The 133,485-nt window shown below is 40.3% G+C and overlaps 10 protein-coding genes across 12 annotated transcripts; 8 read left to right on the top strand and 2 right to left on the bottom strand.

Moving 5' to 3' along the window:
• Nucleotides 1-32,214: 32,214 nt before the first annotated feature.
• On the top strand, nt 32,215-42,920 carry kcnj12a (potassium inwardly rectifying channel subfamily J member 12a). The gene is made up of 2 exons (XM_086303196.1): nt 32,215-32,759; nt 37,497-42,920. Exon 2 carries the CDS (start codon nt 37,656-37,658, stop codon nt 38,955-38,957), a length of 1,302 nt encoding a protein of 433 aa, XP_086159322.1. The 5' UTR covers nt 32,215-32,759; nt 37,497-37,655; the 3' UTR covers nt 38,958-42,920.
• An 8,704-nt stretch (nt 42,921-51,624) lies between these two features.
• On the top strand, nt 51,625-64,168 carry med24 (mediator complex subunit 24). Of its 2 annotated transcripts, none has more exons than XM_086303194.1 (26): nt 51,625-51,859; nt 52,087-52,217; nt 52,296-52,378; nt 52,505-52,543; nt 52,633-52,706; nt 52,959-53,182; nt 53,533-53,644; nt 53,748-53,898; nt 54,073-54,186; nt 54,463-54,516; nt 54,636-54,718; nt 55,196-55,282; nt 55,509-55,608; nt 55,873-56,015; nt 56,141-56,178; nt 56,289-56,371; nt 57,185-57,363; nt 57,682-57,781; nt 58,273-58,448; nt 58,599-58,863; nt 59,384-59,565; nt 59,654-59,747; nt 59,870-59,969; nt 60,841-60,921; nt 62,950-63,098; nt 63,843-64,168. In XM_086303194.1, the coding sequence occupies exons 2-26, from the start codon at nt 52,088-52,090 to the stop codon at nt 63,957-63,959; spliced, it is 2,958 nt and encodes a 985-aa protein (XP_086159320.1). In that variant the 5' UTR covers nt 51,625-51,859; nt 52,087; the 3' UTR covers nt 63,960-64,168. The 2 variants fall into 2 exon arrangements, with proteins under 2 accessions (XP_086159320.1, XP_086159319.1); XM_086303193.1 differs by having other exon boundaries at nt 55,497-55,608.
• Nucleotides 64,169-64,175: 7 nt separating this feature from the next.
• csf3a (colony stimulating factor 3 (granulocyte) a) lies at nt 64,176-66,923 on the bottom strand. Its single transcript, XM_086303197.1, has 5 exons — nt 66,759-66,923; nt 66,059-66,231; nt 65,445-65,552; nt 65,203-65,349; nt 64,176-65,112 (listed from the first exon to the last, which is right to left on the bottom strand). Exons 1-5 carry the CDS (start codon nt 66,772-66,774, stop codon nt 64,921-64,923), a joined length of 636 nt encoding a protein of 211 aa, XP_086159323.1. The 5' UTR covers nt 66,775-66,923; the 3' UTR covers nt 64,176-64,920.
• Nucleotides 66,924-77,801: 10,878 nt separating this feature from the next.
• Nucleotides 77,802-83,695, bottom strand: lrrc3ca (leucine rich repeat containing 3Ca). The gene is made up of 2 exons (XM_086304750.1): nt 83,023-83,695; nt 77,802-79,105 (listed from the first exon to the last, which is right to left on the bottom strand). Exon 2 carries the CDS (start codon nt 79,018-79,020, stop codon nt 78,226-78,228), a length of 795 nt encoding a protein of 264 aa, XP_086160876.1. The 5' UTR covers nt 79,021-79,105; nt 83,023-83,695; the 3' UTR covers nt 77,802-78,225.
• Nucleotides 83,696-91,404: 7,709 nt separating this feature from the next.
• Nucleotides 91,405-105,227, top strand: top2a (DNA topoisomerase II alpha). Of its 2 annotated transcripts, none has more exons than XM_086303192.1 (35): nt 91,405-91,610; nt 92,303-92,449; nt 92,593-92,683; nt 92,800-92,863; nt 92,978-93,123; nt 93,325-93,422; nt 93,515-93,727; nt 94,042-94,215; nt 94,495-94,596; nt 94,709-94,846; nt 94,938-95,076; nt 95,164-95,321; nt 95,411-95,536; nt 96,221-96,331; nt 98,128-98,233; nt 98,380-98,489; nt 98,635-98,727; nt 98,806-98,920; nt 99,133-99,254; nt 99,615-99,763; nt 100,055-100,286; nt 100,365-100,499; nt 100,621-100,821; nt 100,960-101,155; nt 101,335-101,426; nt 101,514-101,666; nt 101,766-101,849; nt 102,027-102,227; nt 102,339-102,459; nt 102,932-103,090; nt 103,426-103,609; nt 103,691-103,746; nt 103,844-103,963; nt 104,092-104,330; nt 104,683-105,227. In XM_086303192.1, the coding sequence occupies exons 1-35, from the start codon at nt 91,593-91,595 to the stop codon at nt 104,830-104,832; spliced, it is 4,743 nt and encodes a 1,580-aa protein (XP_086159318.1). In that variant the 5' UTR covers nt 91,405-91,592; the 3' UTR covers nt 104,833-105,227. The 2 variants fall into 2 exon arrangements, with proteins under 2 accessions (XP_086159318.1, XP_086159317.1); XM_086303191.1 differs by having other exon boundaries at nt 91,406-91,610; nt 102,929-103,090.
• Nucleotides 105,228-106,278: 1,051 nt separating this feature from the next.
• LOC147323068 (gap junction delta-3 protein-like) lies at nt 106,279-109,026 on the top strand. The gene has a single exon (XM_086303189.1). The coding sequence runs from the start codon at nt 106,350-106,352 to the stop codon at nt 107,208-107,210; it is 861 nt and encodes a 286-aa protein (XP_086159315.1). The 5' UTR covers nt 106,279-106,349; the 3' UTR covers nt 107,211-109,026.
• A 270-nt stretch (nt 109,027-109,296) lies between these two features.
• Nucleotides 109,297-111,125, top strand: LOC147323067 (gap junction delta-3 protein-like). Its single transcript, XM_086304749.1, has one exon. It carries the CDS (start codon nt 109,505-109,507, stop codon nt 110,348-110,350), a length of 846 nt encoding a protein of 281 aa, XP_086160875.1. The 5' UTR covers nt 109,297-109,504; the 3' UTR covers nt 110,351-111,125.
• A 2,304-nt stretch (nt 111,126-113,429) lies between these two features.
• On the top strand, nt 113,430-115,279 carry LOC147323066 (gap junction delta-3 protein-like). The gene has a single exon (XM_086303190.1). The coding sequence runs from the start codon at nt 113,756-113,758 to the stop codon at nt 114,599-114,601; it is 846 nt and encodes a 281-aa protein (XP_086159316.1). The 5' UTR covers nt 113,430-113,755; the 3' UTR covers nt 114,602-115,279.
• A 1,998-nt stretch (nt 115,280-117,277) lies between these two features.
• LOC147323065 (gap junction delta-3 protein-like) lies at nt 117,278-119,174 on the top strand. Its single transcript, XM_086304748.1, has 2 exons — nt 117,278-117,397; nt 118,145-119,174. The coding sequence occupies exon 2, from the start codon at nt 118,202-118,204 to the stop codon at nt 119,048-119,050; it is 849 nt and encodes a 282-aa protein (XP_086160874.1). The 5' UTR covers nt 117,278-117,397; nt 118,145-118,201; the 3' UTR covers nt 119,051-119,174.
• Nucleotides 119,175-123,714: 4,540 nt separating this feature from the next.
• On the top strand, nt 123,715-126,588 carry LOC147323064 (gap junction delta-3 protein-like). Its single transcript, XM_086304747.1, has 2 exons — nt 123,715-123,845; nt 124,279-126,588. Exon 2 carries the CDS (start codon nt 124,492-124,494, stop codon nt 125,341-125,343), a length of 852 nt encoding a protein of 283 aa, XP_086160873.1. The 5' UTR covers nt 123,715-123,845; nt 124,279-124,491; the 3' UTR covers nt 125,344-126,588.
• Nucleotides 126,589-133,485: the final 6,897 nt, after the last annotated feature.

The raw sequence follows: 133,485 nt of genomic DNA, 5'->3' as shown, positions 1-133,485 counted from the left end.
GTGGCAGTGAAACCGAACTCAACTTTGCAAAATATGTAGTTAATCACAGTTAACCAATGTTTTTACAAGGTGGAGTCAATCCCATTTTCACACAGGGCCATGGAAGTTTTGATTTTTTCTCCTCCTTAACAATGAACACGTTTATTTAGAAACTGCATTTTGTGTTTAGTTGTGTTATTTTTGTCTAATATTTAAATTTCTTTGATGATGTAAAACATTTAAGTGTAACGAGCATATAAAAATAGGAAATCAGGAAGGAGGCAAACACTTTTTCACACCACTGTAAATATAGGGTCATTAAGTTCTATGACTGATGAGCCTCTACAGTAACTTGGTACACTTCAGTGTGCTGGCTGGAGCCCAAAAGTACTTGAAAAGCCCTCTGTAGCTGATCTATTCTGTGGGGACCAGAGTACATTTTTATGTTTTGCCCCACTTTCCTGAAGGAAGTGTAAGAAAAAAAAATCAAAAAATGTAGATCAGCAAACATGCCCTCTGGTAATCTCAGTGGGGCATGCACTTACAGTTCAGTATTTTTCTCAGGTGATACCATGCTGTGTGACATTGAGCTGTATCATATTTTATCAGGTCCTTTTCAGTCACCCTGTGGACTGGGTCACCTTGACTATAAAATGCCTGTTCTCTTTTAAGACAGTTAGAGGTCATTCTGCTTATCCTCTAGTGTCACATTAGCCCGCATGCAGCCACAGGATGGAGCTCAGTGAACACCAAATTAAGGGAAGTGTGCAAGTGCTTTTGGGTGACGTCAGTTGAGCGGCTGACACATGAGGGTACAACCTCAGGCTGTGGCGTTGGCGTATTTAGAAGTGAACAGAGCCCTTGTAGGTTTAAATAGCTTTGGTTCAAACATAGAGGTACATAGCCCCGTCCCCAAACCCTTGGGGAAAGAAAAAGAGTGGGTTTCAGTCACATGGACCCAGTTTGTGACGCACGCGGAAAATAAGGTTTGTAAAGGAAACCTCAAGGGAGATCGCCTGTAAAGTAATCTCTTAAATAATGGGGGTCAGACAAGGAGACAGTGGTAAGATGAGCCTGTAACAACATCACAATTAACGAAACAAGGCTCTCTACAAAAAGTCAAACCTGCCAATAAGTGTGGGCGTTAAAATGTGATCATGATTGTGTGGATGACTGATGGGTGATTTAGGAAACAACAGAAGTGAATTAAAGCGAACCATATTCAAATGAAGAAATTGTAAATATTTCAAGCTCATTACATACAATATTTTTTGAAACCACGAGAAAGGGCGCACCGAGATGACTCTCCCCCCTTAACAAATTTAATAGAAGAGACACTGTGCAAAGTGAAATTAAACTCCAAACTAGGAAAGCACCGAAACTGATCTCTTTATCCACCAGGGGTCAGCCACACTTAATCCTTAATTCTTGTGCAGCTCAGCGAGTTCATTCATAAGAAATGTGACCTAGCTTTACCTGATTTAGTGGACCACAGTCAAGGTACAAGTGCCAGAATTGTTCAGGTAACACAAACTCTGTGATCTTTATACAAAAATCAGCTTGGTTATGATTAAATTCAGTCCGACTCACAAATAAAACATTTCACAAGAACCTGCAAACAGATGCTCTCTGATGAGGAATTCATTACCACTTCAGACTGAAATAAGACTGATGCATTTGTTTAATTTGTGTTTAAATTGCTTCTTTTTTCAAACAGTGTTACCTGAGTGACAAAGCACTGTCCCTGTAATCCTTTTCTGCATGGCTTTATCAGTCTCTCACATAATTGGGATGTAATTTTGGCCCACTCGTCTTTACAATATTGCTTCAGTTCATTGAGGTTTGGGAACTTTAATTCATACACAGCTGTCTTAACTGGAGGTCTGGACTTTGGCTGCTCCATTACAACACCTTGATTCTTTTCGTTTTCAGCCATTCAGCTGTACGTTTGCTGCTGTGATTGCATCACAGACCCAGATGTATGACCCGGATTTGGCCAAGCTTTAGCTGCCGGACAGATGGCCTCACATTTGATTCTGGAATATTTTGGTATACAGAGGATTTCATGGTCAACTCGATGACAGCAAGGTGCTGTTGCTGCAAAACAAGCTCAAATAATTAGCTCTCCACTACCGTGCGGACATTTAGTGGGAGGTGTTTTGTGCCGATGTGCTATTTTTAGACTTTGCCTTTGACTTAGACTCCCCCCCCCCCATGGGGATCCTTAGAGTTTCATTTTATCTAATGAGTAGACTTTATGTAGACAAACAGTTACTTTCAGGGTGCTGAGAACTTTTTCTCAGGGGCATTTTTTCACTTTCCCACTAGTTACTACAGACAATCAATAAGCATTCTGATGAGGGTCTAAAACAACACCAGCTAACTATCAGGCACTAAAACAGGGAAGGAATAGAACTGAATGTAAACCATAAGCAAGTAAATTAAGTGATAATGCCGTAGAGTATCTACAGACTGGTTTTCAGCAAAAATGTTAAATCAGAAATAAACATTGTAACCAACATAAGAAAACCTTCAACCTAAAAATCCCAAACCTGTTGTACGACCCATTTTAGCAGTGATACTAAAAAGTGGAACAAAGAAAAAAAGTGGTTCTTATTAAAGGTTGTCTGGTGTAAATATAGATATTTAGAGATTCACCTGAGAACGGTGTCATTGCTTCAGTACCAGAAGAATACATGAGCTCCAGAAAGAGGCAAGTGATCCATCACAGAACCCCTTTCAGCCCTTCAGTCGGCGTGCATTATTTAGGGGTTTCAGAGAGACCCTGGGGGAAATATGGTGCGAGAAACAGTGGGAGCAGGAAAAGGGGAAATGATAGGGTAAAGAATAATGCAGGAGGTGGAGATCTAATGTTGTATTTAAGGGCCTACGATAAAGGTAATTAGATGCTTGTAAATGGGGAAATCTATCTCCTCGTCTTACTTTGTTAACCTGTCTTGATGCTCTGGTGCGGATCACATTATCTGCCGTCCCGACAACACTTGAACCGTCATTAAATAAATATCAAGCTTGTTTTCACTTTACAAACGTAGTCAAAACACACGAGTTAAGGTGAATTCAGCTGCGCCACTTTAATGGCAGGTCATCTCTTCTGAGGTTTATAAGGAGAGACACTACTGAGCTTAACATGCTGACTTACTGAGCGCTATTTAACTGACTTCTTTTATATAACGCTTCAGCATTTGCTGCTCAGCTGCAACTGCTTTTGTCGCTTTTGTCGCGGTGGTCTCTGAATCAAAAAGTAGATTTGCGGATGTCGTTGTGCATTTGATTTGATTTAAGTCATTCTGCGCATCACAAATGTGCAGCTTGATAAACCTACAGAGACTGTGTGATGCTTTCATGTCATGGGTTTCTCTTCCTCAATAATATTCTACACTCTGTTTATCAAATATTAGAAATGATAAGACAACATCTACATACTTATACCCATATATATGGTGCAGAGAGTGCAGTAGTTTATGGCTAAATTAAAGTAATTTCCTCAAAGTTTTACATATGCACGCCACGTCTTATGGCTTTTTTTTTGCATGTAATCATTATTAGCTTCCATTTGAAACATTAACAATGGAGAACTTTCTGCAGATAATGAGATCTTAGCTTTGTCACGGCATATCAAAGTGTTTTAAAATGTATCATTAAAGTCATCTTTGAATTTAACAGACAGTGTGGGGGGAAAAAAGCCTGAGGTAAACCTTCAATGAAGACCATTTATCAGTGAGAGGTGTCAGTCTGGTACAGACTTGGTATTTTCATTTAACGTCTTACAGAGCGACACAATATGTACAATAAAGAGATGAGATGTTCTGTCATGACGAAGCACTTAATTGGCTTTTCATGTTGTCACAGACTTTTGTCTCATTTCCAGCTCTCTTGCTCACTCCCGTCCCACTCGCTCTTTGTGTTTCTCTTGGCTTTTGTTTGGACGATACGTTTCATATTGTCTCTGCTCATTGGGTAGCTACTTTGCGATCAGAGGAGGCGGAATGAGGTGTGTGTGGGTTGACTCGAGTAGTGTAGTGAGTATTGCTGAATGCCTGCAGCGCGGCGAGTGCAGACGATGCTCGTTTAGACCATCTATGAGCACGCCTTGAGAAGGGTGTGTGAGGGGAACGCGACTGCAAGTAAAGGTGGAAATAGGGGTGAGTGGGTGATGATTGGATATTGAAGAAATTGGTGAATATAAACACCTCATATATTGTGGCAGAACATCTCATCATGGATAAGCTAAGTGCACTGAGGACCACTGCTTGCTGAGGGCCATGATTGTGTCCATGACTACAATAACAGAGAGCAGAGCACAAACCTGAGAGTGCTTTATATTATTTGCTAACCAGTCATGTGCCCACAAATGTCAACCAGTGCCCTGTAGAGGTGTTTAACAATGACTGTATGTGCCAGGATCCAACTTTAGTGTTGGGTCACAGGCTGACTGGCTCTGAGTAACTTGAAGAAGCCATCAAATATTTAGCTGGCACCCTTTTCATGATCATGGGTATGTAAACAAACATATTATCTGTGTGATTGACAGACGATCTGTTGGCCTGGAACCATAACGAAAACCTAGATCGGCCCTTTTAGTGCAAAAGCAAAAGAGGGTCACAGAGAAGGATTAACTCTCAAATTAATTTTCACAAGATTTGATCAGACCACTGGGAATGTCACGGGGACACTCGGAAGGGCACGTTTTTGTTAAGTGATCAAACTCCTGACTGAACATAATTAGTTCTGAGAGATAAATAAGAATATGAAAGACAAATCTGCTTCACTTCTGCACGTTGCTGCTGACGCTGTTTTTGTTAGGGCACCCTATCTGCCCAAAAATGTACGCTCATTTTGCATTCTTTGGCCCATTATGCCATTCTGCCACGCTCCATTCATGCTGCTTTACACAAAAGACCACTTACTGCAGCATAACACGTTGATAAAGTTCAATTAAAGTGATTGAACACAATAATTTTAATTGTGGGAAATGCATGAAGGTGGATGGAAAACTCATTAAAGGCGGTGGATGAATAATGGAGGAGGGTGTGTTGGTGTTGTGCTAGCTTAGTTTACATCTTTGCTGGATGGAGCACTGTTGTAGCTCCTCGGGAGGGGGTGGTGTTGCGTGGGTGTGTGTGTTTTGGATGTGGTGGTCAGACACAAAGCAATGGGGGCAAGAGAAGGAGGAGGAGGAAGAGGCTTGAGGGGCAGCGTGCCAGAGTGTCTCAGCACTGTGCGGCGAAAGTGAGGAGACGGTTTCATTGAAAGGCTCAGCCAGCACCAGCTTCATCAGGCAAAAATGGAAAAAGGTTTGCCAGCCAGACAGCTCGCTGCAGGGATGCAAGGCAACCATGACCACTGGGAGCCATGACAGGAAACTCAACCTCCTCAATGTAGCTGGTGGAAAAACAAATGAATGGGAAGTGCTAAGCGCAACATGATAGCCTGCTTGATTAGGACACGTTTAATGCACATTTCTTTTTATAACATGCTGTATTTTAATGCAGTCTTTCATGATTCGCGGAATTCATTTTTTATTCTGGCTCCTATTTTAAAACTGTCTGACTGTGAAATAATTGCCATCACCTGTTTGCACTCTTTACTGATAAGTGAGGCTTTAGGTGGTGCTTCACACCTTCTGCCAGACGAAATATATATAGGGGAGCTCACCGCACAGCTCAGTGAAAGTGACAAAAGAAGCTTGTAGGTTGGTGGCTGTAGGGCATGGGTTTCAGGTGATGGTGATGCGTGGTCAGTGTGGTAACCGGAGATGGAATCTCCTTCTGAAAAACAAGAGTCCACACGTTTGCGATCCAGATAGAGAATGAAAGGAGGAAGACACCAGTGGGGATGCAAAAGTTGTTACAGACATAAAACGTGGTGCATCAAAATTTACAGTAGTGCTTGCATGCATGCATTCCTAACTGCAGCCATGTTCAGTGCTACTGCTCCACCTAACCAGTCATACTTCCTCTTCCAAGGGACGCTTACAAATGACTAATTTGTGGCCCAAAACACAGATTTAGGGGAATGGAATGAAATGTAGAAAATTTCCAGTATCAAGTATTAATTGGATTTACATTCTTAAAGATTACTAATAGCCTCATTAACAATACTTTTAACTGGATACAAGTGTGGAGGAAACATTAGTCATTTTGACAGAACTATGCTCTCTCCCAGCCTTTATTCATCTCATTGGTCCTTTTACATGTTAAATACAAAAAACGCTTTTTATTTTGTCAGTGTGTTGTTATGGTTGTGCATTCAGAATGAAATGGGATTCTCATTTGCTGTTCATAACCTGTGGATGAATCCATTTTAAACAAAAATAAGGGCAATGGGTGCAAACTCACAGAATGACGGCGGCAGATATGAGGTTCAGCTTGGTGTTTGTGTTGGTACAGCACCAGTGCCGGGGCAGCTGGTAACCTGGTCAGAAACAATGCACTCAGAGTGGCAGATGATTCACTCTGAGTGCGATTGTAAAGCAGACAAAGAGAGCGTGGTTGAGAAAACACTCACCATGAGTAGGAAGACTAACAATTCACAGCTATGCATTTGAAACAGAATCACATTCATGCTCGCTGCAACTATGCTGTTGTTTGTAGGTTAACATTGTGGACATGCAATAATGTATTTTGATGCTTCCAAGTTGAATATTTTATATATATGTTGCATATTATCAATATAGTGCTGTAAAATTACAGTATCACAAATAACAGGAAAAAAAACAATGTTTCATAGCCTCCATAGTACCTACAATTTGATGAGAAATAGGTCAGCGTTTCACAAGGTGCAGTGCAAAACTTATTATAGAGAGGAGATCAAATAGACTAAACTGAAACTAACTGGCCATTTTGTTAAATGCATAAAGTGAACTGCTCATTAACACAAATAGCAGCAACAGAATGAGTAAGAAAAGTAACTTAAGTAACTCTGAATGTGCCATGGTTGTTGGTGGCAGACGGGCTGGTCTGAGTATTTCAGAAACTGCTGATCTGCAGAGATTTTCCTACAGAAAATAAAATGAGAAAAGTTCTCTGGGTGAAAAAAGTCAGAGAATGGCAAGACTGTGTCGTTGTGGAAGGCAGTAACTTAAATAATAACTTGCTACAAATAAAGTATGCAGAAGAGCATCTCTGATTGTATGATACAGAAAAACCTTGAAGCACATGAGCTCGAGCAGCAGAAGACCACACCGGGGACCACTCCTGTTAGCTAAAAACAGGAAACTGAGGCTACAATACTGAGGAGAAAAGATGTCCGGTCTGATGAGTCTCAATTTCTGCTGAAACATTCAGATGGTTAGGTCAGAATTTGGCCGCTCTGAAGAGAAAAAAGGGGTTCGAATCTAGTAATGGAAAGATGTACCCAAGTGTCCAGTGGGTGTATACAATTCTTCAACTCACTTGTAATGCACTCTTACTTTTAAGCAATTAGATTTTTATGATAAGTCATGGAAATCTTCTGAAAGCCAGACCATAAAAATCAAAAGCCTTCCAGTATTGCTGCAGTAATGTGCATCGCTTCCAGGGTGTCCCATTCTAACCAATTACATTGCACCTCTGAGATTTCAAACCTGTACAGAGCACAAACATAATATTGTTTATCAAAGAGGTCTGAATTTCATGTGCAGGATAATTGCTTTTGAGAAGAGACGGCTCTTTGGTGACAACCACGATGTTGACGAGTCCACAGCCCGAAAGCAGGGTGTCAGGTGGGGAGCAGGAGAACGCTCCTAATTTTTTTCAGCATTCATCAGACTGTACACTGGGAAAAGATCCTGAAACTGTCAGCATGGAATGTTACTGAAACATCCTGGGAAGGTCTGAGGGGAAGGCTGAGAGGAAATGACTAGAAATGTGGTGTATACCGCTGCCATCTTATGCTGGGAGGAAGCAATGCACTGAAAACACAACCTTCACTCTACAGATCTACTTCTCTGCCATTTCACCTAGAAAGGTGCGTTTTGAAGAATCGCCACTGCCATACTAGAGGAGATCCAGTGCCCTATGCAGAGCTAAAAGTACAGGGAGTTATAATGGGACTTCCAGTGAGAGATCTAAAAATAGCAGCTGCACTGAAAATGGACCAGAGATGCATGAGAAAATTATCTTCAATGTGAGGTTAGAAAAAAATTAAAACCATGTAAGGTTTTCTGGAGCACTTCTCACAATTTCTTTTTATCAAATCTCATATATTCTACTGGTGGATTTTCATAAAAAACAAAGTTAAGGCAAAGTTTCAAACAATACGGTCAGTATATATAGTCCCCACCAACTAATAACAGTCTAAAGAGGAGGCAGTTTTTTTTCTACTTTTGGTTCTGTACGGCTACTATGGTCATCCATAGCCCCCATAGCTCAGAGCACACAAACCCCGCCCACCTGCTGCACAAAACTTCTGTTTACACGGGGCAGCCAATCAGACGAAAGATAACTTTTGTCTCTCGAGAGGAGCTAAAAATAGCCTGTTTCAGACACAGGATGCGACACTATAAGATAAACAAGAATTATTTTGAGCTGTAAAATGTTTGAAGCTACTCTATGAGCGTCAAAGAATAAAATTATTGAGCTAGAAATCTGCAGTAATAGCTTGCCTTTAATCAAAAACAAGGTTGCCCAAATATTTGCATACAATTAATAAGTATATGATTAATAAGTTTAAAGGTGCAGACACTTATATTTTGGGGTTATTTAATAGTACAACAATGTTGCGCTCATAAACATGCATTGTTAGTGTGTAATTACACTTTCAGCCAATTGATATATTCTCATGAACTCAGAATTAAAATGGAGACACATTTTATTTTTGCAGAGAGAGAAGAATTTTAAACGTGACACTGAAGTTAGCTGCTTTCTGCTCGACAGGTAATTCAACCAAACAGTCCAAATGTAATGTTTTTGATCTCTCTTGGCTGAATGAAGCACAGTCACGGATATAATGCTACAGCTAGTTCTACTAGTAGCCTTTGAAAGGTTTATTTTATTATGACAAAAATATTTTTTAAAGCTATCCTTGTCACTTGAAGGAACAAATTAGGTTAAACTGTCATTTTGACACATGGAGTCTGAAAAGAGCTCAGAAATCTGCAATCTACTGACATCTAGTGGTGAGATTTTTCACATTGTACCTTTAAACAAATGGCAGGAAGGTCCACTAATAAATATTTGGTGCCATGTGATGCAGTCTTCGGACCACATTTATTCCAACCACAGGGATTTATTGTACCACATTATTAAGGCTTCCTGTCACTAACTTGTTGTCTTAAAGTTTGGTTTGTTTTGTGAGCACACAGCTGAGCTAGAATCTTAGTAGATAAAAAGGTAAAAGAACGTTTTTAATTTTTTTTTTTTTTTTTTTAACTGTGACATTACGAGACTGGTACTATTTCTCAGAGGAAAGTTGTTGCGCTGGATGTTTGCCTGTGTGGGCAGGTCAGTGGTGATCCCTGCTGTCATTTCACATCACTCTTAAGGCTGCCTCTCAGCTGTTTGAAAAGACGCGTCCTCTGGAAGGTCACTGCAGTATTTAAGTGGCAATAAAAATATTGTTTAGCACAAAAAGATACAACCTCATAAAAATCAAACAATGAAAGTGATTTGTGGGGATATTTGGATTCATTCTCATCCACGATTGTAGTGTTTTTGGCCAAAGCACCATCAAAATGTTGTTTCTTTCTAACAGGTTTTGTGAATTTATAACAGGCTGAATCATTAATCGTCTTTATTAATCCAAAAAAGCTGCCATTTATTCATATCAAACTAATCACACACTATTACTGTGTGTCCAGCCAGTCCAAACAGGTCATATGGACACAAGGCTGACCTAGATACTAAAAATACCATTGGCTGGAGTTAATTAGTGAAGTAATAAGATCAGATAGCTTGATTAGAAAGAAATGGACAGGAGCTGGAGCACAGGAAGACTAATCCTGCTTGGCAGCTGTGAGCTTAATCACAGATCTATACACAGCATCAATGAAGCTTTGATTCATTGACCAGAAAAAGTTGTGATCTGATAAACTACTACAACATGAAAACGGCATTTAAATATATGGACTAAAGCAACGAACAAGTTCAATGATTTCAAGTCAGATTTTAGATTTGCATTCAAGTGTCACTTCCTAATAACTTGCAGAGGGAACACATCATTACATCATTAGTATGAACTCAGCGCTACCCAGCTTCACATGCATTTTGATAATTTCTCTTTTACAAACCGCCCCTGGGCACTGGCTGGAGTAACCAACATTCATAAAAACGTAGCAGGTGTCCAAGAAGCAGATGGCAACTATTTGCGATTTTTAAGAAAAAGAAACAAGAACAAGGAAAACCTGCTAAGGCTTACCTGTGCTGTTAAACATTGGCTTGTATGCTTTAGTGTTTCTTGCGTAACACTTGAAGCTATAACTCGCTGATCTGTCTGTACACTTTTATTTATTAGAACCTTTAAATAAATACTTACTCCAGGTTGTAATTAAAACCTTTTGACAGAATAAGTGAGATCCTTAGAGCGCTTGACCCAGCTTCAGTTATGGCTAAAGAAGAAGAACGCCACTGACCCTGAAACATACTCAAAGTCCTGTCGTACTTGGGGACTCGCACTTATTTGACAGCGCGGTGGTTACTTTGCTGGACAGCCGCACACTCAGCAGTGCTGAGGTTTATAGAAGCACTTCGTCATTCCTCAGGGAGGATACAGGCACAAACACAAAGTGACACCCCATTTTGGATTTCAAAAAAAAGAAAAGAAGAGAGAGCGAGAGAGAAAAGCAGGAAGAAATTACATCTGCCTGAGTCAGTAAAGCGGAATGATTCAACAGCCCAGCAGACGCACAGCTCGGTGATACTCGATTGCTGCTAAATGAATCCAAAAAACTCCTCAAAGACTTCATTCATCCAGCGCCAGCTGACGGTGACAAACTGTTCAGTCCATTTTCACAGGTTTTCAGTTTCCATCACTGAGATGCAGATGAAGAAACACAGACAAACCAGACAGTATTACAAATAGCATTTAGTGTTTACTACTCCAAACATTAATAACATGCCGATCAGCTTTAAATATGAATAAAGTAAATTACATGTAGTGGCGCTCTAATCTCAGGGACAGGTCCTCCTGTTTTGTCAATATGCTCTTATCCAGCCAGTGTTGGTTTCATTAGGAGAAAAGCACTGCATCACTAACCTAAACGGACTGCTAGCTCGATTAATATTACATATACTGAAGTTTTCTTTAGGTCAGGTCCAGACTGACTGATAATGTGTCACTGAAGTCGCCAGTGAGGCCACATTTTATTAAAACAGATGGTTAAAAAGTCTTAAACAATTTGCAGATCAGAGTTCACCAACAATGCATCTATCACCTGACAACAGTAAGCTAACGTATGCATTTTAATGTTCTAGCAACTTTCATATTTACCTTCTCTGTGTGAATACATTTAGAAAAGGTCATATACCCTCCTAGGACCTGGCGTCCACATATGTGGACATCACATTTTGGATTATTTAGACCAAAATACTCAATTCTGCTCTACAAGGGCCTGATATCCACTTACGAGGACATTATACTGCTGCTGTTCTATCAAAAATGTAAGCTAATATCTTCATATGTGGCTCTTATTTTTCATAAAAACAAAAATAAGGTAAAAAAAAAAATCTGGTAATTCTTTGTTTTTACATTCATCGAGCCCCAATATGCCCAAATATCAAAGAGAAATTAAAAATGCATGCCGTGGAAGAGTTCGGGTCTTAGGAGGATACAGCACCACAAGCATAAAGTCACAAATATGAAGCCAGAGTGATGAAAAAAAGGAGAAAAAACACAGTGTAAAACGATTGAGTCTGTAATGACACTGCACACATTTGCACTTTTCAAATCAGTCAAGACAGAAATCATTTACAATACGCATATGAAGATGTGACGGGACAGAACACATGCTTTCACTGTGGGAACTGATAAAAACTTTATAACGCTGAAATGAAAAGACCACAAAAGTCTGGATAATTATACGCTCTCTTAAAGGTTACAAGGTGAAAAAGCGAGAAAATGTACAGCATCTTATTAGACTTCCCATCTCCCTGTGGACAGGCCGCTCTCTATTGTAGCCAAATGTGCCAGTGATGAAGTAATAATTGCTCTTGCCAGAGTGCCACGGTTCACATCGTGTGTGTTCCTGTGTGCATGTGTGTGTGATTAGTGCCGACGTTCCTCTCCTGCAGATCGTCTTAGCACAGCTCCAATTACACCGCAGTCGATTAGATTTTCCCTGAAGCAAAGGCTGTGGGGAATACAGAAGACCCAGAGAAACAAAAAAAATTGTGTCTGAATATCATAACAGCAAATAGCTTTACTGTGTTAAAAGGTCTCTGTTCAAATCCTCAGACAGGTGCCAGCCACAACACGCTGTTTATAACTGACATTCAGACTTTGTTACATTAATGTACTGCACTATAATGCAAAACTCATCTAAAGTAGAAAAATACTCCTGCCAGCCACTTTATTAACTACACATCAACAAGGCAAATCTCTAATCAATCACATGGCAACATCTCAGTATATTTAGGCATGCAGACATGGTCAACACAACCTGGTCAAGTTAAAAGTTGGAAGGTGATTTAACTGACTTTGAATGTGCCGTCATGGATGTTGATGATGTGCCAGAGTCAAAGTCTTTCTGAAACTGCTGATGTACTGGGATTTTCCACACAACCATCTGTAGGATTTACAAAGAATGATCCAGAAAAGAGAAAATATCCAGCAAGCAGCAGTTTTCTTGGAGAAAACGGTCAGAGGTCAGAGGAGAATGGTCAGAATGCTCCAAGTTGGTAAGAAAGAAACAGTAACAGAAGAGCTGCAGAAGAGCATCTTTGAACATGCAACACATTCAACCTTGAAGCATATTGGCTACAGCAGCATAAAATGGTAAATGGCCTGTGTTTGTATAGGACTTTTACTAGTCCCGCCTAGGGACCCCAAAGCGCTTTACACACCCAGTCATCCACCCATTCACACACACATTCACACACTGGTGGAGGCAAGCTACAGTTGTAGCCACAGCTGCCCTGGGGCAGACTGACAGAAGCGAGGCTGCCATATCGCGCCCCTTCTGGCCAACACCAGTAGGCGGTAGGTGAAGTGTCTTGCCCAAGGACACAACGACCGAGACTGTCCGAGCCGGGGCTCAAACCGGCAACCTTCCGGTTACAAGGCGAACTCCCAACTCTTGAGCCGCGATCGCTCCATAAAACCATACCCAATGCCTCCCCTCTCAGCTAAGAACAGGAAATTGTATCAATATTTCACACAGGCTTACTAAATCTGGACAATGCTGTCTGACTTGACAAGTCTTGATTTCTCCTACAACATTTGGACAGTAGGGTCAGAATTAATGTAAACACATGTAATTATCCTGCCTTGAATCAACATCCAGGCTAATGGTGTAAGGCAGGGGTCGGCAACCCTAGGCCCGCGTACCACCCAGGGTTAACTGATGGCACGACCATAGCTGGACTGGCCATCGGGCATACCGAGCATTTGCTCAGTGGGCGGATGGTGATTTTCCGTTTTTATGGGCCGATGATTTATTTATTTATTTTGTAACGGTATAAATAATGAAAGGTGGTGGATTGGCCAGATGCTGGCCGGTGTGTAAAAATAGCTCAGTTGTTTGGTGGTGGCTATAGATTCAGTGACATTAGCAAGTGGTGGAGGCCAGTAGGTGGATGAGGGAAAGGGGAGGCAGGAGGAGCATAGATAATAGTAGTTATTCAGTAATAGTAGTAAATCACACAGCAATAGTACATTCATGTAGTTGTAAAAAGCATGAGAATATATCGAGTAATCCAAAGTATTCAGAATACGTACTCACATTAAGTAACTTAAGGGAATACGTTAAAAACTACATTTTGGGCACGATGTATTCTGTAATCTGTAGTGGAATACATTTTAAAAGTAACCTTCCCAACACTGGGGATGCTATCATCTCAATATGGACCAAAATCGCTGAAGAATTTGGCCTTAATTCTTGCATGCCATGAAGAATTAAAAAAGATTTCAAACTGGAAATTCACAAATTAATGAAAGATTTTACAGATTTTTTTTTTATATACATTCAATGAAAATATCTGAGGATCACTCAGATTTCTTTTAAGTGAAAACACCCCAACGTTACAGTCACACACCACTTCATCCACACAAACTGTGACACTTAAGGTAAGCGCTTCAGAATGAAGAGCAGTTTGCACCACCCATGAACAGGGAAATCCACCAGAAAAAGAAAACCTCAAGACACCATGATGCAAAGCAACAAAAAGGCATTTTGTGTTTGGAAAACGGGTGTTACTCTCAGCTCTTAACAACTGCAAAATTTCTCACTTTGGAACATTTAATTGCTCTCTCTGCCTGCAGTACACATGCTGACTGCAGCTGAATGAGGCGAGTTCACACCCAGTCACTGGGTGAAAGTGGGTCATAAACGCTAGGGCCTTATACACTTTGTCAAAACATGCATGGCACTGTAATCTACTGCTCCATGCCCACTGTGAAGATGATGTAAAAAACAAGTTGATCAATAAGACGTAAACGACTTCTCCAGTGGAGAGAGCAGTCCAAGGGTGACTGTTGGGAAAAGGTTGCATGTCCTGGGATTGTCACCTCTCTGCTGGTGCTCTGCCTCGGAGACTCACTGTAGAGGCCCTGATAATAAGCTAGACTGACAGCAACGTACACTGTTGCTTCTCCTTTGCACCCCTCCTGCCTCTGTTACTTCAAAAAGTGCCTCGCCGTTAGCTCTAAGAGTCTGGAGAAATGTCTTGTTGTAAAAGACAATGGCCTCGAGTTTTTCTTTACACTTTCATTTTGGTGTCAGAAAGGGTCAGCGGTTCATCTGAATATCAAATCAGCTGAGATCAAATGGAAGTGAGAGTACTGTTATAGTTGGAGAAAAGGGGAGGCAGCTATAACAGTTTCTTTCTGCATTTATTGATCTCTGGATCTCTTCCACAGTCTATCTTTAGTCCTTTCTTTCTCCCCTAAAACCCAACAGCAGATGGCTGCCCCTTCATGAGCTTGGTTCTGCTGGAGGTTTCTTCCTGTTAAAAGGGAGTTTTTCCTTCACACTGTTGCCAAGTGCTTGATTGTTGGGTTTTCTCTGTATTATTGAGGGGGTTTTACCTTATAATATAAAGTGCCTGGAGGCGACAGTTGTTGCATTTTGGTACACTTTTGGTTTCACTTTCAAATGCCACAACACATGAACAAAATCAGTTATCAGTCCATAAAATAATCAGGTCTGCTCATACAGAAACACTTTGCTATGGGGTTGTTGGGGGTTAAGGGGTGGATATGAAATGCAGACTGGTGAAACACAATCCGAGCGGATAGAGTGGTCCTGGGTGATGAGGCAGCTGAGGTGATGATGCTCAGAGGACAGTGAGAGGCCAGTGATCAGGGTGCCACCACACCCTTTTCCTCACCAACCAATTAAAGTAATTAGAGGACTGTTTCCAGTTACTGAAAGGTTAAATGGTCAATTTTCCAGCTGCCATCACAGTTATTTCTGTATGAGCACAGAGCACCAATATGCAAAAACGTAAACGCTCATACAAAATTTAATATGGAGAAATGACATTAACAAAATAAATAAATATTAAAAGAATAAATAGACATTTTGTGGAAACCAAATGGGGAAATGACATATTAAAAACACATAATTAATAGCATCGTGTTTGTTTTTTATTTCTGATTTGTATTGTTTTGTTTATCCTATGTCCATGTTGCATTGTTCTTCCATTTGACAATCCTATCCTAATAATAATCTATTTTTGTCTTTTGGGTATTTTTAAAGAAAATATTTCATCTAAAGCTCAGTCGCTATGAAATAGACCAGGATATTACTTAAATAGGTTATTATTGATTTAATGTGTCATTCTTTACACGAACCAATAATTTCAGGAAGCACAGGCAAGACGAGTGAGCTCCATCTGTCATGCCTTAATTGCCTAGACACTGAGGTCACTGTACAGAGCCACTTGAGGTATTTTGTGTGCCCAAAAATAAGAGAAGTCCATAAAAATGAAAGCATGAAGCATCATCACTTGTGATCTTCCTGTCCTCTACTTCTGTTGCCTGGTAAAGATGTGATGCAACACAGTGAATAACACTGCAGGTGTAGGACACTTGTGCTGCAGCCAGAGTGAGCGCCCTAACACAAAATTACATTTATTTGTAGGAGGCAGTGTTTGGGCAAAACAATCTCTGTGAGCCTGAATTATTGTCAGGAATAAGGCAGCCTGATCAGTGATTTCGACACTGAACAAGGATAAAGATTATTACATTAACTGGGACTGAATTCTGAAACACACATCTTGTGAAAACAAGTGTAAAGATCAGCGTGACACTTTTGTATCAGGCCAATAGGTCATAGAAACAGCTTTTACTGAATTATAGCAAAGTGTTAACTTTGGTGAAATGTTTAGTAGGAATGAGATGGGGTTACAGGTGTGACAAACCTCAGGGGGTACTCTCAGTCCTAATCTTACTGACATATGTGTTGTCAGGTTAATAAGAAGCTCTCCCCATCAGTGTAATAGAGAAGAGTGCTGAGTGGCAGTTTGCACCTTTTCTTTCACAGTGCTGTGGGTCTGAACCTCATGGTGACAGGAGGGCTCACTCAGGAGGCGTACTGCTGTAATGAGAGCATCCCCTCCCAGTGTCTCCTGAATTGGATAATATTATGAGTGGGCAGCTTTAGGTTTTTAAAGTCACGAGATTAGACGCACTAAAACTGCAAGTGATCTAAAGAAAGCCCAAAAGGTACAACTTTACACCTAAATCCATTTGAGGAATTGTTTATGGCTGTGTGAAATGCCATCCTCCAGGGCTAAATAATGACGCTGTCGTTTAGATTGTATTAGGGCTAAAAATTGGGCTCGATTACACCGCTTTGAGTGAAAAATGGATGCTGACACAAATGACTGCAGTTGGTAGATGTCTGCGAGCTTTCACGTTTGTTTAATCAAGCCACTGAACTCAAACCCTCAACTGTGATTGTGGTGTTTTTATATTTTGGAGCATTTTAATAAGATTACATCACAAATAACATGACCCTCTGTGCAGTTATGCATTGTACTAACAACCTGTCCAAGAGGTCTGTGCTCAGGTTTTGGTCATTAAAATTCTTGTAGCAATTTTTTTTTCACACCAAACGTGTTGCGAAAAAACATCATGAAATCCTGAATTTTCTGCATCCAAACTTATCAGGTAACGCTAAATTATTGCGTTTTCACAGACAATTCGCCCTTTAAAAACACACTGTCAAAAAAGATGAAGTCAATATTCAGCCATGATGAGCTGGTCCTGACTGTTAAGAAGAAAAGTAAGAAACTGAGATTCTGGGTCCATCCAACTGTCATGAGCAGCATGGAACATTTCATGGTTTGATCCAGGAGTTGAAGCTGTATCACGGCCACTTTCGTACATATTTCAAATTGTCAGTGGGACAGTTTGAGCTCTTGTTAGGAGAGTTGGGACCACATCTGAGCAGACAGGAAAATAATTTCAGATTGAGACTACTCAAATTGAGCAGTGCCTGAGGTAAAAGAGTAATATCTTACTATTTTCATATCATTGTGCATTCAGTCCCAGCGGGCGATTTGAGTCACTAGTGCACTTGTTGCCAAATGCAGTGATTTAATTGAACTAATTATATTTTTCTGTTGTGCAAAGGTCTTAAGTAGCAACTATTTAATAGCTCAATTACACTACTGTAAATAAACGGTGGCTGTTGCAGATCAACTGCAAGTAGCAACACAATAATCTCTGGACCACCACTTTTGATTGCAAGTTAACTTTACAGGTCAGTCCGGCTGGGTCAGTCTGCACTGGTGACTGGTTGTTGTATCCTGGTAATACTCCTTTTTAAAACCAAGGCTGTCGAGCAACAATGTAATTTTGCAGTTAAATCACTACTTTGCAGCAACTTTGTCATTATTGTGGAGAAATGTTTTGAATTACTTTTTCAGATCTATGAGATTCTGGCAGGACTCTGAAACTGACTGGTTAATACAAATTTCTGTTTATGTAGGTGGCAAAAGATTTAGAACAGATTCACGATTTTTGACGATTTATTCCAGTCGATGGCCGTATAGATCGCAGATTGAAGGTAATTGCCAACTTAAACACATTCAAACACAAACTGATACCACAATGATAGCATTGACTCCATTTAATTGCCATCTTGATGCATTCAAGCCACTATGAAGGGCGTAGGGCGACCGTGGCTCAGGGGGTTGGGAATCGCATCTGTAACCGGAAGGTCGCCGGTTTGATCCCTGGGCTCTCTGTCCTGGTCGTTGTGTCCTTGGGCAAGACACTTTACCCTACTTGCCTACTGGTGTTGGCCAGAGGGGCCGATGGTGCAATATGGCAGCCTCGCTTCTGTCAGTCTGCCCCAGGGCAGCTGTGGCTACAACTGTAGCTGCCTCCACCAGTGTATGAATGTGAGAGTGAATGAATAGTGGTATTGTAAAGCGCTTTGGGTGCCTAGAAAAGCGCTATATCAATCCAATCCATTATTATGAAGATGGCAACTGGCTCCACAGATCTGGGCCTCGTTTTTGAAAGAACCATTTCAAAGATAGTAACTTGCACTTACACATGGTTGCAATATATGTGTATATATGTGTATGTGTATTATTCAGCTCCAAATATTATTCAGCATGCTGTGATTTGCTGAACAACATTAATAATATTTCAAAATGCCAGTTTTGTTTTGTTTTGATTTTTTTGCTTAAGTGCCACATTGAATACTGAGTCAGAAAAATGACATATACTCAACACAGGAACAAAAGTTCCTAAACAGTGAGAATGTTTTCTTATGGGATCAATATTTCATGAGCATAAACCTAGTCTCTAGTAATGTGTGTGTTTGTAGTTCAAAACGAGTGATTGATATGAATCAGTGTACCTGATAAATCTGTATCTCAACATTACGTGATTCCCATAACTAAAATGAGGGCTGGCTTTCACACAGCCTCGGTCTATTTCTCACTTCGATCCACACGCCCACAGTGAGAGCTGTTAAAGAGGGATAGCAACTAAAAAAGACTAATCTCTCACCAAAGCCAAAGTGAATCCCTGTGTCTTATCCCAGGTCAGTGATACGCAAATACACATTCTTATTAGTTACGTACGCTACTCTACCAGATTGTCGCTAAAGATTTAAAAGTGGTGGTGAACTTCATTCACTTCAACAATAGCAATAGCAAAAAAAAAAAAAAAGAAAATTGCTGAATATCATTCCCTTCCCTTGCCAACCCTTTAAATCCAGCCTCTCTCGAGGGAACAAAGGGAGAAATGTTTGGCCTTTGGAGCCAGTGAGCGGGGCCATTGAGCGCCTTGCTGGAGGATCGGATGCAGTGAATTAGCGTAAAGCCTCAGTGGAGAATAAAGCTGACGCAACGACACTGCCGTGGCCTAGCGATCAGCTACTGCCATGCAACGCTGAACCTAACCTGAAAAGCTCCAAAGTTGAGAACAATTGGTATTACCACACCAACCCCAAGGGATATATGGGTGTGAATATTGTTGAACTGTACTCCTGTCCTTATCTACTCTAAAACGGACAATTAGAAAGAGCAAACATTGATTTGCAAAAACAATCTGAATTCACAGAGCTGAGATAATTAAATAGTTGGTGAAAAAGTGAAAGGTGTTAATCTGTTGACTTTTCAATTAACTGAAAAGACATCTTTTGCTTCTCCACACCTGTGCAAAAAACAGCTGACTAAAACACAGCTCTATTGCTATGAGGCAGGCTTGCTAACCACTTTACCAACATGCTGCCCTGGCATGTGGGAACAATAAGCAATGCTAGCATTTAGGATTATTGTTAAATTAATCTTTACTTCAGGAGCTTAGGCTCCAGAGTCACCTGAATTGGGTAAAAGATGAATGGAGGAAACTTTGCTATCACATAATCCTGACTGCCAAACAATTTGGGAAAATAAAAGAAACAAAAGTAAAATTCAATGATCTGCAATGATCTCATATCAAATGTTCAAACTCAGAAACATTCATTATTTCATTAAAATATTGGCTCATTTTGAATTTGATCACAGCAACTCGTCTCAGCAAAGTTGGGTGGAAAAGAGGCTGGGAAGAAAGCGGCAATAAAAAGAAGGAACATTTTTCAACTAATTCATTTAATTGGCAACAGGTCAGTAACAGAGTGGCTATAAAAATGTTTTGGTGACGGGTAGAGTTTCTCCGAAGCAAAGATGGAAAGAGGTTCACAAGAACTGCATCTATTAATTGTGAACCAACTCAGAATAATGTTCCTCAACATAAAATTGCAAAGACTTTGAATACCTCATCATCTACGGTACATAATATCATCAGAAGATTCAGAGAATCCGGAGAAATTTCTGTGAGGGACTACACTAAAAACAGACATGAAAATCACCCCACGTTGTCAGGAAAACATCCGGAAATTACTATTTTTTTTTACCGTACCAGTTCACCATGCCATCCACAAATGCAGGTTAAAAATTTGTCGCACAAATAGGAAGCCAGATGTTAAGATTATTTGGAAAACATGGACACTGCATCTCCGGGACTAAAGAGGAAAGGATCATCTGTTTCCTTTAGAGTTCAAACCTCTAGGGCAGAGGATAGCTCAGTAGGTAGAGTGGTGGCCCCATGATCAGAAGGTCGGGGGTTCGATTCCCCTGAACAGCTACCCTGAGGTACCCCTGAGCAAGGTACCGTCCCTACACACTGCTCCCCGGGCGCCCAATGGCTGCCCACTGCTTCACTGAGTGAATGGGTTAAATGCAGAGAGGTATTTTCCCCACGGGGACCAATAAAGTACACTTTCTTTCTTTCTTTCTCTGTGGCTGTGTTAGTGACTATGAAATTAACAGCTCTGTCATCTATCAGAACACGAACAGGTAATTGACTGCATTCACCATTTTGAGTCTGTTTGGTGTATTTAAGGACACCATGACTTCCTAATAAATAAACTATGATGGCAGAAAGTCATCCAAGTCTGAAATTCTTGGTGTCTGCACACCAGTATCAGTCAAAATCCCCAAGGTGCAGCTGGACAAACAACATACCCCCCAAAAAAGCCTCTCTAAGTTAATGTTTTTAAAAATTAGCATAGCATAGTACATGGTCCTGGCACATCCTCTTCACTCTCAACTCTAACGTGTAAAGCTGAGCTTATGAATGGTATCTTGCAGTATTCTCCAAAAAGGCCCCGAGCTAGAGGGGCAAATGGCATCTCACCATATGCCTGCAAAAATCTACCATATGCCCCACTGGTTAATTCATTTTTCCAAGGCCACAGGCCTCTATTGCATCACCTCAACATACCAGTCAAACAACACACTTGTATATTTGTTCAACCTCCTGTTCCGCATGACATTTAAGTTGTCCAATTATATCTATAACTTCCAAAAGCTCTTTGTTATTTAGCATTAATCTACTGTCTGGTATGTCTATTCTGATGACATTACAGATGAGTGTGTAGGTGTGAAAGCACATAAGTGCTTAAGGAGCATGGTCCTCCTGAGTGTATGTTGATGGAATGAGGGAGAACGTAAAGTAGACAGTATGAGCGAGAAGGCAAAGACAAAGTCTGCAATGCTTAGTGATGAGCATCTATGACGCTGGTAGGTCAGCTGCTGGTAAATTTAGGGTAAAATTAGAGCCTCACTGGGCTCCGCTGTGTAGCATCGACAGATGGAGGGTGGGCTCCCAAGGAGCTAGACCTGCTACAAATAGCGGCATGTGCACACAGTCTCTATATGCATGTAAATGCATAAATGCAACCATTAAAGAAGCTGCACACGCAGAACAAGACAGCGGTATAAAGATCTTACCTTCATTCTCCTCTATCTCCATGGACTACATGATAGTATGAGATCTGGTTTTTGGTCTAGTATCACTTGGTTTCATTCAGTTCTGAAACCATGTCTAATTCTTTGGACCAACTCTTAACTGTCCAGTCACATCGCTGCTCCAAAAACAAGATTGGAGAAGCAAAAAATAAAAAATTGTGTGAACATTCACATTTATCTGCTGACTACTTGTTCTTAATATTAGCTAACCCACAAGAAAATGCAAGGGATTATTTGATTTTACTGTGAAGAAAGCATCTCTAATATATAAACATCACAAAGACAGAACCAAGAGCCCCTGAAGACATAATCAGTTCTGCAAAAGAGAGAGGCTGAACTTGTGTCATGTCCACATGTGTCGTAATGAATTTTGCCATCTCTTATCCAACATTACATCATTAAGTGGGAACACTGCTTTAGCTGCACTAAAGCTAAGGGTGGCTTACATAAAAAACAGTCATTAAGTGTTTTATGTGGATAAATTAAGAGTACCTGAATGGCCTTAATCCTGAAACGAATGAACAAGGAAAAATCTTGCTCTGCACTTATCTAGTTTAACGGGAATCGCATTTTTCCACAAATCAACAAACATTCCCAGCTGTCGTTGTAGATGCTTATTTACCCGAGATGCCAGGTGTTGAATGTGTCACAGCTAAAAATGCTGAATTAGTCTATTTCTTGTTATCGGTGAAGGGAAAGGGGACAACTTAGATTTGATAAAAATCATGTTTTGTGTTCAAAATTTTCAGAATCAAAATTTTCACATCTCCTTCCTCATTGCAAAATCCAGAATCTATGGCAGTGCATTCAATAAGCTGACAGCATGCTGGACACAAGATTTCTCAAAATGTCAATAGAAGATCTTTTACATTGTTCTACAGTACAATTCATTTTCAGCCATGTGATGTGACAAGTCCAATCCTTGAGCCCCCCCTCAAAAAAATCCCAAAACACTACAACATGTAAAAATGTAACTGCAGTGTAAGTCTGTCAATGCTATATCAGTGTCAAATCACTATGTTCATTATGTTCTTGTGGAGAATTCTTGCCTTTACATAACTGCAAGGATGAAATGGTAAAAAACGAAAGTATGTACAGTATTGTGCAAAAATCTTGAACCACCCCTTATTTCTTTATATTTTGTAAATATAAATGTAAATACAGTATAAAATACAGGATTTGTCCAGTTCAATTCAGTATTTGTTCTGACCACCTTTATTCTTCAACACAACCTGAACTCTGGCACTCAATACTCTTCTTTGGATGTTGGCAGCCTCTGTTCTCTGTTAAGTTAAGATGATCCCACTCTGCTTCAATAATGTTGAGGTCCAGGCTCTGAGGAGACCAATCCATGACTGATAGTGTACCAGTGCAAGTTATTAAATTCAGGTATGGCTGGTATTTGGTATGGCTTTTATTGCATTTTTAGTGTGTTTGTAAGGATTAGGATCATTGTTGTGCTGAAAAAAATCCTTGTAAATCAGGTGTTGGCACTGCATAGTGGACCAAACTTTGATAATACTTTTCTGCATTCATTATTTTTGTCAAGCTCCGACAGAACTGTACAGAAATACAGCCCCAAACCATGACAGAGCCTCCACTGTGTTTTACACAGTTTATGATGTAGGCACTCATTAGTCTACTTTTATTCTACATTACCCGACCTTCTCTGGATACACCAAAATTTTTAAAAACTGGATTCATCACTTCATCAGACCTGTTGCCACTTTCAGTCCAGTTCTTGTGTAATGTGGCATACCTCAGCCTTTTCTCCTTGTTTCCCTTCCCTAAGAATGGGACGTCTTGACATGGGAAGCCCCGCCCTTCCACTGAGACCATTTCTGATGAGGCTTCAGTGAACAGCAGAAAGATCAACTGGAGACTTAGGTACATCTTTCAGGTTCTGTGTCAGGTCTTTGTTGGGAAGTTTTTCTGTTTCTTACTGACATAACTTTCTGAGAGAGTTCATCTGCTGTAGATAGTTTTTCCAATTTAAATATTTTATGCTTGTTAAATTATGTTAGTAACAAAGTGTCTAAAATGTTTAAAACTGATTATTTTCTAAGTTGTCTAATACGCATAGACACAACACTGTTTAATCCCTTGAGTTAGGTACCTTTCTATGCTTGAATGATTCATAGGTCAGTGTTAAGTGGCTTAACAAATGAAAGTGAGTAATAAACAGCCAAAGAAAAACATTCAAAGGCCTTCAAAAGACAACTATTACTGAAGACCACTTTTAAAAAATGCCATAAAGGCTTAGCTCCCTGGAACCAAAATAGGGAGGATTTATAATTCAAATGTGATTGGATTAAAAATGTGGGAGCTAATTAGCTATGGCTACCTACTATCTTATGATCTTGTCATTAATATAATCAAACTCACTTCCAGTGACCCACCCTGGATAATCTTGGTTGCTATAAATATGGGACTACTGTGCTTGTATGATTTTAAATGTGTTGCGGTGCTATATTTCCATCTGATTGAGTCTCTTACTAAAGTTGACATACTAAAGTCTCTTCTGTTAGGAAGGAAATAGTGTAGAAAAGCACATGTACTTCAAAACGATATTAAGAGTGTTTGAGTAAACATACTCGCACCAATGCGAAAGGAGTTGAGAGCTTTCGATCACCACAGGGATGGTGTGTCACTTGGGCTAAAGCTGAGGTCAGGGTCAGCCAAGGGAGGGGTGGCTGTGGGGACACTGGATCCTGAGCTGATTAATTTCTCACCCCCAGGGTATCAGTGGAAAATCAGACAGGTGCTTTTCTTAGGTGAGGACACAGGGAACCATAGACACCCGACTTTCACCCCCAGCACTGCACATTAGATAATGAAAGTCTCGTGAAAAGCAAGCAGACAAGTTCCAGGGCTGTACACGAAGACTTTCAGCCAATCAAAGCATTTTTCTACAAGTCATTTATCAGGAGAATGACTCTGCTGTCAGCTATTAATGATAGCATTTCTAATTTTTAATGCAACATTTCAAACAGCCCAACAAACATCAGCAAATACACACCGCGCACAGTTTGTCACACAGGAAACTGTCTTCTAGCTAAAAGTAAAACTGTTCACAGGGAATTTGGTTCATATTATCATACTATAAGATGCAGTTTTGTAGAACAACTTCTTTTAAAAAAAGTTATCTACAGGGATACTTTTTACTTTTATATTTTAAATACTTTTCAGAATTTGTCCTTTTTCATTTCTATTTGAGCAACAAGGTTAAATCTGTACTTCAACTTTTAAAAGGATTTGTAACACAAAAATCTGTGTTTCTATCAAACTGACTAATCTTGCTTGATTTTTAATAATCTTAACTAAAAGTATTAGGTGCTAATCAGCTGTTAATGGGTTACTTTATTCATACTTTCCTCAATCATATATCTAAATATGCTTACATGTCACAAAAAAATTGTTATTATAAAGTCACAGATTTAAATGAAAGTCAAATAGACTTCTGTAGAAGAAAAACAGAAGAAAATTGTTCAGTGATGAACGATGGCAGGACTCTTTCACCTCCAGCCAAATAAACGCTGAAGAATATTGAAGAGGCAGCCATATCTTTATCGACATCTGCCATAAAGAAAAGAATTTATATGAGAACATAGAGAAGGTTAAAGACTAGGTGAAAAACTACTCATAACAGCAAAAGGAAGAAGGACAGATTAACAGAGCAGTTCTGAAATGTCATTCTTTTAACACATGAAAATAAGATCATAGCTGTACCAAAATAACAGGTAGGAACAAGCATGGGGAATTCTTGAAATGGTTCATGATGAAATATTAATTAAAGGTGAAAGTTTTCACTTCAATCCCATACTGATTGTTTGATTTACAATCAACTGTGGTGGTGTACAGAGGCAGAACTACAGGAGATGTTTCTTTGTCCAAAACATTATGGAGAATGCTCCAAACCCATGGCATCCAAACACGATTAATGTTTAAATGATGAGGATGATTTGTTGTTTTGTTGTGTTTTTTCAAATTCAAAGAATCCAAATGAAAAGAGGGTCAAACCAAAAAACTCCCAAATGAAACAGGATTTTTTTTTTTTCTTTTTACATAGCTTTAACAGAAAGCTAAGCCAAGAAAATCTAGATAAACAAAACAAAAGAAGCCACACATTCTGAAACCTAGAGGGGTAAACAAAGGAGCCAAAAAAACAGCAACCACTCAGTGTAACACACTTCCTCACTAGCATGAGAACCTTACAGCACTGCCAGAGCCAGCCCACTGAGGCTGCACACCTTTCTCCACAGCCTTTATACTGCAGTGTTGATTGCTGAGTGGAGCCAGCTGTACACTGGCTCCATAGGGGAAAGGGGCGGGACCCAAGTCATCGGAGAGAGTAACGCTACACACCACTACTGCGCACAACACCCTGCATAACAATATGTGTAAGTTCTCAACATTCAGTGTATTTTTTTTTTTTACTCAACTCCTTGAAATAAAGCTGAAAATCTCTAATAACATCTTGATGGTTTCTTTTTAAATCAGTTGTAGTGTTCATGTGAAGTGGAAATAAATTCTACAGCTTCAGTGAGTGTACAAACATTTCCAGTCCTAACTGCACAATTTTAATAAACGCATCCTAGACATTCAGAACTGTTGCCTGTTGTTCTTTTGTTACCTAATTACTAAGTCGAAGCAGCAGATACAGTGTATAAGTGGAGGTCAATTCTTAGCGTAGGATAAGAGGCACATTATTGAAGGTGTACTTCAGATTAAATCTCCATCATTGTTCATTTCCTGAGCTTGATGTAACACCTGCCACATGGCATGGAGAGAGAAATGTTAAGTGCAGATGAAGAAATCATTATGTAAAAGCATTAATAGTGTGTGTCCTCACATTAAATCATAGCCCTTGTGACAGTGGAGGTACTGTGGAAGACACTATTGTTGAGTTTTTGTGTCTTGGACATATGTGTGCCATAAGAGAAAAACTTTGCTTAATAGAAACGACAGGAATTTCTAACAAGATTGAATGTAACAGTGGAGATTTTAATGTATGTCATGTTTTACTTTAATTTTTGATGCTCAACTAATCTTTATATCTCAGGCTCTATATGCTCCAAATACTCACTTTTATATAGTTCCTTCTACTCTATGACATCAGTGAGGCAGGATATTCTTAATGTGGGCGTCTTAGGCACAGAGCTCTGACTGTGAGCATGTGCAGCAGCCCCACCTACCTGCTGTTTAACCCTTCTGATTATGAGATACAGCCAATCAGAAGGTCGCCTTACAGGGAAAAGAGGTAAAACAACTTGATTTAGCAGGAGGATGATTTCACCAAAGCTCAGTGTAAGGTATTGTTGGGATTCAGAGATTCTTTTATTGCTACCATATAATCTGCCTTATGAAGAATGTATTAATAACATGTTTTACAGTATCATTTATCAGTAATATTTCCTGCAGGGTTTATAAAATTGCATTGAGTATGTCTGTCATCACATTGACCTTTCTATTTTTATCAGGTTGAGTTCATTCTATACACAATGCATGAATGTGCTTGGTTAGAGTTGATGTTCCATTCTAGAAGGTTTTAAGCTTCACTGGTGAGAGTGTCCAGATGATACATGCTGAGGGGAGATGAGAACATAGCAGGTTAATTGCATGCACGCTTACGATACACATATTAATCTAGTAGCAGGTCTGAGCGAAGGCCTAAGCGTCTTCTGCTTCAGTTTGAGACTGGCTGCAAAGTACTCTACTTAGTGATTAATGACGATAAAATATAGTCTTAACTGTGAATCATGCACAGCTAGGAATGCAACAGTCACTCAAATAATAATTGGTTACAACCAAGGTATGCAGAAGAGCATCTCTGAATGTACAACTTATTCGAACCCTGAAGCAGATGCAGAGGCTACAGCAGTAAGATCACACCAAGGACCACTCCTGTCAGCGAAAATGAGTAAGTTAAGCCTACAGCTTGCATGTGCTCACCAAAATCCATCCAAAAAAAAAGTGTTTCCTGATCTGATGAATCTGGATGTGAGGGTCAGAATTTTGTGTAAACATCATAAACACTTGGTTTCATCCTGCCTTGTATCAACAATCAGGTTGGTGGTTGTAGTGGTGAAATGATGTGGGGGATTTTTTTGGGGGGGGGCTCTTAGTATGAGCTGAGTATCATTTAAACACCACATCCTATTTGAGTAGTGTTGCTGATCATGTCCATGCCTTAATAACCACTATCTTCTGATGGCTGCTACCTGCTGGATAACACACCATGTTACAAAGCTCAAATTATCTCACATGCTCTACAGAGTCACTAAATCGCAATCCCATAAAGCACATATAGACCAGATACTCTGAGAAATGTTTCCAGCACCTTAAATTTATACCATGAAGAATTAGGGCAGTTCTCAGGGCAAAATGGGGTCCACCGTTGTAATAGCAGGTTGTAAAGTGGCAGATGTGAGTCTATATGTATAAATAGCATTTTACTTCTTGAAAAACAATCCCTACCTGTAAGTGGACACCAGAAATGATGATCTACGTAAAAGCACCAATTATGTTCTGCAACAATCGCCCCAAAAATGAAAGAACGGCAAAAAGAATGCGTACGTGTAAATGTAAGACGTTATTTCCACACTGTCCAAGAGTGAATCAACCCCCAACAAGTATGCACCATCACCAACCAGCTGGGCCCAAGAACAAGAAGGACTTTTCACAACTACTGCAGCCAGTGTGAGTACAGTAATATCACATTCTTAATCCCTGCTGACAAGAAACGAAGTTGCAAAAATGAAATGAACAGGAATGGCTCCAAAGCCTGAAATAGCTGCAACAGACAGGAGTCTCAGAGAATAATGTAATTGGGCTGCTTAGTGACAAAGCTGTGGAAGAAGGAAGAGAAGGAAGGGGAGAGTTCAGAGCTGTATAAAGAAGCATTAACGATGGAAAAATTTGTTAAGATAAGGGGTAAAGAGGCATAGCAAGGTTGAATTTGTTTACGATTTTTAATAACATGCAGTAAGTGTGACAGAATGCAGGACTTTAATATTTTGTAAAAATGCATAAATAAAGCCTTAAATTATTTTTTTAAAGTAAATCAGACAAAAATAGAATTGATTTCATTAAATCCATGCATTTTACATCAATAACACTATATATTCATCTTTGTGCGTCAAAACCCTTTTGATGATATTCCTTGATTATGATGGAGAGAGATTGAGCTGTCAGCAGCAATAATTCAACAGAGCTCCTGTGCGGTGTCTGCCCTGGGCAAGTGTCATTGGAAAAAAAATGAAAATGCCACAATCACTATCACCAGAATGATTGTGAAAAGTTTATTCTTAGGGCCTGTCTGATTAATGCAAATTACACAGTGCTGCACACGCCTGGAAAAACTAGAGGGACCACGTTACCACGTTACCACGTTACCACATTACCACGAAGTCTTCACTTTCTGTGCTTAGCCATTGTTTTAATAATTAACAACCTCTCGCTTCCAGGTTTTACCGGAAATCAGTGGCACAGTGGAGTTAGACTGTTTTTATAAGGGGGACCCTCACTCTTATTATTTGCTTATGCAGGCATGACTTACATGTAGAAGTGCATTAGATGACGTCATATAAGTCATGAAAATGTTTACCTTTTTCCTGTTTTTTTAATGATTCTCACACCTATGTTTCAGATCAGCAAAGACAAATAAAACAAGGTTTTTGAGTGGCCTAGTCTGGACTTCCTATTGAGCTGCATCGGCATGACCTTAAACAAGCTGTTCATACTGGAAAATCCTCCAACATGACAACTCTGCAAAGAAGAGTTTAAAATTCCTCCATAGTCATTTTAAAGACTCATTAGATTAACTCACTTAAGGGGTGGATGATCAGTTATTGAATGTAGTCGCCAATCACCTTTTCAGATAGGGCCCGATGGGTTTATGTAGCTTTTTTCCTTGTAATAAATGAAATCATCATTTAAAAATGGCATTTTTCATTTACTCAGGTTATCGTAATCACATTTCAGTTACACTACAACTATATTTTCTACTACTGGGGTCACCAAAATTAAGATTACATTTCCTGGTGAATTTCAAAAGAAGTCCCACAAGGTTTAATTTTAGGTCCTCTTTTATTTCTTATTTTTATAGACAATAATTGTAAGAATAAGTTTACAGCTAAAGTGCACCTTTATGTCGACGAGTCAATATTCTACTGGTATTCATATCCTATAACAGAAATGAGAAAAATCACCTTACAAATACTTTGGTATGTGGGTGGATTAAATTTTCCTTTAAGCTAAACTGGAATTTTTTATTATTAAAATAGGGCCTTTTTAAATTAGCAGTCAGAGAAACGCTTGTATAGGCTACATTTGTTTATGTTCTTGTATAAGGTGGCATTATTTACGCACATGCTGGCTCTTGCACATTTCATTTTCTAGACACTGGGTATCACAGTTCTTTATGTTTTATATCATTGTATCATTTTATATCATCATTGTCCAGTACACATGAGTGTGTACTTTATGAGTGTCAGGACACAACAGTATTAGTATATGTCCAGTTTTTACACTGGACATATGCCTTTGTTATCTGCTAACTGCTATGATTTTTGCTGTTCTACATGGTTTCTCTTATGAACATGGTGGAGCAGGCTCACTCATTTTGCACCCTGGTGATGGAATAACCTTCAGGCTTTGAAAAAAAGAAGACTCATTTTTCCATAGCCAAAGCTGAAGCTTTTGTTGACTCTGCTCACGCTTCATCTCTCTTTTGCTTCGTTTCAGATCTTTTTGGTCTGATAATATTGAAAGTGTATTACACCTGTAGCCATGGAAGCACGAGTGATCCCACTCAGCGATCTCCCTGGGAGGCAAAACCCTCTCATTTAGACAGAGACATGGATATGTGAGCAGCCACCTGTGATTATGGTGCGGTTACATAACGAGGTTTACAGTCTAGATGTGTGAACTGTGTGATCTACTGTTCTCAAAGCTTGCATCGCCACGGCCTTACATTATGCAGGAACCAGTACAGTACCTGTTGCTGACACAGACTGAGAGGCCCCTTAAAAGGATTCTTTGAGCTCCATTAGTTGACGTCCTCAGCAAAACACAATAGGCTGGTGATGATCACACACAGGCTATTGCAAATCACCCTCAGAAGTCTGAAATCAGAGGCTGCCAGGGAGAAAGAATAAGAGCGTAGAGAGAGAAAGGGAAAAAAAAGAGAGAGAAAGACAGAGAGAGGGAGGGTTCCTGCACTGATGAATCATTAGTGATAAAGCTAGGGCTGAGCCAGTATGGCTGTATTTAGAAACTTCTCACTCTTTCAGCCCCCTCTCTTACTAATTGTCATCTCTTCTAGCATTTGACTGATGACAGGCTCTCTGAGAAGATGTGCGAAAAGGGGAGCAGACACACAGCTCTGAGGGTAATGTCACAGTTTTGAAGCTGTCAAGGGTAACGGTAAAGTACTCCACATTGGTGATGACTGAGAAAAAAGCTACAGCTTGTTCTCCAAAAAAACAACTTAAGGCAAAAACCAGGGACACTGGAGAGTGTTGCAGGCACGGTGACGCACCAAAACAAATAGACTTGTGAGTTAACTGCGTTTTCCTGGAGGAGGTTATTTGTAAAACGCTGTTTCAGTGAGAGGTGAGAGGAACTGGGCAATAGTGATTGTCATCTCTCTAATATTTAAAAGCTTCACACACACACACACACACACACACACACACACACACACACACACACACACACACACACACACACACACACATCCTGTGGTCAGATGTGTTTGATTAGTTGTTGGTGACAAGTGCGAAAGGCAGCTCCCTTCCCTGAGACACAGCACCCAGCAGCATGATATTTTGAACCCATGGAGCCTTTCATTCGTGGAATTGGCTACCACAGGGTCAAAAAGACACATTATCATTTTGCCCTGGTCACGTCAATATTCTCACCTGAACCTGAAGTACATAACAGAGTAACCTCAATTACTTTTTAAATATAGGATCACATTCATCTACAGAGTAAAAATTGAACAAATGGCCCTCAGAAAGGTGGTGAATTAAGAGCTATTCATCTACTTTTGATTAACTATGTCTGATGGTCTGCGTGTGTTTTCTGAATGATACGTCTGTGCATCAAGTTGCTGTCAACTGGTAGTACCATGATGTGAGAGGGAGGGAGGAAGACAACAAGAGAGAGAGAGAAAAAAAGAGAATAGGGAAGGAGAAGAGAGAGAGAGAGAGAGAGAGAGAGAGAGAGGGAGGGAGGGAGGCTGCAAATGGCAGCTTCTGTGACACCACAGGAAGGAGGGAGGGAGAGGGAGAGTGAGAAAGAAACAGTCAGAGGGAGAGAGTGTGTGCGCGAGAGAGGGAACAGCAGTCCAACCAGATCAGATTGCAAAAGATTGATAGAGAGAGCTGTTCTGTTAATAAGTAGTTTTATGGAAAATATGACAGGCAGACTAATTACAAATAAAAATTAGGGATGAACACCAGTTGAAGACAATGCCTCTGAAGATGGAGATACAAAAACCTGAATTTTCACTTGGATAGTTCTCGTTTTGCACCTGTTCTGCAAGTCCAGTGCTGACTAACGGCGGCTTGGGCCAAGGTTTCTGGTGCGATTCAGCCTCGCTTCACCTACGCTCGCAAAAGCACCTGAAAACGACAGAGAGAGAAAGAGAGAGAGAAATCAAAGAAGGATGAAGAAATTCAAAAGAAGCCTTATCCTTTTGCTGAAGACGAAGGAGTGGTTTTCTTCAGTATTAGATTAGCAACAAAGAAGGAGGAGTTGTAGTGGCAGATGGAGAGAATGCTTCAGTTTGGTTAACAGGGATACTAGGAGAGAAGATACCATCTTTTAGTTCTGCAACCTGGTGTAGGACAAGTAATCGTAAAGGTAAGATATGGAGAGAAAACTTTAACCTGAACTTGGGGCCTGAATCTATTGTCGTTCTGTGTCAAATATCATTGCTCTGTGGCAGTGGAAACGACAATTTCTACTTTTAAGAATTCCCAACAGAACCAACCAGTCATTCTGCTGAAATTCAATCAGAATAATCTGAAGTAGCTGTTAAAAATCCTTGAATTAGACTAAACCAAAGTCACGTGCATCTTTTCAAGCAAGGACATGTCCCCACGAACCCAGAACTCTCAATATGAGCAATGCCAAGCAATGATACCTGACCTGATAAGTGTAAGCACCACAAATTGAACTAGCAATTTAATTGTGTCGTGTAAAATCCACAGAGCAGGTACTGTGTTATAGAGTATAGCTTAAATTAAGCACAAATTAACATAAATATAGTATTATAGTTTGTGTGGATTTTTCCACCAGAAACCTTTCATGCATGCAGGGTTAATTAATTTAATTATGGCATCAGATTCTGGCCTTCCCTGCTGATATCACAGCAGGATATCGACAAGCTTCCAATTCGCACAGGGTTAAAACAAAAGTGATACAAATAAGCTGGCATTTTCTTTGATCCAAATCACCTATTATTATTCAGTACAATAGGAATGCAGAGCGAGAAAGCATTAAAATGAGGAATAAACATGGTTTAATCACGCACAGCAGAAACTCCGATTTACCAGTTTAGTCTACACACCAAACTGGTAAATGTGTTAACTTTGCGAGTTTCTGATCTAGGTTATTATAAATCATGCTTATATGCTATTTATTATAGCTGTGTATATTTATAAAAATGGGACAAATTAAACAGGCAATTTTCGCTTTTCACTTTCAAATATGGTTTGCATCTGGTAGCATAATTAATGGCATAAATTAAACGAATTTGTTTATTGTTTCAAAACACAAGAGGTTGTCAATCAACCGAAGCATAAATCCAGTCAACGTAAATAAATAATCTGCCTGCTTTACATTTAAATAACTCAATATTGTGGGAGTTGAGGACAGCAAGTATCAAGGGACCAGTGGGCTGTTTCAGGTGGTGCACTTTTCTGCCTGTGTATAAAGAAATCACTGATGTGCAGGTACAAAGGAGACACAGGATGAAGAGAATGAACATTATGCAATCCTGCCCGAGAGTTCAATGACCTCATCTCGCTTTTTATCTCAGCTTAGTTCAGTTTGACATAATGTACGAATAGTTTTGTATTAAAACTAATGTTGTCAGAGTTTTTTACCGTAGACTACAATTTCAAATATGAAGTGACGAGTCTGGGTTTAATATGGATGATTCAGCTTGTGAAAGTGGGCACAAACAATTAAAATAAATTGCACAAGTAAAGATCAAAAAAGCCCAGAGTGGAGCTCACATGTGGGAACGATCAATCAGTGGGAACCAGGTGTTTGAACAGTGGAATAGCTACAGGTGCAGCTGTAAAAAACCCCACTAATATTGTTCTACTTAATAAAGCAGCTGTTCTAACAATGTGTGAAGGCGACTCAGTAATTTATGTTACGTTTATCAGTCTTATAGTACAATTCAATGCACCGAGCACCTAAGATGGTTTTTCAGCACGGAGGATGACTTACATACAGAGTCCAGCCTCCGGTGTTGGTAACTGTTTATAGTTTTACTATTTCTGTCTAGCAGTTAGTCACTGGTGCACCTGAAAACTCCCAAAAAATAAGCTGTAAAGTTGTTTGCATAACATATTTCAGACAGCATCTCTCCATGTCGAGGTGGTGTCACTTTCTATAGTAAAATACTTGCGGGTCACTTGAGATGAGACGGTTCCACATGGTGAGCTATAGGAAAATACAATGACACCTGAGCCTCGGCTCTTCCTTTACAATGGCCTTGGGAGGTGGGCTGGGATCATAGTTCCTCAGCAGCTCAGTTTTCTGCGAGCTTGTCTTGAGATGAGGTGCCCTCTCCAAGTCCACTTCATTGTTACCGCCCAATCCCTTCTTTTATTTTGCACATCCAATTATTCATTCTATTCATCCTAATCAGCAGGCGAGCTTATTATCTCCCCCAGTCGCTCCTCTCAACTCCCTAAGAACAGACACGATGGGCGAGGTCACAAAAAGGTTACACAAGAATTTTATTGAATTTGGTGCAAATCACTTTCTGTGCCCTGCCTTTTAAAGGAAAGATGTGTGTTCTTTGGTCAAAGATGTTTTTCAGACTTGAAGTGCTTTAAATACAGAACAAAACAATATGCAAAAAAAATGCACTGCTAATAGCCTTCCTCTGAGATAACGTCACGCTGCAATGTTGCGTAAGATTTACATTTTAATGCTGACTTGATATAGGAATTAACAAATAATAATAAAGGTGCAATAAAGATGATCCCAATTAAACAAGCAATATGTAGAACCTGTTGCAACTTCCAGACTGACTGACATGATCCTCAGCTAATGCAATATATATATGTGTGTGTGTGTGTGTGTGTGTGTGTGTGTGTGTGTGTGTGTGTGTGTGTGTGTGTAAATAACAAACGTAAGGTTGCTATTTTTAGCTGTGCTCTTCTGGGAGTGTAATGCAACATTTGTCGAAAGCAAACATGTAAAAATAGCATATTTGTTTTCCTGACACAGAAGAATTTACCTAATTGGACAATTTAAAGACTGTGCATGATGTAATTGGGCTAGAGATCAAGAGAACTTACACCTGAAAAGAGTGTGAATGAGAGCAGCGCGTAGTGCGAGTGTTAGGCAGACGGCGGGACACCTGGGATTTTACATTGCACATGACTGAACTGTCTAGTCTTCAGGGTCCAAATCATGAAGGCAGACACACAACGGATGTGTCCAGGCAATAAAAGCTGTCTGCACCCAGAGGGACCTCAGTAAACTCCCATGGGTCAAACTTCTTAACCCTCAGGCTCGACATCCAGCTCAGTGGCCAGGTTATCTGCTGCCAAACAGTCATTTTACAGCTCTACTAATTGTGATCCATCTTATCCCACTCTGACATTTCTACACTTGCAAGGTTTAAAATATCAACTTATCATGTGTCTACCTCATCATATTGTTGTAAGCTCAAGTTCTAGCATATAATTAAGAATTATTATGCAATACCGGGCACTGTACCAGGAGAAAATCCTCTACCTACTTGTATGCTGCAGCAAGAGAAGAGAATATGAACCTGCAGCACCCTCACAACATGATTAATAACCCTGGAAATTTTACAGAATGGGGCCAAATAAATAGAGCCCGTCTTTATTAATCTCTTTATATAGCATCTGGAATTGCATGTCCATGGAATCAGTGGCACACATACCCTTAGGAGTTTAAATAAACAAGTACTACCCCATCCAGTCCCCTGGCAGAAGCAGAATGCTAAAAGGACAATGGCCTCAAAAGAAACAATGGAAGAATTATAATAATAGACTGTTTATACGACTTTGTAGGATTCCTTAGTACTTAATGGCCTCTCTTATGAGCTGTGATTCAAAAACCTGATTAAACTTTGGCCAATCTCTTATCTAAAGCATCTTCTTGTGCTACTTATATTTTTAGATCTCTTCCTGGAAGTTCTTTTCGGATCACTTAGACAGGTTTCTATGATTTGACAACAGACCTCAAAATTGTATAGAGCAAACTTAAACTTGTCTTTCATGTCAATGTCTTTCATGACGCTGGTAGTGTGTACCAGCATCCCATTTCCGGAGTCTCGTGGCTACACTGGCGAAATGTTAGTTCACAACCTGGATCAGTCACTAGATGTGGCTGCACCTTCATCAAGCCTGAAAAATTGCAGTTTTGACACACTTGTGCCGATTGTAGAAGCACCAGTTAATATGGCAACATAATGACACTTTCACTGAGAGAGCTTAAAAAACCCAGCCAACCTCAAAATTGGCTTGAGGGTCTTACGATCCGCAAAATTTAAATCAGGTGAGGCTTTTGATTTTAATGGACCTGTTCTCATAACTTTTTGAACACTGCTCATTCAACAGGCATCCTCATTATATTAAAAAGAACAATTAGGAGCAGTGACTCATACAAGAGTTAATTTGTTCATTAAGTAATAATAAACATCTGGCAGGGTAAGGCCTCCACTGTGAACCTTCTCTATAATTTGCAAGAGAAAAGCAGGGGAAATGCTAGTTGACAGAAGTGGCTGTGCTGTGAGGCCAGCTCCTCACTTACCCAGTCAACATCAAAAGACACGAGGGCCCTTGAGTGAGGACCAATTGGATTTTGAGTCGTGAGGTTTAGAGAAAGGAAGATGGATACTACTACTACAGCTTGTACTAGTAAGTACAACAGAAACAATATTGCTACAATACTGAAAGTCTTAGTTTTTTATTTATTCAGCATAGATTTGGGAGTCTACAAACTTAAAAGAAGATGGACTCTAGCAAGACTGACTGCACTGATTAAGACACGTGTGGACATAGAAACTAGTGATAACTTGAAATTTTACAGAAGGTCAGTGTAGTTTTTTTGTGTGTGTGTGTTTTTAATAAAAAATATGTATAATGCTGTGAAAGGTAATGATATGATGTCCTGAAAAAACATTGTCATTCAGATAAATATATGCAAAGAACCAAGTCGTTGTAGGCTTAAATACACATTTCACTGTCATTTTCTGGACAGAAAAGTGGTTATACATGTATCATTTAAAAGCTTTAACAATGAATATCTAATTTCAAATACACAAACAAATAAACAGAAAGATTTTCAGGCATATTCTCCTCTTCTGATTTTTTTCTGCAGGGATTGGATTAAGACACAAGGCTACCAACCATCCACCTAAATGACTCACTGACATGCAACTGAGCCAGTGATCAAGCTGTGAAGGGGCCTTGATCCCACACTGGGACTCCAGGTCTGCCCTTCTACTCTAACCCTGCAGCTGGAGGTGCCGTCAGGAACATGAGCGTGGGAAGAATCAACCGCTACAGCATTGTGTCATCTGAAGAAGAGGGTCTGCGCCTCACTACCATGCATGGTATGAATGGATTTGGCAATGGCAAGATCCACACACGCCGAAAGTGCCGCAACCGCTTTGTGAAAAAGAATGGCCAGTGTAATGTGCAGTTTGCCAATATGGACGACAAGTCGCAGCGCTACATGGCCGACATCTTCACAACGTGTGTTGATATCCGCTGGCGATGGATGCTCATAGTCTTTACTCTTGTGTTTGTTGTCTCTTGGCTGGCCTTTGGCTTAGCTTTTTGGGTTATAGCTTTGCTGCATGGAGATCTGGACAACCCAGCTGGAGATGACAACTTCACTCCATGCGTTCTACAGGTCAATGGATTTGTGGCTGCCTTTCTATTCTCCATTGAAACACAGTCTACCATAGGTTATGGCTACCGCTGTGTGACTGAAGAGTGCCCAGTAGCTGTCTTTATGGTGGTCTTTCAGTCTATAGTTGGCTGCATCATTGACTGCTTCATGATTGGCGCCATCATGGCCAAGATGGCAAGGCCTAAGAAGCGAGCACAAACGCTCTTGTTTAGCCACAATGCCGTCATTGCCATGCGGGATGGAAAGCTGTGTCTAATGTGGAGGGTAGGGAATCTGCGCAAGAGCCACATTGTTGAGGCCCACGTCAGAGCACAACTCATCAAACCTCGGATAACTGACGAGGGGGAATACATCCCTCTAGACCAGATAGACATTAATGTGGGCTTTGACAAAGGCCTGGATAGGATTTTCTTGGTTTCACCTATCACTATTCTACATGAGATAGATGAGGAGAGCCCTCTTTTTGGGATCAGCAAACAGGACTTGGAGACCGCAGACTTTGAGATTGTTGTCATCTTGGAGGGAATGGTTGAAGCAACCGCCATGACCACCCAGGCTCGCAGCTCCTACTTGGCCTCAGAGATCCTTTGGGGACACCGGTTTGAGCCTGTGTTGTTTGAGGAGAAGAACCTGTACAAGGTGGATTACTCTCACTTTCACAAAACTTATGAGGTGCCGTCCACCCCCCGCTGCAGTGCCAAGGACATGGTGGAAAACAAGTACCTAGTCCCCAGCTCTAATTCTTTCTGCTATGAAAACGAGCTGGCCTTCCTTAATCGCGATGATGAGGAAGAGGATGTAGGTGGTGGAAGCAGAGCACTGGCGAACCTCAGTCCAGATCGAAATAGCCGACCTGAATTTGAACGCATACAGACCACCAGGGTCCTGGATCAAAGGTCATATCGTAGAGAATCGGAAATATGACCTCTACACTTTGACCTGAGGGTCAAATTTCAATAACTTTATTAAGGGTAAAAATGCAGAACAATGCAAAGTGCCATAGGAAAAGCTGACTACTGTGAAAGAGTGTAAAGGTGACAGGACAACAGTAAAAGGGACTTAATTGGAAGAAATGGGTAAAAGTGGGTGTATGCAGCTTGGCAAATTGTGGTAAAGAATGTCTACAAACAAGGAAAAAGCTAGAGGGATACCTTCTTCCTTTATGGAAACTTGAATCTTTTTTCACACGGTCATTTTGAGTTTAGAGTGTTAACTGATAGAGCATCAAAAAACCTTTATGACAAAACCTTATAATCGAACCTTAGGTGTAAATACATTTATTAGATAAGTTATGTTTTGTGTGCAGTATCAGTTTCCAAAAACACTTTTAAAATTAAGAGTTGCTATTTCAAATTGTTCTTGAGATCAAAGATAATGTTGGAAGGCTTCTCTTAAGCTCTCTTCGAATTGCTGCGATTTGCTGGAATTGCATTCAGTGACACATTGAAAATTTGTGCACCGCAGCATTCAGATGCAATGAGCCACGATCAAACATCTGACCATGAGCCGCTAAGAACAACACAAGTCTACAACTTCATTCGAAACTCAAGCTAGGGACCCAGACAAGAATATAAAGGAAGGTGTTAAACAGAAATGAAACTGAATTTACTCCCTATTTATAATGACCTAATTCCTCTTACAAGCTAACAAACCATGATTTGGCTGCCTACAGATATGATGGCATTTGCAAATACGGTTCAACTAAGAAGTCAAGTAAAACAAAACTTAATCACTGATTTTAGACAATCGTGCTACAGGTGGCAATATCAAAGTTTGTACTGATCAAATTAATAAATAAACAACCCTTAAAAATGCACACTGAAGTGCTCTTTTACTTTTTCCACTTATGTGACAAGCAAAGATCAATTAAAACCTTTATGTTATCACTCTTCACTACTTTATCCTGAATTCTATCAAGACAAAACTGGTATAAACTGACTACACTTAATGTTTTTTAAAAAAAATGGATCTATGCATATTAACCTATCAGGGGACAAGCATCCTATAGAGCTAAGTGTGTGAGATAAAATTATCTAAAGGGATTAATTCAATGAATGCCCAATGCTTAAAAAAACAAACTGAAATTAAAAGGTATGGTGTCAATTTCCTGCTACTAACTGCTACTGAAGTTTATTTCACCAGAGTTAAATTAAATTTACAGTAAACTGACTGTCAAAAATTGATAAAGGAAGACTGCTTGATAGATTTATTTTGTCTGAGAGTGGGTCTATGATTAGGTTAAATCACAAATCTAAGATTTAGTTGTTTGTATCCTAAATGAACGAGCACCATAAAGTCTCCAGCATGGTTGCTTCGCTCACTGCTGCAACCTCGTCTCACAGTCTCTTGTATTTAAACCTGCTAGTATGGCGCAGGAAGCTGCTGCATTATTCTCTTGAATGATATTTGCTGCCACTGATACTATATCACCACATAAGTGCTGATATAGGAGGAGAAGAAGTCAAAACCAGAAGCCAAGACTTTGTTGAGTGTTTTTCCACAGACTCTCAAACCTTTCCTCCCTCTGTATATCTGTATGTCTCTGAGCTTCTGTGGCGGAGTATCATTAAGATGGCAGTAAAAGCCGACACGCTCATACACTCGTGTCTTCACCCAAGCTGCGAGCAGCCACGGCGTCACACGTCAGGTTACAAAAATTGAGAGGTACACAACCAGCACATGGTACATAACAGATGATGTGACATCTAAATTAGCGTGCGACACCAGCGACACAGCGAGCATAATGACCCCATTAGGCAGATGAGTGTGTGTTCAACACTTTAATGCTTTTAGATTAAGTTTAAAATACTCAAAATGTATAAACCAACTTTATAACTGCTCTGACATTTCTATTCAGTTTACATCAACAGTGGTTATATTTGACTACTGTTGTTATAATGTTACTAAGAGAGCTTATTTCAAACTATACTTGGATTGAAGATTTACATGACAACATTTTATTGATGATACAACAAACAGGTCCTTCATTTAGCTGAAAAGTCAGACGTCCAACAGTAACACACACAAAAAAAGACAGTGTTCCCTTTTTTAATACTTGACTTTTGCTTTTAAAACAGTACATACTGTAGACAGCTAAATGCAGTTTAGCAATATGCTAATAAATGAGTTAGACACTGGAGGGAGTTCAGAATAGAAGCAATAAACACTGAAGCACACTTTTTTAAAAATGCGCTTATTCATGTTCATTCACAGATAACAAGTAAAAGGTTTTGTGCAAGGATAATGACCATAGAGGTTTTTTTGTTTGTTTTTGGAGGTTTTTTGTATTTTACTTATAATAAAACTTGTAATAAAAATAATTTCTCATGATTGATACCAAAGTAGTGGAGTGTAGCCTGGACTTAACTTGTTAAGTAATTGCTCCCACCTTAATCTTCCAAAACCAGTTCAGACAGAATGGGTAAATAGGCTCTAAGAAGGAGTTTGAGTCTCCAGTTTGCATATTTAAATCATTTCTAAAACTACATCAAAACATACAGTATATATCTGTCAAATAAAAATCTAAAACCAAATCAAGTAATCTTTTATTTGTAGTTTGCTATATAGAGAGTAGGTTAAAGTAACTATATAGAATTATTAAGCATGATAGCTTTTCTCTATGGCATGGACAATAAGATTTAAAAAAGAGCCCTTATTCTATACCATGCCAATTTATCATCCAAACCTCAACATGTTCAGCATAAAGTTCAGCTTAATTATTACCTCAGTAAAATGTGTATTTCATGGTCCTATACAAAAAATTATGGCAAACAAAAGATTCTATATGTGCAAAGAAGGAGATTTAGGTCTCATTCACACAGGCCTAGAGACCAGTCGGTGGCCACTGAGCAGCCACTGGTATCTAGGAAGAAATTTGTATTTTCTAACCAGTTATTGGTAGGTGGTGAGGCTGTTGGCTGTCATTGGGTGAAATTGGTCACAAAGACGTATACGGACGGGTAGAGCACCCTCTTTATGACCGATTTCACCTGGCAATAGCTAGGAACTTCCTGCAACCCCTCAATAACTGGTTAGGAAACACCAGTTTCTCTAGCAACCAGTGGTTGCCAAGGGTCACCAGCTACTGTCTGTGCCTGTTTGGCTGAGGCCTTAACCGATTTAAAGAAATAGGAAATAGAAAAAAGGAACCATAACATGGTTATTATGCTGGTCACAATGACTAATGTTTTCAGTTAAGTTGTCATACGTGTGAGTCTAAGATACTTCTTGGCTATATGTTGCTTTTTTTGTAGGATGTAGTGAAACATAAATAGATTTTTTGGGGCTTATAAATGAAGCATCCTTTACCTACCCTGAACATTCATATGTTCATTACCTTCTGGGAAGGTTTTGCACACTGATGTGTGAAGCCTCTGCACCTACTCACGAAACTTTAGTGATAAAAAACAGGTGAAGGGTCTACAGCTTCCACGCTGCATTAAAGAGATTCATTAAATTCAATTTCTACTGAATATTTTTTTTCAAAGATTGTTTTTCATTTTCATGTTGCCCACCTGAGCCCTTAAAAAAGAAGCACACACTAAAGTTTTAGCTAAATAAAATATTTATAGTGTAAAAATGATTATAAAAATGATAATAAGGAGCAGCCAGGATGAACAACCTGCTTATTTTTATACAAAGTTGTTGGGTTGGGTTTTTTTTTCACAGAATACAACAATCAAAATTTATCTGTTTTTACCAGAGCACTACGATAAAAATCACACTGAGAGGCTAAAATGTAATTCTTGTCTTAGTTTTCAAATTTTCACTTTCTGTTGTTTCCTTTCTGCACAGAAGTTAATGATTAAACAAGTATTTCTCTTAAAGGGATGATTGGAAAAACCTTTGACCTCTGTAGAAGTCTTCCTATGTCCAGCAAAATGTCTACTGGGCTTTAATTCAAAGTCATTAAAATATTCAATTAAAAACAATGTGAATTTTTTTTCATCTCTTTTGTTTCTTCATCCCTACCAAGTGTGGTCTGTGATGTATTGAAATGTACAGTCCAATTCAAACCTAGAGTTTCCTCAAGCATGCCCTCACGTGAGGTAATACATCACCACGAGGGGCGTGTGAAGAAGAGAGATCGAGCTTCGTGTCACCACAGTCAGATAACTTCCTGGGCTTGGGCCAATTATTCAAGAAGGCTCATCAATTAACCACTGTGACACACAAACAACTATTGGGGCCAGAGGCCTTTTGGCCCTGGGGAATTGAGCAGGAGGCCTGCAGCTGACTTTTTCATATCAATATGGCAACAACACATGACTTTGCTACAAGAGAGTAAAAAGAAACCTTACGGTTTTTCACAGAAGACAAATTGATATAACACAGTAGACAAAGTACACATGTTAATAAGAAGATGGATGATAGTTTCAGCATCTTAGTTTTGTGCATGCTGACTTGTTGTCATGACTTACAGTGTGGCCTGAATAGTGCTATAAGTAATAACTCTCATTCTCTTTCTAAAATACGTTGAAGTTTTTCTTTTAAGTTTAAGGACTTCCACTGCTGATTAAAGCCCAAACAACACTGAATAAGTTTTTCGCTGCTATTTGAAAGGGAAAACTCTGAATTATCTAAAGCGATTTATTTTGTTGGGGTCCTTAAATTTTTTCCATCCATCTTCTTCCATATGCAATTCAAAGTTGGGGGCTGGAGCCATCGCAGCTGTCATTGGGTTAAAGGAAGGTACAGCCTTGACATACAAAATAACTAGGCTAAGTAACAAAGTCATTATAAGATAATATCAGCCAATGTTGTATTTTATTGTTTGTATAAAACATTTGAAATTGGGAATACAGGTTTCATAAACAATATTGTGCAACTGTTAACAGGTGCACTGCTGGTGGTTAGTGGGTTGACATAATTCTTCAGAGCTATCACAAAGATCGCCTCCTAACAAGACACACAGAGTGTGCAAAGCAGAAGTTACAAATACAATAGTGGCATACTGACAACAGCAGCTACACTGAAAGGAAACATGTATTTATCTGTAATTTGGATGAGATCTGTGGCCATAAGTTGGGGTGACTAAGTCACACACATTGAGGTCCAGTTATAGGGTTAACGTTGCTGACCGCTGGTTGTGCTGAGATCAGGCATTGGGCCTCAGCACTAACTGACACCAGGATCACAGAGGCTGTACTGAAAGCTTTTGCCAACTTTGATTATATAACATGGACTAGGGAGTGTATGCTGTGCTTTGCATTGCTTAGTATCAGAAATACATAGAAAATGTGAAACTTTACTTAAAGTGATCAACTGTAACAGGGGTCGTGGAAGCCAGTTAAACTTAACACTGAAAATGAGCCGTCTTTAGAGGACTGAGATGTCAAACTGGTGTACTTCCTCAGTAGGATTAGACATCAAGAGGTCCTGGATAATTAAGGGCATGTCAGGATAAAATGTAGCCTACTGGGACAGGGAGACTCTGACTTCAGTTTTAATTATCCCGAGCAACTGAAATCCCATTGAATTCTTGCTATGCTAAGTATTTTGTGGCCTCCGTTTATCCACCCTAACAAATTGCTCAAATTTCTCAAGTAAATTTTGCTCTCACTTATTTATATGTGTTTATATATAAACACATATGACAATGTATCATGGGACCAAAATTATTAGCTAAAAGTAATTTTCCAAATCCGTATATTAATTACAGGCAAGTCAGTCATGCTCGGTCAGTGCTGGGATGTGAGGTTTTATTTCTTCTAAGTTTGGTAAATTATGATGAAATAAAAATTGTTTTGTATTTTTATAGCTTTAACTGTAGAATATGCCACTATTAACCTAAAATCGTGGTAAAATAAAAATGCACTATCTGTTAATTCTAAAATATTCACGTAGTAGGTGTTAGCGCAGTGGTTAGCACTGATGCCTCGCAGCAAGAATGTCCCGGGTCTGACTCGACCACCCGGACAGGGCTTTTCTGTGTGGAGTTTGCATGTTCTCCCAGTGGGTATTAGGTATTGCTGCTCTCTACCACAGTCCAAAGACATGCAGTCAGTGGGGATAGGTTTATTTAACAAAAACTGAACCAAAATGCAAAAGCTATGTGTGGACAATTAAATAAACCCCATGATTCAGTAGCTTATGGAATCATCTTTAGCAGCAGTGACTTGAAGTATTTACTTTCTGCATGACTTCATCAGTCTCTCACATTATAGTGGAAGAATTTTGACCCACTCTTCTTCACAATGTTGCTTTACTTCATTGCAGCTTGTGGATATTTATCCACACACAGCTGTCTCAAATCGGGCTGACAACAGACTTTGACTGGGTCATTACAACAACCTTGTTTTTCTTTTCTTTTTCAGTCACTCTGTTATAGTATTCTGCTGAGCTTGAGATCACTGTCCTGTGGCATGACTCAGTTTCTGCCTCATATTTGACTCTAGATTACTTTGGTATACAGAGGAGTACATGGTTGACTCCTGTTGAGTCCTGTGGCTGCAAAACAAACCCAAACCATCAACTGTCCACCACCGTGCTTGACAGTTGATGTGAGGTGTTCATGTTTTTATACTGTGTTTGGTTTTGGGAACCTTAATGTTGTGCATTATGACGAAACAGGGCACTTTTTTAAAACTCTTGTGGTTTGTTCATGCAATTTTGCAAACTCAAGTTATGCTGCAGTGTTCTTGTAAGATAGATAAGGTTTTCTCTTGTCAACCACTACAAAAAAAAAATCACATTTACAGTGTAATGAATGTTAACATTTAACAACTTTAAGCTAACAGAAGCCTGTAGAGTCTAAGATGTAGCCTGTGGGTTTTTTGCAATTTCTCTGAGATTTGTACGGTCTGACCTTGGGGTGAATTTGCTGGGACGTCCACTCCTGGGAGTATTAGCAACTGTCTCAACTGTTTTCCACGACAAATAATAAATCCCACTCTAGAATGAAAAACTTCAAATGGCCATACAGTTCTTCTCAGATTGATTGGAAACAGCAGTTGCTTCTTTAAGTTCATTAATGATGTATTTCCTAGTTGGCATTTTGCTAACACAGACCTGCATGCTCCAGACCTGCAAACTGCCAAATCGTCTGCTTTTATGGAGGTGCTCACACTTCCCCATGATCAGTTAATCAAGTGCATTTGATTCTCCTCTGGAAGCAGTAAGGGTGTATTTACAAGTCCAGACTTCACTTTTGATGAAATGCTGTGGCGGGACCATAAGACAGCTGTGCATGAACAAATGCCCACGTGCGTCAATGAAATTAAACAATGTTGTAAAGAAGAGTGGGCCAAAATTCCTCCACAATGATGCAAGAGACTGATAAAGTCATTCAGAAAACAGTTACTTCAAGTTATTGCTGCTGAAGGTCTTTCTAGAAGCTATTGAAGCATATGCTGTATACTGTGCCCACATTTTGGATTAGGGTTTGTTAGACAAATAACGACACAGTGTAATATTTCATGCTTTGTAGCTCATCTTTGATTGTAATACCATCATTTTAAAACCTGCTATGGACCAGATGATTTTTTATGGAGTCCTGATGTATAAAACAATTTATTTCAAACACATCTCAACATGCATAACTTAAAAATGTAAAAAACAAAAAATACTGTAAACAGCCTATGCTTTTGTTACTATTACAATACACCGCCATTAATTGTTGTATTTTGTAGTGCAGTGGTTAGCTGTTATCAGGTCGGTACCTGCTGCCATTCTGTGTGGAGTTTATAGTCCAAAGGCATGCATGAAGGTTAGCTGTTGAGTCTAAACTGGCCGTAAGTGTTTATGTTGTCAGTGTCTGCGTGTTCAGGGTGAATCCCACCTCTCACCCAGTGATAGCACAGATAGGCTTCAGCCTACAATAGATAGCCAGATAGCTAGATAGATAGAATGACTTGAATTATGCAACAGACTTGACAACCTGGATCCCATGGGAATGTCCCCTCTGTGACTCCCAGGGAATAGACGAAGAAGCCAGCTGGGGTCTGGACAGAAACATTTACTGATATGATCTAAAAAAAATAAACTCTTACACCTACTAAAATGTAATTAAACTATATGAAAGGATGCAAGACATAGCCTGGCTAGGATCTCTGCCACCTAGCCCATATAGACTAGTTATAAATAATGCTGGAACACATTCCCTGTAGGCTGAATTGCTGATGACAGTAAAATGGGGGAAAACTGTGTTGAAGCAGCTATATAAAGCTCTTTGGTGTCAAACCACATGTGGCTCTAATCCCTCGCCAGCATTTCAATATTCAAAGTACTCTTGATTAGCTGCTGTGGTAGTATCACTCAATGAAAGATACTTCTGAAATCTGTGTTACTATGACTGAGAATATTACTAGATGGAAAGTAGTTCAAAGCTCATTGAATGCTGCAAAAAATGGTTAATATAATGTTATATAAAAACAGACAACGATTTAATATGATAGCAGCAACATAATCTAGAGACAGATATTACTATATTGAAGTGAGGTATAAATAAATATATCCTATAAAGACACGCAATGTATTTTTTACAAGCAGACACTTCACAACAGTTTGTATGCCAGAGCAGTCTCTAGTCAGACAAATGAAAATAAAACCAGTTGAAAGCGCTGCTGAGTGACAGTACAAACTGATCCTGAAGTGTGATGGGACTTTATCCAATTACTGAGATGTGTTTTGTAGTAGCCCAAATGGAAGAGACACAACAGCCTTATCCTACAACCCATCCTTGTCATCCTGTGTAAAAAGCCCACGGCTGTAAGCCGTGCCCCAGTAGACGTTAAAAGACTGCATATATTAAAAATAATAATAATAATAAAAGAATTTTGCTAGCTACAGGTATTTTGTTAGTGCTACAGTCCTCAGTTGTATGTTGTAGTTCCAAGTGTGTGTGTGTGTTTTTTCTTAAAGCGTGGGCTATTATTCCTGATATTTTGGGCTCTTTGTCTGTTCTATAAATGCGCTGTAATACAAACACTAGAAATGGCAAAATTTTGAAATTCTCTATTATATCAAATGACAAGTTTATTGTTTTATTTTAGCAAAATTATTATCCTCAACTTCACTATACACATCAGTAAGACAGATATAATATGGGTAAAAACAACTCAACACATTTAGTCTTTTCGACATTGTCAAGGCAACCTGATGAAGTCTAAGCCGAGGATCAGAATGGAGAGGAAAGGTGATTTTGGAGGTGGCATGGTTGTTAGTGCCAGACGGGCTTGTTTCAAAAACTGCTCATTTGCTTGGATTTTCCCACACAACCATCTGTAGGGCTCACAGAAAATGGTATGAAAAAGAGAACATATCCATAGAGTAAATTTCTCTGGTTGAAAATGTCTTATTTATGTTAGAGATCAGAGGATGGGCAGACTAGATGGCAACAGCAACTCAAACAATCACTTGTTAAATCCAAGGTATGCAGAACAGTACCTCTTGTACAGCAAACTGAATCTTGAAGCAGATGGGCTACAGCAGCATAAAATGATACCTGGTGCTACTCCTGTCAGCTAACTGAGGCTAAAAAAAACTGGACAATAGAGGATTGGAAAAACGTTGCAAGGAGTTTCCGTTTCTGCAGCAACATTCAAATTCTAGACTCAGAATTTGGCATAAACAGCATGAAAGCGTGAAGCCCTCCTGCCTTGTGTCAATGATTTAGTCTGGAGGTAATATAATGATGTAAGGAATACTTTTACTTTTACCAACAGAGCATCATTTAACACACCACCAGAATGTTGTTCCTGTTTGTCCATTTATGACCACAGTGTACCCATCTTCTGATGGCTGCTTGCTTCCAGCAGGATAGCATGCCATGTCACAAAGCTCAGATAATCTCAAACTGCTTTCTTGAGCATCACAATGAGTTCACTGTCCTCAAATGGACTCCACAGTCACCAGATCTCAGTATAACATAACATGAAGCTCTCATGTCAGTATGGACCAAAATCCCTGAGGAATGTTCACCTTGTTAAATCTATGCCATGAAGAATTAAGGCAGTTCTGAAGGCAAACCCACAACTAACAAGGTGTAACTAATGAAGTGGAAGGTGAATGTTTAGTGCATATAAATTTGTTATAATGTTATTTACTGCAACTGTGCTTTTCCTATGTACATTGTTTGTATTACAAGAGTGGGTCATCATATTTAGAAAGCCTCCCCATACACATGTTATTCCCAAAGTCGGTTGCCATGACTTTAACAGCTTTAACCAGATGTTCATGTCTCTCACTTTATTGTTCACCTATGTTAAAGCTGCTGTTTCTACATCACCCTCCAGAAAGACTTTCATTTTGAGTTCAAACCTGAGAGAAAGAAGCTGTATGCAACATTAAACGTACTGACACATCATGTGCTTAGCTTCTCTTGGTTACAGTAGTTGCCTCTAGTCTATCCTGATTCATGAAGCAACATCACTGGACGACCTGGGGGGACAGGAGAGGGCCACTCTCATTTCCTGCTTCTGAACCCTTGGTAATTATCTCGGTGTGCCCAGAGGCCCCAGGAGAGAATGAATGACAGTAATGTTGTGTTTAAAAAAAACAGAATAGAGAAGTATAACAGATATAAAGATCTAATAAAAACACATGCTATGAAATATCACATTTATTTAGTTCTGCTCTTTCATAGGGATCATTATCTTCTGCTTCTCTGTGCATCCCGTACAGGTGGATGATTATGGTTTATTAAGCAATGGGCCCTAATGGATTTGATAAATTGATTACACAAAACACAACGCAACACATAATCCACATTGTTTCACTGTTAATTGCTGGTGTTTGGAGATAGTAGCTTATGTTTATCTCATTATTATGTAGCTGAAAGGTATTGGTGGTGTTGAGAGAATTTTAAAAAATTTAGTTTTAAAAAATAATAAGCATCTGAAAATAATACTTTAAAAACTATGTGCCATTTTCAAAATTAGATAAGTTGTCAATACAGGGTTCTTTCATAGTGAAAGTATCTACATCCAGGTAATCCTGGGAGACTTTGAGCACCACAAACTAAACACTAGTGAGTCCCATTATAATGGGATTACTCAATAGGTTACATAGAAGAAAAATAAGAGTCAGCAAAACTGGGTCTGTCCCGGCAGTGAAGTCATGAGAACAGACACAGAGCTGTGACTTCAGTCTCTCTGGTCTCCCCAGGGGTAGACTCAAATCTCTCAGTACCCTCCACTAATGCAGCTCTCCACTATGTAGAAGGCAGAGGGGATAAGATCACTCTGCCCAAATTCACCGCTGCACACACACACCTCACAGCTTCATAATCTCTCCAACCCTCACCTACCAAGACAACGCCAGGACGCATGGATCATCTCTTGCTGGCTGGCACAGGGCCGTCCCAGGACACAGACTTCGCTCTATCAGGACACCGTCTCCAGTGTCAGGCAGAATAAGGGTCTTTGTAGTCATAAACTCAATACAGGATATTCCCTAGCAGAAGTAGTTGGGTGGTTTTGATATAGAGAACAGTATCCCTTTTAGCATGAAATACAACTGAGTTCAAAAGTTAAAAGGAGATAGAGAAACCCCTGCCTGAGTAGAATTTTTTTAAATACCAGTGCCACTTTCAGCATTGTTCTGAATATATTTTCTTCTTGAGCATGTGCTTTGTGAGTAACCAGATTGTTTATTTATTTAAATCTAAATAAAGGAGCCATTTCCACATGTGCTCATAGTTTATTCCAGCCTTGTTTCTTTCTGGCTTTCTAAGAGTGTGAACTGTTGTAAAGACACATGTCCTGTTTTGCTTCTTTTTTTTCACCTCAACATTCTGACATAATAAACAAAATCCTGCTGAAAGGGACTGGACTGGCACACACAAAAGAGGTACACCGAGGTAGTGAATCACACAGCTGAATGAGGTGGTTATGTAAGACAACAATGCATTTCACTGTATGCATGGATGAAATAATCAAACAAAATAAATGAAACTTAGTTATATCAGGTATAACTTATGTCATCATTTTACAGCTAAAAGTACAAGAAAAAATCAGTTAACGTGGAAACAAACTCTAGTTGTTACTAAGTTAAGTTTGGGTTTATTTTAGGTTTGTTATGTCATAAAAAAGCAATAATAATAACACCTACACACATGGGGCTGCTGAAATTTATAAGTAAATACATCATTGGCCTGGAAAACTGCAAGTATATCAGAAAAATTTGTTCTAAAAAATACCTAAAGCAAAAGCACTTATTAGCCATAAGGATTCATTTCAGAATATCACCAAATCAATATTGTGTAAACAAGTTTAATATGGTAGTTGTAGCTAGTTTTACTTGGTCTTCATACTGCTGAGTAAACTAAACCTAGCTAAAATCTCCAATAAATGAGGTGGTGTATAAAGTCCTGTATTTGCCTCCAAAATTTAAAGGAGTAGAAACAAAAAGTTGCATAACACAAAAAATACTAAGTCATGCCTCTGCAAGAACTATACTTTCCTTCATTTTCACTAACAAACAAAACGACACTGCAAACGGCTAACAAGACATCACAGGGGTCAGGCTAAAATAGCTGTTTATATTAGAAAATGATTCAGTTCTTTGGTTTCATGTTTTACCTTTAGCTGGAAGGCACAACAACATTTTTGCTGCCTTCATTTCCTTATGTATAGAAAGGGGTATAAATACAGTGGCCGAGCCATGATTCTTACCTTTGTAAACAGCGTCATCTGCTGCTAGTCGAGCGGAGCTCTGCCGGTATTCCCCTTCAACCAATCCGCGCGAAGAATACTGAAACGTCAGGAGATTAACCAATGAACGGGGACGTCTTTCAAAACAAAAACGTCGCTTCTTGCGTCGTGAAGCTGGGGTCCTATATAAACAAATATATTTTAGCGTAAGCTTCTAAAAACTCAAAGCGTCAGGTAGGTATCAGATTTAGCACCGCTTTAAGACTCGTTTTGGTGTTAATTTGTTGTGAAAACTGTTTGTTTTCTGTATCCGACAGGAGAAGTTTTCTTTAACTATTTCATTAGCAAATAGCATGAGCTAACGTAGCTAGGAAATAGTGTAAAATAAGCTTGAGTGTTACAGCGAAAAAACGAACAGTGACTGAATGGTGGCCATTTTTATTGATCTTTTCCCCCGCCAGGATGAAAATGGTCAATTTGAAGCAAGCCATTCTGCAGGCTTGGAAAGATCGTTGGAGTGACTACCAGTGGGCCATCAACATCAAGAAAAACTTCCCAAAGGGAGTAACATGGGACTATCTCAACCTTGCAGGTTGGTAGTAGTCTGTTTAAGTATACCGGTTCTTGTGTTTTCTAAAGTTGCTCTAACTGTTCCTTGTATATAATTCAGAGGCTTTGATGGAGCAGGCGATGATTGGACCATCCCCTAACCCACTCATCTTGTCTTATCTCAAATATGCCATAAGTTCACAGGTGAGATAAAGCACTTGTATTTTTTTTTTTTTTTTAAAAAGCAAATTAAAACGTGTGAAACTGAGAAGATTATCTAACCTTGTTGGTTGTTTCGCATGTTGTTATTTGTCTCCTCTCTTGCCATAGATGGTGTCTTATTCCAGTGTGCTTATGGCTATCAGCAAGGTAGTTTTCTGCATGACAATACTCAATGCAAAATTATTTTTACTATAAGAAAATGTGAATGATCTTAATACTTGTCTTTTCTGTGACAGTTTGATGATTTTTCCCGGGAGCTCTGTGTCAAGTCACTGTTAGAAATAATGGACATGTTCTGCCATCGCCTTAGGTATGTTAAGTGTTTCTAATGCATCTGCATGAATCTAATTCACGTCTTTTAAAATTCTGATGGATGCAGAAATGTTTTTTAGAACCAAGGTTTGCAGAAGAGTATCTCTAAATGCACAACACATCAAACAACACGACAAACCATGAAGCCGATGAGATCCAGCCCTGTACTAGCAAGGTGTACCTAATAAAGGGACCAGTGAGTGTGTATCTTGTTTAAAATGTCACTGCTTCTTGTCTCTTATTGATCCAGCTGTCACGGAAAAACAGAGGAATGCATCGGGCTTTGTCGGGCTCTGCTGGCAGTGGTAGTGTGGCTGCTGCAGGGCTGCGCGTGGTACTGTGAGAAGCTCAGAGAACTGGGTCCATCAGCCAGCACAGAGACCAGTCTTGGAGCCTGCCAGGAAAGGCTCCAGAGTCTGATGAACAGCACCAAGAACAGAGCTTTGGTCCACATTGCCAGATTGGAGGACCAAGGTATAGAAGTGTGTGTGGGTATTTGTTTACACACAGGGTTGTGCTCAGTGAAGTCTGGCTGTAATCTGCTGATGTATCAGTACAATAGTGTATAAATTACCCGAGGCTCTATTAACATGCTCTCAAAAGTTTATTGGCAGTTTATTTACCTTTTAATATTAAGTAATTCTAAGGCAAACACCTGCATATGTGTGGAATCTGGCAATTGGCAAAATTATTGGCAGTCAGCCATAGTGATTCAAAAATTTCACTTAAGCTAAAACTGTCATTTTTGGCCAAATCTTGAATGTGTGTTTTTGTGCCGAGCGTGGCATCTAAACACTGTTTCTGCTGCTGCTTTTCCTCCACAGGTTCCTGGAGCAATGTAGAGCAAGCTGTGCTTAATTTGACAGATGGTCTTAGTAGTGTGACTAACTCAAAACTGCATACTAAATTAGAGGAGAGCTTGTCACTAGTAAAAAGGTGAGGCTGACATGTTAATAATGAGCAAATGATCCTAATTTGACAATAGTTTCAAGCGTCCCATCTGACTTCTTTGTGCCGATTTCTTCACTCTCTTCTTCAGTATTCCCCTGATGCTGTCTGAGCAGAGTGACCCTCCAGTTTATGCCTCTTTTCCATCAGTTCATGCCTTCATCATGCTGGAAGGCACTATGAATTTGACAGGAGAGATACAGCCACTGGTGGAGCAGTTAATGATGATCAAAAGAATGCAGGTGAATACTAAGCTGTGGAAAAAAACTGTAAAAATTTAGACTGACAGATTTTATAAGACAAAGGAATTTCATTACACACAAAAAAGAAAATGTTCAGCTTTTGGCCAAAGTATTACGCAGCCTTTCCTGGTGAGGTTTTGTGTGATGCAAATGGAATCTTTCTATTCCCATCAGAGAATCCCTGCTCCCCTTTTTGTCCTGGAGATATGGAAAGCTTGCTTCACTGGCCTCATTGAGTCACCAGAGGGCACAGAGGAGCTTAAATGGACTGCTTTTACTTTCCTTAAGGTTAGATCCACTTCAACGAGGAAAACTTGGTCTTCTGTTGTCTTTTTGTCTGTCTTTTGCTGCTTTTACTTGTTGTTTATATCATTGCCTGCTTCCTTGACTCTGTTTGTTGTGGATTTTTATTGTAGTTTAGAGAAGGAATAGTGTGCAAAATTTTGTGCGGTGATTTTTAAATCTCCCCTCTGAGCTGTCTGCATGAAACTGATTTGGTAGTAATATTACTGTCTACCCTTCACAGAAATCAGATGAAATTAACTTGTGATTTCTTAATCTCAGATCCCACAAGTTCTACTCCGACTAAAGAAATATCCTCAGAGTGACAGAGGACAGGTAAAGTAAATGCCTGACTGATCTTTGTATTGGAAGTTAACACCTAGATATTGAGCGCTGGGTGTGTAATGTCATAAACTGTCTTTGTCACTTTCAATCGTTGCAAACGTTTTTCCCAGGATTTCATGGAGGATGTGAACATAGCATTTCAGTACTTACTTAAGCTTACGCCACTCCTGGACAAAGCAGATCAGAGATGCAAGTAAGTGTTCGTAAATGTCACTGGAGATGCCCCTGATCTCATAATAAGATTATATAGATAACACAAGCAGCTATAGCTACTAAGCCTGGTTCTGCCGTAGGTTTCTTCCTGTTAAATGGGAGTTTTTCCTTCCCAGTGTCGCCAAGTGCTTGCCCATAGGAGGTCATCTGATTGTTAGGGTTTCTCTGTATTACTGCAGGGGTCTTTACCTTATAATATAAAGCACCGTGAGGTGACTGTTTTTGTGATTTGACATTATATAATTGAGTTGAACTGAAATGGCAGTAATTAAATATCTTTTATATTCAGGTGCTGCCGTCTGTGACATTGTTAAAGCGGCTATTATTAAAATTATTACCCATCTTCCATTTACCATCTTGTATTCTAATAGTATAGCTGTTTATGTTTACCTGTATATACCAAGTTCAACGATGTTCCAATTTTTTTAATTTTTTTCCCTTTTGCTTCTTTACGTAGCTGTGATTGCCTTGGAATGCTCCTGACAGAGTGTAATAAACTCGGGCTGCTGTCGGATTCAAATACAGTTAACCTCACATCAAAGCGGTATGGGTTTCTCTGCTATCAGAAAACATGCGATTATGGATATTTTAGGACAAAGATTACCTATATTTCTTTTTAAAAATTTTAATTATATTGATGAGAAATGAGAATGGAATTTTATCCACTATATTCATGTCATTTCCCCCAACACCTCCATCCTATCCCCATCCTCTTCCCCGTCCCTTTTTATCCTTCTCCCCCTGCAAATTTGATTCAGGACCGAGGACAGGGAGTTCGCCCCCAGGCTAAAGACTGCAGAAAATGCTAACATCCAGCCTAACCCAGGCCTCATCCTGAGGGCGGAGCCCACTGTTACCAATATTCTCAAGGTAGCACCCCATAACCATGTTTGAATTGTGCATGTTTTTAATTAAATTATATCAAAATGCAGATGTAGTGTTGGCCATTGACAGAAGTGCCAAAGAAGGTTCAGAGAATCATGTATATGATTGTAAAAGTGATCCACAACCAATGAGACCTAATGTCTGAAAATATCAGAATCAATGTGTTTTAAAGGTCACAACATTACAACAGCTTAGTGTTTGTTTGTTTTTTAAAAATACGAGTATAAGTTTTCCATCTTTGTTCATTAGACAGTAGATGCAGACCACTCTAAGTCTCCTGAGGGTCTGCTCGGTGTTCTTGGCCACATGTTGTCTGGGAAGAGCCTAGATCTGCTCCTGGCTGCAGCAGCAGCCACTGGGAAACTCAAATCCTTTGCCCGGAAGTTCATTAAGTGAGTAAATTACGCTTTTGAAGACCGGCAATGTTCAAGTGTTGGGAGATTATGTGCAACGTCATCTTGAACGTGAAGTTTTCGTGTGTTACTGTGTAATGTTTCATCCCCCTGTTTTGTTCCAGGCTTAATGAGTTTCCCAAGCACATCAGCGGGGAAGGATGTGAGTTCAAATACAAGAGTGGCATGTTCCGAATAGGGAATTTCTTCTTTCATTCACACGATCTTTCAGTGGGATACTAACACTGTGGATGTTCTCCTCCTTTCCGTTAGCCAAGTCTGCGTCTGTACGGGCTCTGCTCTTCGACATCTCCTTCCTCATGCTCTGCCACGTGGTGCAGACATATGGATCTGAGGTTAGTTCAGTTTGACAAAGTTCAAGTGCACAAAAACAGCCCAGGAATGGCTTTATTGCAGCTCGCTGGACGGCTTTGGAAAATGTAACAGAAGACTTTCTGTTTTCACAAGTTTTAAAACTTTTGCTACTGATAAAGACATTGCCCATCGTCATTCATGCTGCACTGTTATAATTAGGTAATAGATGTGTATGAAATGTTTTTTTTTTTACTGCATACTATAGAAATTACTTTATTTATATATAATTTTACAGTGAATCCACTGTTTTAAAAAAACAGTTTTTGTGAATTAACGAAAGCTTTTATACTTACAGGGCAATAATTACACAGAGCTGCCAACAATTCCAATGTCATTTTACACATCTCTTACAATTTAAGCCCAAAGAGTTTTAAATTTAATTTAATTTTAGAATTTCTTTAATTTACAACTGCAACATTTCTTTATCTTGACAAAATATTTTTTTTTAAAAGAGAATTTTTCCTTTTTCTTTTATTAAGAGATCTCAGGAGTTAAATGTGTAGTTAAACTTCTTTATGCTGACAGAAAGGGGATTTCTCTGGTAGGCTGTATGTGGCCCTGCGATGTAAAAATTAGTTTTATGTCGTTGAAAATTCAAGTCTTAACTATGTTAATTGTGGACAGACTTACTTTGCATCTGTATTAAGCAACAAGGCTTTTTTGCATATTAAAATATTCTATAAAGGTCTTCGCTAGCGTTAAAAAGGGAGAAAAATGTGGTGGTCACCTCAAAATAATAAACAGTAGAGATACTGTCTTTTTGAGCAGATTGTGATCAGCTGACTTTTGTCCAGGTGATCCTATCAGACCCCAGTCCTTCAGGAGAGACGCCCTTCTTCGAAACGTGGCTGCAGACATGTATGCCTGAAGAGGGCAAGACTCTGAACCCAGAAAACCCCTGCTTCAGACCCGAGCCTGGGAAAGTGGAGAGCCTAGTGACCCTGCTGAACAACTCATCAGAGATGAAACTAGTGTGAGTGAAATCTGTAAATGAATCATTTACAGTCAGTGCAGATGTTGCCTGGCATTGCTGCGGTAATTAACTTTAGATCTTTTCTTTAGATGGTGGCATACTCAACCCCGTCATGAAGTTGCTTAACACCCTGAACTTCATTTACATGCCTGAATAACAATTATGATAGACGTAAAAGAGCACAGTTTTTTACTGTACTGTATTTTTGTTTGACATAAATGTTTCTGATTTTAACTTGCACTTATTTAGTGTTTAGAAATGTCTTAAACGTGGCCAGCAATGCTCTGAATGTGGTTTTTTTTCCTAACCTTGTGACAGGCAGGTGAAATGGCATGAGATCTGCCTTAGCATTCCAGCGGCCATACTGGAAGTCTTGAATGCATGGGAGAATGGTGTGCTTTCTGTAGAGGCGGTCCAGGTTTGTCTAGCTTCACTATTTTTCCTTCCTGTGGGTAATAAAGATTTCTTGTGGTTTCCTAAGTATCTCATGTCTGTGAAGGTTCTCAGTCATCCAGGTGATCGTAGTCAAAGGTGCTAGCAAAGAAAAGCGTCTTAAAGAAGTCCAGATGCTTTTCTTTGCAAGCTCCTTTGACTAAGTATCTCATATGATTTTCAGGTTTCAACCCTTCCCACCCTTGTATTTCGTTGAGTCATGACTTGACATTTTCCACTGAATATGTCGAGACTACTTGAGTAAAAAAAAAAAGCTGTGAAAACGCGCATCATTAGTGACGTCTAATAGGTGTAGCCAACTTGTCGCTTCTTCCCTATTCCTTTCAACTTTGTTTTCTAATGCAAAGTGGGAGGATGCCCATTTTAGTCAGAATTCGACCGTCTCTAACCCTTCCTTCTCTTCATTCTGCTAATCACATCCTTCCTCTTTCCTGGGTGCTGCCATTGCAAGCGTAGAAGATTACTGACAATATCAAGGGCAAAGTGTGCAGCATGGCCATCTGTGCGGTTGCATGGTTGGTAGCCCATGTCCGGATGCTTGGAAGAGATGAGAGGGAGAAGCCCCAGACTATGATCCGGCAGCTTGTAACGCCACTTTATGGGGAGAACACTCTGCAGTTTTACAATGAACGGTACAAACGCATAAAGAGCACATCCACACCAGCACCCACCGACTTTATATTTTACAAATTCTGAGAAATTTCCTTGTTCTGGATTCAGTTTGATTCTCCGTCTCTCATCACCCGAGTTAAAAGTAACATTTTCTTCCACAATCTCACCAGCGTGATCATAATGAGCTCCATCATGGAGCACATGTGCGCCGATGTCTTCCAACAGACGGGTGCCACCCTGCGGTCCCCAGTGGAGGGCCAGGAGCCGATCCCCTACCGCAACCTGCTGCCACCCAAAGAACCCATCCATACGGCCCTCAGCAAACAGTTCCAGGCAGTGCTGCGTAAAGGCTGGGTGGACAGCCGAGCTCTGCATCTGTTCGAGAGTCTTCTCAACATGGGAGGTGTCTTCTGGTTCACTAACAATCTGGTCAAGGTACGCGGATAAAAGGTCTGATGGTTTATGCAGTGACCATCGGCAACACTATCGATCTTTAAAGGCGAATGATTTTTATTTATTTATTTTTTAACTTGAAGATTTTCTTTATTGGCTTCCTTGATGTGTTACAATTTTACTTGAGCAACCGTTAGCCAGAAACGTAGTTAAATTTTGAAATTTAAGCAGAAAAAGTGAGAACATCGAGCCAGAGCAAAGACGTTAGTGAAACCAATGTGGTTACATTAGATAAAGAAAAGCTTTGCATGCATTAATTTCCTCATAAAATGTTGACGAATATGTGATGTATTTATGTACTTGTTTTTTACCCAAGCCTGTAGCGGTTTCTTTGCACGTCATTGACCTTAAATAGTGTTCGTAGGAGTCCGTGTTGTCGGTTGTGCAAACATTTGTGCATAAAACACTGTTGACATTATTCCGTTGCACTAATGGTCACTAATCTCATTTTATTCAAATCAATGTCCAGTTTGTGAAAACATGAAACTGTTTCTTAACACAGGAACTGTTAAAGGAGACACGGCAGGAGTGGGCCAATCGAGTGGTAGAGTTACTCTACAGCATCTTCTGCTTGGACACCCAGCAGATCACCCTCACGCTGCTAGGTACCATACTGCCCAATCTACTCACAGACTCCGCCCACTGGCGCAGCCTGGCAGACCCACCTGGAAAGGCACTGGCCAAGTAAGAGAAGCTTAATACCCTAAGGGCAGCAGTCGCTGTGGCGTTTTTGACTTCCGGTTTTGACTTTTGTCTCTGGATGTCCCCTCAGGCTGTCTGTGTGGTGCGCACTCAGCTCTTACTCCTCTCACCACAAAGGTTCTTTCTCAGCTCGCCAGCGCAAAAGGCAGAGAGAAGATATTGAGGTAAAGAAGCTCTTTAAAAATAAAAATTTTAAAACTTGGTAAAATTAGGAGAACGTGTTTTCTGTAAGAGGACGTGTTTGAGTGTAAAAATACTGACATGATTCCTTTATTATTCCCTGCAGGACTACAACAGCCTCTTTCCCTTGGATGACACTCAACCATCTAAACTCATGCGGCTGCTCAGCTCCAACGAGGATGAACCTGTAGCCCTTTCCAGTCCAGGTTAGGCCCCTTTGTGCCTGGATTTGAATACACCGTCAAATGATAAAGCCTGTGGTTTACAGATGTCTGAGCTGGGGATGATAATGGTGGTAATACCAGAGAGTTTCAGAACTGTAACAGCAAGTTACTTCTAGTAAGCACTTAAAATGCTTTGTGAACTGGTCTTCCTCCTCATTAATTATCCTTCAAGTGCATTGGCTGCCAGCAGGTTCTAACTTGAACGCTGCCATCCAGTGCTTCTTGCTTTGAACGATTGTGCAGTTAGCATACCCCTTTCACCCTGCTATTCACATGACTTAAAGTAATGAGCATTTATATTAACTGCTATGGAAATTTTCCCTTGTTTAGTTTTACACAGAAACCCCCACACAGGATGTCAAACTTCAGTGTTGCATGACTTAGGGAAAAAAATGCTTTGATGTTAAGACTGAAAGTGACACTGGTTTTCTTGCTACGTAAAGTCAATCATTTAGAAACCGTTCATCAATGCCGGATGCCTCACTTTATAGACTTTTTAAAATTTTATTATGAATAAAATACATCTTTTAGCGCAAGGAGAAAGAAACATTTATTTTCCATGTTAAGAAAAAAAATCAGAATTAATTTATTTTGTTTAAAAAAAAATCATCTTTTCATTTTTAGTATCATTGAAATGTCTTATTCCAGGAATTATGATTATGATGTAAGATTGCAGTGGAAACCAACCGTCAACGGATCCTTAACTTCCTTTTTCACATCCTCTAGATTTTTAAATGTTTTTTTTTGTTTGTTTTTTGGGGGGGGAGCATAAAATTTCCTCGAATGACTAAATTAGTAGAACGAAAATGAAACTTGTCAACTCATCCATCACATCTTCCTTGTCTTCCTGCAGGAGACCGGTCTATGAGCAGCTCTCTATCTGCCTCACAGCTCCACACTGTCAACATGAGGGACCCCCTCAACCGAGTCCTGGGTGAGAATCTTGCCAGCATCTCTTTTCTCTCATCCCCATTTCTTTCATAGAAATGTCTAAATTACGATGAACAAATTCAAGAAAAATCCTGAATTAACTAATCAGGGAAACGATTTGATGTGAAACTGGAGAGGCTGGTATGTTGCTGTGATTAAAGCCACAAGATCTCCAATTCTGAAGGCCCAATGGGACCTCATCCAGCCCTTGAATATGTTTGCAAGGCCAAACACAGAGCTAAGACACTCATTATTTTCATGTAAAGTGAATTTTAGTGTGATGTTTGTTTGTTTTTTTTCAATCAAAGTCACGCTAAAAGAAATGTCTGACATTACTGAGAATTATATTTTGCATGTTTAAAGTTAGCAAGAATGCTATATGTTATATGAATGTGACTTTTTAAAATTTGCATGATTTAAAAAAATATATATATTAGAAAGAACCTTTTTTTTGCCTCTGCAAAACAACACAATAGATTTTAGACCAAAACGTTGTAATTAAAGTGCAAAAGCTTTAAGCTTTCATTTAAGTTTAACAAAAGTATTACATCAACTGCTTAGGAATTGCAACCATTTTTATTCATAATGCCCATTTTCTGAGGCTTGGAAATAATTGGATATTTACTGAAAAGCAGATTCATGACTAGGTGAGGCCTGTTTCCTCTTTATATCATGACACACTAACAGTTTATAATATCTGTAGTTGATTCCATGCGTTGAACTTGTATTTGTCTTATCACTGGAGCTTTCACAATGAAGTCCAAAGAGATGCAAGCAGAGAAGACTTTCATTAGACTAACGGAAATCAAAATAAAACTTAGAGAGATGGTGGAAAAAAAAAAAAAAAAGCATGAAGTGGTCAACTCAGCAAAACCAAACAGTGTTAAAGACCACAGAAGAAAACAAAAGTGCGTGATCACAGAATTATTTCCTTTAAGCATATAACCACATCAAAAACACATTGAGGATGTAGGCGTAGCATTTAAAGGTCTACCATCAAGAGACACCTTCGTCAATGGAAAATTTGTTGATGGTGTGACTGCTGATGGAAGTAGCAGGATGAAGTGTTAAATGCATGGGGCTGTGCTGTCTCTCAGAATCAGCCAAAGTCTGCAAAACTGATTAGCCAGCATTTCACGATGCAAATGGATAATGACCCAAAGCATGCTGAAAAAAACAGCCCAAGAGTTTCTCGAGGCAAAGAAGCGGGATATTCTTCAGCGGCCAAGTCAGTCAACCCAAGTGAGCACTGCAGAGAGACCCACTAATAAGCGGCAATTGAAGGCGCTTGCGGCAATCAGTATAGTTAACTTTATGTTAGTTTGTCCAATTACTTTTGAGCACCTGAAAATGGGGCACCATATATTAAAATGGATGTCATTCCTAAATGTTTAATGCACTACTTGTGTTAAGCTCTTTAAATTCAAAGTGAAAGTCTTCTTTCCAGTCAAGTATTTCAGATTATTTGGCTGAAAATCCACTGTGGTGTTATTAAAAAGGCACAAAAAAGGGTTATCATCCAAACTTTCACGGGCCAAACGATAAACACGACAATGTCTGGGTTTCTGGGGTGGGACCACCTTGGGTCAACCACCTTCCGTGTATGCTCATTTAAATTAAGATCTGGGGTTCTTAGGCTTTTTGTTATTTACTCGAACCTTTGTCGAGCAGTTTCTGCAGTGTGGCAGAGTGCAGTGTGCTGCTTTGGGAAACTGCTGTCATCAGGGAGTGCCATTACAACAAATGAAAGCGCTTGATCAGCAATAACATTTAGAAAGTTGATTGGGTTAATCTGGACGTAGCCTTTTTTGTTAGATCCTCTCCTGATGAACAGATTTGCTTACCTGGATGATTAAACATGCATCAAAACATTTAGATGGGTGGTTCATGCCAAAGAATGCTAACACCCAGCCCAACAGTGCACTGCAGCTACTACTCATCTTGTCAGTGGTGTTGATATTGGGGATGATTTGATTTGGGATATAAAATAATTCAGCAGGATAGTACTTACCATCTGTTCTCTTTCTTTTAGCCAACCTTTTTCTCCTCATTTCCTCCATCCTTGGCTCAAAGATGGCTGGACCTCACACCCAGTTTGTGCAGAGCTTCATGGAGGAGTGTGTTGAGTGTCTGGAGCAGGGAAGCCGTGGGAGCATCCTGCAGTTCATGCCTTTTACAATGGTGAGTTATGAGCTGTGAGGGGAGAGGCCAGACAGGTGGAGATAAAGGAGTGAGAAGGATGACTGCTTCTTTAGATATTATCGGGAAGGGTTCAGGAATCCTGCTTACAAGTGTTCTACTGCCTTTAAAGACTGAGTGTTCTGATAAGATCAAGAGGGAGTCTGAAGGTCATAGCACAGATGCTTCTTGCATTTGCAAGAGATATTAATCACTCCTACAAGCTTCGAAATGTTAGGGTTGCCACATTTTCAAAACATGTGCAGAGTTTGAAATGGAATAAAATGCCAAGAACAAACCAGAATTGATAACAGAAAGGAGAAAAAAAGAGTAATGGACAAAAAATGGTAAATGGCCTGTATTTGTATAGCGCTTTACTAGTCCCTAAGGACCCCAAAGCGCTTTACACATTCAGTCATCCACCCATTCACACACTGGTGATGGCAAGCTACATTGTAGCCACAGCCATCCTGGGGCGCACTGACAGGCAAGACAGAGGCAACTTAGCTGATTTAGTGGAGCATCTTTTTCTAGTTCTGAGAAAAAGTATTTCTTAATTCTTTTCTTTTGTTCTAGTTACATTTTACAATAAGTGTCCCATGAAAACCAGATCAAGGGTCAGGAACACACCCACTCAAAAAAGAATGACAATTAGCCTTGAGCAACACAATAAAATTCTTACTGTTTCTTGGGAAATACCGCCTCTCAGAATAACAGTTACTTTTCTTTTTTCTTCTGCACATTTAGGTTTACGAGTTGGTGAAGCTGCCCGCTCTGGCCAAACCTAAAGTTGTGCTTGCAATCACTGACCTGACTCTGCCGCTGGGGAGACGTGTAGCTGCCAAAGCCATCTCTGCTCTGTGAGGCTCGGGTTTAAATTTACCTCCGAAATAAATCGAGGCATCGACGGATTTATCTTCTGTTGGTGGGCAACAAAAGCCCAGCGGAGGGCTAAAAACAGTTTGCAAGAGCTCTGGACTCACATTGTTTTGATATTCTTTTATATATTTTTTTTCACACTTGTAAATAATTTTGGAATAAATAAAGAAATCAGACAGAAAATCTTCTTTGCTTGCCTGTGTTTATTGGTTGCATTTGTTTTGTGAGTTTTTGTGACACATCATTGTGAAATGGCACCTCTGTGTTTTTTGAGTTTCAGTAACATGATGTGTGGCCGCTGTCGTTGTTGTCCCTTGAGTCAGAATGATCACATGCTACCCAGCCCAACACATGACACCATACACAAGGCACTGTGGGTCATCTCTTGTCACAGTCATACACCGCTTGCAACACTTCTTAAAGGACATCCGTCTGGTTCAGTAGCGGAAATAATGACAGCAAAGTCCTTATTTCACCCTTAGTTGCACTTCTCTATTAGAGTAGTAACTTCACTGGAAGTTCAGGTTTCATTTTATTGTTTTGTATAATTATGCATGTTTTTTCACAAAGAGGTACAAATGTTTTTCAGAAAATGTTTTTTTTATTAAAAAATAAGAAAATACAGACATTATTATTATAATTTAAATAAAAATAATACAAAAATATACAATTTTACTCATGTTCTGCTGTTGGTATCGATTAACGTGCCACCAACACCTTAAATCAACTGTCAAATACCTTAATGTACTGCTTTACAGAGCATTAGTCAATTGTGTTAACATTTCCTTAGTTTTAACCTGTGAAAATAAATAGTCCAGTCCAGTTCTGTTAATAAATATATAAATATGAAATGCAAATACAAAAATAAATAATGCTTTCACAGATCAATAAATACCATAACGTACATTTTGGACATGAGCCAAAAGCAAAGTGTGACACTTTTTGGTCAGGACTCTGTCTCCACCTCTGTGCTGCGGTCCAGAGTCCTGAGGAAGCGGACCAGGTCCTGAATGTAAGACTGGAGGTCCACCAGAGTCAGGTGTGCTGCCACCTGAAATTCATAATCTGCTGGTAGATTTAAGGGCGCGGAGGGTTTGGTGGGGTGTGGTGAACCTTGTGGATGGACAATTTTTAACATCTAAAAAAGCAAAACAAAGAAAATGATTTTAAGCATTAAGAAGATGCAACATGCAAAAACAATTTGTCAGACTGGCTGCAAAAATTCTACCTCTTTGATCTGAATGGCGAGGTCTCGTACATCAGCCATTAGCTCGGTGACTCTATCTTTGTTTGCCAGCCTGGGGTAGTTTTTGAGGGAGCTCAGCAAGGCCCGGTACGTCTGCAGACCCTCATAGAGCTGTCTCAAACCGTCCTCCTTATGGAAGAGAGAGAGAGAAAAACAAACTGGTCATCGTGTCTGCTTTTAGACTCTCAAAGCATGATGACAGTTCACTCTCAAAGAATGCTTACCAAAGTGACGTTTTCTGACAGGGCTTTGATATGAGGAGCAGAGGGGATGCCAAGCCTGGACCTCATGATCTCAAACTGCGCATTATCTGTGGAGTTCAGCTGCAGAGTCTACGATAAAAGAAATAACATCAAATGGTTAAGGATGTATAGCAGCGAGGAATTCCAAAGCAAACACCAGTTGGAGGGTGGGGGGCAGTGAAGGCAACAGCAGATCGTTAAATTAATGCACTAAAATGTCACATCCTAAAAACTAGACCAGAAATATTTGTCCTGTGTTCTTACAAGATGCTGAGTCATTAAGAGACTTTTATTTGTGGTTTCAGAAATACTCAAGTAAAATCCAGCTGTGTAAAAACAACGAAAAACATGCCAGATGTTGATAACTCAGTTGCCTGTCATCTAAAAACAAAAAAACATTGACAGACATGTGCTGTTTCTTTTCCAGAGACTGTTCATATCAGTCATTACAGCTACATAAACGCATTTCAGATACAAACGCCGCTGACTGCAGGCTCGACCGCGCAGGCTCCTTACGCTGACAGCACATTATCAAACACAAGTCATGACGCAGAAGCTTTAAAGAAATCAGGAAAAACTGCATTAGTGTGTCTCACCTCCGTCTTAATGCAGGATTTGTGTGTTTCGGGGATCGAGAGAAGGATCTTCTCTGTCAACTGCTTGCAGTTCTGTACAATCTTTTGAAATTCCGGACCTTCAACAAGTGCGCTTCTTTCCGGCAGAGGTGCGCTGAGGGCGAACGTGGCCATGTAGCAAGAAATAGCGAAAACTGCAAAAAGGAGAAGCAAACAAAACAAAAATTAAAAAACAAACAAACAAGGCATCAGCGGCGTAACATAGAAACAACCCCGATATTCATCCAGTATGCTGTGTGGAGGCAGAGAACAAAAGGCAGAACAAAGCCTCCTCTCAACCGGTCCTCTCTGCTGCAGATTTGGGCATGTCCCCCCTTGGGGCTAAATATGTGCAGCAGTTGAGAACAGCCCGTGTAATGTGAAGCTTGAGCCAAAAGTAACTGCAGTAGATCAGCATGGTGGAAAAGAAAGCCCGAGCAGATGTTTTAAAAAGCACCAGATGTTAACACAGAATAAAAGCCCTATTAATGAATCAAAACATCTGGTGCTTCTAAAACAAACCTGCCTTTCTATCAGTCAGAGATGTCTGCTTGTCCAAAGGCTGATCCTTTGAATTTTTCTTGTAGCTTCCTCTACAGACTCTACAGAGTGTTTTCGCTCTCTGGGGACGATCAGCAGAGAGGAGAAATCAGTATTCTGTAAGGATTGCCTCACTACTCACCAGTCAGAATGTGCATGGCCTCTGCTAGGAAATGCCTTAAAGTATTGACCTCTAGTGAACACCATCAATGATTTATGGTACGCTTATATAAAGCTGGACCGTGTGGAGGAAATTCCCCCAATTACTCATCCGATGGTGTTTCCATTAAAAATGTAAACGTTTGCACTTTAAAAAAAAAAAAAAAAAAAATTAAATACAAATTGTTGGTCCCAATAAGTGAGTAGTAATTTAATCAAGTTCACAGTAAAAAAAATGTTTTTTTAAGCATTTTTAGCATTTTAGCAATAACAATAATAACAATAATAATAACAATAATAATAATAATAAGTATTATTATTACTATTATTAATATTATTAACAATAATAATAATAATACATTTAGGAACAAAATAAAACAAGAAATAAATAAATAAAACACTTGTTTTAAAAAATATGAAAAATGTTTGAGTCACATTCAAATATAAAATAACTAAATTGAAAAACGGACACAATATGAAATAAATCTAAATAAATAAATAAATAAATAAATAATAATAACAGTAATAATTAAAAAGTAAATTCAAAAAGTCGTAATGAAATTTGTTAAATGGATGGACCTGATTTTTATTTATTTATTTATTCATTTACTTATTTATTGTAACAAAATATTTTTTTAAAAGAAAGAAAGAAGAAAGAAATTTGACAGTTAAGTCATACAATTCCAGAATTACGTTTTAATTACTTTAATTACTTAATTACTGTCGTCCTACAGATTGTGCAAAACTGTCATATAGTAAAATATAAAGGACAGAAAGAAGGAAACGGAAATGAAAAAGAAGTCAGTGAATTATTGCCTTTTGAAACACTGGATTTTTGGGCTGAAAGTGTTCTTTAGTTTTCTAACGTTGTCAGTCGTCATTTTGCCTGTTAGTCCATTGAGTCATCTGATGACGTACCTTTTAAAAAAAAAAAATCTATTAATAGACTGAAACATGTGACATCTCATCCCAGGATCAAACAGCTCCCCTGTCAATAAGGGAGCAGCCGAAAAGTAGCTGCCTAATCTGTCAAGAGATGAAGTCACACGTAGCTGCACCCCCACACTGTAAACGTTGTTTTTAGATTTTTATTTATTTATTTACTGTGGTTGCTGTTGCGGTATTTAGGATGATCAAAGTTTTTCCTCTTGTCATTCACACAGCTGCCCACTGATTTGGCGTTAGTGACATCACCGGATTTTGCCTCGTCTGCAGAGAAGAAGCGAAAAGGCTTACAACAGATACAACAGTCCCCCCTGGTGGGCTCGTCTTAGTATATGTATTGAACACTTGCCATGCATCGGTAATATATTAAAAGAAAATATCACGATTCAATACGTTCTCCACATTAAAGGCTACAGTTATGGAATTTAATGCACTTAATTCCAGTGTGTGATCTATCTAATTATAATAATCATATATATCTCATCGTTTTTTCTTCTTTTTTATTATTTATTTATTTATTTTACAAGCTATTTCAACTGTACATGTCCCTAAGTAGTGATATTTACATGATGGGGTGTGGAGGAGGAGAAGGTCCAGTAAGTGCTGGGGGTCATGTAGCATCTGGGAGTTGCAGGTGAAGAGAAGGATTTTATAGGAGACACTGGAGTTGACTGGGAGCCAGTGGAGGTGTACATGGGTGGGTTGCAGAAGTTACCAGGACTGAGAGAGGGTAAGAAGTCTGTCAGCTGAGTTCTGAACACACTACAGTCTCTCTGGGGCTTTATTAAGCAGACCTAACAACACACCAGTGCAGGAGTCGAGCCAGAAAGTGATGAAGAAAGGACTGAGGGTTTCATCTGCATAGTCTGATGGGTGTCTGGAAATGTTCCTCAGGTGGTAGAAGGCTTTTATGTGAGTGTTAATTGTATCATGTATTATTTTAGGGTTTTTTGTTTGTTTGTTTGTTTTATTGCCAACCTGTTCTGTAAATACATGTTGTTTATCCTTTATTTAAGAGTGCTAAAGGTGGATCTGGTCACCACTTCCTCTGAAGTCATCATGGCATGATGATGAAGTTCTTCTGAATTAATCATGATTACAGCATTAGGAATTCATTTCAAGTCATTACTGGCTTGGGTTTTAGTCTATTACATGTTCTGCAGACCTGACCACAAAAAAGGCGGGAACATTATTACAACTCATGAATCATTAAGATTTGATGTAGCAAGGCATGTGTGAGATAGTTCCCTCATGTACATTTCAGCTCTATCACAAGATTTTATGTTAAGTCATATTTAAAGTTATACTTCCTGTATCCTTACTGCAGACTGTTGTTTGCACAATCAGACAATAAAACGTAAAATTATTGGTCAGTTTCATTGCCTTGGTTATCAGGTGTGACTTGGAAACATGTCTAAACATCATAATCAGAGTGTAATCACCTCGCAGGTCAGTCCTGTGTCTCCTCTGTAGCCGTCGATAGGATCGGTTCTCTTCCCGCTCTAACATGAGGCACTTGATCAGTCGGTGTAGCTCTGATATGTGGCCATGCTTGATGGGTTGTGAAATAAAGCTGTCAAATCTGATCCCTGAAATCTACACTGCTCTGATCTCCAATCATTCCTCTCCGTGAAAGGAGGCATTCATTCACTGCTGTAATCTCTCTCTACGGCCCAGCAGCGACCTTGTTGGAAACATGATTTGGTTGTAACAGAGGAACAATGTGCTGGCCCTGCACTGGGCTAAGCAGAGAAGGGTTGAACAGTCGTGCCCTGCGTAGTGGAAGAGGATAGATACCTGATGCATGAGTTGATTACACTTTGTATAATATGTCAGTTGTGCCTGAAAGCCTTGTGGTATGGTGAACTTTGAATTATGTTGACAAATGCTCAGCTCTTAATGTAAACGCTGGATCCACGGATGAATCTGGACATACTGTGGCGGTTAAGATGGAATTTTAATTGGCATGTGAAGACATGAAACAGATAGTTCTACCTTAAATGCCTTGAAACCCCTCCAGAAAATGATTAAAGGGCACGATTACCATAAAATGTACAAATAGTTAAAGGAATTAAAGGAAAGGGGTTTTCTTAATATTTTAGTCTTATTCCTGGGTTCAGAAAGCTCTTCTGAATGTAATGATCCTTAAAACAGAATCATTCGCCACTGTGCTGAAAATCCTCATCTGTTTCTGTATTTGTTTTTCCACTAAAGCTAAGGCCTGTGCACTGATTTTCTATAAAGACGGTTGTGTTTAATCAGTTGTTACCGGTAACTGCTTACAAAAGCCAGTTTTAAAGATTTTCATTTCATGTGGATTGAGAAAGATGGTTTGTGGAATCTCAGCCCGTCTGGGTAGATATGCGTTGAAACTAACGAGGTAGGTTCCTCAGAAAAAAGATGTCTGAAGAGGAAAAAAATCATGGTGATGATCATCATCACCATGTCTGTGACGTGACTGACACTAAAACACTTCCCCAACATGAGTAATTCTGGCTTTGTCATGACAAAATGTGTAGCTGTCTGTACACACGAACTATGAGGATTTGGTCTATGACTTCCTGTTATTGCATAGACCACAAGTCATTTGTTAATCTCCATCCTGCAAATGAACCATTAGCTTTTCATTATGTTTTGTTGGGCAAAAAAGAGAAATAAATGTGTTACATCTAATTTGCATTTACATGTCAAACAAGAGCATTCAGAGAGCCCAACTCTCCCTGAAGGACCCGATTTCACCTCTTTAAATCAGTTCGAGCTGATAACCAACGGGATGATAAACAACAATTTATATTCGACAATTGTAATCAAAACCTGTATGAACTTCATCACTAGGACCAAGTTTGTGTCATCAACACAGATAAACCTAGTTTTTTCCATTTGGTTGTGGTTGGCCCAATCTACAAAAGGTTTTAATGAGCTAGTTTATATAGGCTAAAGTTGAAATAAAGAACATAATCCAAGGCTCTGGTAGTGGGAGAGGGGGTCATCTGCAAATCAGAAGGTTGCTGGTTTGATCCCTGGCTGTTCTAGTCTGCAGGCTAAATATCCCTGGTCAAGAAACTAACCACTGCTTGCTCTCCGATGCATCCATCAGAGTATGAATGTGTGTGAATGTTAGATAGAAAGCACTTACATAGAAAAGGCGTGTGTGAATTGGTGAATAAGGCAAGCTGTAAAAACCACTTTGAGTGCTCAGAGTGGAAAAACGCTATACAGCAGGGGTAGGCAACCTTTCAGATGGCGAGTGCCATTTAAAATTTCCTCAGAAGTCAGTGTGCCATACGATTGCATTAGCAATAAATTTAATAACGCTCTATATGAACAGTTACACAATATATAGAACCACTTTATAGAATTATATTTGTTTGCAGATGTTGGCAGCTATCAGCGAATAGCTATCAGCTATTTTGAAACAAAAAAAGACATCTTTTATTCATAACAAGAACTCCATAACAGCAAATGAACTGTACAACAGAAAATACAAATGCTATTTATGGTCTCCTCGCAACAATGATAAGAAAAATAAACTAAGCTAATATGGCATGCTTGTTAATACAGAGATACACATGTTAATGTGATCTCTGGTCTCCCACTTAGAGACACAGGTCTCCGAGTGTCCAGCATTCAGACGGCTACCTGAGGACACTCTTCATGTGAGAGAAAATCTGCTCACACAGACATGTAGAGCCAAATACTGTCAATAAGGCCTCTGCAATGTTCTGAAGACAGTTAAACTTGTCAGGTAGTGATGTCCAGCAGGTGAAAATGCAAGCTCCATGAACACACACCTCAATGGATTCCAACTGCTTCGATGTCGCATTAACTGGCATTAACTCAGCCAGACAAATCTAGCTGCTCATTAAAGATTTCTGGTTTGTTCAGAAAATAAAACATTGGTCCATACACCTGAAAGTCCCAAAAATGCATTGTGTATCGAGTCTATGGATGTATCCGTGTATTTCCATGGTGCTGATGCTGTGCTGAGCAGAAAGCTCCTGAAGCTTTTGAAGTGTTGGAATGTGGAAAGCTAACAATGTCCCTCTCACCAGTTACAAGTTATTTTTAGCCAATTACAAGTTCAATCTGGTAGTTGGGGTTGTTGGCTAAGATACTCTCATTAAGAAGAGGCACAACTAATGTGTCTATGCGAGCTGATTTGCGACGTGCACGGCTGGCGCAGCCATTTATTTTTCGATGCACCTTCTCAGATTAATTCACTGCGTGTCGTGCCCAGGGCTGGACTGGGACAAAAAAAATCGTCCCGGGCATTTTGACTAGAAACCAGCCCACCAGGTATTAAAGCCATAAAGCCTTTGAATGAAAACAAACGCTGTTGTGACAGTGATGTACAGTCTTGTTGGTATATGTATGATTTCTATATATTTTATGTCAGATAAAAACTTTGGTTGTAAGCTTCAGATAATTATTTAATAACAGCCAGACATTTTAAATGAGAATAAGAAAGTATTTCTTTGTGCCCCCCTTTCCCTGTTAATGCCCTACATGGCCCCCCTGGCAAAACTTTGCTAGACCCGCCCCTGCACAGTTACCAGCTGTCAGCTACGTAGAAAAAGGATGCTGGTGTTATTTGTCTCTCAGAAACAGTTCATAACTTCCCTTCAACTCATTCATGTCACCTAAAAGTTAAACCTGTTTCTCCATCACCTGTTCAGCTCTGATGATTCAGTAAGGACATCTCCTGGTTTCATCTTCATGTTTCCCTCTCACCTGATATACAAACCGATATCATGATCAGCAGGTTTTACAGCTGTGGCTCCAACAAACATCAGCTGATAGTAGAAATTAATATTAAATAAATTCTAACAACAGCTGATCAAGCTTAAACGTGCTGCTGTTGTTTACCGCGACATCCGGCGGTTTCTTCTTTCTGGTGCAAAGTGGTTGATAAACAAACAAGAGAGAAAAGCCGATCAGCTGATCATTGATCAGTTTCATGATTAAAGTAGCAACAGGAGAGGGAGGGGGAGAGAATGAGAGAAGAAGAAGCAGCTGTGCAGCAAAGACACAGAATAAATCCAGCTTTGTGTCTTTTTCCATCCTAGACAAACTGCGTCCCTTCTCAGCTCAACACGAAACGCGTAATAATTTCTCTGAATGCGGGAGGATTCGTCTTTTTACGGGAGTGTTGGCAACTCTACTAACTAATCTTATGAATAAAATAAAGTTCACTATCAGTAACATCATAGCACCGATCCAGCTGTATAGAAACTCTGTCATGCTAGCTAGTACGCAGTACGAGTTATTGTAACTGACTGTAAAAAGTCAGCACAACGAAAATAAACTCCAACTAAACTTGGTTTATATCTGACCCAGAGAGACTGCAGGTCATAACTTCTTACCTGAAGTTCAGTTCACCTGACACTGGGACCAGCAGCCGCCTTGGGTCTCTGCTCCTCCTGCCTCCCCTTTCCCTCATCCACCTGCTGGCCTCCACCACTTGTTAATTTTACTGAATCTGTGGAAGCTCTGCCATAGCCACCACCAAACAACTGAGTTATTTTTACACACCGGCCAGCATCTGGCCAATCCACCACCTTTCATTGTTTATACCGTTACAAAAAAAAATTAAAAAAATCATCGGGCCACCGAGCAAATGCCCGGTATGCCCGATGGCCGGTCCAGCTATGGTCGTGCCATCAGTTAACCCTTCGTGCCTAGGGTTGCTGAACCCTGGTCTACACTGTATATAGTGAAGTCTGCAAGTTTTCAAACAGCAAAATTTGTTTTGTGCCCAAATCATTTTGCAGATCATTAGAATGAAAGTTATTGGCCATGTTTGCATAGCCCTTTTTAAAATGATGCTTTCATGACATTATTGTGTGTCGGGTGGTGGTCAAGGCTATCCAGACTGACAAGTGGGACATTGAATGTCACCTCTCCGGTGGGGAGGGAGCCTGAGATTGTCTAAATTGGAGTCTGTTTTATACCAAATGCAGAAAAGAAATGTTTTAAGAAAGCAATTAAGTTTGTGTTCTAAAACATATGATCGTTTGCTTGCAGGACACCAGGAGAGATGAGTCCTCCGTCACAGATGGTGTGGTCAGTGAAGATGGTCGCCTGCAGGTTCAAGCTCATTGCATCTCCAACCCACATCCACTGCCACTGTACTTAAGGGAAGTTAAAGACTTTCTTCTGCACTTACATTTGGATCACCTCGATCCATGATAGTCATTCAGGCACTAATGCCTGGACTGGAAAGAAGCCATCCTTAAAATATTACAACATTCCAGCTCATGTGTTAGAATGAAAAACAAATGTGTTGTTTAAATTAAAGACTGCATTTGTGACAGAACAACAAATATTTTATTTTGATTATATAAGTAATGTAAGTACAAAACAAACTTGTGGTAGGCCTAAACTTAGTTTCAGAATAATTACATCTGAGACTTTGTTTCATTGTAAGATTATAATAGTGATGGCAATATAATTGTTTGTTGTTCAGCAGAACAGTGCCCAGCATGTTGGCCGTTATACTTTGTTGCATTTGAAAATAAAAGTTGGGCTGATTTTAAAATCATTACAAAAAGTGTTGTTAATTGTTTTTAATCATATTCAGGTTACCACTGAGAATTGTCATTCTTATTTTCAAATTTATTCTCATTTTGAATATTAATCCAGCAAAAAAATATTTTGAGCATTCTTCTAAGACTAGAATCTGTATATCTGTATAGATGCCCGTACATGCATGCAAAATGTAGTTTTTACTTTCCCTGAACAACACAGCCTGCAGATGGCACAACCTGTATATCTCTGCCTTAACAGAGACGCTTGGATGGTTCCCCTATACCGTCCACTGATGGACACCAGTGCCATCACAGATGTTGACTTTTAATCTGTCAACATCTGTGACAGGTTGAAAGACATTTCTTCTCTTTAGCCCAAAGAGTTTCCACGATTTCTAAAAAGAATTTCAGATTCTAATTGATCAGAAGGCAGATGTTGTATTTCTCAGAAGCACTGCCAAGCCCATGCAGTGATTTCCACCACAGAACCATCTGTTTTTAATGCAGTACTACCCAGTAGTTGTAGTTAATGGTGGTTTCTCCAGGTCCTGAAATTTTGTAGATATAACTTTGTAATTTTTTAAAGATATTTTCTTTTTTGCCCTTTTTTAGCACTGCTCAGCTACATTATTTTCTTTAAAAAAAAAAACATAACCTGATCTCTAGCAGTCACTGATAAGGTTAAAAAATGACAGTATAGGAAAATGGGTCAGGGGGAACTCGTGCAAGCCAATTTGGGTCCCGCAGGTCATTTTGCTCCCAGTATACTCTAAATAAAATGAATTTTTAGTTAGAGTATGCTATCTACTTTTGCCCTTGTTATTGTCTTTTAAATGCAATCTTCTTTGACTAATAAATTCTATTTGTAATGTATAGACATGGACATTTATTTTCCTCGTACTTACACACTTTCCACCGCAGGGGGAGCTGTGTAACACAAAATAAAGCTGGGACCTTGAAACAATGTCTCCTGAAAGTCTCTTCAGATCAGCCTCAAAGAATATTGACACTTACCCAGAGGATGTCCTTGACGGTCTCCTCAGATAAAGCCTTGAAGGTGTCACTTACCTTTTTGGCTAAAAAAGCAAATTGACAGGTGCCCACTCAGGTCCTCACTCGGGGACTATGTGATCTCAGAACCTGGAAACATTTTCACCTGCAACCCAATCCCAAACAGCGCTGTGCTCTGTGGGATTGGATGAGTCACCTTATCCCCTAGTTTGTGTCCCATTACCTAGCAGTTGTAATGCTCACACCAGTGTAACGTGTCCAAGGTAGCAGGCGGGGCAAGCTGAGCTGGCCTGAAATTTAAATTAACCTCAGCAACATTTATGTGTGCATGGGGAACAGGTGTTGCATTACCGGCACCCTCAAAACCCGCCATGCACCCGCGCCTCTGATACGAACGAATGTACACACTCACTTATATTAGCTGGAAGAGCTACTGAGACACATGTCTGCTACTAGTTTAATGCTTATCTCCCCCTGCAGTTAGGCTCCCTTTACGGTGGCTGGTTTCAAAGCCACCGTGAGAGTGTGTTATTGGAGGAAAGAGGGTAGGAGAGATCACTATTTGTGTGTGTGTGTGTGAGTGACTGTGGCAGGAAATGTCACAGGGAGGTACACCATCTATTTTTCAGTGCAGCTGAAGCTCCTGCTCATCGTGGGAGGCTGTACCTGGGTTTCTTTAAGATTAAATCCAAAGAGATGATTGTTTTCTGTAACAAATTCCTGAAACTCAGGAGCACGAAGCCTCTTCATCAGATATTGCTAACAGAAAAAGTTACTCAAGCATGTAACACCAACAACCACCTTTAAATTTGTATTTTTCCCCCAGAAACTTTCAATCTTTTCTAAGCTTTTCTTAAAGAACCGCTTCATAACTTGGGTATGAAGCGATTTTTTCCTCGCCCCTGACGTTAGCTTAGCATAGCTTAGCTTAGCATAGCATAGCATAGCCCCAGCATGACTGTCTAAAAATACATTTAGTAGCACATGTTCATTTAACCCTAGATCTTAGCCAAGAAATAATCTGGTACTTTAGCTTTTGTACAGGTAATTAATAAATCAATCGATATATAAAAGTGAAACTTATTTATTTAAGCTGTTTTTTTGGAGTATACCCCAGTTTTTGATCTCAATCCCCCATCAAGAAAGAGTATTTCCTAAATTGTCAGACTATTCCTTACAGGCACAGGGTTGCCTTTGGGAAAGTGAGTTTGAGAATGAGATGGAACTGGCTCAGAGTTTACTGCAACTTCTGTGGACCATCAATGAGCAGCCGAAGGACATTTGGAAAGTGCTTTACCCAAGCAAGAGTAAGCTGGGCTGTAGAGATGGGGGCAGATGATCCCCTGTGGCATTCTCCCTCAATTTCTCCTCAAGAACTGGGTCATAGAAGATGAAGGGTGCAGTCCCAGTCTTTCTGCTCAAGTGTTTTTATGGCCACCATAAATCATTCATTGGTCTTGCTCTGCTCTAGAGGCAATTTGTGTGTCCGACACAGGGAAGCCCTTGTTGACAAACCATTCCCCTCATCTTCAACATCAAATTTCATTATTCAGCACTGCACTGGGCTATTCTTACCTTTCTATACCAGGAAAAACAAAAAACAAAAACATGATTTCATCAAAGGAGATACAAATGCATCCTCCTATTTTCCATCCTCTGGTGAAATCGGAGATTCACTTCCCCGCCAGCTCTTTAAATGGACCCAGCAGGTCATGGCCTCATAAATGTTATTTTGAAAACCCATGCCAGTGACCGCATCAGACAATATGGTTCCCACAGGCACCATGGGAGCCTTTTAAAGGCTTGAGAGAATATGAAAAACAGTACAAAAGCAGACACTAGATAACCAGGTATCATAAAGGATTCCTCTGTGTAAAAGGATAAAAGCAATGTATGTTTGGGCTTTTCCGACCAGCTAAGAAAAAAGAAGCTTGGATATGAAATAACAAATAATTGCAAATTCTTACCTCCTGAAATCTTTTTTTTCCTGAGAATGATATATGATTAGCACATTTTCCAGAGCTTCAATGTGTTTGTGATATCATGTAGGCTATAATTGTCATGACTTTGCAAAGGTTGCTTGTTAAGAAGTAGATAAACCACCAAATCTCTCAAATCTATCCTCTTAAATCTTTAACAACCAGAAAAAGGCACGTCTTTTTATATGCAGTTATAGCCAGAGGACATTCCTACACACACACGCGCGCGCGCACACACACGCGCGTGCACACACACACACACACGTGTTGAATGCACATGTTGTTTAAGGCATAAGGTAGCAGGAGTTTTCTGTGAAGTACTCCCTACATGTAGAGCCAGGTGGACGTCGACTGTTCTCATCGATATGGTGCTCTGGTACTGTAGCTGCTATCAAACTCATCACAGAATAACTGAGTATTGCTTCATTGTGCATACATCTGCAGGGAGACATGAGAAGTGATGCATCTGCAAAAGAGTGACTTTTCCAAATGCTGTATATATTTTCAGCTCAGTTCAATATAAGAAACCCCCCAAAACAACACTTCACTTATATTATAGTGGTGAATACTGTAAGGACTTTAATGGGAAACAGATGTACAGAGTTCCATACTGTAGTGTTGCCTTGTCCTACAGTTTACATTGCTGTTTGATGCTTCCTCCTCACTTGTCTGTTTGTGAGAGAGGTACATCAATGTGCATGCACCACTGGATAAATTCTATTTGTATCCCCATGTTTGGAGTTCAAGAAAAAAGATGCCACAGCTTTTACTTCTTTAGCGCGCAGACTAAACCATCAACTCACCCAACGAAAACTCCTAATGGGCTGCTGAAACATGAATTATTCATCTGGGCTAGGTTGCCTGGTTTTCTTGTGCAGGCACATGTTTTATTGCCCAACTTGGCTCCGTGACAACAGCTGGGCAGTACCTCAGTCCTATTTGTTGTGGGATACCATTTCAGTTCCCACGCAAAGCTCCATCATCAGTCCTACACCACAGTACTAATGGTGGAAGATTCCTCTGACTTGCCCTGTCTGCTGGGCAGTGACTTGAGATACTCCAGATGTCGACGTGCGTCCTCCTGATTAGCCCTGACATAGTAGACAAGGTAGGAGATGACCATGGTGAACCAGCCAAACATAACAACCAGCATGGCCACATCTGTAGTCCTCTTCATCTCCACACAGAGGTCTATGTCCGGTGCCAACAGGAAGGCAAGTCCTTCAACTCCTATTTTCTCAGGTTCTGAAGTGTGGCACACAACGCCTGTCAGTGATGCAGGCTCCAGGTCCACACGAGGCATGGCCATCTGCAAATTGCAATTACAGTGCCACGGATTGTTTGTTAGGTTGGCGCGAGCTCGCAGCCCCTCAAAGGCATCAGGGGTCAAGTTTCCTAACTTGTTAGAAGAAAGGTCCAGGAACTGTAGCGTGGAGCCGAGGCCTCTGAACGCACCTGGTTCTAACTCACTTAGTTCATTGTGTGAAAGGTCTAATTCAACCAGTTGGGTTAAACCGGCAAAAGCATTTGTTGGAACTGTGGTGAGGAGGTTAAAATCCAGGTAGACACGTCGTGTGTCATTGGGGATATCCTGCGGGATCTCTGTGAGCTGCAGGTTGCTGCAGCGCACCGTCTTGCCGCCACTCTCGCTCTCGGTGCAGTAGCAGTTCTTGGAGCAACTCGTGGCAGCATGATGAAAGCAGAAGGTCATTAGCACCAAACTATGCAGCAGCAAACACATGACCACCGAGTGGCGTAGCAGCCAGTCTGCAAGAAGGGACATTGTGGGATACGGTGGGCATGCTCCAGGGAGGACCACCTCAGCTGAGGGCTGAAGTCCACGTCAACCTCCCCAGTAACTGTTGAACCTGTTGCATAAAAAAACAACAGAAAGTGACACAGGCTGTGGGAAGTTTACCTTCTGAAAGCAAGAAATGAAGAGCACCTTGTACAGTGAAAAACATTTCTTTTGTAAAACACTGATGATTGTAAATGTTCTTCAGAAGCGGTGATGTTATTTAAGGGAGCAACAGGAGCTTATCTAATTGCACTGTGGAGGCAGCGGGAATACTGTACGCTCATTTCAGCGTGTTGCCAAATGGCATCAACTGGTGTTTCCAAGAAACTCAAAGGATCAAAGATTCCCTTCATCCCAGCACAATAAACAAGCTAAGAAAATACTTTGCTGTCACTGTGCCTCTTTTATAATTGACATCCCTGCAGTGCAGGGCTATTTCAGTACACATAGACGGGCATTAACATAGTAGTGTGACACTAAGAGGGAAAAAAATGTTCTAAACAAAACATAACTCCACCTACATTTTAACTTTTTTTCTTTAACGTCTTTTGTCACATTTCCAGATTTTTTATTTAACATGTTCTAGTTTTACTGGGAAGTGCAAGTAACACAGAGATAAGAGCTTGTCTTTGTGTCCTGTAAATGATAAAACTTTTATATTTTGTAGGCAAGTCTTTGAAAATTGCAGGTCAACCCACCTTAACACACTTCATTAATAGCTGATAAGGGCTTACTCCTATCCTGTTACTAATCCTCTTCAGGAAAAACTCCTTAAGTCAGTGTAACGTTAGCGCTGGCCACCCAATCCTTATGCTGAGGTAAATGCTAATGCCCCCAAAACAACTAAACAGACAATGTGATGATCTGCCTTGTTTGAAGAGAAAGAAGAATTCACCAGGCTGCTTAATTTCTCCAAAATGGTCAGGGACTGAGCAAGATCCACTTACCAAGATTAAAAATGAAATCGATCTCTAAGTACCTCAAAGTATCACATGACTGGGGGGGTTGGGAGTAGTGGCACTGGTGGTGTGTACATGAGATGCAGCTAAAACCCTCAGTGCACACTAGTTAACAAATGAGTGTCAGACAACCTCAGTAATGAGCCATTTGGGGAGACTGATGCAAAGCACAGACGAAGCTTGTGCTATTAAGCACTGACTGCTGCGGTTTGCCTCCTTCAGATATGCCATTTATCCGTCTTCATCAAGGCCAGGCAAAGCAACTTTCAAAGGATTTCCCTCTGCACTCTGTGGCAGCAGGGTGTACGAGAACGTAAAACAGCACGACAGAAAAGCTTAAAACCCAAGGAAATTAAGGGTCTTGTACGGCTAGTGTTATGCTTCTGTAAAGGCAGTACTTTTCCCATCACATAGCATGCCAGCCTGGTATTTGGCTGAGAGATAATGGGGGAGCAGAAGTAAAAGGGCTGGTGACAGAGATGGGGAAAGCATGTGGGTGAGACGGGGAAATTGGACACACAAGCACAGGGTTGTGAGAGAAAGAATGATATCACAACGATTTAAGGAGAGGGGTAACATTGCAGTGACAGCACAGAGAACATTGCGTGACACTAATGAGAGATCGAGGAAAAGGGCAGATGTTAGTAAGCCAAAGAGGCAGCTGACAAAGACAGCTGGAAGAGAAAGGATAGGCAGGAGAGGGAAAATGCAAGGGACACTTGTAAATAAGATCAAGACGGTAGACATGGTGTAAGCTGGATGAGTAGCAGGGTGGGGCACAGGTCTGCAAAAATAAAAAAAAATTAAGAAAAATCTGTAATGCATTTGCAAAAGATTGCATGCATGCAAATATTCTAGGAACAGTTAGTCTTCTTAACGTAATGTGATAAATAACGATGCAGCTGGCACTGCAAATGCATTGCTTTTGCAGCCACAGGTCAATCTCTCACTTCCTAAATTCACTGCTGTCAGGCCTGCGCACACTCTGGGACCATTTTAATATGGAGCAATGACGTGGACACACACACCCAGACATCCGAGTCATTAAGATCTCATATATGTTAGTGTCTGTTGTGTGTAGTCTCACAACAGTAGCCTATTGCGGCAGCTGCGAACACCACGTGAATTTTAAATAGGGGAAAGTGGGGTGATTTGTGCCAGTGGGGAAGTTGTGCCACCCCCTGTTTCTAGGGAACCATAGAAGAAATTGGTCATGTGACCACACATTTTTGAACAGTCAGCCATTTCACTTATCCTGCAAAGAAGGGAACGACACTGCATGAGAATTAAGCACATTTAAGTTAAGAAAACAACAGTTTTTCGGTTTTCAAAGTAAAATTTCTAGGCTCAAGGTTTTTCGGTTGATTTGTCTGAGCAGTTATAGACAAGTTTGAAAACATTGCACAAATGTTTTAATGCTTTGACAAGCTACACTGTGTCCACACAGCTAGCATGATGTTAGTTCAAAACTGCTGGATGATGCATTTTTTCCAAAATAGTAGGGTTGGAGTGATTTGTGCCAAGGGGCCTGGGTTAAGCTGTGTCAGTGGCACAACTCACCCCCAATTATGAATATTTTAAATATATTATTTTATTGTAATTGTAGCTTTTATTTCTACAGTTTACCACTAAAACTATACTACAATCTTAATTTCAGACCAACAATTAATACTAGACTATCATGCCAAGGAGTTATAATGAGGAGGACAGGCAGGGTTTCCACTCCTTTAGAGGACATGGAGAAGGGGGAGTCCATTCGTCAGGTGGCAAGGAGGATGAACATATGCAGGATGACATTAAAACAATACAGTGAGAAGAGAAGAACTGGACTTGCCAATCAAGTCTTTGATGAGCATAGGAGAAAGAACTGGCAGAATATATAAAGGCACTAGAAGCAATGTTTTATGGTCTAAGTCCCATGAAATGCCTTGAACTGGCTTTTGAGTATGCACAAAGAATCTTTTATAATCAGTTGCACAATTTACCACAAGGTATTCTTTCCAAAGGCACAACTTACCCCACACCAGGGGCATGCTGTGCCACTTTTTTTTTTCCAGAAAGCTGTATTTCTTAAATACTATATTTCCGATTCAAAGTGATTGTGCCCAAGGATGCACCACATCCTAAAATATATGTACATATTTTATTTGAAAGCATTACTGTCACGGCCTCGCTTTAAAGTCACGTTAACTAAAAACTGGCACAATTCACCCCACTCTCCCCTGAGCTGACAGTTATTTGTGGCGGCCTGGGTAAACAGCAACAAGGAAAGGACAAATGAACATCCTCGATATAGCCTGTTTAACTTGGATTGGTCCTTTTAATGCAGGCCAAATATTATTTCACTGATTTCAGCTCATGAAGCCCTATTCTGGATACACTTTTCTGGCTCCGTGCAGCAAAACACTGCACTCGGTAGATTTCCATTTCCAAATAAAAATCTTTTTGACTTGACTTAGAGAGCAGTACAGTAAACAGTAATACTGCCGAGCAGCCAGCTCTTCTGATGCAATGGCTTTCACTCCGTGCTGGAGATTAGAAAACTGTGTCACTGACTCATCAGTGTATCCTCAAGATTGACTTGAATCTTCAAATCCTCAACGTAAAGTTTTACAGCCTGGTGATGCCATTAGTTTTAAACTTTAATTTATGATAATGACAACACCAGCTGACATCACAGGAGCTAAAATGAGTGGCTTAAACCGGCTACCGGGTCCTGCAGAAATACCAGTTTTCCTCACGTACAAGCATCTGGTTAAAATGAACTGAAAGCAGATAAAGGTGATACCTCGTGGAACCGATACCTTTGTTAAGTTTGTCTTTCATCCTGCTTATAGTCAGCATCATTAAGCGCCTTTTCCCAACAGCAGCTACGTTTTTAAAATCTTTGTTTAAACGGCGATTTCTTTTTTTTTTTTTTTGGTTTTTTGGGGGGGGGTTTTTGGGGGGGGGGGATTAGCTGCATAAATTATCACAAAGAACAAAAAACACATGCATCGTGGCCAGTATCACAAACACAAACACTCACGTCTTTGCCGCTTTCCCTCTTCCTTCCATGGCGCGTTTCTAGGCAAGTGTCCAAAAATAATATCTTCCACCAGATCAGTGCGCTTTCCAACAAGCGACTTGTTCGATATTTTGGTTCGCCTCCAGTAAGTCCTCCTGCAGCTCGTCAAACTTGCGGCGAAAGCCGCTCTGGAAACTACGACGCGCCAGTGGAAATGCCCCTTCACTCCAGGGCTCTCACTCAGAGCAGCCTTTTAGTTTCCACGCAACGAGAAAACTAGGCAACATTGCCCAAGCCTCAGCGAACTGGCAAGCAAACAGAGCGAGGGCATGACTTTCAGTGACGGCGGTGTCTCACTGACTTTGATCCAAATACATGGCAAAATTGATATTAATGCACAGTCTCACGGCGCATTTACGCACTGGTCGGATATTTTCTGCCACTGCTTGGAGCTGAGTGCTGGACATATATACAGAGGAAAAGTCCATGTGATGGCATGACTTAATCCATTCATTCGTTTGAATCTACTAATTGCTGGGATTGACGTGAGTTCAGTGTGCATGCATCAGGTGCCAGGAAAGTAAAAGAGTGTCCCTCCCACACCATCACACACAAACGCAGAAATGAGCACATGCACAATGCAGTGCACAAACATGGCTCGGTTGTGCTGGCAGCCTACACTGATCATGTTTGATCTGAAGCTTGTTGTTTCAAACATGCAGCCTGGCTGCCAGCGCTGTGGATCTTTGCCGGTCTCCAGTCCCCTTTCCTGCCTGCTGCCACCCGATAAGGATGTCCAATCAAATCCACTATAAAAACAGACGTGCATGGCCACTAGCCTGGGAGAGCCTGCCAAGCAGCCAGTCATAAGGTATTAATGGAATTAAAATCAATAAAATGGGATACTTCACCCAAACTCCCTCCCTGGTGCTCTGGAATAACAGAAGGCATATGATTCACTTCTTTTTTTTTTCTTTCATTGATAGTGATGAATGTGTGCTAAGGAAGAGAGTCAAGCATAAACATAAAGAATTTTTGATTATTTGAGTTGAAATACAGTATTTTATGCATCTATGAACTGCTTTTTGTATAATCCTGGAGCAGTGAGAGATAAAGAATAAAATAAAATAAAAATCACTGTTTTCCAACACATCCTTTTCCAATTCACATCCCAGTGCCTGTTTCAATTTAGAACGTATAATTTCTTTGTCTGTCCAGACATATTACTGTAAGATTATTTTAGGGACTAGTAATTGTTTGTGTTATGAGATCCAGGCTGGATAAAAGCATCATAACACATCTGTGGGTCTCAGTCCTCATGAGAGATACATGAAACATGGCGTTCCGTGCTGCTGCTCCTTCTGCAGCCCTCAGGTTATGAGACTGCTCTTGTCAATTAGACAAGGATCAGATAGGTGGAAAAGCGTATGACAGAGAAACAGCAGAAAATAGGATTACTTTCCTCATCGACAGAGGAAAGTGCACTGGCAGTCAGTCTTTCTCAGCTTAATCAGATTATTTTAAATGCTCCACGGTGGTTGGCAGCTAGATGGTGCATTAAAAACCATGCATTAGTCCTGACAGAGTACACTTCCAAGTGGATCAAAGTTTCCCTTTTTTTTCTATGTAACTGGGGGGGCTTATGTCTGCATTCCTGATCAGCTTCAAGCGTCCTCTGTATTACCCCAGTACCTGTGCAGGTGGCACACCTACAAGCTAACATTAATCCATGAAGTCAAATTGCTGAGTGGGGATTTGGCTGAGAAAATGCTAGCACCAAACTTTTTACAATGTCACCTCAAAAGGGTGGGAATGTAATTTTTTTCTATGTACTCTGACTTCTAGTGGAACAAAGGGACTCATATTAAGATAAGATAAGATAAGATAAGATAAGATAAGATAAGATAGAACTTTATTAATCCCTCGGGTGGGTTCCTCTGGGAAATTAATGAGATCCCGCTCTTTCATTCTCATTTGGTCTGCTCACACAAAGTCTTACACATGCATACATATATAGTTAAGTGCACAGGAACACGCACACGCTGTCTCCTGCTCCCAGGTTACTCCTCCTCAAGATCAAAGCCCTGCCTTGTCTTTGTGAATACAACACTAACCTTCTTTATTTATTTATTTCATCGCCTGTCTTGAGCCTTTTAATCAAAAGCTGTGAGAACAGTGTATTAAAAGGATTTCTCGCCTGCTTAGGTCACCTCACCTCATCTTCTCTGCGAGGAGTCTTGTCTTTGAAGTCTGATATTATTGACATTGAACAATAGGGTGCCGATATGAAAGTATTGCAGATATTCATTTGAGCCTTCGCCACTCACAGAGCTGCGGCTGCCAGAGCCATTTCAAAAGCTTCTAAGTGCAAACCTTGGAGTCTTAAATCTCACTAAAAGCAGGTTATGAATGGCTTTATAGCGGTATGCTGGAAAACGGTGATGTTGTTTCTGTACATAAATCTTGTTTTTGATATGCTCCAGGGCCGTGGCTCTCACTTTCAGATTTGTGGGTAGGAAACCCAAAAGTGGAGCTACGTGGTCAAAAGATGTATCAAGGATAGAAAACTGTACATGATCAAGTTTTTAGAGTTAGTCAGTTGATCACAGTTGCTGACATGTTGATCCCATAGACTGTGTACAAAAGATGGATTACCACTGTGACATTAACCAAGTGACAGAGAATTACTGGAAATTACTGTCAATGTTGGTTTACGTTTAAAAAAAAAAGATTTAAAACAACATTCTGAGCAACTAAAGCAGAATTTGCACAGATGTGTTTCCGGGTGAAGCACCCTCGCTTTTCATTTTCTTTGAATGGGGTGACATCAAGTGTTGCTGAACTGAATTTTTGATATGCCTCTTCACTTCGCTCATGCTGAAAGTTAAGGGAAAATTCAACCTCTGGAGTTGCAGCACAGGTGTCAGCATTCGTGTCATGTCAGCGCAGCCATTTGCCAATGAAATTCATGCATCCAGTCTCTAGTCTGGAGCCTATCCCTGCCTACCGTAGGGCAAGAGGTGGCAGTAGCCAATATGATGCAGGGCTAACACAGAGAGACAGACAACCATGCACGCTTACATTCACACGTACAGATATTTAGAATCACTACTTAACGTAACCCCACTAACTGCGTAAAGAAGCCGGAGTACACGGGGAGAATCCTCGCAAACACTGAAAGAACATGCAAACTCCACACAGAAAGACCCGGAATTTCTGTGGAAATAAAATCATGCTATGCAGATATGCTGAGAGAGCAACAGGATTTCATTGTACAGCTCATTTCAGTTTTATTTCAGTTTCACTAAAGGCACTTGTATTGTAAGGTAACGACCCAACAATAATAGAGAGAAAGCCCCAGCGAACAACAAACCCCTGTAAGCAAGCACTTCGCGACAGCGGGAAGGAAAAACTCCCTTTTAACAGGAAGAAACTACCAACAGAACCAGGCTAAGGGAGGAGGAGCCATCTGCTGCGACCAGTTGGGATGAGGGGAGGGAGACATAATAAAAGACTCACTGTAGAGCATTAAGTGTAAAAATGTAGCATTTCATTGTTGATTGTTGCAAATAATCAACCTGTTGCTAACAGGCAGCTAACTTGGCTACCTGCTGATTGAAGCTCCTTTTAGCTTGTCTTTTTTGAGGGTCGGTTGTTATTGCCATGACGATCACATGAGCAAATGTCAGGAACGCCCACATTTAAGAGCTGAAGCTTGTGAATCCTGCCTTGAAGTGTCTTCCCCTGCAGCAGCAGATATTTGAATTACATACAACACCTTCAGTTAAAGTGGCCACAACCTTATTTATTTAAGATCTGAATAAATAAGGTTGTGGCCACTTTAACTGTGAACATACGAGGAACTGCAGCATTTAGCGCTTACATCTTATTTTTATTTTTACTCCCAGTGGGTACAGCGTGACAATTCTTTAGCATCAGTAATGTTTTTGTATGTTTATCATTTTGATTTAGTGCTTAATAAAAGCACATGTAGAAAAAAAGACTACCGGCTTGAGCTGCTCACCATACACAAAAAGCTTTACATGACAGATCTGCAGACAGAAACATTTAGGAAATAAGGTTGTTGAATATAATAAACTACTGTTTGGGAAAACACTTCATGGTAAGATTATTTTTAACAAGTGTGATTAAATAACACTGCATCACCGATTGTTAAATTTTAAATGTTAAGTTACTATTGTTGCTCGCAGTTGCCTGCAAACACAGGATAGAGGTGGTCTGAGCTGCCCTTTCAAACTAATAATAATTCTTAGTCCCTCACTGTATTCACAATGACAGCCAGGGAGGGGTGTTCACCTTAAAGGTCATGTTGTGGACCTCCAAGGACACAGCTGGAAATGTGACGGTCAAAACATGACCCAGAAAGCAACCAGAGGAGAAAAAAATCTGTATATTAATGCTGTGAATGTTAGACGTTTGCTCTAAGATGTTATTTTCCTTCCTAAACACTGTTGTCTCTAATAAAAAGTGTTGAAGGTTTAAATATTGAGTAACACTTCCTTCTTCCTCACATGCAGCACAGCCTGAGCTACTGAGATTTTGTTTTCTACCTTAAGCCATTCACTGGCGGTCGTTTTATCTGTCACACACCTTGAAATTGACTGAGCCAAAATATCCACAGTGGACCTGAAGCTGTAATTTTGTTTTCATTTTAGTTCATTGTCATCATTATTATTTTTTTGGAGTTCTCTCTTATCCTGCTACTCGCAGGGAAAAGCCTTTGCCAGGAAATAATTACACACAGTTTGAGGGGAATTTAATCAAATATAAGTAAAATCCAACAGAAAACACTGCTGTGACACTTACTCGTCATAGAGAGTGTTTGGTAGCACTTTATATAAGGGCCTGCTAAGGGCATAATTTCCAAAATCTGAAATTATGATGTAATTATATTCACCCACAAATACTTAGGGTAGCAATTCAATTTTTTACAGAAAATAAGAAATGATTATACTATAAGTAATTTTAAGATAGTTGTTATTACAGTTTTATAATGCAGCAGATAGTTTTATGTTCAATGGTGGACAACAAAATTGATACATATACCCTATATTTGATGAACCCCCTTTCTAATAAAATAAACAAGACTTTTTAATTGTATCAAATCACATCATGATTCAGTTTTCTTTATATAGTGCCGAATCACAACAACACAACTCAACAAGTCAACTCAAGCAACTTCACATTGTAATGTAACCATTCAATAATACAGAGAAAACCCCAACAATCACGACTCCCTATGAGCAAGCACTTGGCAAAAGTAGGAAGGAAAAATCCCCTTTAACAGGAAGAAATCTCCAGCAGAACCAGGCTCAGAGAGGCCATGAATCTTCTCTGGGGTCTTCCTCTTTTCCTCCTGGTTTGCAGCTCCATATTCGGCATCCTTTGTCCAGTTTATCGACTATCCCTCCTCTGCACATGTTCAAACTGTCTCAGCTCTGCTGCTCTTATTTTCTCTCTAGTCTGTTCGACCTGAGCCGTCCCTCTGATTTACTCATTTCTAACCTGTCCATTCTGGTCACTACCAATCAAAATGATTCCAGTGCAGGGTCATTATTAACTCCAATATCTTTGGCTCATCTTTTGTGGTCTATGATAGATGCAAAGCCAAAATAAAGAAAATTATCTTTTTTTTCCACTCTTGGCTGTCACATCTTTCACAAATCCCAAAACGCTCTCCTGGACAAGCTCTGACAAGCTTGTCAAGTGCTCAGTTGGAGCAGCTCTTTACCTGTCACACTAATATCCGTAAAGGAGCCCTTTCCTTGTAAGACACTGTTCATCAAGCCACATCAAGCATCTCCTTCAGACAGCTATCAACACATCTGTGACACTCCAAGTTTCGTTTTCTCCCACCGTCCCCAGCAGTCAAGCTTCAGAAAACACAGAGCCATCAATAAATAAACAGGAAGGCAGGTGGTAGCTACTGAGAGTGTCCATCTACTTTGCAGGGTGACTATTTTTGGATGCTAAGTACTTAGCATTCCTGTTTCAAACTGCCCACTTCTGCTAGATAAGAGAAAGTCTGTGTGAGACTTACACAGTGTTTAAAAAAATCATTTGCCCTCATTAAAAGTAAAAAATGCAACAGAAATATATAAAATCAAAGGTTTATGTATTCTATTAATCATTAAAGAAAATTTTCTTTATGATAGATAGATAGATAGATAGATAGATAGATAGATAGATAGATAGATAGATAGATAGATAGATAGATAGATAGATAGATAGATAGATAGATAGATAATATCTGGAATGTAAGAAATAATAATTTTTGCATGTTGTTTTGTATGCATTGAACAAATGTGATATGTTGATCTGATCAAAATTCTGCACCCTTATTGTAAAGGTACTGCATAAACTGTCTGTTTTCTTTTTTTAAAAACAGTCTTTTTTTAAAGCTAGCATGTCCAACCCTGTGTTCATTGAAAGTGTGAGGGCAGCAGGCACATTCTTTTAGATTTCTTAAAGGAGATAACTCAGTCTTTTTGGCTGAAAATACCAAGCAAAAAAATATCAGATAAACAGTGCAAAAAGTGCTCGCTCCTTCATTCATGTGTGCAGCTGTGGGTGTATTAGTGTACTTGCAATCCACTACATCGACCGGACCGAGGCAGCTCTACTCAAGCTCCTCCGCCTTATTATTACCATGCTAAGGTCAGATGAGTGGGCAACATAGCAGAGGAAGACAGATAAGAATGGTAGAACGGTAGGATAAATCAGGTTACTGCATTTCCATTGACTGATAGCCACAAGACAAGAAATATGAAGAGAGATGGTTGCTTAGAGCTGAATAAAATTGTGCTACTGAAGTAATGCTTTCTTAGCATCACATATGAATCTTTTTATCCCAGTAAAATAGAGGATTGGGGAAAAAGTGAAGGTCTAGCTGATAAATGACTAAAAAACACAGTTTAGGGGTATCGTGTAGCTACATGGGAAGAGTCCAGGACAGGAAGGAACAATATAAAAGAAGAAATCTGATATTGAACACTAGACAGATTTTAAGCAGTTCCTGTATTTTATGCAGGTAAAAGAGAGACAAAGGAAAGAAAGTGGCAGAGGTGGTGATAAATCAAGTGAAAGATCCAGTACACTCTAGTGTAAAAAGAAAAAAGAAGTGAGCACCATGGTCCCAGAAAAACAGAACACTTTTCTTGCAAGGCAAGTTTTGTACATTTAAAAGGCCACTCATGCTTTATATCCCAAGTGACCAAAAAGTGTCAAAAATCATAACACCAGACAACAAAATCCATTTCCTTTTTCCCTTTTTCCTCACATCATGTCCTCTTTTTCTCTACAGTTGGGGAGTTGGAGGAAGGAAAGCGACATCAATCAGGCTATGGTCCCTTTGCCAGCGTCAGTGGGGGTCTGAGCCTGCTGACCCTGGATCTCAGTATTAGTGAGCTTTTGTTGCATGAGCAAGCCAGTCTACAATCAGTGCACATCCATAATGCATTTGAAAATCTTTCTTTTAGTTGAACTGGTGTGAATGTTTATCTGAAACAGCATTTTATTTCCTATGTGAGGTGAATCTCTTACCTGTAAAACTACTTGTCTGTTATGAATGCATGAGTTGTTGGAAATGTGATAAAATATGCATAGATGTTCAAGCTCCCCTCCTCAGATATGACTTCTGATTGGATTATGCAGCTGACTTTTTTTTCCGAGTTTCTCTGATCTCTGTAAATCCTGAAGGATTATAAACTAACATGTCAGCCTTCAAAGACTCTTGCCTCATCAGTGTCTTCTTTTACATCACGTTCAAACACTCATGTCTACTGAAAGATATTTTTTTGTAATTAATTTTAGTATATTTTTTAAAATAATTTTTTGCCATATAGAATGCGGTATTTTAGTTGATTTGTAATTTCTTTATAACTTCGTCTTAGTTTGTTCCTTTATTGTGTGTTTCTGGAAATTGTTATGATAGTTACTATTATTATTATCATTGTATTACAGTTGATAAAAAGTGAAGATTCACGTTTGAGACTGCTCAGTCCGCCTCTATTAAAAAACGAGAAACGTGAAATCATCAGAGAAAAAAAGCTTCGTTTGTACTTGTAGAACAAAAATTCAAAGAACATTGAAAACAAAACAGTAATAATAAAATATAGGTCGCATTTCTTCATTAGACACTATCAAAATAGAGCTGACAGGAATTTTTTTAAATCCAAATCAAGGAAACAGGCTATTTTGTTTCCCTCCTAACCCTTTTCCTGTCTGTTCTTGAATTCCCATGCACGTAGGTTACTTCTTTTTGAATGCTGATTGGCTGTGATACAAGAGATGGGTGGGCTCATGCCACTTTTACCGTCTACGATTGGTTATTTAACTGAAAAAGAACGGATTTGCTGCTCTCATTGGAGGAATTCGTCACGCGCTCAGTAGTATGATTGGTCAATATAGCTGGCGGGAGATGTTGCCACAAAATTTCGAATATTCATACTGGGACCTCAGCTCAGGCAGCCGTTATTATTATTGGGGGTAGCTGGGATTTATTTAGCTTGTTGCAAACCTAGAGTGTACTATATTTCAAACGAAGGGCTTTAACATTAAATACAAGAAGAATGGCTGAACCGTTGAAGGTAACGTTACTGTCGCTTTCATATTTGCTGCTAACGTGTTATTAGGCTTACGTGCTAACCTGCTACAACTGTAAGCTAAACTTCTAAGAAACAATTAAAGGCACTTGGCTAACGTCGTGAGCTGCTTAATGTAATAGTGCGCGATGTTTAGACGTAATAATGCACTACTTGCAGAGTGTCCCTTTTAGTAATTTAACAACTAGTCCTAACTCTTGGCACAGCAGCTTGTAAACATTAACTATAGCTAATGCTGTTAAGCCAGTTGAAATGGTGTTACCCCTGCATTCATTCTCCTCGCATTATTTATTGTGTTTGAAATAAAAACTGTCCTTAAATACTGAGCTAAACCCTGTCCTTGAGCCTCAAATGTAATCAGAGCCAAGCAACTTCAGGGGGGTGTTTTCTCTCCCCCCGTACATTTACATTGTTGTGTTTTTGTGCAGTAAAACATGCAAAACTGTCAGCAAGTAGCACTATAGATGATGTTGATCATTATATTAAGGTTTCCTGCAGTACAAAGATAAGTCCCATCTTCGTTACGGTGCAAGGCCTATAGAAGATATCAGTATATTGATATTATTTTCATTTATTTTTTGCACTGTGTGAGGTTCAGTTGCTTTCGTTATGCATGATGACAATAAAGAGTGTTGAATGATGAATCTTAAAAGATAACCTTGTGTCGTTTTCATCAGGCCTTTTTGGAGAACAAGCCGGTGGAAAAGCTGAAGAAGGATCCTAAGCGGCTGTCAGTGGAGAGAATCTATCAGAAGAAGACGCAGCTGGAGCACATTTTGCTCAGACCGGACTCCTACATAGGCTCTGTTGAGCCTGTCACTCAGGTAAGAAGTTTTAAAATTTCTTTAACAGTCATGTGTATATTTAAAGCAGTTTTTTGTTTGTTTTGTTTTTTGACTGCACAATTATGGTTCTTATTGAATGAACACATGCAAGCTCCTTGTGATTATTTAACTTTTTTCATTAGCAAATGTGGGTGTTTGATGAGGATGCTGGACTGAACTGCCGTGATGTGACCTTTGTGCCTGGGCTCTACAAGATTTTCGATGAGATCCTTGGTAAGTAAAAAGCTCTTGCAATTATAGATGTCCATGACAAACCTTTATTAAACAGTGTTTTAGCTCCAGTAAAATGTACCGGTAGTAAAAATAGATTTTACTTTCTCTTCCCATAGTAAATGCAGCTGATAACAAGCAGAGAGATAAGGGCATGTCCTGCATCAAGATCAACATTGATCCGTGAGTTGTGTATAATGGTGCACTACCAAGTTTAAGATATTAAAATACAAAGTAACTCTACTACAGCTACCAGCTGACAAATCAAGCGCTTGTGTATATTTTTGTTCCTTTTAGTGAAAACAACACCATCAGTGTATGGAATAATGGGAAGGGTATTCCTGTGGTGGAGCACAAAGTGGAGAAAGTCTATGTACCTGCTCTTATCTTTGGACAGCTCCTCACTTCAAGTAACTATGATGATGACGAGAAGAAAGTCACTGGTAAGATTGATACATTTGAGTGCTTTATATAATACTGATTGTTTTCTGTCATTCTTAATGAGAAAATATTCTGTATAATTACAAAGGCTCCCTTCAACATCATTATGTCCAACACAATTAATGCTGAAATTTTAGCGTTTTATTAGGAAAAAAGCCTAATTTAATGTTCAATCTGTTCCTAACTCTATAAATGTTCTTCAGGTGGACGAAATGGATACGGTGCCAAGCTTTGCAACATCTTCAGTACAAAGTTCACTGTCGAGACTGCTTGTAAACAGTCGAAGAAGTGCTTCAAGCAGGTATGAAGGAAGATCGACCTCATTTCCCACTTTCATTTTTATGTCTTGATTGGGGAGAATGTCATTTTCTGTTATGCCCATGTCTTCCATAGACTTGGTATGACAACATGGGCAAAGCAGGGGAGGCTAGCATCAAACCGTTTGATGGAGAGGAATACACTTGCATCACCTTCAGACCAGATCTGGCCAAGTTTAAGATGAGCATCCTTGACAAAGACACAGTGGCTCTGATGACCAGGAGAGCCTATGATATTGCTGGATCCGCTAAGGGTGTCCGGGTGTTCTTCAATAGCAAGAAGCTACCAGTAAGTTACTGTGATCTTTAACTTTTTTCCGTTAACTCTTAATGTTTTGGGAAGTAATTTTATTAAGCTTTTTAATATATTATGTGTATTTTAAATGTTGACTGAAGACTTCATTCACAAAGTTAAACCTAAAATCCAAAACTTTTTGTGGACTTGTAAAAAGTAGTCACTTACCTGACTTAAAATTATTTCTACTAACTTCATTTAATGAAATATTTGATGTCAGCAAGACAAATCTTACATGTTACGTCCTAATTTGTTCAGGCTAAAATGCATTGAAAACTGATATAAACTGTATGAACTTCACACTTAAGGTTACAGGTTTCCGTAGCTATGTGGACATGTATGTGAAAGACAAGGTGGATGAACTGGGTGGTCCTCTTACTGTCATCCATGAGACTGTCAACGAGCGCTGGGAGGTCTGCCTCACCATGAGCGAGAAAGGTTTCCAGCAAGTCAGCTTTGTCAACAGCATTGCCACAACAAAGGTAATAACTCAGTGCATTGGATTTGATCTAATGCATATATTGTGTCTATGTGTAGGCTGTTGTTAAATCAGTAATTTAAATGATTAAGTTTGTTGGAAAGCTGTCTAAATTTACATCTTTGAGCAGCTCTGAAATAGTTTAAGAATGATTGAACTAGACTGAGCTCTCTTGGCAGCCAAGCAGAAATCCGGCTGCTCTCCAGCCACTTTGTGTCACTATGATTAAGACCTACGGTGTTTATTCTCTAAGTGGATCTTGTTTTTGTCCTCTGGACTTTAGGGAGGCAGGCACATTGATTATGTGGCTGACCAGGTAGTTAGCAAGCTCATTGAAGTGGTGAAGAAGAAGAACAAAGCTGGGGTGACAGTCAAGCCTTTCCAGGTATTCATTTTATTTATTTTTTTAATGAAAATGAATATGTAAGTGTATTCCGTAAAAATGTTTGTTAACAAAATGCACAACTGAGTGCGCTTCACGTTTTTTTTCCATTTAGGTGAAGAACCATATGTGGCTGTTTGTCAACTGCCTGATTGAAAACCCCACCTTCGACTCTCAGACCAAAGAGAATATGACTCTGCAGCAGAAGAGCTTTGGCTCCAAGTGTCCCCTGAGTGACAAGTTCATTAAACAGGTGCTGATGAAAAGCCACCAGCAGTGTATTTCTCACAAGTTTAATCATTCATCGATTTCACTAACTGGTGTCCATCCTTTGTTGCACTTAGGCCACATCTTGTGGGATTGTGGAAAGTATCATGAACTGGGTGAAGTTCAAGGCTCAGTCCCAGCTCAACAAGAAGTGCTCGGCTGTTAAACACACAAAAATCAAAGGTGTGCCAAAACTGGATGATGCCAACGATGCAGGTAATGTGCGCCGCAGTCGGTACAGTCCAGCATCCCGAGAATGGAGATGACCTGCAGTCCTACTGTACTCACTATATTTTCTCACAGGTGGGAAGAACTCCATTGGCTGCACGCTGATTCTTACAGAGGGAGACTCAGCCAAGACACTTGCTGTGTCTGGGCTGGGAGTGGTCGGAAGGGACCGCTATGGCGTCTTCCCTCTCAGAGGAAAAATGCTCAATGTCCGGGAGGCTTCACATAAACAGGTTAGGCTAGCAAAAATAATGATTGCTTGAATCATCTATTTATTTAACAGCTGTAAGTAAAACTTGTTTGATTTTTTTTTTCTAATCAGATTATGGAAAACGCAGAAATCAACAACATCATCAAAATCATCGGTCTTCAGTACAAAAAGAACTACAGTGACCCAGAATCCCTCAAGAGTCTGCGCTACGGCAAGATCATGATCATGACAGATCAGGTGTTTTGGCTGATCTTTATTTTCACTCCTTTCCTATCTTCCCGTGTCTTATTTGTGTTGATAATATTCAGGATGTTCATGTTTCTGTGCCTACATATATGTAAGAATAGGTCTTTGTGACCATAATGGTTTTCTGTCCATACTGGCCCTGAAGCCTTTCATAAGGTGCTGCAGGAACAAATGGTGGTTAGAGCAGGTACAAATCCAGTGTAATGTTAACTGTGAGCCCAGTTTTAAGAGGAAACATGCACTTAACCTGAGGAAGGTATCCTTCCCCTACAGCTGTGAAGAGAGCTACTAAGTAATTTTCACTGAGCATGACTTTGAAAGCTATGACTCAATTTAGATTAGTGGGGCAGCTGAAGCTTCATATGAGCCTCAGATGGATGTTTGAGTGAATTTTTAGTTTTTCTTCATCGAGCAAGGCTTATGAATTTTGTTCATCATTTGCCAACACTGACTTTCAGATGGGAAAAATCCACATGTCCTCTCACATATATGGGGAAATAGAATCTGAATTGGTGGATGGATGCATGTTAAAGACGGACTTCAAAATCCCAGCCCACTATTAAAAACTATTTTAGTGCTACTAATGTTGTCACAGAGCACTTTACTAACCTTTTTTGTCATCACTCACACACAATTACTTTGTTGCAATATATCTGACCTGTGTTATTGTCACAGGATCAAGACGGCTCCCACATTAAGGGCTTGTTGATCAACTTCATCCACCACAACTGGCCTTCGCTGCTGCGTCACAACTTCCTGGAAGAGTTCATCACTCCCATCATCAAGGTATGTAGATGCTCTAAAAAGCCCTTTGCAGACTTGCCATGTGCAATATTGTTGGCTTCATCTGGCAGTTTACATGATGTGTTCTTTCATTCAGACATGGATCGCTTACAACTTCATACCTACAATAGCAATAGAGAGAGTTGTGATGTGCCATGTTTTGTTGTTACAACACAACCGAGTAGGGATGGGTATTGTTTAGGTTTTATCCGATACCAGTACCAAACCGGTACATTTGAAATGGTCCTCGAACCGGCGCTTAAAGAATGGAGAACACAAAATTGGTCCAAAAACCTCATTTTCAGCTGTTTTTTTTTTTTTTTGTAAAAAGATAACAATGTTAGCCTTTTCTGCAGCTATAGGGGATTTATGGCATCACTCTTGGCTGGAAGCAGTGCTTAAACAATGGAAAAAAACAAACTTTGTCCAAAAACCTCTCATGTTTAGCTGTTTTCCACTTTTTCTTTGGTCATTTTAGCCTTTTTGGCCAGGGTGAAGGGAGTATCTGCCATCAAACAAGAAGACAGCCGCATGTAACTACGACGGTGTTTGCTAGTTCACCTTACATGCATTAATGTAATAACGCGGTTAGCCTACTCAATGTAAATTACACACTAACAACATTAAGCTACTCACGCAGAGAAGAACAGCTGCTGCTGCCATCATCATCCGTCATCATTTCTGCTACACTGGCAGGGCTAGGGGCCAGGACTCTCCTCTTCGGGTTTTTGGGGGATGTTGCATAACAGGCAACCCACCCGCAGTAGATGTGCTCGGTGTGTCTGCGCTATCAAATACGGCGCAGTTCTCGGCTTTTAACAAAATGCTGTACGTCGCCAGGTGTTTCATCAGATTCGAGGTGTTACCTCCTTTGCACAGTATCACCTTAAAGCACTTGTTGCAGGCTGCTGAGTTTGCATCTTTTGCTGTGAAGTACAGCCAGACTTTGACCGCTTCGCTTTGGGCATTTTTAATCTGTAGCTCTGCTCTAAAAGAACGTACGTACCTGGGCCCGACTACTAAGCTTGCAAAGGTAAAATGATTGGCTGGAATCCAAAGTGTATGACATCTCAGGGGGAAAAAAAAAAGCTCCGAAATAAAGCAATGAAATGTGCGCTGCTTTTCGGTCTGGTTACTACCGTTAGGGTACCCATCCCTACAACCAAGTAATATGAGTTTGTTCTTCTAAGACAGGGGTGGGCAATTCCAGGCCCCGAGGGCTGGTGTCCTGCAGGTTTTAGATCTCACCTTGGGTCAACACACCTGAATCACATGATTAGTTTGTTACCAGGCCTCTGGAGAACTTCAGGACATGTTGAGGAGCTAATTTAGCCATTTAAATCAGCTGTGTTGGTTCAAGGATACATCTAAAACCTGGAGGGACACCGGCCCTGGAGGCCTGGAATTGCCCACCCCTGTTCTAAGATCTTATTGTTCTTATGAGCATTCTTCGCAACATGCACACATTTGTTTTGTTTTTCTTCCCTCAAAGACACCTGAGAGATGCACAGTTGAGCTATGGCATGTGCTTATTTGTTAATGTGACTGAGTTTTTAACCATGTTGGAAATTTGAAACGATACTGCCATCTGCTGTCAAAACCTCAGAATACTCAGAGCTTAATGGAAAGCTTGGTCCCCCCCCCCCCCCCCCCCCCCCCTTTTTTTTTTCTTTTTAATTCCAAGTTACTTTTAAATTAAAAATCCACATTTTTTCTAATAATGTTAAAATGTGAAAAGCTTTAAATGACTAGGCGTCAAGAACCATGGTGATGGACATCTTATTTCTGTGTCTCTTCAGGCGTCTTTCAAGAAAAATCAGCTGTCTTTCTACAGTATTCCTGAATTCAATGCATGGAAGGAGAGCCAGCAAAACCACAAATCTTGGAAAATAAAATACTACAAAGGTTTGTTACAAACCCCTGTGTGGTAGTAAAACGGACAAGTAAGCAACACATAATGCATATGGCCATTGTCATTGTTATAGTTTCTATATTGTTTTGTTGTAACTTGTACCATCTCTTTTTTTCTTTTGTGGCTATTGCCCATCTAGGTTTGGGAACCAGCACATCGCAGGAAGCCAAGGAGTACTTCTCTGATATGCAGAGACATCGTATCCCATTCAAGTACTCAGGACCTGAAGACGATGAAGCTATCACCCTTGTAAGATGTTAGCCATCTGTGTGGATCATTCCTTGGCCAATTTATATTTGATCTGGACTTTTTAAACATCCTGTAGGCCATGACTAACAGTTGGAGCATTAGTTCTTGGGTCTGTTTTTACAATTCTTTTTTTCTCTCTGGGAAGGCCTTTAGCAAGAAGAAAGTGGAAGAGCGAAAAGAGTGGCTTACCAACTTTATGATTAACAGACGCCAGCGCAGAGAGCACAACCTGCCTGAGGTAATGTCTGTGCAACTGGTGAACTCAATATCTTGTTTCTGTTCTGTTAAGTTTGACTGTTTTACTGTCTCTTTGCAGGAGTACCTGTACGGTCAGTCAACCAAGTCCCTGTCGTACAACGACTTCGTCAACAAGGAGCTGGTACTTTTCTCCAACTCTGATAACGAGAGGTCCATTCCCTGCCTGGTGGATGGTACGTGAAATAATGATAATTAAGAAAAAAGGAAAGATTTAAAGCCATTAACTAATTATGGAGAAATAGAAAGCTGAGAGTTGTCCAGATCCAGTTTAAAATTTAAGTCATTTGAGCATGTGTTCAGGGAAGGGTTTGCTGAGTCTTCTTGACAGGTGTAAAAGGTTGTGAACCGCTGGTCTAATGTCTGGATGCATTTGTGTTTACATCAGGACTGAAACCAGGTCAGAGGAAGGTGTTGTACTGTTGTTTCAAGAGGAACGACAAGCGAGAGGTGAAGGTGGCACAGCTGGCAGGCTCAGTGGCTGAGATGTCGGCCTATCACCATGGAGAGGTGAGGTGGCTTTAATGTGTGGGTTTTGTCAGTGTGTTTCTAATTTAGATTCTTGGTTTGACTTTTCAGTTTAACTGTATCATTTTTATGTTCAGAAAAATGTTCACTTCTTTTTAAATAGGCTTTGCTTTTGAATACTGTATGTTATTAGCCATCAAATTCTTATATCTAAGGGTAGCTGTCAATTTTGCCAGAACTTGAATTGTTACACACGGAGAAGGTTCCGGTTAAATTAAGTTTATTTAAAGGAAAGTAGAAGCAGTGATCTTTCATAGAAAGATTTAAAAAAACAATGCAAGTCATTCTGGCTGTACATAGCTGTTTCTGTTGTATTTACTCTAAACTCTTTCTTGTTTTCAGGTCTCTCTGATGATGACCATCATTGGTTTAGCCCAGAACTTTGTGGGAAGCAACAACATGAATCTCTTGCAGCCTCTGGGACAGTTTGGAACCAGATTGCACGGTGGCAAGGACTCTGCCAGCCCTCGATACATCTTCACTATGCTCAGGTACGCAGGATTTCTCATAGATTTAATAACGAAGTGCTTATGTAGGGAGCCAGCAACCGAAAAGAGGCTACTATTGGTCAGTGTTAAGAAGGCTTATTGTAGTTAAACCGCTGTCACTTCTTGCACTGCTACATCATGCATTGTGGATGAATGAGTTGTATGTAAGTGTGTAGAACTATCAGCCCATGTTCTGCACTTTTTTTCATGAATCTAACAAAATGGGGACAGTTTTTTACATGGATTAGTTACTGAGTCACTAACGAAAATTCTCCCACCAATCTTTACTTCTAGCCCCCTCGCCCGCCTTGTTTTCCCAGCAGTGGATGACAACCTGCTCAAGTATAACTATGATGACAACCAGCGCGTAGAGCCTGAATGGTACATTCCCATCATCCCCACTGTGCTTGTGAACGGAGCCGAAGGCATCGGCACAGGTTGGGCCAGCAAGATTCCAAACTACGACATTCGTGAGATCATCAGCAACATCAACCGTATGCTCGACGGCGAGGAACCTCTGCCCATGGTCAGGATGGTTTCCTGAGATCTGCCATGTTGGGTGATTTGCTGTGCAAAAACTAAGTGCTTGTTTTTCCTCCTACAGCTTCCAAATTATAAAGACTTCAGAGGCACAATTGAGCAGGTGATGGATAACCAGTACTTGAATAGTGGAGAGATCTCCATCCTTGATTCGACCACTATTGAAATCTCTGAATTGCCTGTAAAAACATGGACACAGGTTGGTCAATTAAGTCATTTCCAGAACATTTTGCCATATGTACCCATAGTGTTTATTAGATTGACTCAAATAAATACCCTCTTACCCTTTTGCTGAACTCTTCATGTACTTTCTCGTCTAGGCTTACAAGGAGAATGTGCTGGAGCCGATGCTGAATGGCACAGAGAAGGTTCCTCCTCTCATCACAGACTACAAGGACTACCACACTGACACCACGGTGCGCTTTGTGGTCAAGATGACAGAAGAGAAGCTGAGGGAGGCTGACGCTGCTGGCCTCCATAAAGTCTTCAAGCTGCAGAGCCCCCTCACCTGCAACTCGATGGTAATGATTGCCACTTATTTGCACACATTCACAGCAGGATGAATAAAGTCGTCTATTGCTTTCCTGTGAAATTTCAAACATTTATCCACATATTTCCAAACCCTGTGAAGCATCAGCATTTTTCCCTTTGTTTTCCAGGTTCTGTTTGACCACGTGGGTAGCCTGAAAAAGTATGAGTCTGTGCAGGATATCATCAGAGATTTCTTTGAGTTGAGGATGAAGTACTACGTGCTGAGAAAGGACTGGTTGGCAGGCATGCTGGGAGCAGAGAGCGCCAAGCTCAGCAACCAGGCTCGCTTCATCCTGGAGAAAATTCAGGGCACCTTGGTCATTGGTAAGTGCAAAGTTTCAAATAGATTCTGTGTTGTTGTTTGTTTGTTTGTTTGTTTGTTTGTTTGTTTTCAAGCACATTTTTCAATAACAGTGGAAAATCCTATATATCTTCTGATATAGTTATTCATAGTTAGTTTGGTTGTTCCTTGATTAGTATTAATGCTGTCCGTGTGTGTGCAGAGAACAAGCCAAAGAAGGAGCTGATCCGCATGCTCCAACAGATGGGCTACGACTCCGACCCAGTCAAGACTTGGAAACAGGCTCAGGAGAAGGTGGGACACTCTGATTCCGACAGTTCCAACAAAGTTCAGCTACAACAGAGAGGGATGTTAAATAACCATCTGTGTGAACTCTCTTAGAATGAGGAGGAGATGGAGGAGGAGGAGGAGGAGGGGGAAGGAGGAGAAAAAGACGACTCGACTGGACCGGACTACAATTATCTGCTGAGCATGCCCATGTGGTTCTTGACAAAAGAGAAAAAGGAGGAGCTGTGCAAACAGAGGGATGCTAAGGTGAGCTATGCGGCAAACTTAGTGATGCTTTAAGCTTGAAATGGTAGATTATTAGCTCCTGTGTTAAGGTCGTGTGTTTCTGTCCTAACTCTTGTACAGGTGACAGAGCTAAACACCCTAAAGAAAAAGAGTCCAGCAGACCTGTGGAGGGAGGACCTTGCTGCCTTCTCTGAGGAACTGGCGGTACTGGATCTTTTCTGTCTTCCTCTTTTCTTTTCCTTTTTCTGCTTTATATCCAATCGGTGCACTTTGTTAGTCATGTGATCAGATTGTGATAATGTTATATCTAAAGAACAACTGTGATCGGTGCTTTTGCTCCTGGTCAAACTTGTGATGTATTTTTCTTCTTCTTGTGTTTAGCGGGTTGAGGCAAAGGAAAAGGAAAATGCCACCCTTCCTGTAAAAACTGGAAAAGGCAAAGCAGTAAAGGTGAAAAAGGAGACTTTGCCCACTCCACAGGGCCGCCGCGTCATTCCACGTGTCACCAGCACCATGAAGGCTGAAGCTAACAGGAAGGCTGATCTGAAGAAAGGAGAGGGCAAGAGAGGAAAGAAAATCAAGGTATGTTTTCATATGTGATTGTGCATATAAACTGTTTTTTACATTAACACATTCAGAACAACAAACTGCCCAAAAGTAACATTTTTCTTGACCTCATTTCTGTCTCTGAAGAGTGAAGATGTTGTGATGAAGATGGAGTTTGGAGAGGATGCAGAAAATACAGAGCCGGTTGAGGAAACGGGCTTAGCTGCACGGCTGAGCAAGAAAACCAAGACCCAAGCAGCAGAAAAAGGTAGAAATGACTGTTCAGGATATCGCCTGGAAATCATTTCAACTATGATCACACACCTCTGCTTACTGGTGTAACCACGAAGCTCTTTAGTGAGATCTAGTGGCAAACCTGTAACAATACACATTTTGCAGACTTGACCTCCACAATCCTCGCTGGAGCAAAATCAAAATTAGCCTCAAGTTTTGAAAATTTCCGGCTCTCAACTAAATGATATTGTACTCCGCCAACATGGATACAAACTCCATTTTTGGGGAATTAAAGTTTAGATTATGTTTTCAACAACCTAATCCAAACTATGCAGACGTTCCTTCATGCACACAAAACTGGATTGTGTAAAATTTGGTGCTTGCTATAACATTCACTCAAAAATGTTGATAATCATAAGCAAGTTGCTATAATAAATATCAGTTTGCACTTAAATTTTACATTGTTGTTTAAGTTCATAAAGAAGTGCATTTCTCGTGTGCAGCAGCATCAAAGACGGGCAAGCAGACCACTCTTCAGTTCAAGCCTGTTACCAAGAAGCCCAAGAAAAACGCGTGGTCAGATGAGGATGTCGGCCTGTCGGACAGTGAAGTAGAGGCAGAGGAAGCGGCTGCCCCCAGAGAGCGCGTAGAACGGAAAACCAAAGGTGAATCTGCTTGATGGCCCACACTGCTTCCTCTGCTGATGGATAACTCTTTAAGTGGTGTGATTTCCTATTTATTTATGTTATGTTTGTCACACCTAAGTGTTTTAGATAATTAAAAAATGTAAATATTAGACCAAGATAATAGAGTAAACATAAAATGCTTTTTCTAAATGAAGGTGTTTATTATTAAGATTATTAAGTTATCTGGAAATGAGCCAAATTGAAGGGTTTTTGAGCAGCATTTTAACACCTCAGCTTCTCATGCTTGTTTTCTTTGACAAAGCGCAGCATTACTAAAGCTGCCTTTTCATTTTGTTCTTTTTTTACTGTTTAAGCTGCGGTGAAGTACAGCATGTCTGACAGTGAAGATGATTTTGATGACTGGGGGAAGAAGGACGCTCCAAAAAGGAAGGCTTTAATAAGTGACGATGATGATGCAAGCTTCGCCCCAGATCCCAGCACTGTGTCAGACAATGATGTGGACTCTCCAGCTCCGCCTCCCAAAGCTCCAGAACCCACGTGAGTATAAGAAAAACCTTAAAACGTATCTTTCTTTTGTTTTAATGTACCTTAAAAACAAACCTTGTCTTTTGTCTGCAGGAAGAAGGTAGCAAAAAGCAAATCGACAGTTAAAAAAACAGACACAAAGTCGAGCTGTAAGTATTTTCATTTAGGATCATAGTTTGATGAATTTGCGAAATGTGGGGCCAAGGCTCTGAGGACTGGATATTTTGTCTCTGTGGCACTTTACAGCTCTGTCAGACGATCAGGAGCCAGCATCCAAGCCTCCAACTCAACGTAAAACCAAAGAGGCCGCACCGAAGAAGCCCGCCGCTGCCAAGAAACCAGCTGCATCCAAGAAGAAGGCTGCAGGTAACACAGATGTTTGTTTGGTCTTATAAAGGTCACAGGTAGATTTGAGCACATGATCATTATAAAACAAAGAAATCAACAAATTTATCTTTGGAATGTCGTTTTTTGTTTTTTTGTTTTTTCTCTAGATGTGAAGCAGCCATCTATCTTGGATGCTCTCTCTAAACCCAAACCTGCGTCCAGGGCTCCTGCTGCCAAGAATGTCCCGTCATTCGACTCTAGCGACTCAGAGATTGAAAAGAAAGCTCCCGTCACAAAACAGAAACCTGTTCTTAAACGTAAAAAGAACCTCAGTGATGACTCTGACAGCAGCTCCTCAGATGACCTCATGTCACGACTCAAATCCAAGACGACTGCTGGCACCAAGGTCAGTTTTTATACTGAACACTCGTTTTCTATTTATGTGTTACGTCATAAGATGTGATTCAAGTATTTCAGAAGTTGGCATATTCCTGCAGTACAGTAGCCCAACCTCAGGAAGTAAAACTCTAAATATAAAATGAAATACTATAAACTCTGACCACGAAAAAGTGGCTCAACAATGAAGCTATTAAAAGAATAAAAGTAGCTTTTTAAATGGTGACATTTGAAATAAAACTACTGATTTAAGTAGAACAAATGATTCTCTGCTACACATGTTTAGATTTTAAAGGTTTCCTGTATGCATCCTGTGCTAATATAATCACTGTTAATCCTTTTAATCTCCTTTTCTGCAACAGAAGAGCAAGAAGTGGGAAGAGGATGAGAGTTTCCAGGTTTCAGACCCTGAAGAAGCCGCTCCTGTAGCTGCAGCACCACGGGATAAACCCTCACGGGCCCGGAAACCCATCACCTACAACCTGGACTCAGATTCAGATGAAGATTTTTAAATAATAGTTCTCAAATTGTTATTTCGAAAAGATGAGTCATAAATGTTGTAGTGTGCCATGCAGGTAATATTGCACTCATTTTATCTGTTGAAGTTCAGCTGCATTTACACTCACCTCATATATGGACCTTGGACCAGCAATCTGTAACCTTTAAATTTAAAAAAAGACATAAACAAAAACTCACCATTGTTTATTTAAAAAAAAAAAAAAAAATCGTATTATTTCAAAGAGAAGGGGAAAAAAAGCTGGTATACAAGTCTAGTTTTAATAGTATTTGTTCTTAGCTTCTAGGCGTATTTTGTAATCCACTTGTTTGTGTTTTGTGCTGTCCTGTAAATATTTCGTTGGCTGTTCAGTTTATACCTTTAAAAAATAAAGTTTGTTTTTATTGATTGCATGGTGTGTTTGATTTGTGTCACCGGGTTGTGTTGGGGCTCCTGTTTAATGAAAAAAGCTACTTGCTTTAATTTTGTAGAAAGATTTTAATGCAATGCAGCAGTAGGAGCATCCAAATATACACTATATTGCTAAAAGTATTCACTTATCTGCCTTCAAACACATGAATTTGAGTAAACTCCCGTTCTTAATCCGTAGGGTTTAATATTGGCTCTGCAGGCCAGTCGAGTTCTTCCACATCAGACTCATGTCTTTATGGCCCTTGCTTTGTGCACTGGTGGACTCGTCCATCAGATTGCCAGACAGGAAAGTGATTCATTGCTCCAGAGAACACGTCTCCACAGCTCTAGAGTCCAGTGGTTCCATCCCAGACTTTGTATTGAGCTCAGTGATGAAAGGCTTGTATACAGCTGCTCAGCTATGAAAAGCCACCCTACTCACTGTTCTTGAGCTAATCTAAAATATTTGTAGAAGCAGTCCGCATGCCTAAGTGCATTTGTTATACACATGTGGTCATGGAAGTGATTGGAGCACATGATCCAATGATTTGGATTGGTACCTGCTTACTTGGGAAAACAAACATGACGGTAGGTCATGAGTCTCTGCATAGTAGATTAACACTGTCGTCAGACTATTTTATCTTGGCATCTCTGGCATCTCTGAAATGTAGGAGTTGGGTTTCAACCTGTCCATTAGCAAAGTTCAAATGTATGAAATGGAACCTTGGATCAGTCTTGAGGTTGGTTACTGTACTCTACAATGTTAGCTGGTTGTATTTTATGCTAACTGAAGGAGAAAAGAACTGAAAGGATATATTACAGGCTGTTGCTACAGTTTTTTTTCCTGAAGTGTTGTGCTTTATGTACTCTCTTTGCGGGTTCTTTGCGTCATTTTTGGTTTCAGCCCACTAAGACAGCCCACTGAGCAACTAAGGTGGATAAGCCTTGAAGCAACATTTAATCAGGTTTGATGGGTTCAGTTAAACCGTGAGTCACTGATTGGAGATTACAATAACAAGAATTCTGGTTTCATTTTTAAGACAAAGGCAGCATTTGCTCTGAGACGAACAGCTGAACAAGCCTCCAGACTTCCAAGAAGACAGACCTGACAAAGCTGCAGCCATGGGTGAGTGGGGCTTCATCGGTGGATTATTTAAAGACTTCCAGACCCATTTACCGATGCTGGGTCGTTTCTGGCTCGTCCTCGTTTTGGTGTTTAGGATACTAATCCTGGGAACTGTGGCCAGTGAAATGTTTGAGGACGAGCAGGAGGAATTTACCTGTAACACCCTCCAGCCAGGATGTAAGCAGGTGTGTTACGATGAGGCTTTCCCCATCTCCCAGTACAGATTCTGGGTGTTTCATTTGATCCTCATCGCTACACCTTCTCTGCTTTACTTCGTGTATGTAACACATCAAGATCACAAGAGGGCCAACAGCTCCTCGTCGAGGAAAAGGAGCAGCAGGAAGAACAGAGAAGAAAAAACTTCCAAGGCGCTCTACATTATCACTGTGATCTTCCGCATACTGGCAGAAATCGGCTTCTTATTTGTCCAGTGGCGTCTCTATGGCTTTGAGGTGAAGGCCCATTTCCAATGTAGCCGTTCTCCCTGCCCCCTAACAGTGGAGTGCTTCACTTCCCGGCCTGCAGAGAAAACAATCTTCCTCCTCTTCTACTTTGCTGTAGGGGTAGTATCAGCATTTTCCAGCATTGTCGAGTTTCTCTACGTCTCTTGTAAGTGGTTTTGCTCAGACCAGGAGGACAGAATCTACCACTGTGACTGCGAGAATCTCCGCAGCCACAAGCAAGAGGATACAGAGGAGAAATCAGGAGGAGAGACGATGTCAGTGAGCACGGCCAGCAGTGTGAGAATGAAGAAGGGATCAGTGAGAAGCAGCTCCAGTCGACAGAGCTCCAGCATCAGTCACAAGTACAAGAATCCAAGAGGAAAATATGTGAGCGCCTCGAGGCTTACATTGTGAGAGGACACATATGCTGCAATCACAGCATCCTCCTTTTTCTATCATAAATTTGTGACTACATTTCTAATTCCCTCTACATGTTTTCCTCTTCATGTGTATTGGCGACATCATGAAGAAACTTATGGGAAAATGACAAAACGAGCACAGACGATAAGAAGGACGCATGAGAGACATCATTGACTTGTTAGTTCTGCTGAATGACGAAAGTCTGCAAGCATTTTGACAGAAACATTTCCTGGAAAACACTTGACAAACTTCCTTACAGGTGATTGGTTTTTAGTCAATGTTGCCCTTTCGTAGCTGTCAGATTCATCAAACATAGAACCTCTAACCCAGCAGGGGATTCAGGCCATACCGAGACAAAAATAAGACCCAAGAAACCTTGAAAATGAGTACTATTTTTATATTTCTTGGAGAGCCACGCCTTGGTCCTACTGGTTCGACTTGCTCTTCTATCTTTTCCTTTCTCTTCTGCTTTCTCTCTCCCCTTTGTTTGTGTGAATGTTGGCATTTGGTTTTTGTGTTTCAGAAGTCAAGCCTCAACCTTACCTGCCCACACATTTCCAGACTGTGGCTAATTACTGTGTTGACTTTGCTGATTGCTTGTTGGCTTCTTAAGGCTGAGGAGTTCCTTCAGTTGACCCCAGGCTGTTGCACCACTCAGTGTAGCTTCGTTTGCATGCTACACTACCAGTGGGCGAGGACCCTCTGCCTATGGTGAAGAGAGAGAATGGCTTCCTGAGTGTTCTAGGCTTTATTAAACTGCCTCAAATAAATATACTTATATATTTCCGGTGCTTTTAACACCACTTTTAAGTCCACTTTGCCAAACTCTTTATTGACTTTCTGGTCCAGATCTAAAAGGAGAGTGTGCTGGAGCCGATGCTAAATGGCACAAAGAAGGTTTCTCCTCTCATCACAGACTATAAGGACTACTTCAGGGCATGCTCTGGATCAGGGCATCACTGAGCTCCTGGACAAACTGAGGTGCAACCTGACAGAATCAGATGGACTGAAACAAAATGACCCACATGTCAAATGTCAGTGTTTATCGTCCTCTTCCTTGCATGAACAAGGAGATACTAGTCCTGCTGGTGGATTAAAGACCTTCTACGACCCTCTCCACCTCTGCTAGACTAAGTAACTGGCTCCTGGAATCTCCTCCATGCTTCTGATCAGATATATTAACATTGTGCATGTGTGTGTCGAGAACAACTAAAAGAAGGAAGCGATACCTGTTCTGCATAAATGGGCTACGATTCAACCCAGTCGAGGCTTCGGCAGACAAGATTTTTAGCCACAACAAACGTCAACAATCGTGTGTTGTTTATTTGTTTGTTAATTTATTTCGATCATGTAAACAATATAAGGGTACATTTAGCAAAGAAAAGAAGAGAAAAAAAATACTATACAAATAAAGTTAATTTATTTCAATATTGCTTCATCTGTTCCGATTCAGTTACACATCGAAAAGGAGTGGGAAGAAGTACACACTTATTTAATCCCACCCCTTTGCCATAAGCTATCAGTCAATATATAGTCAGCTTCCTTACTGATATAATCTGTAGTAAAAATAGCAAACAGACTTCTGATAATATATACATCACATGACATTTTCGAAATAGAGACATTCACTGAATTTCAACATTTTTCCTTTCTTTATAATTCAAGAAAATCATATCTTTATAACTCTTTTTGAGCTGCTTTATGTTTAGATGTTGCTTCCACTCCATATTCAAACTGTTCCACAGCTTCAGTCTATGCACAGAAACACAAAAGCTTTTTCTTGTAGTACGTCCCTTCACAATTTTGAAGTTACAAATCAATGTTCAACCCATTTTATCTTGCCATCACTGTCATCTCTGGAACATAGCCGAGTCAGTATATTTCCTCCAGAGTCAATTTCAAAGAGTCAAAACCACGTATATATCCTAAAATAGAAAGAAATTTGGAGCAGTTGACTCTATAATGTTAGTGGGTAAGAGTTTCTTAAAGGCTCGTAAGCTGCTGTTATTGTTTTATTTCTTTAATGATATTGTTGATAGTCTTTGCAGGTTCTTCTGTAATGTTTTATTTTTGGTTTAAGGCCGCTGGAGTATGAACTCAGTCAACACTTAGGATGGATAAGCTACCTTTGATCACTTTTATTGGGTACAGTCTCACTGTGAGTCATATATTGGAGATTATTATAACAAGAATTCTAGTTTCATTTTTAAAACAAAGGCAGCCTTTGCTCTGAGACAGACAGCTGAACAAGCCTCCAGACTTCCAAAAGGCCTGACAGAGCTGCAGCCATGGGTGAGTGGGACTTCATCGGTGGATTCTTTAAAGACCTCCAGACCGAGTCGCCGATGCTGGGTCGTTTCTGGCTCGTCCTCATGCTGGTGTTTAGGATAGTGATCCTGGGAACTGTGGCCAGTGACATGTTTGAGGACGAGCAGGAGGAATTTACCTGTAACACCCTCCAGCCAGGATGTAAGCAGGTGTGTTATGACTTAGCTTTCCCCATCTCCCAGTACAGATTCTGGGTGTTTCATATAGTCCTCATCGCTACACCTTCTCTGCTTTACCTCGTGTACGCCACACACCAGCATAACAAGAGTGCCAACCCCTCTCCATCGAAGAAAAGGAGCAGCAGGGAGAACAGAGAAGAAAAAGCTTTAAGGACACTCTACATTATCACTCTGATCTCCCGCATAGTGGCAGAAATCGGCTTCTTATTTGTCCAGTGGTATCTCTACGGCTTCAAGGTGGAGGCCCAGTTCCCATGTGACCGATTTCCCTGCCCCTACACGGTGGACTGCTTCACCTCCCGACCTGCAGAGAAGACAGTCTTCCTCCTCTTCTACTTTGCTGTAGGGGTGATATCAGCATTTTCCAGCGTTGTGGAGCTTCTCTATAGCTCTGGGAAGTGGTTTTGCTCAAATCAGAAGAAATTGGATCTGTATGACCAATGTGACTGCGAGAACCTCCACAACCTCAAGCAAGAGGAGACAGAGACGTCAGAAAGCACAGCCAGCAGTGCGAGAGCAAAGAAGGGATCAGTGAGAAGCAGCTACAGTCGAAAGGTCTACAGCAGTGGTCACAAGTGCAAAAGTCCACCAGGAAAATATGTGAGCGCCTCGAGGCTTACATTGTGAGAGGACTGACTGCAATCACAGCAAGTGTGATTCAGAGTCTTTTCTATTTTAAACCTGTGACTACATCTCTAACTCCATTTCATTTGAAATGATTTCACTGTTGATGTGTTAAACAGTATTTACAGTGGGACACTTTACAAGGATTGTTTGGAAAATGAGCAAAGGAAACACTGATGATAAGAAGGATGCATGCAAGACGTTGTTGTTTAAATGATTAAAGGCTGTAAACAGTTCAGGAAGGAAACGTTTTCTGGACTACGCTTGATAAACTTCCTTAATGCTGATTGTTTTGTTTGTAACTGTGTCCCTTTTGTAGCTGCCAGAGGCAGAAACTCTAACTCAGCAGAGGATTCAGGTTGTACTGATAGGAAAAATAAGCACGGCAGCCTTTCAGACAAAATTTCTATTAATTTGACAGTTCCTGGTGAGCCACACTGACCGAATTTAGCTGTTTTTTTCTTGACTAGATCTCAAATCTTTCTTATTTTGCTCACCATCAATCAGCAGTATCAATAAAAAAATAAAAAAAATAAATAATAAGCACATGGACTTATTTTGGAAAGGTCAGCTTTCCAAGGTCAAAGCTGACCTTCAAAACATTTGAGCTGAATTTATTTTAAAATTGCTGAATGTTTGGTGAAAAAAAAAAGAGTTGAATGAGCAGAAATATAAACATGTTAAAAGCAAAAATTCACAGAGACGAAGTTTCAACGTTGGAAAGTAGTTGAATATTTTTTTAAATGTACCTGACTAGAATAGATACAAACAATAAAGATTTTGATCTCAATACTGTGAATAAATCATCAAAGTTTTAGTAAAACCCTTGCACTTGTTTTTACAAATTACCTCGGACTAGCTTAGCACAGTTTAGAAACATAATGTACATAAAGAGATTAACCAAGTGCACAAGAACTGCAATCAGAGCTGTTTATGAACTGCAGAATTTACACTGTATGGGAGCGGAAGTGTTTGCTAAAGGACATTAATGTTTCTACCAACAATGGTAGCACACTTAATAAAAGTGGCAGAACAGGAGTAGCTCAAGAAAAAAAAATTAAATACACCACATCCCAAAAAGGTGATTCTGTTCATCTGGATGTAGTGTTTTTGGTGGGAGAAACATTTTGTCACATATCCGAGGGACTTCTTCAGTCTCAGCTGACTGCAGGCTTGCCGACTTTATAAACAGTACATTTGCATAATGACTATAATTAGCACCGCTGACAAACAATGGGCTGTGAGATCAGTTCCTTGACCATTAATATGGAAATTGTCATGTCGATTGATCAAAAACCACCAATCAAAGACCAATGATCCAAGACCATGAGTACCATTCACAGAGTTGGGGAATGGCTGCAATCACACAATTATAAGATGGTGAAAGATGTACCCTTAGGCCCCCTCTTCTATTCAGAGATGGTCTTTCCCTTTTCATGTACATGGACTCCTTGAATCCTCAATCAAACCAGCGTTCCTCCCTGTCCAGGATGTGTACATCCTCATCATTGAAAGAGTGTCCACTGGCCTGTAGGTGTAAATAGACTGCAGAGTCCTGACCTGGTGAGGTAGCTCTACTGTGTTGTGCCATCCCCTTGAGCAGAGATTGTTCGGTTTCCCTGATGTATAAATCACAGCAATCCTCCTGCTACTTAACAGCGTACACTACATTATTCTGTTTGTGTCGGGAGAACCGATCCTTGGGGTGGACCAATTTTTGGCGCCGTATGTTTTGAGGTTTAAAAGCCACAGTGTTTAGAGAAAATGCGTCTCAGCTGTTCCTATACTCCTGACACATAAGGGATCACTAAGATTTTTTGCTTAGGCAGCAGTTAATCTCTCCTGGACTGCCTGAAGCATTCTTTAGGTGCCTTCCCAGCGTTTCTCCCACTGATCAGCTTTTTGGGAACTCCTTAACTGGATTATAAAGCATGCATCAAGATATATTGCACATCATAAATCTAGCCTTAAATAAGATAAGGTAAACTTCAATGTTCAGTTATGCATTTTAACAGGTCAGTAATGCATCAACACTAATCCTGGTCAGTCTTCCCAGAATGACCATCTTATGATGAACCATGTCAACAAGGCAGAACCATGGCAGACATTCTGCTGCCCTCTACTGTCCAAAGTGATACACATCGACTTGAAACACCAAACTAAAAGGACATGTTATAAATCATACCAGCACAAAAACAGAGTGAAATGTACAGAAACACAAGCATATGCTGCATAATTAATTCACAAAAGTGACAGCATATTTGTGTGGGTCACAGTGGCGTGGACAGTGCCAGCCTTCCATGCCCCATGCTCAGATCACCAGGCACTTTACAAACTACATGACCTCTAAATATGCTTGTTTTTACGGTTTGTGTGATTGAGTGGCAGCCTAGCATAAAATAACCTTCAAATTACCATTAAAAATATATATAAGTTACAAGTGTTAGAACCACAGAATGCTAGTGTGATGAGTTTGAGAAACTCAGCGTAAAACCAAAGAGGCTCAACCAAAGAAACCAGCTGCATTCAAGAAGAAGGCTGCAGGTATCAACACAAAGCTGTTCGGCTCAATTAGAGCTATGTGCTTTTTTATAACGCAGATGTTGGTTTGGTCTTATAACAGTCACATGTAGATTTGAACACAGCTGTTAAAAAGGAAAAAAAGAGAGTACAGAAACCTTTGATTACAAGAAAAAAAAATCCCTCAGTGACGACTGATAGTAGCTCATCAAATAACCTCATATAACGCCATATCGAGACGATTGCTGGCGCCAAGGTCAGTTTTTATACTGAACTCTGAAAGATGGTTTCGTTTTATGTGTTATATGATAAGATAAACTTTACTGATTCCATCTCATCTTTGCATGTGAAGGTGGACCAAAACAGCTGTGGAAAAACACTACAGTACAACAAAGAACACAAGCAGGCTGGGGATTTAAATAGACACATGATATAAAGAGGGAGATGGAAAACGCCAGGGTATGACACACAGCTGAAATCAATCAATGATAATGAGACAGAGGATGTCCAACTAAATACTAGACACAAAGACAAAGGCTAGAGAACACCAGTGACGCCAAAGATCATGATGCCTGTGAAGGCTGCTGTTATTGTTTTATTTCTTTAATCAGATACTTGAGTTGCTGTCTTTGCAGGTTCTTATGTGATGTTTCATTTTTTATTTCAGGCCACTGGAGTATGAACTCAATCAACACTTAGGATGGATACACCTTGACGCTACCTTTGATCACTTTTATTGGGTTTAGTTTCACTGTGAGTCATATATTGGAGATTATTATAACAAGAATTCTAGTTTCATTTTTAAAACAAAGGCAGCCTTTGCTCTGAGACAAACAGGTGAACAAGCCTCCAGACTTCCAAGAAGACAGACCTGACAGTGCTGCAGTCATGGGTGAGTGGGGCTTCATCGGTGGATTCTTCGATATCCTCCAGACCGAGTCGCCGATGCTGGGTCGTTTCTGGCTCGTCCTCATGCTGGTGTTTAGGATAGTGATCCTGGGAACTGTGGCCAGTGACATGTTTGAGGACGAGCAGGAGGAATTTACCTGTAACACCCTCCAGCCAGGATGTAAGCAGGTGTGTTATGACTTGGCTTTCCCCATCTCCCAGTACAGATTCTGGGTGTTTCATATAGTCCTCATCGCTACACCTTCTCTGCTTTACCTCGTGTACGCCACACACCAGCATAACAAGAGTGCCAACCCCTCTCCATCGAAGAAAAGGAGCAGCAGGGAGAACAGAGAAGAAAAAGCTTTAAGGACACTCTACATTATCACTCTGATCTCCCGCATAGTGGCAGAAATCGGCTTCTTATTTGTCCAGTGGTATCTCTACGGCTTCAAGGTGGAGGCCCAGTTCCCATGTGACCGATTTCCCTGCCCCTACACGGTGGACTGCTTCACCTCCCGACCTGCAGAGAAAACAGTCTTCCTCCTCTTCTACTTTGCTGTAGGGGTGATATCAGCATTTTCCAGCGTTGTGGAGCTTCTCTATAGCTCTGGGAAGTGGTTTTGCTCAAATCAGAAGAAATTGGATCTGTATGACCAATGTGACTGCGAGAACCTCCACAACCTCAAGCAAGAGGAGACAGAGACGTCAGAAAGCACAGCCAGCAGTGCGAGAGCAAAGAAGGGATCAGTGAGAAGCAGCTACAGTCGAAAGGTCTACAGCAGTGGTCACAAGTGCAAAAGTCCACCAGGAAAATATGTGAGCGCCTCGAGGCTTACATTGTGAGAGGACTGACTGCAATCACAGCAAGTGTGATTCAGAGTCTTTTCTATTTTAAACCTGTGACTACATCTCTAACTCCATTTCATTTGAAATGATTTCACTGCTGATGTGTTAAACAGTATTTGCAGTGGGACACTTTACAAGGATTGTTTGGGAAATGAGCAAAGAAAACACTGATGATAAGAAGGATGCATGCAAGACGTTGTTGTTTAAATGATTAAAGGCTGTAAACAGTTCAGGAAGGAAACATTTTCTGGACTACGCTTGATAAACTTGTTTAATGCTGATTGTTTTGTTCGTAACTGTGTCCCTTTTGTAGCTGCCAGAGGCAGAAACTCTAACTCAGCAGAGGATTCAGGTTGTACTGACAGGAAAAATAAGCACGGCAGCCTTTTAGAGAAAATGAATATTATTCTTGTAGTTCCTGGTGAGCCACACTGACTGAATTTTCTTGTACTGGGTTTCAATTCTTTCTTATTTTGCAGTATATCTGATGATGGCCATCATTGTTTTGGGCCAGAATTTTGTGGCAATCAACAACCTCAATCAGATTATGACCTCACTAGTGCATTGGTCGCTTTAGGTACCCATCCATTTAAAGGCAGATTGGAGGTTTATCCAGCTTGGGCGTTAACTGACTTCATATTCCGGTTGCCCGGAATCAAAAATGAAACACTGCATTAGAACACGTAGAGATATCAATTCTATGATATCACTAAAGTAATAAAACATTAACAGCAGCGTATAATACATACCTGCTTCTTTATCTTCTTACAAATTGTAAGAAACAGTTATAGGCTAACACTGTATACACTGTGTATACTGATGCAGGTTTCTCTCCATTTTAGGATTTATAAATACCCACTGCCCACTTCTTTCTGTCATTTAATGGTCGGGCATTGTACAGCTACAAGCATTTCACCCCCATGTCATACTGTGTATGGTTGTGTGTGTGTGTGACAAATAAAATTTGAATTTATTTGAATTTGCAGTATTCTCCTGTACTAGGTGTTGCCACTCAGGAGAAGTCAAAATTTCTCAAACTATTGTAGCATATTGTAGCATATCCTCTGTATAATCTGTGAATATCTAAGTTTCTCTACTGACTGATTAAAACATCATTAAAAAACAACAATGCTACCCCGGCCAGTGGCAGAAATGGCGGCTAGCAACAGCGGACGTGACTTTGTCGTACGGTATGGTCCTCATGATCCTGTAAAAGTTATTAAAAAGGAGAGGACACATGCTACCTTTTGCCTGGTTAGCCTTGCCAGAGTCTTTGCTTTCTTTGTTACGTAATTCATCCACATGGTTTCTATTACTTTTGTTAACCATTTTTATGAATTAGCTCAGGTTAGCTTAGCATATTTTACAAGCATAACACACAACAACATTTGAAACAAAAGAAACTAATCAGGGATATTTTCTGTGCTTCTGGACACATTACTGACCTTAGAAAAATCAGAAATAATGAGCAGAAGAAACATGCCGATGTTAGCCTGATCAGTCTTGCTAGGATAGCGATCTCATGACACCAACGGAAACAAGGCAGACCTATAGTAGGCATTCTGCTGCCCTCTGCTGTCCATAGTGGTACACACTGACTTGAAACACCAGACTTGTACGGCTTTATAAATCATACCAGCATGCAAACAGAGTGAAATGCACAGAAACACATGTATATACTGTATAATGAATTCACAAATGGACTGTGCCAGCCCTCCTGCTCTTCACCTCGTTCAGGTCAACAGGCGCTTTATAAAATACATGCCCTCTAAAGGTGGTGTTCATAAAGTTTGTGTGACTGAATGGCAAACAATTTAGTATTTGTCATGTCTTCTGCTGGCAGTATGGTTAATTTTAACTTTTGTTGGAAACTAACTATAAATCAGTGTTCTGCACTTGGACAATTCGGCCGCTAAAGCTGCAGATATCTTGCACTACTTACTTCGCCTACCATGTTTTCTCAACTGTGGAAAACCTGCTTAAGAATAACTGTAACAAGAACATTCCTATCACCCTCACTGTGCTGATGCGTGGTGTTGAAGGCATTCACACAGGCTGGACCACAAAGATTCCCAACTGCAAAATATGTGAGACTATTAGTAACATCCACTGTGTGCTCGACAGAGGACCCTCTGCCCATGTTGACGACAGAGAACGGCTTCTCTGGCTCCGGCCATGTTGTTTGATCTGAAGTTCAAAACTATGTTCTTACAGCTTTCAAACGACAGAGACTTACTGAATAAATGGACCAGAAATCTGTGTGACATTAAAAAAAAATCAGATTCACTGTTTCAAAATAAAGATTCTCATCATATCAAAGAGAAGAAAAAAAACCCTCTTGTTTTAGGCTTATTTCCTCTTAGCTTCTCGAAATGTGTTGTGCAATCCGCTTGTTTATGTTAATTGTACAGTAAGTTGGAAGTCGTGTCACGGGTTGATTGTGGGCTGTTTCATGTAACCTGTTAAATATGTTGCTTCTGGGTAATATTCATGTTGAATGTAGAGGGAGGAGCAGCCAACATTCGATGCGCTGGGTGTCATGACGACACAGCACTCAGAAATAACTACATGTAAGTAATGTTTTATTATCAAGGAGTATCTGGAGAATGTTGTGACTGTATTAAGGATGTAATGTAGAGGATGAGAGAGGATTAGCAAGAAGCAAGGGAGGGAAGCTATGAAGAGGATGAAGAGTGGAAACGTCGTTAGTCTAGATGACATACTTGTGTAGAGAGGGGAATGGAGTTTTAAACAGGTTTGGACACGTGAGAGGACGACTGAGGAACAGAGAAGGTTGATTGTTTTTCCCTGATTGGTTATACCTCAAAAGTAGATGATATATAACTTAAAAGGTTTTTTTTTTCAATTAACTACTACTTAAGTACTCAGTAATTAAGTTCTGATCAAGTTTAGACAAATGCCATATCCAGGGTCACAAAAGAAATATTTTTAATCTAACAACTTAAAACCAAAAACAAAAAATGAGTTTTGATTCTGGTTCTTGTTGACTAAAATAAGAAACTACATGTATAATTTTTATATTTAACAAAACATGTTATGCTGTGATCAGGAAACATGTTGGTACAACTTTAAAGATATTCTTCCGTCCAGTAAAGGAAACTTTTTTTAAAAATACTAATCAAGATTTTGTCTTTCTTAAATAAACAAATACAAAAAGAAAATCTATGCTCAACCTGTTTTGTCTTGGCAGAACAGACATCTCTAAATCATAGGTGAGTAGTTCAACCAGTCAGTATAAGACACATTTTCAAATCCTACATTTGAGGCAACACTGCATCGGTAGACTCCAGACTATTAGCTTGTTAGTTTCTTACAATTTCTTTGAGCTGATGAGTTAACTAAAGGCAACAGAAATTGAGAATTATTGTAGGCTTTTAGTTTAAGCCCACAGGACTCAGTCAGCACCTAAGACGCAAATATCCTGAGCCCACTTTTGACCAGATTTGGTTTCACTTTGAGTGAAAGTCATGGATTGGAGATTATGATAACAAGCATTCTGGTTTCATTCTTAAATCAAAGGTGGCGAATCTGAGACGGATCGGAGAACAAACCTCTGGACCTGACAGTGCTGCAGTCATGGGTGAGTGGGGCTTCATCGGTGGATTCTTCGATGCCCTCCAGACACACTCGCCGATGCTGGGTCGTTTCTGGCTCGTCCTCGTGCTGGTGTTTAGGATAGTTATCTTGGAAACCGTGGCCAGTGACATGTTTGAGGACGAGCAGGCGGAATTTACCTGTAACACCCTCCAGCCAGGATGTAAGCAGGTGTGTTATGACTTAGCTTTCCCCATCTCCCAGTACAGATTCTGGGTGTTTCATATAGTCCTCATCGCTACACCTCCTCTGCTTTACCTCATATATGCAACACATCAGCATCACAAGAGAGCCAACCGCTCCTCGTCGAGGAAAAAGACCAGCAGGGAGAACAGAGAAGAAAAAACTTTAAGGGCACTCTACATTATCACTCTGATCTTCCGCATAATGGCAGAAATTGGCTTTTTATTTGTCCAGTGGCGCCTCTACGGCTTCAAGGTGGAGGCCCATTTTCCATGTAGTCGTTCTCCCTGCCCCCTGACAGTGGAGTGCTTCACTTCTCGACCTGCAGAGAAAACAATCTTCCTCCTCTTCTACTTTGCTGTAGGGGTAGTATCAGCATTTTCCAGCATTGTGGAGCTTCTCTACAGCTCTAGGAAGTGGTTTTGCTCAAATCAAAAGCACTTAGAACTAGATGACCACTGTGACTGCGAGAACCTCCTCAACCACAAGCCAGAGAAGACAGAGGAGAAACCAGGAGAAAAGACAAGCAGTGTGCAAGTGAAGAAGGAATCAGTGACAAGCACCTCCAGTCGAAAGGCCTCCAACACTGGGAACAGGACCAAGAGTCCAAGAGGAAAATATGTGAGTGGCTCGAGGCTTACAGTGTGAGAGGACTCTGAATCACACATGCTGCTATCACTGCATCCTCTCTTTCTATTATAAATTTGTGACACATTTCTAATTCCTTCGTGCTGCTTCACTTAAAATTGAAATGATGAATAATTTCACAGTTAAGGAGTTTTTCCATGGAACATATCACAAGGAAATGCTTAAGATCAGGAAATGAGCAAAATGATAAATGGCCTGTATTTATATAGCGCTTTACTAGTCCCTAAGGACCCCAAAGCACTTTACATATCCAGTCATCCACCCACTGGTGATGGCAAGCTACATTGTAGCCACAGCCACCCTGGGGAGCACTGACAGAGGCGAGGCTGCCGGACACTGGCACCACCGGGCCCTCTGACCACCACCAGTAGGCAACGGGTGAAGTGTCTTGCCCAAGGACACAACGACCGAGACTGTCCAAGCCGGGGCTCGAACCGGCAACCTTCCGATTACAAGGCAAACTCCCAACTCTTGAGCCACGATCGCCCCAACAAGGAGGAAACGTTTTCTGGATTACACTTGATAAACTTGTTTAACGCTGTTTTTTGGGACCTATTGCCCTTTTGTAGCTGGACAGAGGCAGGAACTCTAACTCAGTTTTCTGGCTTTGTATCTTCTCTGGCAAGTTAGCTGCTAACAGAGAGATAGCTTATTTTTTAATGAATGACTTCAGACTAGCTTAACACATTTTCCAAAATAATAAATAAAAACATCTTAAAGAGAAGAAATTAATCAGGGGCGCTGCAACTGTACACATAGCTTTACACTTTACAGGAACAGGAGTGTTTGCTAGTGGTACCCACACCTGTAGTTCAAGTAAAAAAGTGAAATCCATTACACATCTGTGTGAAATAATATTGGGTAAATTTCAGAGGTCATTTAAGCATATTTATTTGCTTCTGGACACATTCCTGACCTGTAAAATCGGACACATAATATAATAGTGGAATACACTGACTTGAAACACCAAACATGCAGGACTTGAGACACTCAAACCACCTACACTTAATTAGTATGAAATGTAATTTTTTTTTAAATGCATATATAACAAAAATAATTTAATAAAGTAATTACATATTTGTGTGTGTCACACTGACAGGGATTCTGCCAGCCCTTCACCATGCTCAGGTCAGCAGGAACTTTATAAACTACATGTCCGTGAAGGTTCTCAGTCATCCAGGTCATCATAGTCTAAGGAGCCTTGAAAGAAAAGTGCCTGGACTTCTTTTATGTTGCTTGAAGACATTTCACCTCTTATCCTGTCATGGTCCTGGGTCAAGCGACCCAGTATTTGAGTTTCATGTATCTTTTGTATTCATTTGCACCTAGCTTAGTTCACCTAGTTAATTTCTAGATTGCAGTTTAGTTTTGTTCCTTAGTTGTTTATGTCATCTCCCCCTGTACTAAGTCTCCCTGGTTCATGCGTCATGTCTGCGTGGTTATGTTTAGTTCTTGTCATGTCTAATCTCCATGTTTCCCGTTTTACTTTGAAAGTCTGTATTCATTGTCAGCGTATTCAGTTTCACTTCTCCTGTCCTGTCGTTAGGGTCATGTGTGTCAGCTGTGCTCCCATGTGTGGCCACTTCCCCTGATCATCCCTCATGTGTATTTAGTCTCTGTGTTTCATGTAGTCTGTGTCGCGTCGTCTGTGTTCCCACCCTCCATGTCGTCACAGCCAGTCTTAGTATTCACAGTTATGGTTTCCTGTGTCTTCATAGTTTTTCCTAGTTTTACTTTCCCAGTTTAGTCATAGTTTAGTTTGTCACTGCGTTTCTGCCTTGTCTGCACTCCTTGTCATCAGCCACAATAAAGGCTCGCTTTCAGTTAAGTTTACTCCAGTCTACTCTCGTGTGTTCGCACCTGGGTCCACCACACACACCACCGCACAGTCTGCCTCCTCAGATCGTGACATATCCGAGAAGCTTCTTCAGTTCTTGGGTCAAATGGTGGAGAGTCCCAGATTTAAGCCCTGTGGGAGTGTCCCCCCAAAGGGACATGGAGCCCCTAATGATCCTCTACCTAATCACATGAGCCAAGGTGTGAAAATGGGTGTAGGTCACAATCATCCAAGATTTCGGGTGAACTCATTGTGGAACCTAAACCCCTTCCCAAGGCGTCTGGGAAGGGATCTCAAAACTCGATTACCGATGGCTGACAGTTGGTGTCATAAACCACCGCCTCTGTTCAAAAAGGGGCGTTCACAGTGGACATAGATGGCTTCTTTCACTCCTCTTTCAAACAATCTGTCTTCTCTGTCCAAAATCTTTTGGACAGAGAGGACAGACGCCTTAACGCCCACTCACATCCTGGGCCTTCTGACCTAAGGAAATCACATGATAGGAGCTAGGTTCCACAATGAGTTCACCCAAAATCTTGGCTGACTGTGACCTAAACCCTTTTTCACACCTTGGCTCATGTGATTAGGTAGAGGATCGTTAGAGGCTCCATGTCCCTTTGGGGGGACACTCCCACAGGGCTTAAATCTGGGACTCTCCACCATTTGACTTTAGAACTGAAGAAGCTTCTTGGATGAGAGGTGAAACGTCTTCAAGCAACTTATAGAAGTCCAGACGCTTTTCTTTTCAAGATTTGCCGGTTTTGTAGGTATATTAAACTGACTTTAATAAATATACACTTATTCATTTGTTGTACTTCTTAGACCATTTTGATGGAGACAGTTATTAACCTCTGTGTGGCAGGCAAGGTAGAACCTACACACAGGACTTGGAGACAGGGGAATAAACTAAAGGAGACAGCTTCATTTGCTGTAACAAGAAACTGTAAAACAAAAAATACAAAAATGCAGGCCAGGAGGAAACCAGGAAACTGTAAAACTCGGAACTTGAAACTAGGGATAAACAAAGGAAACACGGCAAATTGGGATGATGTGACAACAAGCAGAGGTAGACTGAGTAGAGTTAGAATTTCGTTCAGGATAACGAGAGGATGGGCAACAGAAGGGAACACAGCTAGAACTAATGCAAACTAAAGAGACAGAGAAAGGAACACTGAACAAGACACACACGAGATGAGGTACTGTCAAAATAAAACAGGAAGTGACACACACTGAGTCAAAGACAATGAAATGTGAATTTGGGGACAAGACTGACTAAATACAGAGGCGAGCATGAGGGACACAGGGAAGGAAACCAAGATACAAGAGAACATCACACTGCGCTTTGTGGTCAAGATGACAGAAGAGAAGCTGAGGGAGGCTGAGGCCGCCGGCCTCCATAAAGTCTTCAAGCTTCAGAGCTCCCTCACCTGCAACTCTGTGGTAACGATTGCCACTTATTTGCACACATTCACAGCAGGATGAATAAAGTCTTTGGGTGCTTTTCTGTGAAATCCCAAGAATTTATTTACATATTTACAAACCATATGAAACGTCAACATTTTTCCATTTGTTTTTCAAGTTCTATTTAGCCATGTGGTCAGCCAGAAAAAGTATGAGTCTGTGCAGGATATCCTCAAAAATTTCTTTGACTTACAGATGAAGTAATTTGTGCTGAGAGGACAGGTTGGCAGGCGTCCTGGGAGCAGAGAGTGCCAAGGTTTAAGTGGTTTTTATGTTTGTTTTTTCTCCATATCCAGTCATAAGTGCATCTTGTTATTCACATATGAAAGTACAACTGTAGTGTCCCTGTAGCACAGTCATATAAATATTGCTACATATGTTTTGCAAATTTTAGTTTGCATACTTTCAACAACATGATAGAAACTGCAGAGTCCTGCACTGGTATGCTGCTGGACTGTGGGAAACCAGGTGCTTAGTCTTGCACGGTTATTAGAGCATATCACAGCACTCAAAAGCATTGACTGTCATAAATAAGTTATGACGTCAGTAAAATAACAAATTGCAATTTAGATTTTTGTTAAAGTTCACAAAGAAACACATTGCTTATGTGCAGCAGCATTAAAGATGTGCAAGCAGACCGTTCTTCACTTCAAAACAGCTACCAAGAATTATAAATTATGTGTTTTGTTTGATGAATTTTAAGAGAAGATAAAGGTTATGTTACAATACACACAACCTATAAGAAGATGGCTTAGATAATTGGAAAGACTCAGTAAGTTAAAACTAACTAAAATAAAGGGACTCTGTTCTATAATCCACTTGTTAGTGTTTCGCCTTTACCTGTAAATATTTTTTGGCTGGTCATGTTATACCTTTAAAAAACACAATTTTGACTTGCTTACATTAATTATATGGTTTATTTGAAGTTGTGTTGCTATTACTGTGTTACTATTGTGTCCTGTTTCATGTCACTTGCCACATATTTTGCCTCCAAAATCAGAGCTCTGTAGAAATATTTAAATATTTACGTAGGGGGAAACAAGTAATATTTTGTTGTAACTTCAGCAGACAGCACAGCTCGAGTTTCATACCATTAACATGTTTGTTTTAAACCTTAAACTTCTTTTAAAAGCTTGTCAATGCAAAACTACTGGAACATTTCTATAGCTAACAAAGCCTGAACTGAAAACCTATGAGCTCTTTTGATTTTGGTGATAGCTGACTAAATGAAGAGGAAAAACATTCCCAATTTTTTCTTTTTACATGCAGCCTCTCATGCGGTTACCAGGGAAACTGGTGGACCAACTTAAAAGAGATATTTCCTGCCATTTAGGAAATGCTCATCAAGAGTTTGCCTTTCTTGGATAAACACCTTCTGTCTGGGGCTGGATGGACACTGATTAGGACGTAGCAGGAATTTCCTGACAACTGTTGCCGCCCTTTCAATCATAAGTGCCAGCCAGCCTGAGGAACATGGCACTTTGGAGAGAGCTAAGGGTGAGTACACTATAAGATCGTGTGGGCATGAGAATTGACCATTTTTTAGCTGGTTTATCTGAGCTTATACATGGTAGGAGAATTTTAAGGCTTTTTAAGGGGTGTAGGTCATTCATTTGTCTAGATACTGCAGATTAAATCCTAAATCAAATGTGTGCTCGACCTTTTTTATTGTGGCAGCACATGTGTCTCTGACTGAGCAGTTCAACCAGCCTGTATATGTCAATGAGAGTCAGCCTTTAGTAATCAAAATCATTTACAAATCCTGTATTCTGCAAAACTGCATTATTATACTCTACAATTTAAGTTTGTCAGCTTCCTAGTTCTTTGAAATATTACGCTAACTGAAAGCAAAAGAAATATAGAGATTTATTGTAGGCTGGTGATATTGTTTGATTCCTTTAGTGATGTCCTTGAATTATTGTCTTTGCAGGAATATGAACTCAATCAACCTAAAGTGCAAAAACTATGAACCCACTTCTTTTGATCACTTTTATTGGGTTTAGTTTCACTGTGAGTCATATATGGGAGATTATAACAAGAATTTTAGTTTAGTGTTTTTAAACAAAGGCAGCCTTTGCTCTGAGACAGACAGGTGAACAAGCCTCCAGACTTAAAAGAAGCCAGACCTGACAGTGCTGCAGTCATGGGTGAGTGGGGCTTCATCGGTGGATTCTTCGATGCCCTCCAGACTGAGTCGCCGATGCTGGGTCGTTTCTGGCTCTTCCTCATGCTGGTGTTTAGGATAGTGATCCTGGGAACTGTGGCCAGTGACATGTTTGAGGACGAGCAGGAGGAATTTATCTGTAACACCCTCCAGCCAGGATGTAAGCAGGTGTGTTATGACTTAGCTTTCCCCATCTCCCAGTACAGATTCTGGGTGTTTCATATAGTCCTCATTGCTACACCTTCTCTGCTTTTCCTCGTGTACGCCACACACCAGCATAAAAAGAGTGCTAATCCCCCCCCATCGAGTAAAAGGTGGAGCAGTGAGAACAGAGAAGAAAAAGCTTTAAGGAGGCTTTACATTATCACTGTGATCTTCCGCTTGGTGGCAGAAATTGTCTTTCTATTTACCCAGTGGTATCTCTACGGCTTTGAGGTAAAAGCCTATTTTGAATGTAGTCGTTCTCCCTGCCCCCTGACAGTGAAGTGCTACACCTCCCGGCCTGCAGAGAAGACAATCTTTCTCTTCTTCTACTTTATTGTAGGGGTGATATCAGCATTTTCCAGCTTTTTTGAGCTTCTTTACAGCTCTCGAAAGTGGTTTTGCTCAAACGACGTGGACAAAATCTACTACTGTGACTGCGAGAACCTCCACAACCTCGAGAAAGAGGAGACACAGGAGAAATCGGGAGGAAATACGTTGTCAGAGAGCACAGCCAGCAGTGTGAAAGTGAAGAAGGGATCAGTGAGAAGCAGCTCCGGTCGAAAGGTCTATTGCAAGTGCAAGAGTCCAAGAGGAAAATATGTGAGAAGGAAGATGCTTATGGTGTGAGATGACTCTGCAGTAGCACATGCTGCAATCAAAGCATCCTCTATTTTCTATTTTAAACTCACAGCAACATTTCTAATTCCATTTCACTTGAAAGAATTTCCCTTTTTAGGAGTTTTTACACACTTCAAAAAAAATGCATGGAAGCTAACCCATCAACTTTCAGGAAATGAGTAAAGACAACACAGATGATAAGAAGGACAAGAAGGATGCATGTGAGACATTGTTGACTTGTTCGTTCTGGTGACTGATTAAAGGCTTAAAGGAGAACTTTCTGGAATTCACTTGATAACACTTGTTAAGACTGATTGCATTTTGTGTTTGTGTTGTTCCCACTTTAAAGGACAAATCCGCCCTGAGGCAGCGTGTGAAGATTAATTTATTTAAGCAGATCTGGAAAGTGAAGTAAGGCTTTGTAAATGGAGGCATCTGTCTCTATCCAATCTGTAATGTTGGAATTATTTCAAGGTAGAGTGACCAAATTCCCAGCAAAGTAAATGTGAAGACAAAGTGAGATGCTGGGAAGTAGTCTGAAATTTTCGTGTCTACTTTAAAAATACAAATACACCAAATTCTGCACGTTATCAGATTGTAGGATGTACATGCAAACTCTGTTACTCGGAATATATCGCTGCTTCATTTCATTCAAGGTAGTTTCCATCGTATTCACCAAAATCTGCAAAGCTTTTACTCGACTTGAAGCCACTTGTGAGTATATCATTAGGTGCGTTAACCTTCTGACTATCAGAAAAAAACTTCCCTTCTGTTTCAAATGCCAGACTTCAGAAAAGTGCACAGCCAGCAGTACTAGTCAAAATGTGTGGCATTGTCTCAAGATGTAGGGGAGGGGTACAAGGAATAAAGTCGCACATAAAGAGGGACGTCTGGTTACCCTGTTTTTCAGGGTTTTTTCACTGTGTTTTTGAGTTTCTGACAGAGATTTAAGAGTTTCTATAACTGTCAGGGGGCTGGGTCTCCATTTTCACTTCTGTTATATTTTTGAGTTCTTATGTTATATTGAAATAGTGTTAAGTTCTATTATTATTATTAGTTTATCTGAGATGAATTTTAGTTAATATTTCCATACCCCTTGGTTTATATATCATGTTTCCTGTCTAGTCTGTCATGTGTTTCATCTTTATGTGTCCACATTGTAAAGTTTGTGTGTCATGTCTATGTTCTATTATGTTTCCTGTTTTATTTTGAAAGTCTTGTGTTTCCGTGTTCAGCATGTTTAGTTTTGCTTCCCCTGTGTTTAATTGTGTCAGGTGTGTTTCCCCAGGTGTTTCCACTTCCCTCATTATCCTTCTGTGTATTTTAGTCCTTTGTCTTCCTCTGTTCAGGGTCCGTTCTGTCAGAGTAGCTGACAGAAGCAGGTGTGTTTGTGAAGCAGACCCAAATGCAGACACGGGAGACATGAACTGAGGTTTAAACACAAAGCGAACCTTTATTACAGCTGATACACAAAACAGAAAAAACAAGGCGAGGGGAAACTAAGATTAACTATGAAAACAATGAAAAGAGACAAGAACATATAACTGAACACTGAAGTAATCCAAACATGAGCATGTACATTAACCTGAGCAGTTGAAAACAAGACTCTGTGACTTGAAATGAAGACAACAGACGGACCCGCACTGAACAGACGACTAAAACACACAGAAGGATAATGAGGGAAGCGGAAACACAGCTGACACAAATGAACATAGAGTCACAGGGGAAGCAAAACTAAACACACTGAACATGGAAACACAAGACTTTCAAAATAAAACAGGAAACATAATTGAATGTAGACATGACACACGAGCTAAAAGTAAAACCTAGCATCAGCACTTTACTTAGCAGATCACAGACTGAGGTTATTCACTCGGCTCATTACTCATTACTTACAGTTAGTCACAAATTAGTCTCTACTCACTGATTATTTTTGTTTGCTGATCAGCTTTTCAGATAAATATGCAGTACATGACTGTGATACAGTAATTGTGTTTTTGTTCAAAGCAAATAAAATCTGCTTTCATCAAGTCATAGCTAACTTATTTAATAAAATAAAAATAGAATTACATCACGGTTTCCAACTCTTGTGATGGAGCTTGTAACTTTCAGTTTGTTTGTTTTGTTTAGTTTTTCAAATGTGTGTTTTTTTTTTTTAAATGAATGGACAATCGATATGACTGTAATTGAATTAAATGAGGTTATTAAAGCCATATTGTGATATTATTGTGATGTACGCCTGTCATGGTTGCCTGGTATGTCTTTATGTGGGGTTCATAACTTGTGACTAATGGTTTTATCAATGGTTAATGTAAGATTTGCTGACATTCTACGGGGCCAACTCACTCCACCCAGTGTGGGTTGACTGGAAGTGAAAAATCCACACACTTCCTTTCTAGAAAAAAAAGCCTTAGAGGACAAACTCCATTTAGTATAAGGAATGCATTACTCGCATTCATATCTGCACTGCGTTTTCCCAGTCGATTAACCTTTTTTTTTTTTTTAATTCATCTTCATTTGTAATCATCTGCTAACCAAAACCATGGTTAAAATGTCCAAACCTTCAATAGAGGGTACAGTCTACAAAAGTGGTGTTACATTTCTTAAAGGATGACTTCACTTCACTCTAACTCCTATTTAAAAATGCTACAGCATCCTTAAACAACAAAGATCTCAAGTGGAGTTTAACGAATTGAATTTCTCCTTTTGAAGTGGAGTATTTAGCCTCGATGGCTGGGAAACTTTCAGAGGCGCACACCAGCAGCAGGCAGCTGGACTGGTTGCTCAGCTTTTATATTTGTGTCTCCGACACGGTCGTGAGCGAATGAATAGACTCTTTGTGAGTTCAACGGTGTTTCCTTTTATTGATGTCACAACACATTTCACTATTAATAATCAGACACAGCAGCTTTTCTCCCGGCGCCCTTTTTCAAAGGATATCGTAGTGTACCGTCAATAAGTTGCTCTAGTGCCGGCACACCACACACCACGAGACAGCATGCGCGCCGTTTCTGTTTGTGGCCGAGGATCATGGGGGGTGAATGTAATCATGTCATAAGAAACAAGCTCTGTGGCATTTTTCAGAGTCGTTGCTGCGCAAGTTTGGACACGAACCTGTTGTTTTTGTTCATGAGTTTATCGCGCTGAATTTCATTCAGTGTGCAGTCAAAAAAATTGTTATGTAAAGCCTTAACCCTGTAATGCCAAGAGTATCATATTTGATACATGAGTTTTTGTGAGTGTTCGAGACCTCTGCATCATCACTGTGGATTTTCTTTCCTCCTGAAAAACCTAAATAAATTGCACAATACATTTTAAAGCAATAAATTGGAAAAAAAAAAAGATTTATTAGTTCATTTCTTTTTTATTTCATTTGAAAGAAGGTTTAAAAAAATGTACATTTCTGGCAGTTATTTCATGGTTCAGACTTTTTTAAAACGTTACCCTTTGCGATCATCTGATCTCAAAACTGCTGTTGCTGGGTGTTTTTTCAGTTTGCCTGTCTCATTTTAGTGTCTTTGTTGTAGCTCCAACACTGACTCTGACCTAAATACTTGTGTCACATGCACAGGTGGTGTAAAATATTCTAATCAAAGCAGTCTCATTTGATCACCGCTCAGCTGCACAACATGAATATTAAAGCCCCCCTCTGCTCAGGAACTTGATTTGCTTGCTGTTACCTCACTTGGATGTTTGACCTTGACGGTACGGGCAGTGTATGTGTAAAAGTTATTTCTCTCATGTTCTTTTGAATGACAGAGATGGTTTCCCTCTGCTCACCTCACATTTCTGGCAAGCAGGTGTTTTTCCTGCCAGGATTAGTGATAAAACTGGTTTGGGACACCAGTTGTATAACAAAAACTTCCAGAAACTCCAGACAGTGAATTTTTGTGCCCTGCAGTGTAACCACTGTTGCATAATTATAAGTTGCGTAATAATGATATAACTTACCCTTCACTGATTGGCCCTTTTAATAGGTACATATGTCACAACTCGGTGAGTTTAGCCACATTGACGTGATCAAGTCCATCAGAATGAGGAAGAAAGGTGATTTAAGGTTCTCTGAACACGGCACGTTGGTGCTGGATGGGCTGGTCTGATTATTTCAGACTGGGATTTTCCCACACGCCAACAAAAAAAAAAAAATCCAGTGAGCAGTTCCTGATGGCAGAGGTCAGATTGCCAGACTGCTTCGAGCTGATGGAAAGTTTACAGATAACTCAAAGAACCACTCGTTATAACTAAGGAATGCAGAAGAGCATCTCTGAACAACACAACGTTGAAGCGGATGGGCTACATCAGTAGAAAACCACACCTGGTGCCACTCCTGCTGGCTAAGACTTTCAAACCGAGGGTACTGCTGACACAGGCTCATCCGAATCGGCCAACAGGCCACTGGAAGAAAAGTTTCAATCATAAACACAAAAGCGTGGATCCTTGCATCAACACTTCAGCCTGCTGCTAGTGGCCGAATGGTGCAGATGATCATTTAAACACTACAGCATGCCTGGGTGTTGTTGCTAACCATGACCGTGCCTTAATAATGACCACAGTGATTACATCTTCTGTTGGGTACACACTGATGTTCCACGTAACATGCCTCAAATCATCTTAGATCAACTTCAGGTTGTGGTGGAAGTATCTGAGGAGCATATGTACATTTTTTTGGACTACAGTCTGCTAAAGAAGTCAATATACACCATAGTTTAAAATAATATACCACAAAAGAATTTGCTGAAAAGAAATTTTGCACTAAAGCAAAAATGATAACCTTGATTATTCTGTCAAGTTCGTCTTGTCAACAGTAGGGGGCAGCAGTGGAACACTAAATCCCACACTTATGCCACTCATCTTCTGTAAGATGACTTAATTTGCAGCCACATTATCCCAGTGACACCCAGTGACAGTATCTTTTACACTGCAGGGTTTATTCATGCATATCAATCCTTTTAGGCCTCGCTTCTTTTCTTCACGAACAGTTCAGACTGAAACTGTGCAATATCTTACTTGCTTTAAAGCTTTGTCATTTGAGGTAAATTGAATGAACTGGTTCTGTGTTTTCAGTTAAGAAAGAGCGCTGGAACATAAAAAAAAAAACAAGGTGACCGTCATTTGAACACCAAAGCATCCATAGGTCCAAGTGGCTCATCTGAACACAAAGATGATCTAAATAATCTCCAAAGGAGCTTATTTTTTGCTTTATGCATTCCTCCAGGAAACACACACACACACAAACCCCTCCTGCAGTTCCCTGGACGCATCATATATGCAGATTGCAAAGTGGTGCAGCTTCTTTGATGTTGCACAGAGCAGAATTCTAGATGTGTTTTATATAACCGCTCGAGAGGGAAGGAAGGAAGAGTCGAAGAGGATTACCGTCAAAACTTCCCCTCTTTCCTTTTGCCCGCCTGCATTTCTACCTTTTTAAGTCTGTCTCGTCAAACTGGAAGCCTGTCTGTTTCTTTCTTTCTCTACCCTCTCTATTTTCCACTTTCTATGCTTTCCTACACTTCACACTCTCTCTCTCTCGTTCTTTTTTCTCTCTCTTCTGAATCCAAGGAGGCTTCGGTGCTGTCTCAGAGAAAATGTAGGTCATCTGTTTTCTGCGATTCCCCTCACACCAACACGGAGGAGGAGATGGAAATGATAACATCTTTCTCTGCTCTCTCCATCTCCCCACCCCTCTTTCATTCTCCACCTTGAATGAGACACTTCAGGGGCTCCCCGCGCTCTACCTGTGTCCTCTGCGCGCTCCTCGGAGGCTCCCTCAGTACACACCGACCTGAGTGACAGCTCCACGTGCGGAGTGCCTCTGAGCGTCCCGCATCTTGTTCAGTCATGTGGGGACAAAACTTGCCAAGATGTCTCTCCCCCCCCCCCACCCTCATATGAACAGCTCACTCTCAGCTACTGCGTCACTCTTTGATTTGGTTTATTTATGGCACAGCGCCCAGTTCTAAGCAAATCAAGCAGCTTGTTTACCGGACTGACTTTGGTAGCGTGTGACCCAATGATGTTGATGTAAGTCTCCGAGGGTTAGAGTAAACACTGGCGAACAAGTCACAGAAGAAGACGTCTTACATTTGTATGTATTTTTATTGCTAATGAACTTGCATGGGGGTTTGATTAGTGATTAATGGCAGGAGAACAAACAGAGAGCATTTCCTGTGACAACCAAATGACAAATGCTTATTTGGAAAACAAAACAAAACGAAGAAATGGCAGAGGAAAACAACAAATGCTGGAAAAACTGACTCAAGTACACATATTCATCTATAACTGAGTCAGTCACACCGATATTTTCAGCTTATATTAGCCTATACTCAAAATCTCAGGCTGCTGGTTTATTTGTGGTCCCTACGATATTTAAAAGTAGAAAGGGAGGCAGAGCCTTCAACGTCCAGGTTCCTCTTCTCTGAAACCAGCTCCCAGTTTGGATTCAGGACACAGACACCCTCTCTACTTTTAATTAGCCTTAAAACTTTCCTTTTTGATAACGTTTATAGTCAGGACTGGATCATGTGCCCCCCCTTAGTTGCATTGCAATAGGCCTAGGCTGCTGGAGGCTTCCCATGATGCATTAGGTGTTTCTTCTTCACTGACCTTCCCTCACTTTGTGTTTATACACCACTCTGCATTTAATCATTAGCTATTATTAATCTCTGGCTCTCTTCCACAGTGTGTCTATTTTTTTCTCCTGTCCCTCCCTCGCCCCCAAATGGTCGCTTGGATGGCTGCCCCTCCCTGTGGCTGGTTCTGGAGGTTTCTTCCTGTTAAAAGGGAGTTTTTCCTTCCCCCCTTGTCACCAAGTGCTTGCTCATGGGGTATGGGTGGGTGTGGGGATCTGATTGTTGGGGGTTTATCTATTATTGCAAGTTCTTCGTATCATAAAGTGCCTTGAGGTGACAGTTGTTGTGTCGATGCCTTTTGTAGTATTTTTATTGGAATTATCTGTCATGAGGCTTGTGAAGTATTAGGGAATGAAATTCTATTTTTATTAGCAGGTATCTGTGTCTGTGTTATACACCTACACAGTTTATGACTGCAGCTGGCTTCACCAGCTTTTTAGCAACTCCCCCCCCAAAAAATATAACCTAGTCGCTACCTGCTGATCATGCTCATGAAAATAAGAAAATAAGAGTGGATGTTGGCAAAAAAGTAAAATGCAGCGTTTTCCAAAACTCTGAGCTCTTCCCTTCAGCGAGCCATGCAAAGGCATGAGGTCATTTTTGGTGCAAACAATGTATTTGTCACTGCAGACTGAATGTGCCTTTCTGGTGCTAATTTACCAGAAAAGTTCGATTACCACCTTAGAGTCTTTTAGGGCCAAGTTACGCAACTATGTAACCGTGACCTCGCCGACCCTCGGTAATGCTGACGCTTTCCCGTACAGTTCTGTGTGTACTTGCTGATCTCTAGCCCGTCACACAGCCGGACACAGAGCTGATGGATCCCATCTCTTTTCCCTCGGTCAAAGCAGCTGAAGCGTGCCTCTATGTTTATGGCGTCACTAAAGAGCTCGGGTCACCGCACATCACACCTCGACACTCTTCCTAGTCCTCATCCTCATCCATCCATCCATCTGGACCCTCCACCCTTCCTCTCTTTCCTTTGCCACGGGGCACACTGTGCGCAGCATTTGCAAGGAAATGTTCTCGTCGCCTCTGTTTCTTTCCCTCCATCTGCTTTCTTCGCTTCTTCCTGTTTCCTCTGCCCAAAGGGGCTGGGTGGGGGTTACGGGATGCTGGGCTACAATGTGAATGATACACTGTCATCCTATCTCACCCCCACCCTTACCCCTGCTATCGTTTTCTCAAGGAAAATATTGCGTAAAGGCCTTTGGGCTTATGGCCACAAAAAAAGGCCATGTTGCAAATAGTGACCGGAAAGTGGATGAGCTGACTGCCTTGTTTTGAGAGCTTCTTTCCAAAACAAGGTATTGCCTGGGTTGCTAAAGCACAGAGCCAGGAACATTAGATTGCAATATTTTATGAACATGAATGCTTTTTGATTAATTTTGTATCTTTTTTTTGTCTTTTCCTTTGCACATTTAAATGGAAAAAGTAATATTGCTCTAAGATTGATGGAAGGATGGAAGGATGGATGGATGGAAGTAAAGTTGGGAGTTTGAGCTCTCCCCCGGTTTCTGTC

The sequence above is a fragment of the Aulonocara sp. 'chitande type north' Nkhata Bay genome, linkage group LG8 (assembly GCF_057382095.1).
Source record: "Aulonocara sp. 'chitande type north' Nkhata Bay isolate Kocher_YH1m ecotype deep benthic linkage group LG8, A_spYH_male_GT1.1, whole genome shotgun sequence".
NCBI classification, from domain to species: domain Eukaryota; kingdom Metazoa; phylum Chordata; class Actinopteri; order Cichliformes; family Cichlidae; genus Aulonocara; species Aulonocara sp. 'chitande type north' Nkhata Bay.
This window is presented reverse-complemented; position numbering and strand designations above follow the sequence as displayed.

Coding starts and splice junctions, on each gene's coding strand:
- LOC147323066 (XM_086303190.1), top strand. CDS start 113,756: ATGGGTGAGTGGGGCTTCATCGGTGGATTCTTCGATATCCTCCAGACC.
- csf3a (XM_086303197.1), bottom strand. Junction 65,350..65,444: donor TGTCAGAAAACGTCACTTTG/GTAAGCATTCTT, acceptor CTCTTCCATAAG/GAGGACGGTTTGAGACAGCT. Junction 65,113..65,202: donor TCGCCATTCAGATCAAAGAG/GTAGAATTTTTG, acceptor TTGCTTTTTTAG/ATGTTAAAAATTGTCCATCC.
- LOC147323064 (XM_086304747.1), top strand. CDS start 124,492: ATGGGTGAGTGGGGCTTCATCGGTGGATTCTTCGATGCCCTCCAGACT.
- LOC147323068 (XM_086303189.1), top strand. CDS start 106,350: ATGGGTGAGTGGGGCTTCATCGGTGGATTATTTAAAGACTTCCAGACC.
- kcnj12a (XM_086303196.1), top strand. CDS start 37,656: ATGAGCGTGGGAAGAATCAACCGCTACAGCATTGTGTCATCTGAAGAA.
- lrrc3ca (XM_086304750.1), bottom strand. CDS start 79,020: ATGTCCCTTCTTGCAGACTGGCTGCTACGCCACTCGGTGGTCATGTGT.
- med24 (XM_086303193.1), top strand. CDS start 52,088: ATGAAAATGGTCAATTTGAAGCAAGCCATTCTGCAGGCTTGGAAAGAT. Junction 53,645..53,747: donor AGCTTGTCACTAGTAAAAAG/GTGAGGCTGACA, acceptor TCTCTTCTTCAG/TATTCCCCTGATGCTGTCTG. Junction 60,922..62,949: donor CCCCCTCAACCGAGTCCTGG/GTGAGAATCTTG, acceptor TCTTTCTTTTAG/CCAACCTTTTTCTCCTCATT.
- LOC147323065 (XM_086304748.1), top strand. CDS start 118,202: ATGGGTGAGTGGGGCTTCATCGGTGGATTCTTCGATGCCCTCCAGACA.
- LOC147323067 (XM_086304749.1), top strand. CDS start 109,505: ATGGGTGAGTGGGACTTCATCGGTGGATTCTTTAAAGACCTCCAGACC.
- top2a (XM_086303191.1), top strand. Junction 94,216..94,494: donor ACAGCATTGCCACAACAAAG/GTAATAACTCAG, acceptor TCTGGACTTTAG/GGAGGCAGGCACATTGATTA. Junction 95,322..95,410: donor GGGAGGCTTCACATAAACAG/GTTAGGCTAGCA, acceptor TTTTCTAATCAG/ATTATGGAAAACGCAGAAAT.